This window comes from Trachinotus anak, unplaced genomic scaffold (assembly GCF_046630095.1).
Source record: "Trachinotus anak isolate AG129_WGS33_773 ecotype Australia unplaced genomic scaffold, CSIRO_AGI_Tana_v1 ptg000008l, whole genome shotgun sequence".
Lineage (NCBI taxonomy): Eukaryota > Metazoa > Chordata > Actinopteri > Carangiformes > Carangidae > Trachinotus > Trachinotus anak.
In genome coordinates this window covers 10197228-10341406 of record NW_027273859.1, presented here as the reverse complement: position 1 = coordinate 10341406, position 144179 = coordinate 10197228, and the positions used below count along the sequence as shown (strand labels likewise).

The 144179-nt window shown below is 43.5% G+C and overlaps 1 protein-coding gene and 1 long non-coding RNA gene across 3 annotated transcripts; both read right to left on the bottom strand.

Moving 5' to 3' along the window:
• Nucleotides 1-25343: 25343 nt before the first annotated feature.
• Nucleotides 25344-98267, bottom strand: LOC139623878 (uncharacterized). 2 transcript variants are annotated; one of them, XR_011691601.1, is made up of 6 exons: nt 98098-98267; nt 97762-97879; nt 92569-92633; nt 91743-91915; nt 29713-29801; nt 25344-27205 (listed from the first exon to the last, which is right to left on the bottom strand). It is a non-coding gene; the product is annotated as an uncharacterized lncRNA (long non-coding RNA). The 2 variants fall into 2 exon arrangements; XR_011691600.1 differs by lacking the exon at nt 92569-92633.
• Nucleotides 98268-125906: 27639 nt separating this feature from the next.
• Nucleotides 125907-143483, bottom strand: mn1b (meningioma 1b). Its single transcript, XM_071482486.1, has 3 exons — nt 142575-143483; nt 138882-142460; nt 125907-127404 (listed from the first exon to the last, which is right to left on the bottom strand). Exons 2-3 carry the CDS (start codon nt 142408-142410, stop codon nt 127181-127183), a joined length of 3753 nt encoding a protein of 1250 aa, XP_071338587.1. The 5' UTR covers nt 142411-142460; nt 142575-143483; the 3' UTR covers nt 125907-127180.
• Nucleotides 143484-144179: the final 696 nt, after the last annotated feature.

Sequence of the window (144179 nt, the reverse complement as noted above, 5' to 3'; positions counted from 1 at the left end):
CATGTTTGCGTTGCCATGTTTACGTGTCTGCCACAGTGTATATTTATCTATGGGTCTGCTAGATTTGTCTTGTAGACTGTTTGTGTAGTTTTTAACTGGTTTATTTTTCTATCAGCCTGGCCGGCATGCATGAGCTTTAATGTGAGATCCTGGCTGTGCTCCAACAAGCTTTTTTTTTTTCACCATGGTGTTGGCCATTTCTTTTCCGTAAGCTTTTATTGAGCTTGAGCTGGAGCAGGTGACAGTTTTATGAATTGTAACTCTCTGTCGTCAGCTATAGCAGCGCCACAATAAATTTTTGTTTGCTTGCTCATCAGCTAAGGAGTACAGGTTAAACACTGGTGAGCTATTGAAAGGATGCATTAGCTTTTACAGGAATTGTTAAGAATGTATTGCACATCTCTACAACACTGTTAATTCTTAATAAACATTAGTTTTTTAGCCTTGTGGCCAAACCGTAATTTTTCTAATAGACTTGCTTTTAAAAGCTTAATGTTAACCACAGACTCAAGCAATCTAACAGTCTGAGTGGGAGGGTGGTTAGCAAGCACACTGCACTGTAGATACCATAAACAGTCTCTCTCTTTTTTTTCTTTGTAGAGGACCTTGTGTAGAGGTTGTCGCCCCGGAGGATGAATTCTGTGGATGATATACTTGAGTAGTAGAGTGTCCTTGTCTGCAACATGGAGCCTATGGTGGTGGTTCATATGGATGAGAAGTGACAGGGGTCGGGAAGTGAGGAGGTGTCTGTCATATGCGGCTGTGCCTTTGACCTCATGTTCTCATAATAAGGGGTAAGGACTCTGCTTTGTCACTCCTAGGTCAGGTGACAGCATGGCAGGCTTGGCATGGGACAAGCAGATAGCAGTGAATCAAAACAGCTCTGTGGAGGCAGAGACGGACTCTCAAGGGTGGTAAGACATATTATATAGTGCAGTGTGCACAAACATACACACTGGACCGAGAGAGCAATACATATATTTTGCAAGTCACTTTCCTTAATCCTCTTCCTCAAGAACCCCAAAGCCATATTTATCCTCCCTCTTCTCTCCTCTCCTCTTTGCCACCCCTTGGTCTTTTTAATATTCCAATCAGCACACATTAAAGCAAAGGCCGAGAAATGGAGAGATGCCAAGCAGCCAAAAGGAGCATTACTCATCAGGGTCATGCTCCACCGCGCAAAACACAATCCCTCATACATCATCATAACTGCCACCCAATGACAATTACAATTGAGATGGCAAGAACTAGGAGAGAGCTCTTTAATTTAACATCCAATTATTACAAGTTATCACCCCTTGATCAATGTAATATACCAGACATTCAATGTTGCATGTGACACAAGAGATGGGGGCCTGCATGGGGGTGGGGGGTGGTGGGGGTTGCATATCCTTAGACTGTTGGGGTTAAGGGTGGCAGTGGTTGTGTAACTGGGGAGACATACCGTACTTCTGGGGTAAATAAGTTTCCTACATCTCTTCTTATGAGTCACTTGACACCCTCAGTGTGCATCATGTGAGAAACAGCGAGGGAAACAACAAGGGTAGAACACCATAAATAACTATTTGACATTATCGTATTTACATATGCACAAAAGCTGTAGGCTGACTACTTTGGAAGGTAAAAAAAAAACAAAAAACAAAGGAGGAAGCAAAGCAGGCAACACTATATCATAAAACTGTATCTGTAAATATAACTTTTTCAAGTTTTCCCTTGTATCTGTGGCTACAGCATCTTCAAACATGTAAAACTGACTGCAGGTTGTTGGGAAGCACTTGATCATAAGACAGCAGCTTGTGATGGCTTTCTGTGTGATATTCTACCTGTCATTTCGAAGGCGGCAAAATTCCTACACATCTTCTGTAGATCAATCCAGAACAGGCCTGCAATAACATCCCAACATCCATGCTATTGATTATTTAGTGCCACTGCAATAAACCAATATGACCTGTAGCCAAGTTGCGTTACCACAGGAGATTAAGTCATAAAACAGCAGCCTGTGCCAATAAACTGCACTGTTTACTAGGCTGATATATTCAACAGAGAGAGATTATTTCTCTGTTTCTAATAGGGCTTGACAGAGGCATGTATACTTCCTCTGGATTACACAATAAGGTTGGTGACATATTATAGGAGGATCATCGTTACCTTAACTACTGTAACTAATGAGGCAAATTAGAACGATGATGAAGATGATTTTCAGGACGGCAATAATCATAAAGACGAGGAGGAAATGTAGGATGGGCTTTTATTGTTTCAAAGAAACGGGAAACCAGCCAAAATCCGGCAAAGTTTATCCTCTTGCATTAATTGCAGGATGTAAGTTCCTGTAAGCCTCTTTGAACATAAACTAAAACAAACATACTTGACTCGCTGTGGCAAAGCATGGCAAAGTAGAGTAAAATCCATTTAGTAATTAAGTAAATCTGCATATCAGTATTAGCCACTATTAGCATAGTGTATTAATGTTGAATATACAAATTCACATCCCCTTTTCAGAGTGATCAGAGGTTAGAGTCATAGTGGAATAATCAAAATAGGCCTTAAAGCCTTTAAATCCTAATTCAAATATATATGCTAATTAATCTGGATTAATATATAATTTATGTAAATTATGCATCTCCTTTTGGGATCGTGTCTATTGTTTTTTTAGTAAATGTAGACAGCAGCACCACTGACTGCACTGAGACGATAAATGTGTATATCCATAAGTTCCCTCACTTCTTTTTCTTTCAGATCCTCTAAATGGTTTTTTTTTTTTTTTTGCTTTACCTTCCTTCCCTTCCCTTTCTTTCTTTCTTTCACTATAATTTTATCTCCCTCACAACTCTGCTCTCTGAGCCCAGTGGCAGATTCCTTCAGCATTTCAATCAGGCGCTAAAAATAACCATCTTTTCTTTTATTCACACTGGCTTTGCTATAATGCAGCCACTCTGCACGGGCAGACTAGAGGTCAATCCATTATCTCACCACTACCCATACAAGCTGCTGTCTGACTCCTCAGCGCCAAACACAGAGACAAACCTCACCTCCCTCATTCTGGTACACAATCTGCTCACTGATTTAGTATTTCCACATCCTTCTTTAAAGGCAAAAATCCCTCTAAAAGCCTTTTTAGGAAGAAAAAAACGCAATGTTCCAACTGTTATCCACAAAGACTGTTTATTAGCAATGTATTTCGTAGCATCCTTAATATATTTTGCAAGATAACAAGATTGTGCAAGGTTTTAAGTGTGGCACATTCAGTTTGCATTAAAAGTAATCACTTCCTTTCCGTTCAATTAGCTGATCACTGCACTGTACATTATTTATGTACAAAACGTTGCATATCAGCTGCTCCGGTTATACTTATTAGGAAGATAAAAGCCATTAATGTTTTGACATGCATTACTTTACTGCTGTATGCCACCGCTTCCTGTGCTTTAATTTCAATATGGCTGTGGCACTTTATTCTCCATCGGCAATAATGTGATTCTTCCTCTGAAAAGATGAAAGATCAATATCCTCTCAGGCCTGTGAGTTAAGGGGGGAAAGCAAGAAAAATAAGACCATCCACTTCATCCCTATTGATATATGTCACAGTAAGATGGTGTAGGTGATAATGAAATTGTTGAAAATGTACAATTTATGTGTCAATGAGTTAGCTTCTGTGAGGTTTCCACCACACCCCCCACAGGCCATTGTCAAATCCAAACCATTAGCACGTTCTGTGGGTAACATTAACCTTTCCACAGAGGCTTACCAATGTCTCATCACAGCCTAAGTCTCACTGCCCCACGCTTTTAAATACTGCTCCTTTATGAGATTGGCCGTCTCGCAGGCCTTTAAAACATATATATGCATTAGAAAAATGATCATTGATAAAGTCCATCATCTGCTGCGTTTTCTGACAATTTCTTTGAGTTACAGCCGTTCGTCTGCCTTTTGCCAGCTCGTCTCCAGGGGCCTGGAGGGGGTCTGGGTGCTTTTCTGCTTTTTTTTTTTTTTCCACAGCCATCAGTGAGGCGTCATTGTCTTTAAGAGCATGTTGCTTTTCATGTTTGGGTCAAGAGCTCAGAGGACAAGATAGGCACTCAACGGGACAATCAGGGGAAAAGTATTGATCTATGAGCATTTTGGCTGCCACCAGTTCCTGCACATTTCCACTGGCTGGACAAGGTGAAGCTGAAATATGATACATAAAATCCAAAACAATTTCCAAATGCAACTTGGTAAATTAGATTTTGATGCTAGAATATTTTCATGTATTGCAGCTTGACTTTTTGTTCTAGTTATCTTGCAGTTAATAGAAATGGATTTTAAACACTGGGTGACCACTTACATATTATGTGGGAGTAGCTTACATGTTAGTGAGAACATTTTGCATTATCAGTGTGCTGTTGGTTTGTGCCTGTGCGCCTGCCTCCACATGTGTTTGTGTGTTTGTGAGTGTGCGTGTGTCAGGAGGTTGATTGTTGTGGTGGTGGTGATCGTGGCTGCAGGGCTCCTAATGAAGGTGTGCGTAATAAAATCAGTGCACCGGGTCCTCGTCTGCGCCCCGCCTCCCTCAAACTCCATCTGATTGAAAATGGAACAGCTGTGATGATTTAATTTACATGTTAATAACCAACGGGCCTCCAGAAAATCGTCCAATAAACGCCTTTTTATTACCGCCTGTATCTCCTACGACGCAGGGGAATGAGTGAGAGAGGAAGAGGGTGTGAGTGGGGGGTGGGAGTGGGGGGGTGCATGTGGGGGAGAAAGGCGACTGTAATTAATTGTTTTAAGCGATTCTATTTAAACAAAAATTATCTGCTGGAGATGTGTGTGGAATGAACATGGACTACTTGGCAGAGACTAGCATGCGTGGGTTGGTGAGTGGGGGTGGGACGATGATGATGATGATGTGTGTGTGTGTGTGTGTGTGTGTGTGTGTGTGTGTATGTCGTGCAGGGGTAACGACAGTGTCTCTCCTTCTCAAGCTTAGATGTGAATTATTCTATTCTACAGATTTTCATGAGCTCACTCTCAGTCTGGATTTTCATGATATCCTGCCAATCTGATTTCATCTTGTTGTCGTGGCTGAGACAGCATTAAGTTGTCAGCTTGGAGGGAATATAGACTTATTCACAGATGTGTGTGTACATACTATTATACACTTATACCGTATGTGTCAGCGGTTGCTCACAGCAAGATGCATATTTTTATGACATCCTGCATGATGTTACAGCTCGGGTTCGAATAGTTTAACTACATGTTATTAACACCACCAAGCTCTTCTTTATCAGCGTCATCATCATCATCATTGCTGTCTTTATTACCCTCTTCATTGGAGAACTCACAGCAGCTATTCAGTGGTTGCCATCCAGCTTTTAATGGATCAGTGTTTGCTAGGAATAAATTCTTGACCAGCATCAGTACTGATTCAAAGTCTTCTGCAGAGCTTGACTGGTGGCTAAATAATCCTCCGTGATTAACTTTTATTGGCCTCCTGGGCACAGCTGTTACATCACCAAGTGCTAAAGTGCTAATAGAGAATGAGGATTTGTTGAAGTTTTGCCTCTTGTTTGCCTGTTGTCCTCTGTGATTTAAACCACCTCCCCTCCCCTCTCCTCATTCCACCTTCCTCTCTAAAACCACCCAGGGAACTGAGAATTCCTCCCCAACCACCGAGAATAGAGAAAGAGAAATAAGGGTTGAACCGGGGCTCCCTGCGCTCATCTCTCCCACCCCTTTTCATTCTCTCCATCCTTTCTCCTCCACCTCCCCTGCCCCCTCCTTCCCCCTGCGTCCCAGTCCTCAGAGAGGTGGCCCTGCCACCGTGGCCATTCATGTCATTGTCAGCAAAGCCACATGGTCGCGTCTCCCTGCTTCTCTTGGGACATGGGGGGCCACAGAGACAGGGCCCTCGCTGGGTGGGAACAGTAATTAAAGAATAGAAGCAAAAAATATAAAGAGAAAGAACAAAAGGCAAATGAACAAAAGGAATAACAGATTAGGAAGGGAGGGGAAAAGGAGCAGGCTTGAGGTCCATGGAAATCATTAGGGAATATTCCCAGGCAGTGTACAGTACTGCACAACAACTCAGTGGTGGGATCTATTAATGATCCAAATACCTCCAAGCCCTTTTACTACCACTCACATAGAGTGCTGCAGGGGAAGATATGCATGCAAAGGGTTTGCATCACTGCGTTGTGTTGTGTCGTAGAGAAACTTGGAATTTCATCCAACTGTCATGAGCATCCTTGTCACCTCTTTGATCACTGGGTGTTCATTTTATTGACTTGGCTTACTGCTGGTGTGTGACATTAGAGAACACAGGTTGGCTGGGGTCCTTCGAGCCCTCTGAGATTTGACACAGTTAGAGCTGTAATGCATTTGGTGCCCTAAGGCCTTGTCATGCCAAGAAGGAAAGCCAACCCACAAACAACACCTAAAGCTGTTTACCTTTCAATCCTTAAAGCAAAGAGATCTGACTGTGACACTGCAGAAAGGCAGAGAAACAGAACCAAATTTATGCTAATAGAATATTGTTTAGTGGGCTTTAAAAAACATTCCCCCGCTATGTTGTGTTCGCAGCTGGGACTGCCAGGGGGAGAGGGATACAGACAGAGATAGTGAAGAAGAAAAACGCAGAGATAGCAAGGAGAGAGGGGAGGTAAACAGAGAGATCATGCCTACGTGTCGCACATTCCAATACAGATCGGAGAAAAGTTCTGGGGTGGTTCCCAGGAAGCGCTAACTTTGGAGAGGTAAAAGGTCACTGTATCTGGACAATGACGCCAGCTCAGCGTCTATTGACGGGGAGGGGCCAGGGGCATTGTGGGAAGGGCACAGAGTGGCTCTTACTGCCAGTCATGGTTGTGTAGTATTTGCATGGGCTGCCAATCACCTCAGAAAGGAATGCACTCGGGTCAGAAGGGTCAGGCAGGCGGAGTCTGGCCGAGAGTGAACACAACAAGCCCTGACGCATCAGGGATGATGGGCAGGAGTGTGTGTTTATGTGTGTGTGTCTGCTATGGCTGTGGATAGTAAGATCAAACTGCAGAGCAAATAAAGGCTCCCTATACACACATTATATCGCTGAAAGTATATAAAAGGCATATATCTTGTAGCACATAATCAGTATACGCTCAGTTTATAGTCTCTTTAGGTAGGACTCTCACCAGGCTGGTCATATAACACAGGCACATCCAGTGAAAGCAAATTCTTTGCCCCTCAAGCTACTATAACTCTGGCAACCAATTCAGAGTTTGTGTGACAATTCTAGCAGGGCCTGCAGCTCACCCTAACCAGCCTCACCCCCTCTCTCTGACCGTGAGCAGTTCTGTGAAATGGAAGGAGGAAGAAAGCAAATTGTTTGTGCTGTGGGCCCTGACAGGAGGCAACAGCACCCCAGTATTAGCTAAGGATAAAAGTAATGGGATTTGTAGTGGTGAGGCAGCGTGTGTCGCAAGGTGCTGTTGATGGGTGATAGGGGTGAATCGCTGCCTTTAAAAGCTGATAAGTATCTATGTGAGAGAGGGGACAGAGAGCAGGGCAGCCAGCGACAGAGCCAGCCTCAGATAAATCCCTTTTCCTGTGACTGCTCTGTGTGTCTATATCACTTGTTATCCATGTATTAGGATTTTGCCTCCCATCAGTGATTAAATGACATTATATCAAGTTTCTTTTTATCTGAGAATGCTGGGGACAGGTTCAGTCAACACTAATTCCACCAATATATACATCTGCAATTCACTATCCTGTTATCATGCCATAAGGATAAACCAGAGTCACATATGATAAAATGTACATCCTGTTAAATTTGTGTTCAGCTGCTATGACAGCACATTTCTTGTTATAAGGTATGTACAATATCCTTCACACTATAACAACATATTTACATTCCAAATTTCCAAACTGTCACATGTCCAGATATAAAGTAATGTAATGTTTGTCACAGGCTGAAATGCTCTCAAAGCATTAATGTATCTTTTTCTCGTTTAATAATAACATGCAACTCAACAACATACAAGCTTATTATGTATAATAAGAAAAGCAAGTTTTTTTGCAAGATTCACTGGTTTTGTGCAATAACAAGAACATTTCATTATATAACAATTTAAGTGATATTTTGTTATAACAGGAAAAGTTTGGGAGAATGTTCCATACAACAGGATGTTTGTTAAAAGATAAACTTTTCATGTTATAAAAAGAAACAGAGCATTTTTTTCTTTTTTTTGTGTCATGGTGACTGCAGTAGCATAAACTGCAAACCATCAAAATACAACTCACAGGATTCTTACACACACACACACAGACACGTGCACAAAAAAAAAAAAAAGAAATCACAACCTGTATGATTTTGTTTTTGGTAATAAGCTGACATCCTCTGTTTATGCTTCAGCTATTTATTACTGTCTTTAGAGAGCAGTTTAATTAGCAGATAAACAACATAGCAGCCTCACAGTTGCAGTGAAATAGCTAAAGTGTCAGTTTGCGCTGCTGTCTGACACTGACTGTACCAAGTCTCTTCCCTGTAGCACTTCCTTCTCCATAAAGACCATAACACTAGTCTAACTACACCAACGTAACCAAATAGCCTGGGAGACGGGGTGTCGAGGAGCTCGGCAGTTAGCGCCGGAGTCAAAGCGGTTGCAGGGAGCCCCCTGACCATCTCTGTGGAAGCGGGTCAGTATTGGCAGGCCTTTGGAGTTCAACACAGAAACCACCGTGGCTGCCGGTCATCGACTGCACACAGAGAGAGCTGAACAGCAGGTGGAGGCAGGGCCTGTATTCACTGCTAGCGGAGCTGCTCTCCAGAACGTGCAGGAGCCAAATATGTGTCACATCAGGTGGGTTTTGCTTTGTAAAATGATTGTATGGAGGAAAACTGAATTTAATTGCAGTTTGTTTAATCAACTGCAGAGAGTTTGTAAAATAGGAATGAGCCATATTTATGACCTACTTTTTCTGGATTATGTGTGGAGCAGAATGGCGGCAAAAATAATGAGCATCAAAAATAAATAAATACTACAATTACTTTAACAATATCAGATGAACCTTTCCTCAAGTTTAATCAAACATCTTAACGTCCTGTGTTTATTTTCCCGGGACACCAGTGGAGCGTGTCCCCTAAGAACCTATCTCGCTACTGCTCGGCTTTTCCGTCAGCCACAAACCAGAAACACTGGTGCTCTCCACTACAAAAATTCATCCTTTTTAAATTAAACCTACAAAAGCACCCCGAACCCATATGCTTGAAAAATATACAGACATGTTATCCCTAGCATTCAAAAATACACATACTATCAGTGGATGTTTGGAAAGAGAGGTGAGGGAAGAAAAAAAAAAAGGAAAGGGAGCAGACTTTCTCATATTGACTCAGCGGGCGCTACGCCACACAATTAGTCCAAACTACGAAGACAGGGAGAGGAGGGGGAGAGTGAGATAACCGAAAAAATAAAAAGCTGTCTGTGGAAAATTTGGAGCACTTCCCAAAATACACAAACTTTCCCGACGAGTGCATTTCTTAGGTATGCTGTAATCTCATATGGCTGGCCTTTTCTGAGCCCCTCCGTGAGACTTCTCTCTCCTCTCCACTCGGCTTTCCAAGCTCCCCAGCCCCCCAGACCTCACCAGTCTACTTCACAGTCTGGCCTAGTCTCAACCCCCCCAAGCCCCTGCCTCCACAAAATCCCCTTCCAAAACCCACTGTCCACACATGGCAATCATTAGGCAACTCTCTTAAAGAGCAACACTATACCACCAATTGCAGCCTTGCATGAAATTTTGATCACTTAAACCCATCTTAAAGAGGCAGCAGCCACTTTCTGCTCCACAACCTCCTTTTCTCTCTCTCCATGAATGGTAATGCACTTACCTCTCAATAGTAACCCCCTCTCCCTCATTGTACCAGCCCAACAAAGCCAAATGAGGCTTGTAGCCACTTATGAGAAGCAGCACCATTAAGGGACACTCCTTAAATAAACCTCATGAAGAAAAAAAAAAAAAAGAAAGAAATACAATGCTTTGTGATTATGTATCGCTTAGTTAAAGGGTATTTTCTGCTGCATTTGCTGCCCTTGTAGTGAAATACAAACAAGAAAAGAGCAATTTCTGGTGCAGAGGAGATGACTTTTTGCACAATTTTTTCTCTAAAAACGTAATCACTACTTGCTGGACTTTGTCAAGCTACTGTATCATGTTGTTCTCTGGAAAGAATAGCACACTGCTAAGTGAGTAACGGTAGAATTGCTGGTGTAGAGCTAAATCGGGCCTACAGAGGAAGGTGGAGAGAAGAGAGCAACAGCCAAAAACCCCGCTGAGCGAACTCATAAACAATGATTAAGGCACCTCAAGCAGTGGCATGCCCACTCCTTGCCACTCACCTCACACCACTGGCTAATTAGCCGGGGCTTTGCTTTTATTGCTGGTGTTAGTGTCATAAAATTAACACATTTTGCAAAACAGCAGAAACAGGCTCAAACTGCGGTGAGGTTTTAACAAGCCTCTCCTGGGTGAACTGTTTGTCTCACATGTAGGAGAGAACATAGTCTCTACAGGCCAGCTTTTGCCATTTGTGGGGCAAAGGGAAACAGAGAGGGAAGGAGAGAAAAGGAAGGGGAATAAAGAGAAAGGAAAGGAAAGGAAAGGAAAGGAAAGGAAAGGAAAGGAAAGGAGAGGAAAAGGAAAGGAAAGGAAAGGAAAGGAAAAAGGAAAAGGGGACTGGGTGAAGAGGGGGATTAGGGCTCCATGTGGAGCCGTTTATCCTGAGGAGCACAGGGAAGAGAGATAAAGCTCCGGAGGGCCCCACACGGCCCCTCAGACAGACCCTGTGCCAGGGGAACAGCTTACCCTGCCTTGTGCCCAGCAGATGAATAGGATTTAAGCTAAAGTAGATTTTGCTGAACTCTTCCCCTTCCATTCATCTTCTGTCTGAAAAACTTTCCCCATTCTGAAGGGGAGCCACAGCGGAGACAATGCCGTGTTGTAGATGAGCTGAGGTAGAGAGGAAGACATGGCCAGTTGCTTTGGTGTTGGAAGGGTTCAACCTGCATGTCTGCCAAGATTAGGAGACACATAATAGAAAACTGATTCATAATGAAACATCCAGTGTTCATTTCATAAAGAGAGTAATGTGAATCAAATTATACTTTTTTTTGATGTACTTACTGTAGTCTTAGTGGTGGAGCCTGGAAACAATAATTTTCCATCATTTTTGTAAAAACCCATCCAAGTCTAATTACCACACAAAATAAGCCTGGGGGAAACATTGGTTATACAAAAAGAACATGTTAATATATTTACACATTATGAGTCTTTAAAACACAATGCCCACAGGAGTGGTAAGAGGGGCATTCAAAACAACAACAAAAAATGACATCTAATCACTTCATATCTACATGACACCACAGCAACACAAGCACTGGGCTTATCCTGCTTTAACCTGTTTGCAGAAGATTGCAGCACAGCTCTCAGCTTTAAATCAGATATTCAGCCGTTACTTGGCCTGTTCGATTTTCCCCCACTAAATTTTTTTTTTTTCTTGTGTGGCTGCATATTAAGAGGCACAACGTCGTTTGGAATGCTGGTTTCTATTTTTGAAATGTTCTGAAACGATGTTTGCATACATTTGCATAGCCAAGTGCAAATTGAGCCATGAATATGCAAATGCAGAGCTGATGTCTGTGGCAGCCTCCGCTCTGCCAGGTTTATAGAAGAATTCGTTTACACACACACACACATACATGCACACATGCACACACCCATGCACACGCTTACACACTTACACATGCAGATTTTCTCTCACTCCTTCCATCACTGCATGCTCAGGGAGGACTACTTGTTTAAAACATGATTCTAAAAATCATTCATTTGCTTGTATTGCCTTATTAAGTTGGTATTTTCTGGGAGCAGTTTTTCTGTTGATGTGCTGGCCTGTATGCTTTTCCATTGCCTCATTAAGGCGTGAGATGGACTGCATGCTTGCATAAAGGTCCTCTAGCTGACACTGAGACCAGACGCCAGCTCATGCTTAGTGCAGCCGGCCCCTCAAAATAAAGTCTGACTTAATTTGTTTACTGTATCTGTGGGCACTCACTCTGCCACCCTCTTAGCCTCTCTCCCTCCCACTCTTCCACTGTCTTTCTCCTTCTTTTAACCTCAGAGCCATTAGAGGCATTTGCCGTGAGAGTTTTAAATAGAATTGTTGTGAGCACAAGGTCTGTAGCATGACCGAAGTTGTAGTGGTTGTTGTCGGAGCTTGTGATTACAAAAAAAAAAAAAAAAAAAAAAAAAAAGGAATACTGGGGACACAGCACGTACTATAAGTCATCTTGGCCCTGCAGGTCCAGCAGGGTGGTTCATCCAAATTTGGCTCCTCCACTATATTTTCTGTCACAAGTAGTTTAGAAATCTGACAAGTAATTCCTCACATTAGCAGGCAACATTTTATTGAGCAGTAAACAATAAGATGTTTAATCTTCAAGACCATTAGTGATTACACTAACATTTTTTTTATTATTATTTTAGGCAAAATAATTTGAAATGTCTGCAGTAAGTCTGGAAGTGTGTGTAAGCCTAATGAATCATTTCTTCCCTGCTTAGGTGGATTTTCAATGGGTCTCTGATTAGAGGTGGTCCAACATTTGTAATCCTCCATCCAGCCCTTAATGGCTTAAGTTGCAGTTCCTGGCTGATTGGCATTGCGTCCATGCACAGTATTATTGGATAAGGGGGGAAAAACAACAGTTTAATTAGGCAATAGGAAAAAAAAAAAACAAATCTTGCATTTAAGTTTTCAATTAACCCAATTAAGGGCAAATGGATGAACAGCCAGAGACACAATAGGAGCTGTGTTGCTGGCAATGCTCGCCTTTACTGGTACACTCAGGCTTCTGTAACATCTCAGAGGTTTTCCTTGTGATTCTGTGCCTCCATTTCAGATCTCAGTGGGGATCCCAAACAAAGCCGACGAAATCTGCACATGTACTCCAGAGAAATTATGCTAATGAAGGGAAAACAAAAAAAAAAAAAGAAACCTTATCATGACGCTCCATTCCCCTGAGCCCCAGATTAAAAACTCATTCATTTGTTAAATATTTGACACATCTATGCTTGAGCTTTGAGCTTAGGGATTTGCAGAGTACTTCATATCAACTTGTGTGGGAGAAATGCCCCCCTCTGATACTGGCACAGACAACCTGGCACATTTACAGAAGGCCAGACAAATGTGCATATGAACACAGATTCTACTGTAATGTGCTCTGAGCTGCATCTATGTAGACAACTCTTTGTTTTACAGTAGCTATATCTGCTATAGGGCTCTATTGGCTCACTACAAAAGTGTAGTCTCAAATGAGATTTTAATCTCATTATCTACCAAAGCCAAATTATTTATCACTGTCTATCTGCTGAACATGCAAACTACCAAGGCCATATTGTGTGATGTGCTCAACCAACAGGTGTCGACCTAAAGTACCACTACAACTACATTATTAAAGTCCCTAATTCCTTCGTACTGGGTTGTGTCTAAATGCTGCAACTAAACATGAGCCCCTTGACTATTTAAAACACATCAGTCACTTGCACCTCAGGTTAGCATGCCAACTAGACACAGAACTGTGCAACCATGAAGGAGGGATGAGGAGAAACATGGGACAAGTAATGCAGCAGGGCACAAAGCCATTACGCCTACCCCGAAAATAATTCACAGGGGACAAAGCAGCTTTACAGCTTCATTCCTGGATAAGAATAAAAGGAGGGGGTTAGGATTTTGTGAGGGGGGAATCAGGGAAGGGTAGGGAGGGGGTGGCATAATTAGATGATCACAAACTGTACCAGCGGCTCAGTTTTCACTCTGTGGTCCAAATTACAAACCGTCATATTTTTAAAGTCATGCTGACATTCTTTCGTTCACAGCAGCTGCCAAGAACAACCGACGCCGGGCTTGTCTTGGCATCTGATCAAAAAGAAGGACCCAGCTCCAGTCACACAGCAACTGAAAACATTTACACAGCTGGGACCCTCGAACCCTGAGGCCGCCCTGCCCTACTGCAAGGACCTGTGCTGGGGTAGTGGGAGAGAGTGAGAGGGGGAGAGGAGGGGACCAGGTGCTTCTGGGGAATGTAGGAGGTCCAAGGATGGAGCAAAGGATAATGACCACTATGAGCTCACTGTTACTCACCCGCTGTTCCCCTTGTCCCAAATGTCATGTTTACCTACGCCCCCATTTTGATGAAAGCACAAAACACACACATGCAAGCACGGACACAAAACAAGGGTCTATGAGCACATGCGCCTGCATGCATAGATTTGTATGAACCAGTCAAAAAACAGGTATTTTTATAGGACTGTGTTTAAATCTGTGTTTATGACTGTGTGCGCTCATGTGTGTCTGTTGTGTTTGTGTGTTTATGGTGAGATTAGGGAAAGTTTCATTGCTGGATCATAACAGAAAAGGTCTGCACTGCACTGCATGCAGTGTGCCCATAAACTAAATGTACATACCAGATGAGCTACACTTTCTATGCATACATTCAGAAATATACCATATGTTTGCATTAATGCCATTTATGTAGAACTTCGACTCCTTCACAGACTGTTTTACTGCATATTGGGAAACCATCAGAATGAAACATAATATTGCTTTGCTCTGGCTCTCCTCCCTGAACAGCCCAACACAGGAGGTGGACCTACATACACCTGTTATAATCAGCACTGAAAAACATGGAGCTCAAGTGAGAAAGTCCAAGCAAAGCAAAATTTTAGCCTCTAGTTTGGTTTTATGAGAAAAGTGTAAATTTGATTGCTTTAGCATATGCATTCTTACTTAAAGCAATGTGAAGGGACATCAACAGAACAGTATATTGATTCTGCCTTGAAGCAGCCCTCCAGTACTAAACAATGAGGAAGGATCAGGTTACAGTCTTGGTTTAAACACTACAACTTTTGAATCCAATCCAGGTGAGATGGAGATGGGTGAGGGGAGACCTCTGTATGAGAAACGTATGGAGAAGAAAGGTAGTGTTTAAGTGGGGGTGGCGGTGGAGAGGAGGGGGCTGAGAAGAGCAATGAATCCAAGGTTGTGTTGACCCCTTGTGACCTCATCCCAGTAACTTTGAAACCCCAGAGGAACAATGACATCACTCCCTCATTCCAAGACAGAGAATCAAAGCACTGCAGTGCGCGACCATCACACACACACACACACGCACACACACACACACGCGCACACACACACGCTCACACTAAACTATTAAACCCCATTTCTAATGTGTGTATGTGCAAGTGACCATTCACCACTGTGGAAACAAGAGAAGAAGTGGGTGGGAACTTCTCATAAGTAGAACCAGATTTGATTTTTAGGCAAATATGCCCACCACTTCTTTTATGCTTGATCTCCTCCTGAAAGCTACTCATGTGAAAAGCATTTCTCAGTGAAAGGTAGACATATGAACTGACATGACCATGACCTGTTCCATCAAACACCTTATAACTTTTTCCCCTTATCTATTTTTCCACAGTTAATCCTATAAAAACAGGCATACAGTATGTCATGATTTACGATAGCAAAAAGTGAGAAAACTTAAATATCTCAACACCACAGACCACCAGACACCAAAGACGTAATTTATTACTAGTCTCTGCAGTCACTATATTTTACAGGTAATTCTTATGTTTCATGTCTTTTTTTTCTGATGTTCCTCTGCAGTTCAGTACAATTGTGAAATTATGATGTATGCCAGTTTGCCATAAATGCCCATGCAAACATCAGTATAATGTAACATTGCTAGTGTGACGTGAATGAGTTATCATGGTGAGACATGAACGGGTAACCACAAAATGAGATTATTAAAAGTCATTAAAAAGTAATTTGGCCACACAACATGAGTTTGTGGCCAAATGACTAAAGATGATGCTTCTTAACTTTAAATATCATGGTATGGAGTTCATCGTATGCATTTTAAAAAATCCAGAAAAAGTCTCTTTTCTCTCTCGAGTGAGCTACTTCATTATGTTTCGTAGTCCCACTGCCTGTGTTTACTGTGACACAGTGGCACAGTTAAAAGGTTTAAGTAATGATTTGTCTTTTACTAAGAGAATAGGTAGATTAATACCACTCTCACATCTCTCTTACCGTAGCCCAAAGACCTTGCCAAGCTAAGCGAAAGTGACAAAATCCACTTGCCAGCAGCTGTAAAGCTCACTAATTAACAAGTGATATATAAATTGTCTAAACTGAAGAATTAAAATGACAATTGTTGCAGTTTTACACACAAAACTATTTTTTGGCTCGAGACGTCCATGAGCCTGCACTGGTTGCTGGCAACTTCATAGTAATTTCTGTAATTTCTGTAATTTATCAGACAGATGTGAGAGTTGTATCAATCTTCTCAAATAACTCTTGGCAAGAAAGCAAATAAGCAAAATGTCAAACAATTTCTTTGAAGAAAAGGCCCGGAGACCATGCCATTTAAGGTGAGCTGGCAGTGTATGTTAATAAAACTCCTGACAGCCATTTAAAATTTATGTTTTTCAGTGTTAGTATTAGTGTGTCCAAAATACACTCAGTTTAACACTGACTCCAAAGAAACAGACCCACCAGTGTAACACTGCCAACATTGTATTTTCCTCATGGTTTCATTCTCACCTTTGGTGGAGATGCGGTAGGCCTGTAATGAAGAGCCTTGAAAATGGCAACACGCTAATTGTAGTGACTATCTGATTGGTGTAATAGTGCTTTACAAGTTATGTGGTGGGTAATAAAGTGACAGTGCGTTTAGCTCCAAATCATGCGGAAGACGCATGCTGAGCTGTCTGATGCTGGCAGAAAGGACTGCTCAATTAGGGAGCAGATTTAAGATGAGAGCGTTGATTCCCCAGCCCAATTAATTAGCACCAGAAGAGAGGAGAGGCAGCCAGAGAGCAGAGGAGAGATTTAGCCAGGAAGTGCCCACCAGGGACCCGCTCTCCTGCTCCTGCCTCCTCACCCTTACTCTATTCCATGCTCTATTTCCCTCCTTCTCCTGCTCATTCTTTTATTCTTACACTCTGCTCCTTTGACTCCTAGTTCACCTTATGCTCTCCCTCTGTCATTAACAGTCTTGCACAGGTCCAAGACACCAGTATAATAGTCTGCTTTTGATAACACAACCATTGCACCTTGTCCAATTTGTGGGTATTACACATTCTTTGTAAAATGTTCTCATTAGAAAACAACGCTGCCTGGAAATAGAATAGGTTCGGGTGAATCTACAGCAATAGAAGCTTCCTTTAAAATCTTCTCACTGCAAACACACGTGATGCAACATTTTGAAAGCTCACAGAACTTTTAGTTTAAGTTCTAATAAAGATTTAAAGGCTCCCAAAGATATCGCACAGCTGAATTCCATAGAAATATGTATAAAATCATGCAAAAGACATTGAAAAATTTCGATCTGATTTCGTGCTGTTGTTATTGGATTGCCTGAATGCAAGATGACTTACGATCTTAAATATTTTATATTATAAGTGTCATGCTTCAGTGAAGTGCTGGCACAAGCAGATACAGAATATACAGTATGTCTGTGTTAAATTGACCACAAGCATGGAAAAGAGTGTTTCAACTCTCTGGCACTATTCAAACCTGCAGGGACTGATTTTTTTTGGCGATAAAATTAATGTGACGAACATGTTAGCAAAGAATGGCTTATTTATGCATCTAGCCTATAAAGAGCATAGCATTCATTTTGGGTCTGGCTACCTGATGAAGTCAAACAGCCACCCACCTTTAAGCTCAGTTTTGCTCTCCACCCTCTCCAGAGGGAAATATTTGAATATTTACTTGTTAAATTCTTCACTACATTCACAAATTTATTGGTAACTGTTTGACATGTGGTGCTGGGCAGGTAGTTTAAAGTGGGTTTTTAGTGCTTTTAGCTGAAAGTAGCTACATATGAAAATAACTAGAGCGGTTATAAAACCAAAACAATTAGTAGGAACTGTTCTGAAGCTCCCCATACACAGACTTTTGATCTGTTGTTAATGTAAACACTGAGGTTCACGTGTTTAGGCCTACTGGGCCAAAACAGCAGGGACCTCTCTTCTGATTGGCCAAGTATTTTCTGAGCAATGCACTGCCAGGGCAACCACAAGTAATGGATTGTAGCCTATGACTATAGCTTGGTAAGTAAAATGGCGATAGTCAGTCTGTGCTGAAATGAGCTGAACAGACAGTCCAGTTCAGACTAAAATATTCCAGTGGTTCAGAAAAAATAAACTTTAGTCACTGGTGTAATGATCAATTGACTTTCTGTCTTTTAGCTTGCAAGCTCAGCAACAGAATAGCAGCTTGCTGTTGTGTTGGTTATAAACAACATGCCTTTGAGGTTAGTGACTGTATAGTTGTGACATCACAAAATTACAGAAGTCCTTACGGCTCATTTTAAGGCACAGTTTCTGTATACAGGCTGGGTGTATTTCTTTGTAGACTGAGTGTTTTGATACATTCACAGTATTAATATAGCACCTAGGTATGCTTAACAATCAAAACAGACATGGAAATCTTACTTTCTACAATATGGGACCTTTAAATTAGTGTATACTATACCTCCAATCATACCAAAAACAACTCCTTCAGTTGCTGTACAAACATGTACAATGTAATCATAGGCTACAACACAATTAATGGTTATTCTAAAATCATTTTCCATCTGTGTTGTCAGAGTTAATGCAAGTTTCATCAAACAGGCCATAGATTTGTTATTATAATGCTTTTCAGATTAGTTGATGATGATGCCAGACCTTTCCCTTGGGCTGGTAGCTCAACAATACACTGGAAACCAATAAATACCAAAAAATACCAATCTGCAGCATACATATTTATTATGGAACATAGCCGATACCTGCGATAGTTTGTCAATAAGCAAGGGCTGTGAATATATTGTGTCTGGACCCATGACCCCGCCTGCCTGAATGTCAGATAACTTACACTATTACTGCCACAGCCCACTGGCCATCTATCAAAACACAGCAAAACGTCAATATCAGAGGCTCGTCCCAAAACTCTAAAAATTACCCTGGTTAGAGGGAGGAAAATAAAAACCAATCAATGTGTGGTCTGAAAGGAAGGGCCAGTCCTCACTGTGCTGTATGAATTTTTGATGCCTCTACTGCTTAAGCTCCAGACTATCAATTACGAGATAAACAGGGTCTAGGTGATTGTTGTCATGGTGCACAGGGCTGCCATCCAATTAGATCTCGCACCGACTAATGTGTTAATATCTTACATAATTGGTGTTGGGGGCTATTTTTTTCTCCCTCTCTCAAATGCCATGCTGATGCTTATAGAGACTAATATTACACCATTAGCACAATCTTATCTGGGCAAAGTAATATAGATGAAATATACAGAAAGATACTGTATAATTCAAAAACCCATTCCAGTGGCTTGACAGACTATTTTCTGCATGTTTCCTAATCATCACCTTTTTTAGGTCGCTCTTTCTTTCCTATTGTCAAGCCAAAAATTTAATCAATAATATGAACATAATGTTCCTGCTGCAGATCACTTGATTGTTCTCTGGAAATAAATTCTTATCAGTTTTTTTTCACTTAGCTGTGAAAAGGCTCACAGATAAAACAACACCAGGTTTGTTTTCAGTTTTTTTAAGAGGGAGGCTGGAATATAAAACCAACAGAGACAAAGGGAAAAAACTGATTTAGAACAGAAACAAGCAATAAGAGAGGAGAAAGTAAAGAAACAACAGAGTAGAGAACATTTGCAAAGAGAGGAGTTAGAGAAGAAGAGGGATAAGGAAGAAAAAAAGAGAGGCGAAAGAGAGAAGGGAGCAAGGGATGAGACGGCTGCCTGGAAAGACAATTAGTATTCATGCGGCGTGGCGCTCCAGAGAGGATTAATGGACTCTGATGCCTAATATCCTGGAGAACAATTAATTTGCCCACAGTTTTGTCATGGTTGAAAGTCAAATGCTGGAACAGATCGATGCGCACAGCCGCCAGTGAAATCGCGGCAGCCCCTTCTGCCGGGCGCAGAATTTTAATTTCATCATCATCATTTTCCCCGGCTGCCACCCTCAACGAAGCTGTCCCTGACATGGCTGAGAGGGCCGCCACATCCCGACAGGCATGGTGTGCACACACACACGCACGCACACACACACGCACGCACACACACACACACACACACACACACACACACACACATATATATATATATATATATATATAAAGCACAGTGAACACATGAACATGCAGCACACACTCATACACACACATGTTCAGTGTAAACTCTTATGCATGCATACTCACAAACATACACGCACTCCTTTGATACAGACACATACATAACGAATCCTATTCTGTGCATTTTTGCATCCATCAGTGATGTAGGATGTGTGTGTAGAAATCCAGACGTGGCTTTTTGAATCTCTCCTGCCTGCATGGTAAACTATACACGCCTTACATCTTCACTTTCATCAACCACAATACTCGTTGACAGCCAAGTCTCACCATAAAGCACAAAATCACACCAGTGAGTTATTTTTTACATAGTTAGATATTGTAAATGCCATGAGTGTGAGAAAATAAATGGAGAGAAGAATAAAAAAACAATATAATTAGAAAATAATTTGCATATAGGAAAAAAAGGACACATGTTTGAATTAGTCTTGAAACAAGAATGTGGTGTAGTGATGTGGTGCTTATTCTTTTTAACTTGTGGTCCAGCCATGGACCCAAGTCACATGACACCCTTTAGTTCTACTGTAAAAAGAAGGAAGGACAGAAAAAAAAAAGAAAAGAAAGATTTTGGACGATAATATTACAAAACAATGACAACTAATCTAAAAAGCTGGATAAATCTAGAGCCTCACCTGGTGTGGGCCTATGCTAATAACACCAGTAACACAATCACATGTCGACATCACCATCGGCAACACAGCGTTGATCGTCACGCGTCACCACACCATCGTCAGAGGCGGTAAATATTTCAGGGATGCAGATGTGTCAATTAAAGATACGTAGAGACACAGCGAGATCCCCCATCTGACTCCTCACTTTATTTGTCTTTTAGCTTCTCTGCCTTGCTCAAGGATATTCTCATTAGCACATTAATACAACACAAATGAGAGGGACACAGGAGACAGACAGGAAGCCAAGCGGGAAAAAATAAGGGTGTGCTTTTGGGGGACGTGCATTGCTTCTTATGAGCTAGCATAGTAGCTTCATCCTAACTTTATCTGACCAACAATGCAGTAATGTTTCCAGACTTTTGACTCATGAAAGAGAAACTAAAAATAATATATAAATGTCATCATCAGCAAAGAATACACAACAAAAATAAGATATGAACCTAGAATTGAAATTGAGAATGCAGTCAGAATCTGCTAAAGAGAATAGGTGATTTCCAACCATCAATATTTTTCCTTATTCATGAGAGTCATTCACACTGCTCCTCTGCTCTCCTCATCACTAGCCACTCTGTTCAGTATTATCTTACAGTCCTTGCCTTTAAGTCCATGCTTTTTGTCATAGTTACCCTCTGCGGGGGAGAAAAAACGTAGACATCATTCTATGAATTATTAAAGGCGCTAGTGCTAATTTATTTAATGAATTAAGAAGAGTCCAGTGGGGGGTATTTCAATAATGGAGCACTGTTAGTAGTGTTTTAATAAGGATGGCACACACTGATTGGGTAATTACATCTCAGCTCTCCCCATGCTGCTTCACTCTGGGGCCACAAGAGGAGGAAGCAGTGTGACAGTGGAGAAGTTGTCTGGCTTCTATATTTATCATAAAACACACATCATGACACCGAGTCCTACTCACTGGCCTCCCATTAGAGATTGAATTGGGCTGTGCCTCACAGCAGTCAAATGAAAGGGTTATTAGATAAATGGGTACAGTGCACAATCAATCAGCAGGCCAACGTTTGTGTACACGAGCTTGCATGCATGTGTATAGTGTATACACCTGCCTTCATTTATCATATATTAAGGGTTTAGAGTGAAAATGAGGTGAATGGCTTTTTCCTGTTTTGACAAGGAAGCAAAAATAAAAGTTTTGGAGTTTTGGAGTTTTTTGTTTGTTTTGTTTTTTTCCCTGTCAAACAACTAAACTTTTGAAGCCTTTGAATATAAAAAAACACTCAGTCAAAAGCAAAAAAAAAAAACCCAAAATTTTTTTTATTTTTTTTATTTGCAGCAGCATACAATATATCTGTTGAATGTCTGTTGTGAGTTTAACTAACATGTTTCGTTATACTACCAAACTATTATAATGGTGCAACTGTGATGCAAAAACATAAGTAATCTTATCGTTCTCACTCTAAAATAATTACTGTCATTGCTCTGATGTTAAATTTAGCCATAAATCACCAAGGCAGACTTTATACGATGCATGGAAATCAGTGGCACTAAAAGGTAACATCAGATAACAAATCTTTATGATTTCTATGGCTACCATGCAACATCTCACGATAAAGGCACCCATATTATGCTATGGCCAGGCTTATAAGAACTCATAATGCTTATTGATGCATTATAACTGCTGTCATAAAACATTAAGTATCAGTGAGCTGAAATCTTTGAGGTTTTTTTTTTGTCAGAATTATATAATAGATGAAAATGAGATGATATGTCCAGACTATAAGAGTATATAAAATGATTCACGCAGAATCATAATTTACCACATAATTTACCAGGAGTCAAATTAAATATGACCATGTTGAAATAATATCTTCGAATAAAAAATAAATAAAAAGTCTGAAAGCAATCTCAGAGTTATTTGTCATAGAGAATGAGTTAATGTGGTGACATAGATATGACATGTCATTTTCCATGTTTAGCCATATTTCCATATTATGCAATCTAATTTATTAAATATTTAGATTGATGACATAATAGCTATTTCCTTTGTTACTGAGTTTAACACTGTCACTAAGTGTGAGGAGGACCAAAGCTCAGACCATTACAATGCTTTTTTCGATACATCATCTGCAGTCTAAGCGCATGTTTACAGTGATTAATAATGTATTTATATGATTATCAGGTATCAATTTTCAATTAAAGCATCAACTTCATTGACATCTTAAACATCATACCATTTACTTTAAAAATCAGGAGTCTGGTCTTCATTTTAAAGGCTCTGATAGCAGGCTTTTATATAGGGCTAGGTCCAGTCTCACCAGTTCCCTGTCATCAGCGAACTGAAATACAAACAGGTGAAATGGTGAGAGAAGTGGAGGTGAGCAGAGACAGTGACCCAGAATGAAACATATAGTAAGGCCAGCACCTGTGGGTGAAGAGACAAAAAGGACAAAGAAGTCTGTACATGTTAAATGAATAATGTGCAAAGTTTAAACATGAATTGCTGCGATAAAACATCAAGCGCTTGTTTTCAATTGCAAGGATGATATAATAAAACTGTCCAGTTGTGCAAGTATTAAAATACACCAGCCACAGGATTACAGTAAAGGTTTCAAACCTGATATAGGTCAGGAGAAATGATCAGTCCTGTTAGTGCTTGATTTTTAACACTTCTGCCACTTAAACCAAAAAAATGAGAAGGACCATAAAGGAAAGTAGATTGAGGGTGGGAGGAAAATAATCATTTCTCAGCAAAAATGTCAGGCTTGGTTATGAATTTTTTAGAAAGCAATAAAGCCCACAAGCCTCGTCTGGCTCTTGTCTCACCGTTCAACACATCCAATAGCTTACTGTGAGATACAGAGAAGGAGAGAGGGAGCAGGAGGGAAAGAAAGACACAGACCAGCAGAGAGAGAGAGAGAGAGAGAGAGAGAGAGAGAGAGAGAGAGAGAGAAAGAGACTGTCTATAATGGGGGGCTTCATTGGTCCAGGCTGGGCCTGTAATGGGACTGGATCCCGATCAATAGAGACGCTCCTCAGGCCATTCGTAGGCGTAATGACTTTAGGTTTCTCAATAATTAAGATATTGTCACTGTGCTGACTGCAGGGTCAGCCAATCATTAACCCCATGTTAAATATGCCTTTGTTTTAATTGCTTTGCCTTAACTCCCCCAGAACCGCAGGGACGAAAATTAAAGGGACAGCAGCCCTTTTCCTGTATGCATGTATGAGAGTCAGAGAAGGAGCGACAGAGAGAGATAGAAGCCCTGAGGCGTACTTGTATGTGTACCGTTGAGGTGTCTGTTTTCAGCACATAACCAACCTATTAACTGTCTCTATTTTTAGCTTTTGGAAGAAATTCTTTCTTTTAACAAAGGCATGAACAGTGCTGTGGTATAATTTCATCTTCTCTATAAATGTAAAGATATACTTCTGGAGGTTTGACATGAGAGGGACCAACCTATTTTATTTTCCAGTGAACACTCACTCTATTGAGCAAATTCTCATGGAGGCTGTGTCGTTTGATTTTCATTTGGGTGTTTCATAGGTTATGTAAGCTCTAAACAACATCTTTCAAAATTCTGGGCAACAAGGCTGAATGTGAAGCCAGTGGTGGTAAAAGAGGGGTGCTCATCTCCCCTTTCACACAGACGCTGCCTACTCAGACAGTAATATTCCTACCTCACTTCCCCCATCCCAGCAATCACTCCCAGCCGTTCCTGCCCCAGCTGGGTGATGAGAAACAATGAATTTATATCTGACGTGCTGCCATTCTTTTCTCTCTTCTACACAGAGTGCTGTGCTTCCCTCTCTCCCCTCTGCCGCCTTGCCATTGGCTGTTGGTAAATGGACTAAAGCGCCACTCAATAGGCCGATGCACTCCGTCAAGGCGAGGGGGCTTGACCTTTTCTGGCGTGGGGAAACGCAATTCATATCGGCCCCAGACCAGCTGCCCGCTAAACGAACATCTCATCCAATTTCCAGACGCTTGCAACACAAAAAACAGGGGTGGGGTGGGGTGGGGGCTTGTTGGGTGCTGGGTAGGTGGGGGTAGGTGGAGTGGGGTTGGGGGAGAGGGGATTGTGGGCAGGGAAGTCCTGATGGATTTTAGATTGGTTTCTCAATTTCTCTTCACTCAAGAGAGGTGGGGGGAGAGATGAGACAAAGAGGAAAAACAAACACCAAATACGTGAACGCACACACACACACACACACACACACACACACACACACACGAACACACACACTTGACAGAACGAAAAAAGGTTGCTCAAACTGACCTCTTGATTCACTGATTATTTATTTACTTGTCAAGATGTTTATTATGCTGCGTTGTTAAAAGATTTTATGGAATTTCACTTGATCTGACTACGCCCTTTTTTTTTTTTCTTTTTTTTTTTACCGAAGCTAAATCATCAACATCAGACTGACTATTAATGACGGACCACCAAGAGAGACGGTTACTGTGGAGACCACATTCCCCCAGGACTTACTCATAACACACACACAAACAAGAGTATAAACACAAATGCACACACAGGAGCCCACAACCACAACTCACTGAATGTACGCACACTCATACTTGGGCGCTCGCGAGCACATAAACCCGCACGCAACCATTTGCTGCAACAGAAGGTGTTTTAGTGTGTGTAGCGGTTCACTCAACACTTGGCTGCTTTTAAAGCATGATCATTTATTAAATAAAAGAAGTTGGTGTGCGCTGCAAAAAGGCAGAGTAAATTAAATGTTGGATTTGTCATCATATACACATGCGATGTACGACAAGTCCATTCGGATGCAAGGCAAGCAAACTGTCTGAGAGAGAAATGAGTATCTGCCCTGAACACGGGGATATTTTTGCATGTGTGTGGGTGTGGGTGTGTGTGTGTTTCTGTGTGCACAATATGTGTGGAAGAGCGAGACAGAAATCACACACACACACAAATATAGATGAAAGTGGCTTGTGCATCAAAGCAGCACTGTGGCCACATTAGGTCCCTTCTCTGTCTTGAGGATGGCTGCATTAATTGTACTGCTGTCTATTACAATATACTGTATATACATTGTATTTTACACATATATGTGTCTGTCTTTATGTTCCTGTTTTTTTCATTTTTGTTGATTGAATAAATATATAACACAACATATATTATTTATCAGACACTGGCTTCATTTATTGAGTGGAAATAATACGGTACACATTTCAGTTTTGCTTTGGCTGATCTACATTTTACCATCCGCTGCAGGGGATGTAACAGACCTCGGTGGCTGTGTTGGAGAAGACTGTTACCAAGACGCCTATACTAAGGCATGCAGACAAATGCACTTACGCATAAACAGACACATAAACAAGCACACAAACACACACAGGCACAAGGAGGTAAACAATTCCCACTTTTGAGAGCTAGAGTTATGCCTTGGGCAACAAACCAATCATAGCTCTGCTGTATGAGCATGTTTTTTAGATAAACAACTGGTATTGGTAATTTGGCACAGCTCCCTTGGACATAGCAATGTGTAAGCAGTGTGTCCTTAAACTGTGAGTATACCAAATGAGCCACACAGCAGCACCAAGTCAGATACAGGGACACAGTGCCTGAGGTCTCTTGGGTGCTCTGCTTTTCCCCGTAGCCCTGTGTCTGTCTGGCAGTGACTGCATGGCAGTGTTAGGCCTGGCCCAATTAAACCTATTTAGAGAGCCTTCCGCCTTGGGCCCACCAGGGACTCAACATGTCATCCAACCTTCCACAGACATGTGACTTCCTGCCTGTAACAAAGATGGCTCATGTGATATGATGTAACCATTCAACATTTTAGTGAAATATGCACTTTTCCACACTCTGGTTTTATTCCTATTACAAAAGTATCAGTGATACCTGTTTTAGGGCGACTGTCCCCGTAGCTCCTTTCATTCTTGGTGGTAGTGATGGGTGGGATGTGGGATGTGGGTTGGCTACATGGATGGAGATCAGATTTCCTACACCCCACAAAAGCAAACACAGCTAGTCGGCAGTGTGTGCCGTGCATCCCCGGAGTCCAACTGCTGCTCTGAAACCAATTTAGCAGCCCATGCTGGATGGAGTACACCTCTACCCCCTCCCTCTTTTCTTCTATCCATCCATCCCTCCCTCCCTTTCCTTTCCTCTCCCTTCTGTCTCTACTCAGTTCTCCTCTCCCTAAGCGTTACTCTTTGGAAGACACAGTGAGACAGAGGGAGAGGGAGGGAGGAAAGGGTGGGAGAGTTTGGGCACGAGAAGGGGGAAAAAGAGGGGAAAGGGTTCTCTTCTTTCTGAAATCATGCTCTGGATCAGTCTGGAGAGGCCTAGTGTGTTTGGATTGGCATGGCGGCTGGCAGACGACAGGGGGAGGTGGAGCTGGAAGAGAGTTATAAATAAACATTTCAACAGGGCTGGGGAGAGGTGTCGGCAGGCCTCAGGCCACAGACCTTCCCTGGGCTCCTTGGCACCCCTCCAGGTCACATTACATGAGTAAACTGCCGCACAGCAACACTGTGTGTGTGTGTGTGTGTGTGTGTGTGTGCGTGTGTGTGTGTCACAGAGAGAATGAGAGGAGAGACCTGAGAAGGTGAAGTGTGTGTTGCTATAGCAGCAAACTCAATGAAGGCCTCACTATGCCAACCTCAATGCACTTAGAGAATTAGCATATTATTACATACAGACAAAATGTTCCATTCAGGCTTCCCTCATGAAGATGTGCTAAGATGTAGGTCTATGGTGTAAAATCTTTATTCATTTATATCCATTAAAAAATGAAATATGTATATTATATGTTTTATGTTGTCTGTACATGAAATTACACAATCTCAGTGTTCAAAAAGTTAAAATTTGACATGTATATGTAATGTGTCCCTGATTCTAGTGATACTAGTAGCATTTTTTTAGCTAATGGTGCAAAATTTTTAAGTTAGACAGTTGGTTCTGAAAATTATCTTTGAAAAACCATCATTTTGCTGGTCCGTTGTGTTGTGTTACACTTCACAATAATTTACAGTATGCTCTGTATCAGGAGACACATTCATTAATATGACTTTCCATAATGCTGCTTTTAACTGTTTGCAACTTTTCCTTCTAAGTGCAGCTGATAATAAAAACAGTAAAGCCACTACATCTAAAACATTTGAAAAACTGTGTACATTAACACATACACACAACTCTGAGCAGGAATTTGTTCTGATCCATCACTACGTTGAAGAGACATAAGATGTAAATGAAAATGTTGCAGTTCTGCCAAGCACCTAACAGGCATTTTGAGAGAAGCCACAGGGGTAAAGTGCAGTGCTGTGAATCCAATCCTGGGAACGAGAACAGACGCCCAGTACTTTTCCCTCCTCTGCCCAGGCTGAGAGCTGTGGAGCTGGGCACTGGACTGAGAAACCCTTGGCAGCAAAACTCTGCACTACACTTATGTGTTTTGGAATGCCAAAAATGGATATCAGTGTAAGGTGTGGTCTGAGGAAAGGTTACACGAATGTTATGTACTGTGTCTGTATTTACAGATGGCACCTGTGTGGGATGTACGCCTCACAAAACTGAAAGTCCTTGTAAGAATCTATGTGCAAGTACATGCTATGTTTTATGGCTTCTGTGTGCAGATTTCTTTGTCCAGTATAAACTCAGCCTCCCAGATGGTTTTCAACCCAGTCAGGCCTCAGCACTCCCTCGAGTTCCCCTGTGTAACTCAGGTTCACGGTTGATGGGGCAGATCTCACAGTTCTGTTATAGGAAAAGAGGCATTTTGGTTTCATGGTTACTTATTGCAGGCAGATTTTTATGGTTGTATTTTGGCAAAGAGAACTGGTGCTTTTGGCTTGAGCTGTCCACATCTGTGCTCCACAGGGGTTATCTTGTGCCTCCACTGCAACCTCTCTAAAAGAAAAATGGCGTATGGTGATCGTATTTAGCTGGATTCTCTAAGGTGTGGACAACAACCTATAGAACTGTGCTGTAGGATAAAATGTCTGAAGATTTTCGTGGCTGCACCATTATAGCAGCTAACTTTGGGACTTCTTGAACACATTAAGGCTTTCGTGAAAAATAAATCTTCCAATGGAAAGCTGAAACGATAAAACACTGTTTTTAAAAGGCTAAAACAAAGAAAACTATTAGGATGAATGGTGGATCCAGCTGCATATTAAATTAGGATGAAAGGAAAAAAGAGAAGGCAAAGAACTCAAAAGAAAAAAAAAACTCAAAGGGAAATGTAGACCGCAAAATGCTGTGAAGTCAGAGCAAGCCTATCTCTTTTTAGTCAATTGTGGTTTTGCTCCACGATTTACTATAAAAACCTGGCAGTGTCCATGGGGGCTAGTTAGCAGATCCCATTGATACGACTGGAGCTGGGTGGCTTCACCACATGCTTGGCCAGGGGTGAAGTGACTCATAAACACTTGGAGGCAGAGTGGGGGTGGAGGAGGTGAGGTAGGGGGGTGAAGAAGGTCATCCACCTGTGGAGAGACTACGTAGTCTGTGGTGCAAACAGACACAACTGGCCCTCTGCATGACAACCGCCACTGAGCACAAACTAAATATGCGAAACAACTTTCCAATCCACTGCACTGACAAAAATCTGATTTTTCCAATTCTCTGGTGGTGGAAACTATTGGGTAGATGTACTTACATCAAACTCAGGATTTTTTTTTTTTATAACAAAACAGTGTTTAATTGATTGATTATATAGCATATACTGAATGTTTTTTTTTATACTTGCAGACACAATGTATACCTTTGGTTTATTTTATGGTCTCAGTCCATTTTTCCACACGTATATGTTATTACACGTCTGTTTTTTGTTCACTCAGAGAGAGAGAGAGAGAGAAATGGGGATACAGATAGGGGGAGGAAAAGCACTGCAATACTATTACCATTTCCTGTTTCTGTGGAGCCAGGGGTCTTCAGGGAGCGAGCTGAGAGGAGTCCTGGCGGCCAACCTCCTCTGATGGGCCAAGACACACTGTGGAATGGGGAGAAAAATCATGAAACCTGCCTGCAGAGAAACCACTTTTAAATAATCCCAACACGAGGCTTGGAGCAGTCCTTATATACTGCTAGTACCTAATGAGAAATTAACTTAAAATCAAATAAGCACTCAAAATAATCACGGAAATGGCTTCATAGAGCGGTTCCATAACTGTACTCACTTTTTTCTATGAAAAATGTAATTTCCTTGAATATTACTTCTCCATTATTTTTCTTTTTTTTTCTTCTTTTTATTGTTTGTTTGTTTTTTTTTTTAAAGCTGGATAAAACTAGTCGACTCACAAAACTTGCTCAAGGCATCTCATCTTCGAAACAGTAAAGCAACTGTTTCTAATTAAATTTTAGTATCATTTTCCAACTAGTCTTTACCAAGGAAACATTCTTAAAACTCTGAGTCTTTTACACTGTGGCTTTTCTCTATAAACACTCATAATATTACACCACAAGTTTATTGCCAAAAGAGAAAAAAGAAACAGAAACATTAGCAGTGGAGTTTGCATGGTGGAGGTTAGATGAAAATATGTGGAGCATCTATTTCAGCATTAACCAGCAAGCTCTAAAATACACTTCTGAACCAAAACTTTCAATATTGATACATTATTGTTGCAGCACTAGAGCTGTTTTTAAAGACAGAAAGTTCAGCTGCAATGTGAATAATCTACTTATTAGTAAAGAAAGTATATTCTTACAGATTTCATTGACATTCAGATTTCTTAAACTTAAAATTTAGTACATAATTCCCCATATTATGTGGTAATAAGAGTATAACACACAAAAGATTACAAAGCTCTTTCTTGCAACTACAGTACAGAGTAAGGATTTTAACACTGAAGCATCAGGTATATGTTTAAGCCAAACTGGAAATGTCTCTAGTAAGGGATCAGTTAAGTAAACAAATATAGTCAAATAAGAGGTAAATGTTGAGGACCCCCTGAAACCCCAAGCCCACCCTGTAGGAAACCCCCTTTCTCCCCTTACGGTGCTACCCAACACAACCTCCAGCCCTGCCAGCATGCTGTTCTCCTGACAGGCTCAGGCTCTGAGGCCTAAAGAAAACAAACTGGCTCTGATTGTGAAAATAGTGCCGTAGGGCCCTCCCAGTGCCCGCTGCTTATCTCACACAAGGCGAGCTTTGTGTACTGTGGGGGCTCCTTGCTGGACCTCAACCACCCCACCAGGTGGAGACTTCCAGGGCCAACTCTCCTCCTCTATCAACCCCATTCCCCCCATCAATTTCTCTTTCTGTCCTTATGCATACTGTGCCTCCTCCATTGAGACCACTGTGTATATTTTGAAAGGAGAGCATCAGGAAATTGATCCACAGGCCAAACCGGTCTGTTGGCAAAAGCAGTTTCTTAACAGTGGGAGATGACAAGACTTCCCAACCATGAAATGCCAAGTGTTTTTTCATATACACGGTATCCTTAGTAAAAGTTGGATGTATGAAAATGCAACACATTGAAGATGAGCATTTATTTAAGCATGCATAAACAGTGTTTGTACTACATAAAGCTTTTAGGTAGCGTAGCTATTTTTCAAAATAACAGTTTCCCATAGGGACCTATTTTTATCAATAAGTAGCACAGTAGCACAGTCATACACTAAATACCAGAAGATCCACTAATATTTAAAACTTATTAAGTTGCTTCAAAGAGGGGCCAAGACATGGTGACAGGTTTCTGGAGCTTTCAGTTTTACTTTAAATCCATCATCAGGACCAGACGGAGGTGACAAGAAAACAACAGCTGATAAATACTAGGTGGGCCAGCTGATTGCTCAGGTACATCAATTAGGCTGATGCTCTCACAGGCCTACACAGCTTGTGATATATTCAGTATATATATATATATATATATATATATATATATACTGAATATATCACAAGAATATATATATATATATATATATATATATATATTCTCTCACATATGTCTAGATATTTAAGTCCTAAGACACAGAGAACAACAAAATATAGATAAAGACTTTTATAGACTTTATAGATCAAGACTGATACTCTTTGACAAACAGACAACAGTTTCAGAGTTGAGTTCCTCAGGTCACATCAATTTAACATTAAATAAGGAAGCAAGAAGGAAAATAAAGGAGCAGTCATCTTTGTAACCCTTAATTTCAGCGAGAAACATTGCAAATATGCGTCGGCACACACCCAAGATAGCGAAGCAGAGATGTTAGACCACTAATGCTGTAGCATTGCCACTGTGGTTGCTGGGCATTTCTATTGGAGTGATATTTGACAACAATCACATGGCTGCCTGTCTGTCTGATGTTCAGCCAAGACAGATTGTCAGCATAAGAACAGATGCTTCAGTGTCGCTGGCTTCAAAATAGCTGGATACGATATTAGTACCGTCATCATTCGAAAGTCGATGATAACTCACCCACAGCTATGAACGATGTTTTCCCTGAGGTCACAAGCCAAGTCAAACTTCCAGCTATGCCAAGCTGGCTGGATAATAAAGATAGTTACCGTAGGCTGTTTACTGAGACCGTCAGCAAATATGTAACAACAAGGTTTCATGCCAGAAACTGATTAGTGTTCATAAATTAATTTACTTAACATCTAATCTTATTACAGTATCTATGACAAAGACAACCCACTAGTTTGGAAACCAAGCTGACCCCTTCACTTATGGTAATAACAGCAGTGGAGTCAGTGAGAAAATTCTGTGTGAGTACATTTCCTCTCTCCTTTTGTAGGTAGTCACAACAACAAAGTCTTGTAAAATAATCACGCAGAGTATGAAACTCAAACATATGAATGCAGGTGTCATTAAAAGGCAATACTGCACATTTAGTCAGCCTTGCAAGTTTTTTGTGTTGCACTAGGGAAGAGGAACTGCGGACCAAGACTGAGGAGTATGGTATGGCATGTTCATTTTATCTTGCCAGGTTATGGAATGAAATCTGAGTTTTAAAATTTATTTCTGTTATTTCTCTTTTTAGGGGGTGAGACAAGTACTAATACTTTGGCATGCTGATGTACTGTTTGGCTCAAAGCATCACAAGCGCCACTGGCATGGACTTTTAGTCTTCTTGATTTGTGTAAAATCAGTTTGAGTTTGAGCAAAATTAAAGGAGTAGCTATGCCAATATACAAAGCAAATGCAAAGCAGCCACGCTGAAGACTACAGCAGTGTGTCTCCCCAAACACCTTTGCACATAGTGTGCCCCTGACTTTCTTGCCCTGAGTTCAGGCTCTAAGGCAGCAGTACCTTATACCTTTGTACAAATCCACCTGATAGACTCTATGGCCCAAACTCCTCTGTAACCTTAAACACTTGATTGATGGAGCTTGATGTAGGCTGTACACAGCCCTTTAAACTGGTTTACTTGTGGGTGGACAGAGTGCTAACTGCTGTTGCCAGATGAGATACATAATGGATAATTGAGGCAGTTGTTGGTGAATAAACTGGTGGCTCTAGGGTGTTTTAAAATGAATTTCTGCCTGTGCCAAACACTGAAGTGAAACTGGTGAGTAAACTAAGGCAACACTTTTTGACATGACTGACTCTAAAACCTGATTGCCACTGATGATTTAGATGGCTGAACTTTTTCTCCGACTACCACATTCCACAGCTGTCAACAATTTTGGAACAATTTAGAATAATTTTGATGATTCTTTTTTTTTTTCTCAAGTAGATTTGTGCTATTTAGCTTGCCAGTAACACAGCAAGCTTTTTTGCCATGCAGTCATTAGCTGATGCTAAGCAAATTAACAACAGCAGTTATCTCTAGTTGACAAAATTATCATGGAGATGTGCATAATTGAGACCATAAGCTTCTCCAACATTCCTATTGTTGATTAAAGCTCCACTGAGCAACTGTTTTGATATTACCACTGAATTATAAGGGTTACTAATGCTAATCTCAGTGAGACTTTACCAACGGCTCTTAACCACCCAATATACAAAATATTGTGGCAACTTATCCCAGTGCACAAGCTCAAACAAGCCAGTTGTGAGCTACTTCACTACAGCATGAAAGTAAAGAGCTCAACAAGTGGCTCTTTATGAGAGTCAAACATCTAACCACTTTCCATGACTTAGTGGATCAAACCTTGCTAAATAACGAGTGGATATTAGACTTTATTCATCACTGAGTGTTAAAGTTCATTAGTGAACTAGGAAATCTTTTGGCCAAAAAGTCAATGCCCACATACTGTATTTCTGACCATGCATAGCCATTGGCAAAGGCCAACTTTGAACAGATACAGGGCTTATAACTGAAGTTCCATTTTTTAGGGTTCTGTGGGAGTGTTTTATGTTCATGTTGAGCTCAACCGCTGACTGAACTCACCATAAACTCAAGTTCTGTCTGTTGTCTCTCGTTCCTTTTCCCTTTTGTCTCTCAACATTTATGAAGCAGATTCTTAAAGCCTGAGGACACCGCTAGAGATCAGCTCAAGCTGAAACACTCAACTCCCCAACCTTAAAGGGGCTACTTTTAAGTTTTGCCATTGCTATAGCCAGCGTCAGCATTAATAATTGTTTATTTACTAACTGTTGCAAGCTCCGCCGCAAACTTCATTTCTTTACTCACTGGGAGCTGTCTCCAGGGGTGGAAAGCTACACTAATGTTAACTGTTCTCTCTATCACGCCTTTTCTTTTACTGAAGTTAGTACACTAACCAGCTAGGCCATCTCCTCACTCTCCGATATAGCAACTCACTGTGGCCTCCAATCTGCCCTTGAAGACGTAGCATTGCTCAGATGACGTATTATAACCTCTAGTCTTGTAAACCCAACAATGGCCTAAGTTCTTGTCAAACAACAATCACCACCACTGGCTCATGGCATGAAACTACATTTGGTGGCAGAGAAAACTTGCAAATAGCCCCATTTACAAAGTTTTTACATTGAAAAACCTTAACCGACCAACCTTAATGTAATTTTGGAATACATTGACAAAATTGTCATTTACATTTAAGAGCTCACTCATACTTGCAAACTATGTGATAAATATACATACACATACATCATATGCAAAACTAGGTCAAAGTGAAAGTAGAAATCACCCATCCAGCCATCTCTATGTCAGCATCTTTACTTTTCACTGCAGGATAAGAACTTGATACTACTTCCATGGCACCAAATGTAAATATGCCAGTTTGCTTTAAACTGAGCAAATGAAGAGTTTTCTGAACAGTCTCAATAAAGTTCAGCTTCCCAACATAATTCTTCCTCCAACAAGATATCTTGAACATCCATTGGATTCAGGAATATGAGGAGAAAAATCGGCCTCATAATTGATTTAGTCTAATAGCTGTGATCTAGCACAGCTGCCAGCTGTGTACACACACAAAGACCAAAACACAAAGAGCACCTTTACCATTCAGTCATTCATCCAACTGGCTGGAGATAGTGAAGTGAGGGTGGATAAAAATATAGGTAAAGATAAAGTCAGTGAAGACAATGAGTTATACTGATACTTTGAGGTTTATTTATGGGCAGCAATTATCCAAAAATAAAAGTGGTACTTTTTATTTTATTTTATACTTCTAGTTATTTTCTCCACCTTATCCCTAAAAAATAAAATGATATGATCAAATTTATACTATGGCATGAGAGGAAACTAATATCTTCCATATGGAACATGAAAATGCTGAGCTGAAAAGCCTTGTTTGAGGTACATGCTGTCACACCAACCATATTTCAGTTGGAATTCATTAGGAAGTTGGGGTTACATTTTTCTTATGGAAACCAAAAGAAATGAGAAATGTGGATGACGCTGTTTTTTCCAAGGTCCTTGGAGAGTGTGTAAGTGATCTGAGACACTCGGGGTGGCGTCTGGATGAGCCTGGGTTTGGATCAGGACCCTGCATCTGGGGCACATGTGCCGTCAACAGGGACAGAAAGACGGGGATACAGAGCCAAAACCTCTCTCCCCCCCTCTCTCTCACTCTCTTTCTGCCTCTCTCTCTCTTTCTCTGTCTTTTTTTCCTTTGTCTCAAATCTGAAAGAAAATCGTATGACTTTCCTGACCATGCCACCAATCTGTACCTATTCCTTTAAATTTACCTTTTTTAACAGCTCTCATGGCAATGAGTATGCTTATTTATAATCAAATGTATTTACGAAAACAATTCTGTTGACACGCTCAATTGAAAAATGATCTCTGCAAAGACCAGATTTTTTTCTGTGGTTAAATGTGTTTGGTAGTGCAGAGGAAACACAAACCAGCAACAGATATACAATATTACTGAAGACAAAAAGAGAAAAACAATAGAGGAGTTGTAAACAAAGAAAAGGCTGTGGATGTTGTGGTTCCTTGGCTGAACAAACCACATCTAGTCCCCTTGCAGTCTCTTGGCATCTCTCTGGCTAGCCATCCATTAGCAGCATCAGCGGGCCCGGGGCAGCCGACAGGAGTGTGACCGGAGATTATTGTCCTGTGTGCTTGTTTGGGTTAAGGCTTTAGATGGGGAAATGGGATTAGGATAGGCCCGGCTGGAGAGACACACACTAATGGGAAGCAGAGGAGCACTCGCCTGATCCTCCTCCACTCACAGAGAGCAACCCTGTTATCCCACCTGATTGGATTAGCCCCCTGTTAAATGTGCTATGATAAGGGAGGACCACTGCTGAGACTCTCCTCAGTGCTGCTGGGGTGGAAGTACACAGATACTGTACAGGGAGCAAATAGATTCCTCCGCACTGTTTTGAAATGGATGATATCTGTGTCATGTCTGGCTTGGTTTGTCTGTGAAGACACAATCATAGTGTATACATAACATAACTTGAGTAACACTGGGACCATCACTATCCTGCCTTGTAGAGATTAACATTTGATGGATCATAGTAGTTCAGCTACACCATCTTTCATTTACCTTAGCTCCTGGAGTGGACCACTGAATTATGGGGGTTTTTACAGTAACCGCACCTTCCCTCGCTCAGCTTTTTATATGTATGCAAATCTTCAAGACTCAAACTTGCTAATTGCAGCTGCTCTACCAATCAGACAGTAATTACTGGTATCCTGCCTGCCTTTCCTTCCAATGGCTGAGCAGCTAATTTGAGCCGTGGTTTAAACAGCTGGAAAACAGCATCCCGTGGCAAAACTGGAGGCCTGTGTCTGAGTGTGCATGTGTGTGTGTGCATCTGTGTTACTATTTATATATGGTGTGTGGTGCTTTTTGGAAAATACTGTGTAAGGTATATTGAATTAAACTAGTAGGAAAATCTGCCCGCACACATTCTGGGCAGATGTGTGTAATGTAATATTTCTACAAAATCTCTTCTGTATGTCTAGCTTCGCCCAGAAAGTCAACGCCTCTATCAATATGTTAACTCCATCTGACCTACCTGTCAGCTTAGTCCCCTTCTCTGTGATTGATTAACATTTTATTAATGTTTCCATTTGCCAGGTGATACAGCATGACACACAGTGCCTACTCTAGGTGATGATTGGATTAAAAAGGTTACTGATCCCATAATTGCTTTTAAATTACACTCCATGTGAATGTGTGTCATTAATGTAATGATTATCCACATCACACCAATGTTACCTCAGTGAATCTTTAGCCATTTAGTCTTGATAAGGTGACATGTCACACTCATCATCAAACACAGACATAATCTCCTCAGACAAAAAGATTCAGAAATCCTTTCAAGAAAACATCAAACGTCATTAAGAGTGAAGGCGGCGACGTCCAGTCTGCTGATCACTTCACCCACCTGCCGGTCATTTGCTGGTCATTTTGGTGTAGTACAACATCACAGCCGTCTCCAACACAAAGGTAAAAGTACATATAATCACTTAGACCAGAGCCACCACATGTCCAGCTGACAGCCACTTAAGGAATCAGCCCTTGGTCTACAAATCACTGTTAGCTAATTAACTAAATTGTTGTTAATGTGAAGCATGTACACAGGCTTCTGCTCGCTAATGGCCAAGCAGCTAGAAATGAGTCTGTTTGCCTGCTAGAGAACAATCACAACTAAGCCTGTTTATTCAAAGAACAGTTGTATGAAGATGAGTAGTGCAGATAATCATTTACTAATGATTAAAATGTTTATTGTCAGTGAAGGGCATGAAAAAAACTACCTTCTGACAGTTTACAGATGCTTATTTTTCCTACATTTGTTTTATAGCTACAACACTTTTCTCCTCCAGAGTCATTTTCACAATTGCACTACTTTTCATTTACAGACTGTTTCCCATTGCATGTTTTCATTTTTGTCTCATCTCTTGCTCATTAGCTGCAGATCTGTGACTTCAGCAGAAAACTGCTTGAGGATGCACTCCCATATCCTGATGTGCCTGTAATATTATTTTGTAAACAACAAAAAGTGGAACATTTACAACTGTCAGCTGTATCACAAACTATACTGCTTCAGCACATACACAGAAACCGTGACTGTAAAGGTTTTTTCTCTCTGTGAACTATAAGCAAACCAACAGCCTTATGGAAATAAAACTGAAGGCCTATGCTGCTGGTTAGCTGCTGTCATGTAGGCCAGCTGTGCACCAGGCAGTGGGCAGGGTTAAAAGATATTTTGCAGTCTTTTCTATTGCAGTAGGATATTTTCCACCAGTTTGTATTTTGTTCATCCAGTAAATTCTTGGGGTAAAAAGTGTTTCATGCTTATGCAACTGAATGTGTCAGTGGAGCTTTTGGCTCAGGTAGGCACACAAAAAAAATTGGCTCAGGGTCCAATTACTGTACTTGTATAATGGCCCAGTGACTGTTTCAGTGGTTGAGTTTGAAGTAAACCTAACTTGAACCCAGAACACTCTGACAGATAGCTGAGTACAGCCTCAAAGGAACATTTAATCTGTTACAAAATGGATATATGAAGGAAAAAGATTGATAATATATTATATATTATTTTAGCAAGTGCTTACTGAGGACTGATTCACTAAGGAAGTCTAACAGAGCGTAGGATTTTTCTGTATTTACATAAGACTCAATGATGAGGCATTTTGCTTAATGTAGCTATAAGGGTCAAGAGCCAGAAAAACAGTAGCCCTGCTATTCTGCTTATTTTTTCCTGCAAACAGACCCTTACTGGACATTTTTCCACTGGAACTAACAGAGAACTGTTCCGTTTAGCCTATGATTGTTTTCCTCCTTGTTGTTGTTTTATTATACTGGATAGTTTCAGATACAAACACTAACTTTTGCTGAAGCTGACACATCATTGCAAGAGGGGACATGTAAGATTTTGCAAAGGATTGGCAGGGACGGACAGTAACAAACTTCTCTAACAGTGGTAAATGTAAAATGTGAGTCATGCTGAGGGGGCGATCTGTGTATGCAGAATATCTATCAAATACATGATGTCATGTTACTTTCTTCAGTATATTATATATTCATAATAAAGCCTTTATATATGCATCCATGTGTGTGTACCTGCGTTTGAATGAGTGCATGTCCATTCAGTCTTCATGTGCTCGCCTAGGCATGTTTGTGTGTGCGCTTATGCATGTCTGTGGGTCTTTCTCATCCAGAGCAAGTCGTGAAACCTAATTGCTTGCACATGTGGAGGATTTTCAAGTGTTTAGAATAAAGTTGGTTTCAAGAAGAAGCAAAAAAATGTAAGGGGGAGGAGGGGTCGGGGTGGTGATGGAGGGGGACTAAGCAGTCTGCAGCGAGAGACAGCCAGCCTGAACCCCTCCCTCTCCTGAAACCAATGCCTTTCTCTTTCTCTACCCACAGGAGTAAGGTTCAGAGGTCACGGGGGAAGATCTCTGTGATTGGACACAGGCATGCTGTATCAAAAGTGCCGTAGTAGTCTAGTTTGTAATGTAAAACTCCCTTGCATTCGATCAAAGTGATATCATAAATGAAAATGCCACAGCCAAACATCTACCTTGTATACATTAAATGTATAAGTAAATACAAAGCAAATGAGTCCAAAAAAAAAGAATGTGCATACCTCGCCTTACCCCTCCCCTCACCCCTCAGTCCTTCCAAGGGGGAGATAAAGTGTTCCAGAGACAGGCAACCAAGCACAATTTCAAAGATGTATCAGAGGCTAAAGATGGAAAAGTGCTTTTAATCTTGTGTAACCCTATAGGGCTCGAAATGGGAAAGGCTTCAGAGAAGGAATCCTTTAAAGAGGACATATAATCCTAATTAAAACACAGAACAGAGCCACCACTTGATCTGCAGGGGCCTCAGCTTGAGCTCAACCATCTTGTAGTTCAGGATCTTTTATTGTTGTTGAAGCCACACTAATGAAATAATGGTGGCAGTCTATAGAAGCAAATCAAGCAATCATTATTGCTATCCTGCACTGCTCTAATGAATACCTTCACTTTATGCAAACCCCTATTTGTGGCTTCAAAGCTTTCATAAAAAATGCAAGTTATCAGAAGGTCATTACTGTATACATAATGTGAAAGTAGACTTCATCACTTTCTGAATGCCTTCAACACAGCGTAAGATGCTGTTTTCCGTCCATATTTATTGCAATCAATACAATACAATCCCTTCAAAAATAAACCTACAATGTCATAGTCTGCACAGGCAGAAAAGGTTGGTCTATGACACAAGTACGACTCCCCCCTTTACATCATCTTTCCGTCACTCTCTTTTGTCTCATTTTTAACAATCTGTGTCCTTTCTCTACAGTGGTGAGTGTCCCCCCCCCCCCGCCTCCACTTCCATTGATCAGGGTAATTGAGAACAGCCTTGCCCCCCCACCCCCCACCCCCACATCCACACACACACTTCTCAGCCGTCCTCTCCCGCTGCCCCTCCCCAGCCTCATGAAAGCCCAGACATCTGGTCCGCATACACCCCAAGTCTTCAGCCCCCACCAGTCACCTCCGAGCCCCTGTCCTTCTCGGGAATAACCACACAGAGTCCCAAGACATTGGAACGGCTGAACAACAAGAAGATGTAGAAGAAGAAGAAGAAAAAAAAAGACACAAAGAAGACAAAAAATGGAAAAGAAATTGAATATGCACCAAAAAAAAAAAAAAAAAAGCAATAAAAGTGAGGCCACATAAAACCTCATAAAACCTTTCTTTTAAAGCAAAACATACTGTATTGTATGGGTAACATGTAGTGTTGTCTTTGTAAGAGAATACTAATTTAACCGACAATAATTTCATATGCTTTATGAAGTGTCTTGATTTTTTACCACCTTTACTTCTTCTTCGCAGCATGGATTGAGAGAGCGACTTATGAAAAGTGACTGAGAGGCCTGATTCTCCAGCAGCAGGGTCATTAGCCTTTATGCATATAATATGGGCATAAAGGCTATGGTATTAGGTATTATGGCGCTATAAAGAATTGACAATATTACCTATGAAAAAATATACTGTGCCACCCTGTAGTGCCTTTATGTTGGGAAATGTGTTCCCACTCCAGTCTGCAATGGACAATGGGTTGATAGAACGGGAAGTGTAGGATTTTAAGTTTTATAAATATGCAAGTATGTGCATGTGTGTGTATATGTGTATATGTGTATGTGTGTGTGTGTGTGTGTGTTCATCCAGCAGCAACAGCAAGAGCAGCAGCAGTGGCGGCGGCGGTGTAAGTTACGTGTTACAGATAGAGATCAGGCAGGGACAGATTTAATTAACAGATATCTCTCCTTAATGTAGATTCTTTTGGCTCCCTCAGATACATCCCCTTGTGCTTATCCGACCAGAAATAACTTATCTTGGCTGCGCACTAGTCGTAATGTATTTCTTACAGCGTTTAAGGGAACAGGGGCTTCAGCAGAGAGACTACACCTTCATGTTTACGCACAGCAAACAGCAGTTGACGAGATTAGCACTCCGAGAATTGTTGCTAATATCTGCTGTATGTATTACATTCACATATATACTGTGCAGCGTTCCACACTGTCTTTCGAAAGTGCGTGTGTGTGTATTAATTTGCTCGCCATAAACTAAAGCTAATAGAGATTTGCCCTTTTAACTATCTCTCAAGGTGACCAGATTACTGACATCAATTAAAGCAGGTCCTGTTGGCTGAATGCCCAAAGCAGTCGCTCACCCTTAGAGGAAGAGAAGGGATCATCATCCAATAAATCATGGAAGGAAAGGAGAGAAGGGGAGAGAGAAAAAAGGAGGAGAAAAAGTGAGTGAAACTGCACAGAGAGAAGGACTTAAGCGTAACTTCAGTATCTTCATAGAAGCTATTTGCCCTACAGCAGGTTACAGAGCCTGTTTCAACAATTCCAATAAAGTAAATAATGAAAGAAAGTTTAATGCTTATGGATTCTATATATGGATTCTACAGTAGGTACAGTCCTGCTAGTTGCCACAGCTCAGTGATCTGGAAAGAGTCAATGGGATGGAAGAGGAAGAGAAGGAGAAATTAAAGGCAAGAAAATGAGAGTTTAAAAAAGAGAAGGTCACGGGCAGTTTCTTTTTCTGCTGCTCTGAAAAACCCCTGACGCAATTATTAACACAAGCCTCGATACAACAAATGTTTTTGTTTGCATAATAGCATTATTGCATGCGCCATACTGCTACAAAGTATTTATGTGTTGGCATGCAGAAATATACGTCTGCTCATCTGGTTACAGTTCACATCTGTGTTTGTACACACATGCATATGTTTGTGTCTTTGAAACATTTTGTTTATTTTGAGTGTGTGCTTGCATTTTGCTTGCATGCATGCACATGCACTTGGGGATGTGTGTCAGCCTGACTCTCCCGCAGGTAATTGTTCATGCCTGCTCATTAACACTTAACACTGATAGTCGTGAGCTAAAGTTGCCTTAATGTGAGTCAGAGTCCCGTATCTAAGTCCACCGGCAGGCATCCCACTCCACTCATACTTAACCTTGTGGATTCAAAGTATTACACATCATTATAGAGGAATGTGAGGGCCTGTGGCTTGGTTGGTTGTTCAAGAGAGAGATCCACAAGTTGAGCTCCTGCATTTACCCCCAGTCTCTTCTTTTACAGTATTTCCCACTTGGCCTCCAGTGTAGGGTTACTTGAAACCGAATCAGTGGCAAGTTACTGGTGAATTCATTATGCAGGTGATGCAACATCAACTTCTTTGTGTGGGTGGGATAACTGATAGTAATCACTCCCTTAAGGGCATGTAGAGTACCGCACACCGCTACTGCTGCAAACACGGATGCCACACATCTAACACATACTTCATTCATCAAACATACACTATGAGGGTTAAATGTTGTTGTGAGAGACATGTCGGTTTGTGCAAGATGGCTGAGTTCCAGAGGTATTCTGGGCATCAAAATAGGTTGTGTGTGTGCACCGACTGATGATATTAAATTTGCAGCATGTCCGTTCAAACCCCCCCCCCCCCCCCCCCCCCCACACACACACACACACACACACACACACACACACGATGAGTCCATCATTAAAAAGACTAAAATACAATCCAATGACACATAGCACTCTGTTTAAAAGCATACTTTGAGAGGGGATGAGGAACTTTAATTAACCTGGGTTGCAGATAGGAGGGAAGCAGCAGTTATCCAGTGGCCTCTGGCATGGTGCCTGTCCAGCCTGGAGAGGTGAAATATATTCTTATGGATCTGAAGTCAGCGCCATGCAATATTCTCTCCCTTCACATACACATTAACCTTGCAGGTGCGAATACGGATAAAGATTGGGACAGATGATAGAGAGAAGGGATACAAGAGATAAGGTGGCAGATGAGAGAGGGAGAAGGAGAGAGAGAGAGAGCAGAAAGAGGGGAGGGAAATTACCCAACCACTTCTCCGCACACAGTCATCAATGCAATCATGGGCCTAACAAACACACTGTTATTTGGAGTTTTCAGTTACATTTAATATAGTGAAACCTAATTTAAAGCTGGAGTGGGCACTTTTCATATAAATGAACATCAAGCTCTTGCCTAATGAGTTCAGCAAATGCTGATTAAGCCTATCAGCGCCAGGTAAATGTCTCTGTATTTCACAGTATTTGGGAGTTTGAAATCCGGTGTCTGTGGTATAATTCCAACGCTGGCACACCAGTAGTGATGCGCTTTATGTGAACCAGTGATGACTGGTTTGCCAGAGCTGAGAGGGGCAGTAACCGCAGCGATGACGACGGAGTAGCCTACGGCAATTATTAGCTTATGGCAGAAAAACCTAGGAAGGGTCCAAGGAAAGTTCAAAGGAAGGATTACAGTCTAAAAAAGAAAGTGATCAACGGCGGGGACAAACATGGACGACCATTGGTGTGGCTTTTTCTTGCTGGAGAGCTCTCTTTGTGTAATTACTCTCACTGCCAGAAGGGGGAGACACAAGCTCCACACAGCAGGTTTGAAGCAAAGTGTGGCGATGCTGAAGACACAAGTATGACTGAAAAGATAACTGTTTTTAAAGATCAAGACTTTTCCTTGCTTCAGTGAAACTGCACCCTTAAACTTGTCAGTTCACAATGTACCACCTGCCCCTGTGGCCTATCCAGTCTCTGTACCCTTCCCTTCTTAACCTGCCCCCCTATTCCCCCCAGGTTAGTGACTCCGTAGACCTTGGGTCCAACTTTCCCAGACGGTGATTTAAAATAACAATTGCATGCATATCAGGTTTCAGGCCTCTGAAATACATGTGAGATGAGGTAATGTGATCAGTCCAGAGCGCCATCCAAGCCTCTCTCTTACTCTCTCCCTTTGTGCATGTGCACGCATGACTGCACATGTTCGTGTCTTAACTATTTGTCTTTATGTTTTAAGTTAAAGGTTAGGGAAAATATATCTGTGTGCCGAAGCTGAACTGAAAATTTATTGTGTTAAAGGGTTTCTATTTCTTTTACATGTAGAATGTGTGTATGAAGAACAAATAAACAGTTAATCTCCGTCATATTGGACATCATGTCAAGCGTGAGAGCTTAGTGCCTGTTTTCAATTAGATCTCAAGTTAAAACAGCATTAAACTCTTATATGGTTTCATTGAGTCAAAATTACAACTCAATTAATACCCCATAAAATGGTCACAGAGTTAACGATTGAGCAAAGAGACGGAGCCATAGCGGTACCCATAACATTAAAATCAGAAGTCAGGGTTACAGTGCCTCACTGCACATGGAGAGACACAGGACGCCTGTCGACCCAGTAAGTGCCAGTGAGTAAACACTAATAATAGCTTCCATAAAGCCACTCATATGGCACTGTGGGCCAGGCCTACGGGGACCATTAAAAATGCCTCGGCTTAGGGCATCCCTCGCAAAGATCTGGGCAGAAGTGTTGTGGTTTGCGTGACACTGGTGGATGGCAGCAGAATGAGGTGATAAGAGCGATTCATGGAAACAAAGAGCCAGAAGGACAGATACGACAAGCAATTAGAGAAGAGAATAAAAGCAGCCATTATGCTGGAAAAGAAAGTACAGGTGAATGCTCTGCAGTGATGGAGCAGCGCTCTGATTAACAGTAATACCAGGAGAATTGTTTCTCTGATCAGGAGGGATTGCAGCTAAGCATGGCATTTCTATTCTCTCTATGATTTGTGGACTTCTCAACTGGCTCCGCACGAAACACTAACAAACTACCTGAACACAGTACATAAATAAAATATTAGAAAAGCAACCACAGACCAAAAGTTATCCATAGAAGTACAGAAACACAGACAGGCTCGTTTTTTCTGGCTGTACTGTACTCAAAGCTTTTGGTTCCTCCACTGCCCCCCCCAAACCCCCCCCCCCCCCCCCCCCCCCCCCCCAAACAGTCCAGTTCTCTGTAATTTCTTTCCCTCATCTCTCAACCCCTCCACTCCCTTCCCCCTCCCCCCTCTACATGACTTTAATAAACACACACTCCTGGTTTAATCTCACAGTAACACGTTCGTCTCAGTGCAGAGACAGGACTGAAATCACTCACTCCTCTCCTCCCCCACATGTCCCTTCTATTCTCCTGGCCCCCTCCCTCCCATGACAGGTACCTTTCAATCAGGTAATCATTGGTTAAGTAGCCATTTTCCATTTCTGCCCTCTATTGAAGGCTGGCCATGTAGAGAAGGCTGCGCCTTGTAGGTATGGCTGCTAATGGGGCGACAGACAAGGCCTCCCCATTCTGTCAGGGGGAGCTGAGAAGGAGAGCCTCTTATCAGCAAGCCACAGCCACCATTCCTCACCAAATTGGCTTCTCCTTACCATCTCCCTTCTTTCTCCCCCTTTCTCTTTCTGTTTGCCACCATTCCCACCTGCTTATCCATAACTGCTTCCCACCCCTTGTGACTTTTAATATAACTGAACAAATCAGAGGTAGCTTTTTTTTTCCTTCAGATCACTGTGCTCCAAGAGGAATGATGACAGGTTACTTCACTTACTTAGGAGGTTGCCCAAAGTGCAATCTGTTGTACTGGAGACGGCCATCCAGAAAGTCAAACCTTCATCCTGAGAGCTGCAGAGATCGGTTCTGTAATTTTCCATAGTCCTTTTTCTGTTTCTCATTTTTAATTTTTCCCTATTTTCTCTTTCCCTCATTCCAATTTTAAAGTGAAAACACTGAAACAACTTGTGCCATAATATGCAACCGACCATTACGCATCGCTCCCTTTTTCTCAGCATTTTTCCAAATATTACTACACATTCCCTTTTATCCCTGGATGTGTGCAATTAAAGTGCAATCTCCTCTCCTGCTCCCCCCTTGGTCCCATATGTTGCTGAGTGGCGAAGCTGTTGAGAAAGAGAAGTGTTAACCTCCTCTCCAAACCGCAGGCAGAAGGGCTGCATTCCTCCCTGAGTACTCAACGTGCTGTTTATCTGCATCCATGCACTCCATCACCATGGCAACCCCAACCAAATACACTGGCCTGTTCAACTCTGTTTAATTTTTTCCTCCCTTTTTTGATTTCATCACTGGGCTCCCATGCTCACTCTCACTAAGATAAACAGAGATGGAGACCGTACTCGGCCAAGCCTGCGTGAGTTTATTTTGAGTCTCCGCCCGGTTTGGTCCATGACGCTGTTTCGCCATCCCTCTCACTTTTCACAGCTTGAAAATTGGAAAATGCTCAGCATTTGTGAGGCAGAGGAGACTGGAGCTGTGGTTTGAGTTGGCTCGGCTCAACTGAGACATAACGCCCCAAATAGTTTCGGAGCAGCGTGTTCATTGCATGGCTTACGACATGTCAAATTCAGAGATGAGACTAGCTTAGTCTAAAAAAGTGTGGCCTCTGGGACCAGTGAGGATTCATAATTTATCTGTTTACACACTGTCACCACCAGCCGAAATAAACAAATTTTATCGCTTTCTTTCATACGCAGAGTACACACACATGCCATCACACAAAACCTTGTCATATTCAGGAAATCAGGGGATGCCAGTGAGATGAGCCCTAAAACTCACATTAATGGACCAGCCTGTTAGACGACACTTTGTTCTCTTAATTAGCACTTCTTCTCCTCCATTCAGCCGGCGTTCCAATGGTTGACTATTCCTTTATTAGGCAGGATTCCATCTCCAGCTTTCCAATAGGCACTTAACTCCTGCCTAATAGAGGATTTTCCCACACTTCCTCTGACAAGCCATTCAACTGAGAAGAGTTAATTTGTTTCTAATGCTTGGCTAATGGAGGATCCTGATGGCAGGAATTGAGTGCTGGATTTTTTGGGATTGACTTCCTCGCCACATCCTCGTCTAATATGAAGTCTATATGATGAGATTTTTTTTTTCTCCTTTAAAACCACAGAGTTGCAGCAAGAATCGGTTTACCCCGAGGTCTTAAGAATGAAAAAGACGGCAAAATTGAAATGAAAAACTTCAGGCTAAGTTACAGTCTACTACACATGAAGTTGAATTGAGTGTTGAGCCCTCAAAGTGTAATCAGAAGACACAGTTTTGCACCGAGAAGGGAATGCTCTCTTGCAATGGTGCATACATTGTTGCTTTTTATTATTCGTTTTTTTCTCACTGTGGATGTCAGAGGGAGACTCTTTGGGACTATCTCAGCCCTGCAGTGGCCAGTCAGTTAGTGTGTGAGTGACAGCCTGTGGCACTATCAGCTGTCCTGCTGCACAGCAGGAGTGTCAGGGAGCGAGAGAGCTGGGGTGAGGACGAAAGCAGAGCCAGGCCAGGCGCAGGGGATGAGGCTCACCAAGGGCTATCTGGAAATAGCACTGTGGCCCAAATATGGCTCCTCTAATCAATCTAATTCCGTCTGCAAGCTCTGGCCTTCTCTCTCAGACGTTTCACTGCGTCAAGATAACCTTATCTTAACCTGCCACATCCTTTACAATTAGCGCTCTCTCTATGGACACACACAATAGAGCACACCAACACGCTCAAATACACACACACAGACGCATGCTCTAATGTTTGCACACACACCAGCCAGTGTAATGCAGCGTGAATCACCTTTAAATTGTTTTTCCTGTATGTTCCTTAAATATAGTTCATCTGTATTTGAAGGTTGTTTTTAGCAGATTTACAAAAACCCACATCTCTTGACAAATAGTACAAACCATGTGAAGGCCCTCTGTTTCTGTGCTTTCCTTGGTTTCATATCTTTGCTAATGTCCGTAGCAGCTGTCAAACATTTAGCATGATCTGGGAAGTGAAGTGCATCCACTGGGACGGTGCATGACAATAGCATGAAAAGGCGACTGCTGTTTCAATGCAAAACTTCAGCTCTGCGCTGCTCATACTTCACACCTGTGTTCTGGAAGAGTGAGCAAGCAGTAGTGTAGCATCGTACACCAGTGACAGATGATCATCAGAGCATTTTGGTGTGGCTAGTGTGGAGGAGGGAGGGGTGACTGGGGGGTGTTTCAAGTGCCATGGGCTCTGTCACGTCATCTTAGATAGGTGGGGGTGGAGGAGTATGAAGATGAGACTTTAATGAGCTAACGCTCAACATGGCGACGCTCACCACACCTGATCAGCTTCTGATTGCCATGGGAATCCTCTGTTCCCTAACCTGCCAGGAGGCAAAGCAGAGACAGCAAATCCTGGTGGAAACATGGGCAGATCAAAGAGAATCTGCCAGAAATGAATATGTTTATGCTTGTGTGCATTAGCATAAGAGAGGGGAGGGGGTTTCATAAGTGTAATGATCAAGTATTGGAGAAGCTGCAATTCTTTTGTTCCATTTTCAACTTGCCCAGTGTTATCCTGGCCAATCTGTGAAAATATCTCAGCAGAAGATAAATCTCAGCAAGGTCAAACTAACAAAGACTTTACCTCCTCCCTTTTTTCACTTGCCTCTGATAACTCTTTGGATTTCAAATACCTTTTCTGCTGCCTTCCATGAATTCAGGGACACAAGCTGGTTATTGATCCACTGCTTCGCTGTTTTATGTCTGTGCATTCAGTGTATGCTTGTGTCTGTGCCAAGAATAAATGCATGTGTGCTCCTGTGTGCTCTTACAGCTTTGTTTGTGTCTGTGAAGTCAAGACACACACACACACACACACACAAACACACACATACACACACACACACAAACACACACAAACACACAAACATGCGCACACACACACACACACACGCGCATACACAAGCCAATGGTGACTTGTCAGGATAATTAGGACTAGTAATGAGATGTGGTGGGTGGAGTGCCTTTACTTCACCAATGCTGATGACCAATGCCCTTGAAATCCATCACAGGGATGAAGGTGGAGAGATAAAGCCTGATCAGCACGCAGCCAGTCACAAAGAAAACACAGCAACTGTACCACCTTACACGCAGCTTTCAAAAGAAGTTGTCTATTTTATCTTTTGACAATACATAAGAAAAAGGAAATGATTAATTACATCCTAATCAGAACTACAATACAATGCTTGAATATCGCTTTTGTTGTGAAACACTGATAATCTCTGACTGTTTAACATTCATATCATAGTGACATGATTTAATGGACAAGCATGGTTGGAATTATATAACCTCTGAAAGAGGCAGAATATGTGAAGACTCACTATTAGTAGCACAGAAGAGCACCGGGCATTTAACTGAGAGCAGTTTGCCCCCCATTTGACACCACACAAAAAAAAAAAAAAAAAAAGGATTAAAATAATTGATCAATTTACTCAGGGGCCAAACTGATCAATGAGATACATTATTAAAAGAAGGCTATTGATCAGGATGGAGGCAAGCCGAGTAAAATGTTTACCACAGCAGAGAGGCTGGGATCAATTGTGCGGCCAAAGCAGTTGAATAGAGCCCCATGTGGATCAATGTAAGATGGAGCAATAGGGCTTATGGATCTGCCCACTGTCCACTGTCCCTTTGTAGGAGTCAGGAAATGAAAGAGTGAAAGTTTGAGATGCAGTATGGAGATCAAGTCTGAGGTAGAACAGGCTCCACTATCTTTGTTACCCGAACAGACCATTTTATGAGAAAACTGTGGATTCAACTGGGAGTTGCCCCCTTATTCACTATTTCTGTTGTGTATTTGATGAGTATTTTTTGCATTATGGACATTAGCACACATTAGCAGATTTTGGAGCCTCTCAACCCTGTAAATTCAAAATGCATATTTTCAGTAGTGTCTCAATACAAATAACCTTGAATAAGTATTTGTGTAAAACACACGATGTGTGCTTTGGTGAATACCTGACAAGGCTAAGTGTGTATATACACTATATGTGTATATACCTGAAAAGATGTATACATGCTGTATGCATGAGCTCAAATTTGTTTGGATTTGCATGCACATCTATTGGTGTGCATACCGTGCATGTATGTGTGTATGTTGTGTGTGTGTGTGTGTGTGTGTGTGTGTGTGTGTGTGAATTTATGGACTACTGACTGTGGACAGGAACATTTTAAAAAAGTCAACACAGACCACTACTCCACCATCAGTTCAAGGAGCTATTTTCCACACAAAAGGAAGCTTTGAGGAGAGAAAAGAGAAGGGCAGAAAAAAGAAACAGATTTTAAAATGTGCTCTAAAGAAAAGCAGACTCAAGGCTCCTCTCTTCCCTCCCTTCTTTTCTGGCTCCTTTCTTTGCAGCTATAGAAAGGAAGAGAATGATTGTGGGGTGCAATCGGAGGGGGAGGACGGGGGTTACTGAATAGACCTCAACGCTTTTACAGATTTCCTCCCTCCCCACCATGGAGGACATCTGACCTTTGAGGGGGGAAGGATGAGGGAGAGAGGGGGAGACAGAGATAAAGAAGGAGGGGTAGTTGGGAGAGAGGGGAGGGAAATCATAATGAAAAGTGGTAATTCCTTAGAGAGTGAGTGAGAAAGAAATGTCTAAGGGCCAGTAATGAGATCGTCTGACTAGAGGGTTGCTATAGCAACCACCACAGTATTACTATACACTACACTGTATGAATGAGAGAAAGACCATCTATTGTTGCCACAAGTGGATGGGTCAGAGAGAAAACGAAAGACTATGAGAGTATGAGGCGAGGAGAAGCGACTCAGTGCAAAATGGTTGATGCATTAAATGCTATTAAATGAATTCCATACAGTATAAAAGGAAAAACATTAATAGAAATTGTAAGGATACAATAACTTTTTAGCAAGTAGAGATGTACTGTTCTATGTACTAAGTACTTGTACTAATGTACTAAGTTCTCTTTGATTGGTCAGTCACATTTAAGGTTGAAAGCTGGGAGCTCCACCTCCTGGAAGGTCCAGGTTGAAGACTGATGGTGGGTCCTGCCTCCATGGGCCAGTGTCTGCAACATCTCATTGGTTGCTCAGGGATCCAGGTGGGGGGACACTAACCCAGTGCAATTGTTTGGTTGGTTGGTTGGTAGGTCAGCACTGGACTCCTCCAGTTCTGAGTTGGGCTGCAGATCTGATTACTGTGGTCTCTTTACAAAGCCTGCTTCCACCACCTGCTCCCACTCCACTCCTCCAGCCTCTGATAAACTATCATCACTGCAGATTGAGACAAATGATCTCCCTCTCCCTCATAGTCCCACTGCCCAACTGTTTGCGAATGTGTCAGTGTGTGTGTGTGTGTGTGTATGTGTGTCGAAGCGAAGGAGGGAGAGAGAAGGGGGAAGGAGGTGAATAGAAGTAAGAGCTTTCAAGAGATAACTTAGTGATTACAATATGTTCCTGAAGTAGCTTACATTTATGACTCTCTGTGTGAATAAACTTGGAATAATTTGGATTCCTTAGTGAGAGTGCAAAGATACCCAAGGAGAGAGAGCATAGGAGATCAGTTTACATATGAATTTTTCAGTCAAACTTGCCTTTTTGGGTCTGTACAGTTTAGTCATGTGACACTGGCCCGTGGGTAACGAACATTTCCTTCCTTGGAGGAAGTACTGGTTCATGTGAGCCCCGGAGACAGGAGGTGGTGTGGGTCAGCGATAATCATATTGAATGGACAATGCCGCAGATAGGTGTGGGCGAGCCAGCACGCATGCCTGGTTTGATGGGGAAGGCCTGCAGGAACTGGCAGTGAATATAGACTCACGCTATGGGGTCAACAACAAAACAAAACAGCCAGATAAGAAGCACAGACATCTCACTTCCATTTTTTTTCAGTTGGTTTTTATGGGTATCATGGAAAAGGAACAAAGACGTGGCATTTAGAAAAAATCATGCACCATTCCTGTGCATTTATGTGTATGTGTGTGTGTGTGTGTGTGTGTTTGTAAGAGACAGAGAGAAAGATGGGTTGGGAAAAGGTGAAAGCCCACCCAGCTCATTTTGAACAGATGTAATACTCATATCAATATGTTTTAAATACCTGGCTCATGTTTCTTGTAGAAAAGATTGATTTTTTATTTGGAGTGAGACTTCATCTCCTAACTCTACACAGACAAACTACCTTAAACATATCAAGTTGGGTGGAAAGTCACACTCACCATATATGGGCTGAAATAGCATCAGATGTATTTACAGTTTTTAGTCAATCATCTGTATGCATATTTATTCCATAATGTGAATCCAAATATGAGTAATTTGCATTATATCTGTTGGATAGTGCCACGAAGACAATATTGACAGACAGTAAGAATGTTTGACAGTATTTCATGTGGGAGAAGACAGAGAGAGGTCAGTGGGGAAGGATGAAGGGAGGAGGAGGAAGGGTGGACCAGTCGCAGACTCTCTGTCAGATCTGCAGATAGACACACTTACTTCATCATGCTACTTTTTTTTATAAGCAGAAAAGTTACAGAATTGGACAGTGCTGCTCAGTGGCTAATTAATAAGGTTTAGGCAGAGGTTGAAGAACTACTCAGGTCATGTACATACATAAAATCATTAATCAATCAACACGACAATACAGAAATACTTTTACAAGTAAAACTTGTAACTTATTTTAACCAGTAATAATATATCATTAATCTGAATCTGATAATTAACTAGCATTAAAATTCAAATTATTAATTACATGTGGTGGAACAATAATTCTGCTTCTGATTTGTAGCTGAGCAGAAACATAAAGTGGCAGAAAGTAGAAATATTCAAGTACATAAAAATTGTATTGAAGTACACCACTTGACTGGTAGACTGTAATGTAACATCAGTTTTAAACAGTGGTGGTACATCTACTTGAAAAGCGCATTAACAGTGCATTATTCCTGGAAGTTTTGGTCAGTTATTGCGAGTTGCCAATTCTCTGAACCTCTGGAGTCAACCAGTGTCCCCTGGTTAAGAGCTCACCACCAGCTCATCACTCTCATGCCCTTCTCTGCCGGGTCATTAGCTGATCACCTGTGCATTGATTGAGTGCAAGGCTCCAAAAAGTGTCACGTGTAGCAGTCCTACCTCATGGCCATTCCAGTCTCCCCAGGTCAAGAGGCCAGAGGTTAACTAGCTTTCTTTGTCTCTTAGCATAGAGATACTTTCTGTGCACACCATAGACCATAGGAATGTGTGGAGGCACACTGCTACACTGCTAAGTATGGATGGAGTACTCTGGTGGTCTTGCTTGTTGGACTCATGCAGGTCGACTCAGTGGTCTTTACCTAAGTAGGTCTTCACAGGAAGCGGGGTTACACACAAGTGCTGACACTTCAGCAGGAGTCTCCATTGAACTATCATTAGAGGAATTGAACAGAGCTGTTCACACATCAGGATTTGTACTCATGTTAACATGAGCTGCTAATATTGGTTTATAGCTAATGTAATTGTAAAGATTTGTGGTCATCTTTACATTGAGAGGGCAGTACAGTACAATGCCAGCATGGAGTCACTTGCACAGTGGGGCCTCTGTGCAAAACTCCCTTCACTGTACAAAACCCACTGCACAAGGGAAGGGTTTAATATCATCATGTTAGATTTACAGTAAGTATGAGCTGCCAACCATGAAAAACATTTGTGTGATTTTTCAAGAAGTAATAAGATTTTTTGTGGCACCCTATATCAGGAAGTTCATCACGACAGCAGCAAATAAAGCAGTGAATCCACTCATCCTGGCAGTCCAAGAAAATAAAAATATGACTTTTATTACAGTAACGCTTCCAACGATGCCAACCCCACGATGCTAGGTTCCTTACAAAAAGTTTTTTTAAAAAGTGGTGCAGTCTATTTATGCTTGATTCAAAAGGAGCAGTACATCATGTTCGAACTTGGACAGTGAAAAAAACAAGTAATCAGGTAGTAGTGATGAAAGATTGCATCATTTTATTTTTAGGATTTTATCAAACTGAATCGTGCACATTTAAAGACGGACACGGTGGTAAGCGGTGGTAACAAAACGTCATCCTGGTCTTCCACTTCTTTCAAAAATGCTATAAAGGCAGCATCGACTTAAAGGAAGAGAACTGTCTCACACTACTCAGAAAGGCAGGTGGCAGAAACCACTGAAGAATCACCAGTCCAAAAACTGCAATTTTCCATAAAATCCTGGAAGATGTCTTTGATGGAGGAGGCAAAACGAGTGAAGGGAGTGACAGGACCAGCGGAAAAACAAGAGAGATGCCAAGTGTTGGAGAAAACTCTGTGAAGAAGTTTGGTCTCATACCCAGTGGAAGTGTTTGTCTTCCATGTCTCAGAAACAAAGGGGCCATTTGGTGACACAAACCTATTTTCTGGACCCTTTGGACATGTGACAAAACTCTGGAATGAATGTTTTCACTTGCTATTTGCTCTTTAATGTTGAACGAAATGGGTAACCACGGCAACCCCAGGATGTTTTATTTTCCCAAAGTAGTGAGAGGGACATAAATGCCATATCTATCTATTCTCTTATCAGCCTTGGACCGGAGGACACAGGCTGCCCTTCCTTGTCCCTGCGACTACAGCCTCTTTTAGGAATCTGGGGCCACCGCTTGCCATTGTGCTGTCCTACAGGAAGTGCGGTTCACTGCTCACTCCCAGCATTCACTGGGTTTCCTGTGTCAGGTTACCACGTCCTGTGTTTATTTTCTTTGCTTTTTGTCTGTATCCACCCTATAGGATTTTTCTAACATCCACCAAACCACAGAAAAGAGAGGATGGCACTATCTCAACTATTCGGAGGAGGTGTTTCACACTGATGAATGTATCTTTGTCTCGTCAGGGATATACCTCTCCCACCATTGAGGATTCAGCCTTGTCTTAAAGTGACCTGTCTTTCGGCAGAGCTTTAAATTCCCAAGTCTCTATCAGGTCTGCGGAAAAGAGTTTTTCCCCGCCTAAACCAAAAAGAACCTCAATCAATTTCAAATTAAGCAGTTCATTCAATAGACATTGTCTTTGACAGATAAGCTTGTTACACCTTGAGAAAAGGCTAAAGGAAAGACTTTAAAAAAATCTCTTCAAAGTAATTATTGCTCTGCTTGGAGTTTTTTTTTCTTTCCACTCCTCTAAAACAAACAGCTTTGGAAAACTTAGCAGGGTGTGATTGATAGAGAGCATGAATGATGTATAAAGTCTATTTTGCCCAGATCGATACTGGATTTCATTAGGACACACCTCATGCACACACACACACACACACAAACACATGCACACTATCTTTACTAAGGACACTGCAGGGTTTTCACTCTTACAAGCCCTCCACTGTATTTTCATTGATGAACAGGATGAGTATGCGCCTGTTATCATTCCATATCAGCGCCTTAAACAAGGTGCCCTGTCTAACGCTGACTCTTCCACTTCACTCTGAGTTCCCTTGATATGGTTAGGCTTTACACGCGCTTCCACAAAGAGTTCACATGCATGCTAAGCACTGACCTCTCAACCAAAGCAACACAGCCCTTCTTCATTTACCCCTGTGAGATTCCCCCTGAGAATAGCTCACCTCCATTGTCCTTCCTCCCACTCCTCTGTATGCCCGCAATGATGACCATGCTGCTCCTGCATTCACATCCAACTTCCACCACAGTGACTACCATCCACCTTGACAGGAGGAGAGGAGCCTGAGAAGAGGGGCTGGATGTATACAAGATCATATATTGCACCACTTGAGCTTAAGTCTTACATATACATGTCTAAATCTCTTCTCTTCACATAGTGTTAAAGAAGGGAGAGACTAAACAAGTATGGTGAACGGAGAAAAAAGTGGGGTCTGGAAATCATTTCCTACTTAGTGTTTATATACAGAGCTAGTGCTGGTCTTTAGATGGTGTTCAGACACAGTCCGGTGTTATGGGACTTCATACACCCCAGCCAGACGCACCAGGGACACAACTGGTGACAGATGAGGACAAGAGAATAGACTCTTTTTGACCCACTCAAATAGTTTTTGCTTTTTACAGAAACTGCATTTCTGTGCAACGGCTCATTTCCTCACAGCTTATCCCTGCAATACAGGATGGATGGAAGGATATACAATGCAGATCAGTGAGCTCAGCAAGAGAGAAACCAAGTCACTGGCATGCTTACTCAAAAAATCTGTCCACACATAAAATGATCCATATAAATAACGCAGAAGTACAAGCTTTGAAAAACACTAAAAAAAAAAAGAAAGAAAGAAAAAAAATTGCAATCTCCTGAAATATTTGACACACATGTGCAGGAGTGTAAATATTGCCATTTGGATGGATTCACCCGCCAAAGAATATCAAACAAATTCAGAAACAATCACAAACATACTCTACGAAGCCCCACATGGCTACACTGTACACAGCGAGCTGCGGAGCTGTGAACAGACAGCGTCTGAGCATGCATCACACTTGGCGTTTTACGACACAGGTCAATCACTGTGACCTCTGTAGGCTTGTATTTCATGGCAGGACTTGGGCAGTGGACCGTGAGGTGGTGGCGGTGGTGCAGGGTGTGGGGGGTTTGGATGTTACCACTCAGGATCTCCACAACTCCCAGGGGATGCTGCCGCCGGTAATGAGAGGTTTTAACTTATTTTACTTTTGTGTGTGTGTGTGTGTGTGTGTGTGTGTGTGTGGGAGGTGGGGGGTGTGGTGGGGGGTCCACACTGTTAATAAATAATGACCCTGTATGTGTCATACAGGGTCATTATTTATGTGTCATAATGCCACTTGAAATAAAATTATGTTTTTCCTGCACCATAAATATTCCCTCAACCCCTTGTTTTCGTTGATATGTGACAAACTTGAACAGGAACATTCAAGTTTAAGATCACAGAGAAGAATGCTGCCTTTAGCAGTGGCAACAGGAATTTCATGCTGTTTAATTCAGCGCTTCTTAGGCAGCTCTGTATATTTAATCACATTCTCTATCCAGGTAGAGCGGTGAAATGGCATCATTAATTGATTTTGATTCTGCTGAAGATGTGTTTTTACCCAACATATTTTTGTTAGTGTGTGTCAGTGTTTCTGTCAACATGAAGGATTTTACATATCTGAATGATCGTATAAACAAAGCCTGAATAAGTTCACAGCTTCACAATAAAAGCACAGACACAGAGGGCAGAAATGCTGTAGGAGTCAGTAGAGAGCAGGCAACTGTATCAAAGGTGCCACAGCCACAGCAGCAACACTCGGCTACACTCTTCCTGTAATGCTCATTTGTTTCTTGGTGCAAACTCCATGACTCCAGTTGTTATTATATCATGTCAGTGAAGTTGATATGCATAGAGGTGACAAAGCCAGCAATGATAGAGACCAGAGACAAGTGGGTTTACACACGTATGCTCTAAGATCAGCTGCTCGACTTGTACTTTGTCCCCCCCACCCCAACCTCCCTGCTTTCTGGGAGTTACATTCCACGCATAAAATATGCAACCCAAAAGCCTCTGGGCCCCCTAAGAAATAAAGAGGACAGTTACCGTGGCAACCTTGAACAACAGCAGCACACAACATCTCGCTGATGGACAGCACACTCCAGGAGGCCAGCGCACAGGTGCTATTTTCTTTCAAAACATAAAGAAAGAAAGAAAAAATCAGAAAGTGCTAATGTTTTTAAATATTACAAAAATTACCTTACCAAATGCTCATTTTTTCAGGGGCCTCTATTACTTTCACAGCTCAGATGTCCAGTGAACATTTGTGCTGCATCCGGAAAAGAAATCACTACTGTTCTTATCACTGTCCTCAGACATTTGGACTGCCTGTACTTAGCAAAGCAATAGAAATTCTGAAGGCCGTACTGTAAACTCATTCTCCACTGTGTATACACATAAATTATTTAAAATTAGGAAAATTTTGTTTGAAAGCTGGTCTCATTTATGTCGGGTTTGACTGGAAATGCAATGCACACAGCAATTATTAGTTTGTTGTTTATCCAGGAGAAACAAAAGTGGTGTTAATGTGATATCTCAACACTTTTCAGGTAAAAAAAACATCCCTTGGCAGACAGTGAGGGAAAAATGTAGCAAGTGTCTCTAATGTGATAATAAAAGGAGATAAAAACCTCTAAAGGAAACATGTGAAAGATAAAGGGATGCCGAGGGGGAGTGGGAGTTGTGCTTGAAGATGTGTTAATGGCATGGAGCATGGGTCCGGTTCCCACAAAACACTTGATCAGCCTAATTAAAAGAACCTTGGCGTGATACGTTCTGAACAGCGGGGAGTCCGGCCATGTGCCAAGTCTGCACTCACCTCCTCTCTCCCACACACTTCCAGGCACTGCCATCAACCACCACAACAACAACACGAGGAAAAGAAGAGAGAAAGTAAATTCTGAGAGAATTCTCAAGACGATCTGCTTTGTGATCCAGCAAACAGGAAGCTCTAGCACAGCGGAGGCTCGCTGTCAAAGACATATCTGCTGTCACTGACCACTGGCTCCCTTGTTTGTCCTCTTAGTCTGAAAAGAGCATTCAGAGTCCCTTCGACAGAGTATCCTGAGTGCTAAAGTGAGTCATCTTTGGCAACTCCTGGAAAGAAAACCAGCCTTTTGGAGCACTACTGTACATATGAATCAAACTTATGTAGCCCATGTGGAGGAACTGCCAGAACTTAATGCGTTGCACATTGCTGGAGCATGCAAACACATATGTACTTTATCCTAGCACGCACACACACACAGACATGACACACACACTCATACAAACAGTTACGCATGTTTGTTTAAGCTTTTTTTTCTTCTTTTTCTCCAAAATAGACACACCAGGGTTGCTACAACAGTAGGACACCATCTACAAAACAACCTAGCTCAGAAGAAGAGTATCATCTTACATGGAAAAAAAAAATCTATATTTTTATTGGGCAAGAAACTGGAAAATATTAGAGAGCGCTCTGGACACCAGCTTTTTTCTGAATTCAAAAGGAAAATATTTTCATTATTGTAAATTATTAAAAATTAATAATATATTTCCCTTCCCTGTAAAATTACCTTGAACACTATGCATTGAAGAGTTTTATTTTGGTACATTATTGCTAACTGTACGGCCATCTTTTGTTTCTTCTGTAGATATCATTCATCATACATGCTGTGTGTATTTACTGAATGAATTGTGAAAAATAATTTTAGTGAGCATTGCAGCGTTTTTTGTTTTTCTTTTTCTTTTTGACATAACTGAAGTGGACGTGCTCCTTTACAATTGTTTTATTATTTTTTTTTCCCAATCATAAATCCTTGAGTTCTGCAAAAAAAAGTTTTACCAAGCAGCTTCTGGTGAGGAGTGCATCAGTGTCTGACCTCCATTATCTGCACCTTCTACCTGTACTGTGAAATCTCACCACACTGCTGTAATTTCAATAGTAAGTGGTTACACAACAGTGTATATTGTACCTCTGCATGTCACCTTGCCTACAGCACCACCTGTCCATTTAAAGCCCTGTTCTTCTACCGTGCTACGGTGAGGAGACAGCAGAGGACAGGCAGGTAATGGGATTGCCACACCCTGTTTGGGTTCAAAGCCGCAGAGGCTCTCAGCTGTAGGACAGCACACTGGGATGTGTCTGGGGAGCATCACCTGGATGCTGGAATCACTCAACCTGCACAAGCTCATTGTTCAGCGCTGTCTCAATCTATGAAGAGAAAGAAAAAAGAAAGGACAATGAAAAGAAAATGTCCCCAAAAAGTGGTGTGTGTGTGTGTGTGTGTGTGTGTGTGTGTGTGTGTGTGTGTGTGTGTGTGTGTGTGTGCTGGCATGTGTGCACCAATGTGTATGCACACATAAGCATATGCAATGTCATAACATGGCTTTTTTCCCCCTGTGTCAACCCTCTGGAGCTGCACCTTTGAGATAAAAGAGACGAGAGGAAGCCTTGTTGCTTTTTTCAGCCGTTCTCTAATCCTTCACATTAACTATTACTCCCCTTTTTCTCCTTAGTTTTCTCTATCTATAGAACAGAGGTTGTCGCTGTTAAATTTTCCGTTTCCCCACAGCACTGAAGACCCTTGAGAATTACCTATGTTCTAAGATTAGGAGCCAGTAATTCCTTTAGTTGTTGAGGCTATAATGAATATCATGAGATGCTTATTTTGTGAGTCTGTATTTGAATGATGAGCATGTGCTCTGGGTGGGTTTTCTTCTTTTCAACCCTGCATCATTCTCTCTCCCACCTTCCATACAGTGATAAATCCAACAGCTCCACGCTGCATCCAGCATTGCTCTGCCCTCCCTCCCACCTTAACAGAAAAAAAAAACTTTTCCATCTTCCAAATCCCTTCATCCATGGCCTACAGGTTATCTCCCCCTACTCTAGACATAATCCTGGCCCCTCTGGCAGAGAAAGAGAGGCAGAGAGAGGGAGAGAGAGAAAGAAGAGAAAAGACCATATAGAGACAGAAACAGAGAGACAACGACACAGAGAGACACAGAGGGGCAGACAGGAGGGGAGAGAGAGAGAGAAGTAGCACAGGGAGGAAACGTGGGGAGAGGTAAAGATACAGAGTGAAACGAGAACTATGGAGACAAACAGCAATGTTGTTAAGTCAGTGGAGCAACAAGAAAATGTAAACATGTTCCCTTCTCCAACGGCCTTTACCAGAGGGGGGGGCGACCTGTCAACGATTGTTAACACATGTGTCCAGGCTTCCTCTAGGCCGTTTACTTGGAGACTGAAGGAGGCTCAGCACCAAAGATTTATGGCTCCCGGGGAAGAAGTGGAAGTGTGTTATTGATAAGTTGCCGAGAGGAGGCGAGGGGCGCCCACTGCAGTAATTAGAGGATGAACTTGCAGCCCATTGATTGAATGGAGTCCTGGACAGACACCAGAGCCACCTCATACAGTACCAGAGTCACAGTCTGACCTCACTGTGAACAGGTGACCTCACCCCTGTGGGCTGGGAATACATTGTGAGGACGTGTATCATCATAGCTAAGGAGTCAGACACAGTTTGATGAGTCTACGTGTTGAGTTCGATCAACAAATGAGCCTCTGCAGCTGGTGTTGCATCAGAACTCAACAATATAGGAGTCAGTGATGAGCAGCCAGGCCCAAATCCGCCTTTGTGCAAGCTTTCGTGTCCATGTGTGTGTTTGCACACGCAGTGTGTCACCGTGTGCATGTGGGTGGAGGGGGGAAGAGTGCTGCTTCTGTTAAAGCCTAGTATTATCCCAGCATTCACCAGTGTTTCCAGTGACCACAGGCTTGGAGGACAGCCCAGTCCTTCTAGACACTGCTTAGCAATGGGACCCACCATTGTTTGATTTGGCTGCATATTCCAGTGTTTTCAGCATTGCCTTAAAGAGGAGGGGTCAGTGGAAGCAGTGAAGAAGTCTGGGCTGAAAGGAGGAGGAAAAGCAAGGCTACAGTCAGCCTTCTTCCCATTCCCCAGCTTTCCTAGAACTTAGGAAAAAACAACAGATGCACGGGTTGAGTTCAAGTTCTGTGTCTTTCATTTTTTTTCCTCCATTTGGTACCAACAGAAATGCTCAGCTTGTTTCGATCTGCATTCGCATCAGATCGGTTTACTTCATCAAGATGACTAAGATGGTGATGGATATCTTTAATCAAGGCAAAGTAGGTTTAATACATTCCTGTGGTGCGGGCAGTAAACAGTGGGTCGGACCATTTAGTTTGCCCTCTGTCTTTGTGTTTGCAATGTATGCATAAATGTGTGTGTATGTGTCACTTGTTTAACCCAGAAATTTAAAACACTAGCACCAATTATTTATGAATCCTCTCCATTTAGTTTCCCAATTTTTATCTGTCATCTGCATTGCTGATACTGTTAAAAGAAGACTCACTAAAAGTCTTCCTTTTCCCAGCCTTTTCTTAAAGACAGATTTCTGTATCTACTCTTCATTGCAGATGTTATGCATAGAGGTAAAGTGTTCCAGTGCCTGGAGAGTGTTCAGTGTGAGCAGTTCATCGTAACGAACACTGAGGAACTTCCAGGACATGAACCCACCTGAATCCTTTTGTCCCCCAGAGTCAACATTTTAACAGTGCAGAGCTCCCATGCGTAGCCAGGAGCTGGTCTGGAAATCTGAATCCCTCCATCTCATTAATAGTAGATGCCCTCCATCCAGGGTTGGAGATGCCTGAATAATCCTCTCTTGGGTGTTTATCATTCAAATGTATTCCACCCAATGAGACACCTGTTCTGCAACTTGGGTCTCCATGACTTCGCCATGTGCTTTCCTCCCTCAGCACCACTGGGACTGTTTTTGCTCACTGAAGTACCTATAGACAAGGCAAACTTTCTATGGACACCTAAACATGCCTATATACTATTACAGGCTCTCTTCTTCCATCTCTACATGGAAGCAATCAGCATTCAGTACAGCAGAACACCTTCAGCAGGACAAAACCCAAATGAATCCGCTCTGACTATGAAATAGATTTCACTAACAGCAGTAACTAGAGTGTACTCCTCTTCCTCTAACTAAACATACCAACCCCCACTCTGCGCAACTCCCTCTCGCATCCGCCTTACCCTCCTCTTCTGCCCAGGTGAATGTTGTTCAAGCTGCAGCAGCAGTGGAATTACACAGGCAAGACGAAGAAAGCGGACAATTATCTTCAATATCTGTCAGACACATGACAGCAACAGCCCCCCGCCCCCAACACACACACACATACACACACCCAACCCACCAACACACCAAACACACACGCTGACAAGCCAAAGGAAAGTACAAAGAATGGGGGTGTGCTGCTCTTTTGATTGTTCAGAGGCATAGAAATTGTCTCTCTGTCTTCCCCCCCCCCCCCCCCCCTCTCTCTCTCCTACCCCCCCTTCCTCAATGCCTTTTTCTGCTCATTACCCACCACATTTGCATGCAGGCTGCCAAAGAGCAGGCAACGATGGGGAGGGAAATAAAATAAAAGGATTAGAACAATGGTAATCACTGGTGCTGGTGTGTGTGTGTGTGTGTGTGTGTGTGTGTGTGTGTGTGTCTTTGCAGGCATGCATGCAAGTGTGACAGAAATCAAAGTACAGAAAAAGCATCTTAAAAAAGCATTTTGAGGAGCGAATGAGAGAAAAAGAGGAAAAGCTGCAGGTGTAATTAAAATCTAAGGTTAACCCCTCTTTTTGTGTCAAAACAACTAACACACTTTATTTTCTCAAATTCAAAAAATGAGCAAAATTGTGCATTAGATCCACAGTTTCAATATGAAAACAAAAACAAAATGGAAACACATGTGAATGATGAACACCTAACACCTAACCTTTCACTTTATGGGTGGAAGTAAAAGTGCAGCAAAAGTTTACAGTTTGAACCATGCATAATTAGGGAAGAAGTGCTTCTGCACTATACTAAGAAAATGGACTAAGTTATAATAATTTCCAACTTTTCAGTATGTCCTTAGGGTCTTTACCTTCCAGAGTTGCCAACTAATGCCCTCTGGGCAGAGAGGCTCCGTAACTGACATGAGCTCAAGCATGCAGACACGACCTAATGGAGCTGGGCCATATCAGCAGGGCTGGAGGGATGGTAAGGACTGGCCATATCGCAGCCCTGGGTAAGACCTGCAGGAAAGACTCTTTCAGAACAGGGAAGGTCGATGAAAGACCCCCATGAGCCACAGAATGGATTATGTCTCCTTCCCTCTCAGCGCACTGATAACCACATCAGCTTCAAGGACCCCCTCAGGGCCGGTGCAGGTGAGGCTAGCTATCTCTCTCACTTACAATCATGAATCCTTGATGCATTAACTACGTTTCAGATCCATGTGAATGTAGAGCGGTCTGAGCTAAAAGGAACAGATGGGGATAAAGGATGGAATGTGTTTAGTGTGGAGGAAGTGGAAACAGGAGACCAATCAGCAGAAGCACAACAAATCTAGGGAATGCTAACCTTTGAAGGACTAGCAGTTCGAAAGAGGAGGGTGAGTGGGGATCTGCGATAATAGCACACACTTGATCACGCCATTACCTCGAATTAGAGATAATTAGCCTTGGTAAACTGGGCACGAAACACGCCTATGATGTTGGGCCCAGAAGGCATGCTGTGGTACCTTTTACAGCCCGGTGGCTGATTTTGGGCACACACAACTGCTGCTCACAGCACGGCGAGGAAGCGATAAAGAGAGTGGGCCCGGCTGGCTGGTAGCAAACTGGGAGTAATTATCAAAGAGAGCTTATAATCAAACATCCGAATCGCAAACACGGACTATAAAACCCCTTTGGCTTACATCCAGGAGTCGTTTTATCCAATTAGGTAAATGGCTGTAATGTGGGGGATTGAGGCGGGGGTGAGGGGAGGGGGCTAAGGCAATAGATGAATGGAGCTCAACAATCATACATTGCAGGGGATATTTGTCAATATTTTTGTCTTTCAGTTATTATTCCATTGTATTCTGTTGAAATAGACCTAGAACAAGGCAACTGAAAACCTGTTTGTTTGGTGCAAATTTTAGTCACTTCAAATCTAGCTGCTGCGCTGCTGGACAGCAACAATAATTTTTGGCATTGTTTTCCCATTCCAATTATCCTCCACTGTATGTGTATTTAAATGCCAAATGTTAGGAAAGAAGTAAATCAAAGCTATAGACTGTTTCAGAGAAAATGTTTGGCTTGGGCACAAAATAAGATTATGCCTGGTCAAGATCTGCTAACTAGTGAGCAGAGGCTGGATGATCCCAGCAGGCACATGATCTGGAGCTAAATTTAGTCTCCTTAAATACTGTAAGTACATACAAATCACCATCAACCATAAAACAGCTGAGTAGCGGCTGAGAGGTAAACCAGTGACTTCAGCTCTCATTTTAAAAAGTCCTGGTGGTTTTGATGTACCACAACCCTTGTCATTCTCTTTAAAGATCAGTATTTACACACTGATTGCGACAGCGCTCACTTTAAAGAGCTCTTGCCTCACTTACCTCTCTCTGTGTGAGTTAATTGGGAGCAGGATTGTTCAGTGGTGATGAAATCCAGATACAACCCAGTGTGTGTGCAACAACTCCCTACCTCTACCACACCAGAGAGGAATGTACCAGGCAGGGTAGTGAGAGGAAAGATGCTAAACATGTGGCCTTCAGAGCTCTTGAAACCTGAAAGTCACATTCCACATTGTCTTGACACTTCATAGGCTACTGAACGATCCGGGGTCCCCTCTTCTGTGAGTGACAAGCTTTGCACTGTGGGCTGTTGCCATGCACTTGTTAACCCTGCTCCTCTTCCCTTCTGCCATTCAGGGGACAGCTCACACTGCAGCAATACTATGTTAAGAGCTATGCAAATAGCAATTTCAGACACCACAAGTAAGAGCAGGATATTTATGGAGAAGCTTCAGAGTTACATAGACGAAAGTTAACTGGCTGACATCATGTGACCGCTCTGAATTGGCAGTCCAACTGTGGGAAACTGCTATGTTTCAGGCCCATTTAACAAAATAAATGCATCATTTCAAAGTTTAATGTTCACCAATTAAAGGAATCTTTTGGAAAGCTTATTTATTTGATGTCTTACCACAAATTAGTTAAGATCAATATTGATTTGCATTCATCTCTTCAGTTTTTACAATGTCACCCATAAAAATATATGGATAATTTAAAAGGTGTAGATCAGTAAAACTGATTTTCACTCTAAGCCCCTTTCACACTGGTCAAAAAAACCCCACTAAGACCCACTAACACCAGGCTTTTGTCAGCAATGGGAAAGGGTACAATCGGCATTCTGTCCTGTATGAAATGACTGCAGTAGTCGTGGGCAATTATCAGCTCCGACTCAGATAGACAGTAAACACAACATACAGGTGAACAGGCTTTTCACCCATTTTCTGTGCTGTGATGTCTTTCAGAGCACACAAACACCATAAACAGACCTGTCACCTGCCCAGCATGGTGCTGTTACACCAGAAACACCGCTGCCAAACCTTCCACAGAGAGTGTGATGTGCTCAATGCAAGAGTGACCACAGCCCCAAAATAGGTTTCAAAAACACACAATCACCAATCAAAGTGCCTCACATAGAGGCACCAACACTTTCAGGAGCAACAACCTGGGGATGAGATGCAACAGACTCATTGTACCAAACTGCACGGCAGCTAACAGCACAGTCTTTCTCCCCTATGTCTGTTTCTGTGTGTACTCTGTAAGTTCATGTGATGACACTTCTCCCTGCAGTTGTTTCCTCTCCAAACAGAAACTCAGCTGGCAGTGTAAAAGGAGTCAATCGCCTTTTATTAGCGGGTTTATCCACATTCAAAAAACCCACTTACAATTGTTAAATAGGCTATTTTGAAGTTTTCTCTGCTGCCACATGATTTCTTGTTGGGAGTAGGCAGTGGTGATTGTTGCTTGACAAGAGCTTCAGCCATCATTGTGTTTATGAAGCTCTAGCATAAGTTCTTGCATGCATATGGTGTATATAATCCTGATTAGGGCACTCTTCTCACATATTCACTCATTATTCCCTCATTCTTCCAGCCTGTGGCTGTCATCTGTACTTTCAGCTGTTCAGACAGCTGTTCACAACTAACCAATAGCAGGGCGACACTTTCTCGTTAGCCTATCATCTGCTGGCGCTCCCTTTTTAAAGATGTTCCTTCTCAAGTTTCCTGCTCTGCTGACATGAGCCCCTCCTCCTCCCCATCTCCACCTGTTTCCAGAGTTTCTTCTATCCCAGTTATTCCATCCATCTTCATAAGGATCATCAGCCATAATCCATGTTAGAGGGATCTTCAGTCTTCTCGGTGTCAGAGGTCTCTCAGCCATCCCATCGTCAAGGGATCTTTGACCTTTATCAGTTTCAGAGCATTCTCTAGCCATCTTCAGCATTAGAGGGTTCTTCGGCCATCATCGGCATCAGAGGGATAGTCAGCCACCACCACCAGTGTCTGGTCTTGGGGGGATTATATACATATACGAATATGCATTTTGCTGCTGTTCATCCCAACCCTAAATAACTCCCCTACGAGCACCAAAATCTATAATTTCAGCACTGTTCATTACATCTTGTCTAATTAAAATATTTACTTTCACTTCATTCACTTGTCTCTCCTGATTGAAATAATATAAGAAGTTATAATACACCCTCTGAGCAGGGCTACATCTTCAGAGCAGCTTGGAGGCTACAGTGAGCTGCTACCAGAAACAAGACAGGCTGGGGCAAGCTGACATTGACGTTGCTTTCCACCAATGGAGACAACTCTTGTTGAGTAAAGGAATCAAGTTTGATGCTGAACTCGCAACGTTTCTTCTAGAATGGTAAGTAAACATCTGTTAATGCTAACGTTGGCTATGTAGCAATAGCAAAACTTACAAATAGCTCCTTTAATTTGTAAAATGTGTGGTGTAAAATGGTATTAGGTTATAATATTCAAAATCAACACTTACACATTCAGATTCTTTTGAATAAAAATGAGTTCAATAAAAACATAATCAAATATGTGGCTGAATAAACCCAAACAAAATGCATTTATCCCAAGGTTAATATACTACTGATGGGTTTTTGTCATACCAAAACCGTTGAGTATGCATGAAAGTGATGATATGTAAGGAGTAATCCTGGGGATCAGAGTGGGAAACTGACTACTAAACACAGGTGAGCAGTAACAAGAGAGTGTGTGCAGGTGTGTCTGTTATTGTATCTATGCATTTTTTAAGTGTGCATAACTGTGTGTGCATGTGTGTGGCTATGCATTTTTGTGCGTCACAGTGCTTGCTTGCATGTATGTGTGTGTGTATGCTTTTGTCAGAGAGGGAACCAGACACTGACCCCTCCAGATGCGAACACCTACGCTGTGCTTAGCCTACAACTCCTCCACCAATAAACTGCAATATTAGTTGCAGCCTCTAAACTCAGGAATGTGGCACTTTAACTCTTTCCTGCCCATACAGGCTGCACTCGGCAGCCCTCCCAGCCCAGGGCCCGCCAGCAGACTCACTCAGGCATGAGATGCTGGCTGTGCGTGCATGTACGAGACATGTCCTACATGAGCAGACACATACAGGGCTGCTCAATAGTGAGGTGGCCTCTATCCCTGCAGGGCCTGAACAGGCAAACACAAGAGCAACAGGGATGGTTTTTCCTGTAAACACCTTGGTGTTACAGTGCAGGTGTCATGCACAAGGCAGAGCAACACAAGGTTTTAAGTGTGTGTGTCTGTGTATGTGTGTGTGTGTGTGTGTGTGTGTGTGGGGGGGGGGGGGGGGGGGGGGGTGTTAGTAGACATGTGACTGTGCATGCATTCTTGCATGTGGCTAGCTTTTAATATAATATTTTGTTGAACCTTGTAGATGTCTGACAACAGGATAAAAAAACTCCAACTTACACAACTATTTCAAATCAAAATAACTGTGGAAATTTGTTCCATCTACAATATTTACTCTTAAACATCCTTTCTCCTGGCTCTACTGTAATGCAAGGCTTTTATTATACACAGAGCAACACCCAATGTCTTCTGGTCATACAGTAGTTTGTGGTCATCCTATCACATCATTTGTCTCCACCCTACATCAATTTGTCAGTTGATGAAGAGGAAAGACCCAAGTGCTGATTGAAGTGATTTACTGCATAACCTCAAAATATTAAATCACATCCTGCTTTAAAGGAATCCAAATCCTGCAGCCCGGATAGCAACGCTGCTACAGTTACTGGTGGCTGCTTTGGCATAACTGTGGGTAGAGATCAGATGGTAAAAAAACACGCATGTATCATCTGTGCCATCACTCATAGGTTTCTGACAAGCTGTCTTCAGGCCTTGATTTGGGTTTATTGCTTGCCCCCCAACATCATAGTGGAGCCACAGGAGAGCCACAAAATCCAAATTTGGTTGAAGGGAAGGAAGGCTTTGTGGAGCAGAGGTCGGATGAACACCACAGCCATTACTACTGATTCGTAATGGACTAATACAATTAATGAAGTCAATGAAGCAAACATACAACAAACTGTATACATTTTATACAGTTTATCTGCTTTCTGTATTTATTCCCATAATGTGAGAGGGCATTTTGAAAGAGACACATTTACATGCAGGCCTATATGTTATTTTATTATTATTATTATTATTTATTGTTATATATATAAGCATGTATGTATATACACACATTTGCATATAGAATGTCCTCTAGGCTATTACACAGGACTGTATGCTTTTGTGTGTGTGTGTGTGTGTGTGTGTGTAAGACAATGAGGGGCACTACCCTCCTTAATGAGGTCATTAATCCGCAGACGAGCCACGCAGGCAACAGACGCATCCACAGACACTTCTCTGAGAACTTCTCTGAGAACTGCACAGGTGGGAGGGAGGGAGAAGCTGGGCCTGAGACCGGGGGGGGGGGGGGGTTGCAGACCTACAAAACAAAACAGGGCAAATGAAAGAATAGATACTAGATATGTCCTATGCTCTATCTGGAAGAAACACTCAATTTAATCCCAAGATGCACAGACAATAGCAAGACCATCGGGAATTTGATCTGCAAAAGGTCAAACAGAAATTGCACGTTAGTGTTTTTCTTGCTTGTTTCATGCTCATGTTTACACGCACGCATCTGTCCCTCTCAGAAGCATATCGCTACAGATTTGCAAAAGCATGAAACATTTACGCAGCACATTTGTGCGAAAAGCCATTTCTGGCTGACATTCTTCAGATCAGCTAACTCCACCCTCAGGACAGGCAGAGGAAGGATGCTCCTGGCCCCTTTTGCAGCAAAGAGAGTCACGTTATGATTCGACTCTCACTCCCTCAGAGGTGTCAGCTAATCTGTGGGTTGGTGGCAGTGTGAATCAGGACTGTTGCGACTCCCACTCCACACTTTGAGGCTGAAAATGTGTCTTTTGGATTTCAAGTAAGTGTGACTATTGAGGCTTCTTTTGCCCTTAATGTGACAACGGAGACACATGTCCAAAAAACAGAATAACGTTCCCTTTTAAATAAACAGTGAGGTGTTCAGAAGATGTAATAACATGTCTAAAGTAATATGATAGACACAAAGGATATTCCTCTGTGTCCCTTTTTCTTTAGTATCACTATTTACTGTTTTTATTATGATCATCCAGACTCCCACACACTCCTACGAACTTTGGGGATTTCTTTTCAGTTCTGCACTTTAACCCAGCAAGTAAAGAGGCAATGTCCCTTCAGAGATCAATAGAGTTTTGTTATTGTAATACTAGAGCTAGAATTGCCATCATTTAGGTAAACAATCACATTTAGATTTTCAGAGCTTGTTCATGCTCTAAGGAGCATGGTGTGCATGTATGTGTGGTTAGTGGGGCTATTTAGGTGTCAGGTGGATTGAATGTGTCCTATAGAGCAGGCTAGTGGTGTTAAACTGCAGGGCTGCAGCAGGGTAAGCTGCAAGAGCATGACTGATCTATTGAGAGGAGCATCAGTGTGAATGCAGCCATGGCTCCAATCAATATCGCCTTATTTGTTTGTGTGCACGCAAGTGTAAAATTGTGTGTTGTCTCTCTCTCTGTCTCTCTTTCAAGTTGTGTAAGTTAGGGCCTTGCATTTAGGGAGCGATGGCGAAGAGCTGAGACCAACGAGGGGTGGAATGGAGAGATAGTTGGCATTTCAATCCCACAGAGAGGGAAGCGAGGACTGTATTCATGGGATGAGCTCGGCTTCATTCACAAATACAAAAGCCACTTGCTCTTTCCTAGGTGACAAAGAGGCCAGCTCATTCTTTTGCATTTACTTGCTTAGCATCTGGATCGTATTCCTCTGGCTTTATTCAGTTGCTGCTATCAAGTGGCCTCTCCTCTGCCTCTCGAAGACTGAGGCTTTGAATGAGGATGAGCAGCAAAGGTGCAATAGCTGCCACATGGGGAACCTTTAGTTTTATACCTGGTGAGAGGAGAACCGCATACACATGATGGGTCCTAACCCAGAGCACTGGACCAAGTGACCAAGAGTGACTACAGGCAAACTTAAATAAAGGCTTCCTTTAGGCCACTCTTCAACCATAAATTGGATTAGCACAAACACACATTACTTTGTAAAATGCATGCTGCATTATGCTATTTTCTCTCATTTACTGTAACACCAACCCAGGGCTTCAATTAAGTCTTCCTGTATGTAGTGAAAATCAAGGACTTAAATGAATTCTTTGCTTGTGCCTGAGGCCCATGTATAACAGAAACTCATTCCTTGTAAGCAACATGAATTCACATGTACAGATGAGGTAATTTAAAACAATGGCCTTTTCAAGGTTGCAGTACACTTTCATGAAGCACTGCATTCCGAGGCAAACCTAATTATTGATCACAGAATCTGATTTATTGTATTATTTTTATCATTACTGTGCAAAGTGGCAAATGGAATAGAAATGTTGAATAATTGTTCATTTTATAAGATATGAATGAATTCATTATAATACTATAAACTATATTCTGTTTCATAAAGTAAAACATATAAACATAGAATTTGTATGTGTTCTTTTGTTTACCTGTTTTTTTTTCCCTCAAATTTCCTTAAATGTTATTTCTAGGCTCACCTGAGGTCATTAAATAGCTTTAATTGTTTAATTAATATTCAATTATTTAATAAAACTTTTCAGTCATTTGAAAGTTTTAATGAAAATGTAGAAATGTATTACAGCTTGCTTATTGCAGTGTTAGTGTCTATATCCTTATCAAGAATCTCAACACAAGGTCTAGAACGCCGCCAGCTGAAATGTAAGAAATACATTCATGCTGTGTATACCCCCTGCACATATATTTGAAAAAAACAACAGCATAATGAATACTTGTGTGCACCGCACTGTCACACATACACCAAGCAGACCGCTATGCCAGTAGATGTGCTGCCTTGATGACAGCCCCATGATGAAAAAGGCTCAGTGGTGTAGAGCACATGACAGTCATAGGTAGCGTCCTGTCAGTCAGTCAGCGTTACAGTGGGATGCCAGGGCTGGGAGATGGCAATTGGTGAACTCTGGAAAAGACATGCTGAAACCTGAGCCAGGCCCCCAGGAGAGCAACCTACAGAAAAAAACAGGTGCCCTGCAACAGGCGCCACTGACGGTGGATTGGGGGGTGACAATCACCCCCGATCCTCCTCATTATGCAGTGTCACCAGGCTCATGAGCTAGTGCCCCCTCAGGAATAGCCATGAGTTGTTGGGACACAGTGTTCTGATGGAATAACACCATCTTATTAACTCTATGAATTTCAGCCCCAACAGAGAGTAACTAACTTTTTCAAACGGTAGCATTTGAAGGCCCCCACCAAAGCATGCACTGCTACTCCCAGCCCAGCGCAACAATGTGCTGTCAGCCCCTCCGCTCTGATAGAGCAGACAGGTGAAAGGTCAGGGCTGGGCATACACAGAGGGGCTCTCCCTGACCTGTGCACACATGGCCTCTCACCTCATTCACGTCACGGTAATACAAACAGCAAACAACCTTACTGAAACATTTAGTGGCTATGAGAGAACTATTTCTGAGAATGATGAGGAGCATCTATTATTGGCGTAGTGGTTTGACCTTGCACCTGTTCCGTGTGGCATTATTGCAATTTGGGGGGGAAGGGGCTGTACATGTGAGCGCCTGGCTGTGTGCCTCTGTGCTCTTCCCTTTCATATCCTGGTGCATCTTGACATTGCACGTCGGAGCACACCCATGCTGTACAGTATGTTTTTTTATGCATGTGTAGGATTTCTGTGACTCCCTACATATGCAGTTGCATGTGTGGTCTTGTGGTGAGAGAAATTTGTGTGTGCACTGTATGTGTGTGGTGCTCCCCCATTGGTAAAGCTTCACCCCCTCCACCCCCCCCACCGGGACAATGCAATCAGACGTCACCACAGGAACCTGATATAATGATCACTGTGGAGTGTGCTAATTAACACTGAATAGAGCTCATAAGCGCAGTCCCTTTGCCAACAAATCCGCCAACACAGGCGTTTGTCAATGAGCCGAGCAGAGACAGGCTCACAAACTCGACACAAAATCCAGCTCATTCCAAGGAAAGCACATTGGCACCCACAGACACATGTGCAGTACACTGAGAATACATGCTCCTTTATTATGGGTGTGAACAGCATGACAAGGCACAACACTTTGAGGGAATCGTGTCCTTATTCAAGTGCCCTCAGGCTGTTTTCACTCCCTGCTGCAGTAAACAGTATCATTATTTATATCACCACTGCCTATGAAGGTGTGTGCATACACTGAGAAAGCACAACACTAGCTGTTAGCAGCACACAAATTCAAACACACACGCATACACAACCACTGGTCTCCTTTGAGATGTCAGCGATCTGCTCACGGTTTGGTGAAGCCATTGTTCAGAAGGGCTCATATTCTTTAACGGGGGGCCTTTTGTTGTTGTAAACAGCATGAATTTTTAATCCAGCCCAAGATTCTGGGCTGGTAATGAATGTGTCTCGGCAGCCAGCCTCTCTGGGGAGGGAGGCCCCTGGCTCCTGTTGCTAAGTTTCAGCAATGCCTGAGTTCTGGAGGAATCAGCCTGTTACGCCCCACCAATCTAGCGCAAACACACACACACACACACACACAAATATATATATATGTGCATGTACACACTGGAAAACACAAGTATGCTGATGTGCGTGCTCCAAATACACACAAACATCCTTTAATATTATATATACAGAACTTAAACTTGCAAGGACAATATATATATATATATATATATATATATTGTCCTTGCACAGAGGTTCACACAGAGGCTCAGGTGCTTGTCTGCAAAAATATACACACTAAAACACTCTTCAGTCCTTAGCCATTCACAGAAAGACTGCAACATTTTTCAATTAACTCACCCCCTTTCTATTAAGTCTCTTCCTCGAGCCAAGCTGATTTGAGGAGTGCTTCTATGTTTTCGTTTTTTTCCAGCTTGCTTTTTTTCTCCTGAGAGGATCCATATCTTCGATTCTGCAGCCAGAGGCTGTCACTCATTTTATTAGTCTAAAGCTTGCTCATTCAATAGTGTCAATTTCAAGCCACGGACATTGACTTAAAGGAGTTCCTCCTCAACACTCAGCTCCAAATCAACCACTTCCTCCACAGAAATTTTCCTCCATCAAGCACTTTTACCATCAACAGTAAAACTCCCCCCAAACAGCTTACCTCTGACCTCACTTCCCGCTTGAGGAATAAGGTATTTATTTATCTGCATCTCTCAGTGAAGTTGCAGACACTCTTAGATTGAACATAATGACTGTGTGCAAGCTTTGACAAAAGCATGTGCATAGTTAAAAGCTAAAGCTCTACAATGGAATTTCTCATGTATGCCTTACTCCTGGCACATTAACCAAGTCTTATCTAAGACTGCAGAGAGAAACAGTATTGTGTGATCTTGAGTCTGAAAATAGATTTGCTCCCATTGGAGCGTCTCCTGTCATAGAGAAAAGCTTCAATAAAACTGAGAGATGTATACTATATGTCAAAGGGTTAAATCAAAGTGCTGCTTTTTTAAGTAAAAAAGCGGTGGAATTCTCCCGTCCTCTTTTTTTCTGTCTTCCCCCCTCGAAGCGATTAAATTGCTGATTGATTTTTGTATCTCAGCTCAATTCCTTGCCCCTCACTCTCCGTCTCTTGCCATTGATCCTCACAAGGCTGCTGACTCCAAAGTCAGAGGACCCATCCTCTCTGGCCTCCGGAAATGAACTTGTTAGATGGGCTGTGCGATTTATTGCTCATGAGGCCGGGGTGTCTCTGTGTAAATGTGTGAGTGTCTATAGGGGCTGAATGTGTGTGTGTGTGTGTGTGTGTGTGTGTGTGTGTGTGTGTGTGAGTGAGAGAGAGAGAGAGAGCCAATGTTGCTTTCACAGGGTTTGAAATTTATTGCATGTCTGCATTTCTCTGTACACCAGTGCATGTGTGTGTTCCTGTTAAGGGAGCAGAGTGTTGAATTTACTCCAGAATGCATAAGTGCGTATGCATGTGTTTATGGACATTATTCATCTTTGACAGTGTTACATATTATGTCACATGGGTTGAGGTTGTTTTCTGATTTTCAATAAATCTTCAGTGTAATAAATCAACAAGTTTATGACCCAAAGTGTCCCGTTTAACTTTCACTACCTGATTTTGTCTTATAGCAGTTTACTGTCCAAAACACAGAATTATTGATCATGTTGAGGTTTTGTTTGGGAGTTTTCTGCTGAGGTAGGAGGTTGAGACTTCCACCTAGCATTCCTCTGTGGACTGCTCACTGATCTACCCCATCCACCTGTGTGTGGCGTCAGACACAGCCCTGTCCTCTACTGCAGCCTCCTCTGACATATTGATTGGGTTCCATTTAAAAGCCCTGTTCTCCCACCGTTATTTACTCCAATAGTAAATCTTTACAATGCCGTAAAAGACTGTTTTACACACTTGGGTTATACAATCTCCCTGCTGCAGCAGCCAGACAGGCGTGTGTCAAGAGAAGAGAGGAGAGGAGAGGAGGGGAGAGGAGGTGTGGGCTAACCACCTCATCCCTCCTCATAGGCAGATGCAGTGCAATGGCACCAGAAAGGGCCTTGGCACTACTTTAAAGGGTGCTCCGAGAGAATGAGCTGCCTGCTCTCCCTCAACTTCACTCTCCTCTCTCCAGTGTGCTTTGGCACTTCTCCATCCTTTTGTTTTAAGCTGCTGATTTTTTTTTTTTTTTTTTGTACTTAGTACTGTGGCATTTAATTTAATAAAAGTGCCAGCTACTGTTATTAGTTTATAGTTCTGCAGAAACCGATCTTGCATAACTGACCCAGACCCCAAATCAAAGTATTGTCTTACATTATCCAGCTAACTGAAGGCCTTTAGTGTGGTTTCAATCATCAGCATGATGGGAATATTTTAATGATGATGATTAATTCGAAGTGTGTGCTGCAGCTAAGAGGTATGGAAGTTATAAAGTCTCAAGAAACAACACACGGCAGAAGGACTGAATAATTACCATCCATTAATACATGTGTGCCAGGCAGTGAAGACGGCATGCACCAGCTTTGAATTCTCAGAGGTCACTGTGCATCAGTGTAAATCATTCAGCTTGGATATAGCTGAGGTCTTTATTTCATTAGAGGACATATGCTCCGCTTGTTCCCACTGGCTCTCCTCATTGCTGACCCAAGGCCTGCAGCCCTATCCAGGCGCAGTATTGCTATGGTCCACATGGCCAAGTCACACCAGAGGTAATAATTACTTAATTTAGGAGCAGGGAGGCGGGCCATGCTTGGCGTTTATTGGTGTTGATGCTGAGCAGACTTCAAAAAGCCACTAGGCCCATAATTTATCTGTCTCCACAGACCCTGAGTGTTTCAGGAACAGAGCGAGGAAGACGTAGAGAGTAAATGAGTATGAGAGAGAGGAAGAGAGAGAGTATGTGTCTGTATCTGTCTTTCAGTGGATGTTTAATACTGCTTGGCTGTTGACTTTGGTGTACTTATTCTTTGATGTCAGTAACACGATCATCAAGGATCTTTTCCCCAACCCCCTGCAGGAGTTTTGCACCAGCAGCCATACGTTCCCCCTCACAAACTCATCCAAGTTGAACTTGGCTATCCAAATCATCTGCCGCTGCTAGCGCTCACATGGGATACCCAAGCTGAAAGTGTACACTTGAAAAAAAGATCATTTGGAATAAACAATAAATAATTCAGTAGAGCGGTTAAATAAGTAATAGTGTGATATCTATTTCTTTGGTGGCGCTATTGCCTTGCTTTATTTATTAATAGGCTTAATAGACACCGTGTCTTGCCACGAAGAGCAAAGTCTAAAAAGTCCATAGGGAGTGTCTTGAACCGAGTCCTTGAGGGGAAGAGAAAGTTACGTCTTCGTTTATCTTGTCTATCTCTCCATATGCCTTTTTGTCTGCCTGTGTGAAGTGTCGAGACACAGAGCGCAGTCTAGACTTTTTATTTTGTGGAGGGGGATACGTGGGGGAAAGGGTCAAGGAGTGACATGAGCCAGCTGTGGAATCCTGATCATAGCGGCTCCCCCAATTCTTCGCTCCCCTCCTTCACATCACACATGCACACATACTAGTATATTCCCATCCCCAGGTCTCCAGTAATAGCCATGAGATGCTCCAAAAATACCCTCCCCCACCCCATCCAGAGGAGGATATCCACCCGTCCCTTGGGAGATAGAATGTCTCTCTCCATATCTGGCAACCATGACCACAAATTAAGTGAGGGCTTCTGTGAAATATTCCCTTCGTGTGGCTCTGGGTTTAAAAGCACCAAGACTGCTACAGAAACTCCTGAGACTTGAAACAAGCATATGTGTGAACAGTTAAACATCAATTCACAATTAAGTGATACAACAGCCCCTTCTCAAGCCCCCTCTAACTAGAGGGCTTACTGTCTCTGAGCCACCCAGCTTTGACTCACAAAGTTGGGATAAGAACATTGGGCTGAATCCAGCTCACCACACAGGATACCTCTGAGCTGAGCAGATGTAAGGAAAACTCAACCATGTGGCTCATGACTTTTATTGTACCAGCAAACTGTGGGCTGTAAAATGTGAATAGTTAGTTTAAAAAAATATTAGAGGATTACAAATGAGTTCGTTGAAAACGAATTCATTCAAAGTTAACCACAAACCACAGTGAGTAACTCTGCTATTACCACCTATCCTAATGGTCTCCCCCTTCCGTAATTCTTGAGTTAATAAAGGATGTAAGTGGATGTGAACTAAGGTGGGTGGGCTGAGGGGCTGTTGTTCATGTGTTGACACCTTCTAATATGTTGACAAATGTGTGCTTCAGTGGCCAGTCAACAACTTGCTAATATACGGCCACAACACTTTCTGCTGCTGAGGAGGACTGAGGAGAGGAGAGACAGTGTGGAGCAGAGCTGGAGAGTGTAAGCGTTTTAGCAGATAGGTGGACGAGAACACGCCGTCATCCTGAAACATGGCTGGCTGCAGCCAGAGGCTGTAAATCTAGCAGAGCCAGAATTTCAGCACTGGCTACAGTGTGACCAGGCACCTGCACATATTCTGGAGTCTGCAATGTAGACAGTGCAGTTTTTCTGAAGAATGCACACCCCAGTTATGCACATTTCTATTATTCTACCAATATTCACGCACTCTAAGTTGTTGCAGCTGTTTATGGTCATTGCACAAAAAACATGCATGAGTGAGCATGCACATACCTGCATGTGCACACAGGTATGCAATACACACAATACAATGCAATACACACATGCAGTAAATTCACACATGCACCAATCACCCTAAGAGATTGCCTGGGGTGGAGAGAGGATAAGAAAACATAGCCAGGTCTGCCCCCTCTGGCCTATGTCTGTTGGGAGGAGAGGATGCCTCTCGCCTCCCATTTCCCCTGGTCCACAGGAGGCCCATCTCCACTCAGCCACTGACCCATCTGTCCCGCATGTCTAACTGGGCTCCTGTGTATTCAATACAGCAGAGAAACACTGAGGGGAAGGAGGGGTGAGGGGGCCTACAACATCTGGGAACCATCAAGCCAAAAAGAGCCTTAGATCCTGAGATTCCAGTCTCCGACCCCTCTCCCCTCCTCACCCCCCCCCCCCCCCCCCCCCCTGCCTCTACTCAACCCCTCCACCACCACCTTTCCTCTCCATCTGTCTCCCTCCCTCCCTCTCTCCTCTCCTCTTCCCCCCTTCTCTTCCTCTCCTCCCCTCGTCGCAGCTGCCCATCATTTCCATGTCTCTTCGGCAGTGGGCCTAATCCAAACAGATTGTCTAACTGTTTCAAAAACATACTCCCTTTCTCAGCCCCCTCTGCTCCCCCTCTCTGTCCTGTGTTCATCCCAAGGAACAGACACTCTCTTTCATAGCAGAGGAGGTGCTGGTGTCAGTCTGGCCTGGGTTAGCAGGTTACTGCTGCACAGAACCATTTCAGGAGGAATGAGCTAGCCAGGCCCCAAAGCACTTTGGCAGATCCCCATTTAATATTCAGTCCTGACACATTACACGCAATCCAACCCTCTCCTCTCCCTCCACTTCCCCACTAGGTCTGTATAGGAATGGCCACAGCTGGCCACATAGGCACACTGTGTGTGTGGTTCAAAGCCCATTGTCTCAGGCATATTGTCCAGTCCTGCCACCCTATTCCACAGGCAAGTGCTGGGCCAGGGAGAGCCTTTGGGGGAAAGCCCCAGTGGGGGGGCTTGGGAGCAGGGAGGTATCCCAGGAGACCACCAGGCCTCCCACTGGGTAGCCTTTCTACATCAGAGGCTCCCCCTGCCACTGCCTGCTGAACTCCTGCATATTGTGTTTTGTTTAGAAGGAAGCTCTGTCCCTATTTACCATAATTGAATTAAAAGGATTAACATGGTTCCAGTGTTGCTCGCATCTGTGTTCTCTATGATTCCACCTCTTTCCCTGTGTCTCGGATTCATGAGGGAGGGCAGCTCGGGATTTGTAGCTACTTACATGTTTTTCCTATGAAATAAAAGATTTTACACATTTAAAGCCCATTTTACAATGTGCAAAATAGCTAAATGAGCTACATCTAAACATACAAACTGAATCTTCAATATGAGAACATGAGAATTCTTTATTCTGTACACAGAGACGAACGACCAAGTAATATATAAGGTGATCCTGTAAAAATCTAGTGGGCCCAGCAGCAGGATTCTCTGTGTTGATTTTAGCCCATTCGTGAAGCTGCTGTCCCAATTGGATTGTGACTGAGGGTCAGGAGAGCGGTGGCCTGCAGATCAGAGGCTGGATTAATTGTTGACACTCTCCCAGTCCAAACAGAACCCTCACTACCCCCTTTACACACACACATACACACACAACCCCTCCCAACTACATCGAGGTCCTGACAGACACTTTGATTTATGTCTAGCCACCAACAAAAAAAGAGAACAAAATCAATTGGCTATTACCGCACTTAGCAGTGGGCTGTCACCACCTGGGAGTAGGGTGTTGAAAATAAAAGACAGAGTCCATACAACACTTCCATACCACTCCATATACTCATTCCCACTGGGGAGACACAGATCAGTGCTCAATCTCCATATACACAGCTAGTCTCCAAACTGTGTCTGTTACACTTGTGCTCAGGGGCGGCGGTAGCCCAGAGGTCAAAGAAGCAAGCTTGTGACTGAAGTGACGATGGCTGAAATTGCCAGACAGGCTGGAAAACTGTGGGTGGAGAAAGCAGAAACCACTGCCACAACACCCCTGAGCAAGGTTCCAACTTCCATCTGGCCAACTGTGGTTGTTCTGGGACGCTCGGAAGTGTGACTGCAACTGTGTGAATATGAAACAGATCAGAAATTCACCAACATTAAATCAGTACAATACCTGAAAAACCCGTCGCACTGATTCTCTACTGATTGCTGGCTGTGAGTTAACTGCAATTTAATCTGCTTGCACACTCTGACCCCGACCCTCATCAGTTGCTCTCACTCTGTCACTCTTTTTGATCTGAGTGTTTGAGATCATAAATACACCCAATGAAACACCCCTCTCTTTACTGTTGCTGTACCCCTTCACCTTCCCCTGACCCCTCTGTGTTACGTTCAAAATTGTCCTGCTGTATTTAGGTATTTTTATTCCCAATGGAAGCTATTCTAGGCATGCATCATGAAAGCAATAGAGTGATATTTTTATGGTTAAACTTCAGGGGGTGGAGTATAGGGAGGTAGGGGGTTGCTGCATGGGATGGGCCAGGGATGTATGATTTAGGGACCCATTTCATTACCAGACTGAGACAGAGAAGTTCTCAGGCTGTGAGGCAAGTCGGACACAGTGGGAGAGAGTAGGAAACAGCAATAGACACAAGAAAGAGTTTAAAGAGAAAAAGTAGAGAGGGAAAATCACACACTACAACACCTTTTCTCTTAACCCCATATAGGGGTGTGCAGTTGTCAGAGGTAAAATGGGCCACATTGCATCACCCCCCCATGTCATCTTGTCCCTCACCAGCACAGGAATCATGTCTGACCCAACAACTGTGTGTCTGCCAACTGGAATGCAGACCAGGGTCAGTGGCAGGGGCCTCATGGCCTCCTAGGGACTATTCTGAGAGAAGGAGCTCATCTCTGTTCTAACCCTATACTGGCGTCTTGTGACTGTGGTTAAAAATGGCCCTATGTGCTCACTGACTAAAACACAATCTCTCTCTCTCTCTCTCTCTCTCTCTCTCTCTCTCTCTTGTGGACACACACAGGATATCACTGGGGAGCTGCAAAGTGGAAACTAGGGGACGTAAAGCCGCAGAAGCCTCATGTGGTTCTGTGTTCTCTAAGCTTGGCTCATTTTACATTTCTGCCTGTCTTTGTCACAGGCATCATTATAATTAAATGTTCACTGGGCTCATGGCTAATCATCATCTGGGAAGAAAAACATTATATGCATGCTTGTGCAATCAAGCTCAGTGAGCACATGTTAAGAGGTGTTAAGATAGTTTAGCCAAATTGCATTAGATACATGTGGACACACCCACACACTGTCAGTCTACAAAAAAAAAAGAATGTGCACATACATGTTGTACAGTTACAATCTGCAAATCATATCTGTGTCTATCTGCAGTTCCAAGTTCCAACCCACTGACCATACACTGTAATCACTGTGTATTTAGCGTTATCTTTAGAGAGCTGGCCCGCGTGAGTCCTCTTTACGACACTGTAAACTTTAACTGCCTGGGTCTTAGTGCTTTAACTCCAGTCCAGCCACCCGAGGGAACCAGGGAGCTTACAGAGGGAGCTTATGGGATTGAATGGGAGAAAGCCACTGTTGTCCATCTCAGCAGCAGCACGACAGCTCACAGCCAGCCATTCTGACACTGTCATGTAGCCATTAAGGTACAGTCATTTCACTGGCAGCCAAGTGTAATATACATACAAACATTTCTCACACTTAACATACAATAAGGTAGAGAGACCCCTTCTCAGACATTTGGACCCACTGAATATGCATGCTCTCCACTCATTCACTAATCATATGGATACATACAAACAACTTGTTCTACTTACCCGCCTTATATATCACAAATGTTCAAACAACCACAAGCTATAATTTGTTAATTCCATCAAAGCGTATGGATAAACTGATTTCCAGTCCCCTAGAATGATAGCTTACTGCTTCCCCAGCTCCAGTTGGTTTTTATCTCCAACTCTGCATGTGATGGAGAGGCTTCTCGCTGTTAAATCATCTACTTCATGAGTTGCTGGCACTCCAAGGAAAAAAAAAACCTCAAGGAGGCTATTAGAGCCTGGCTGCGTTAATGCAGCCACCCATTAAAAAATCCCCACGGAGCTGAGGAAAGTGGACTCATACACTTTAAGTATCTGAACATATTCCAACAGGCTTGCACTTGCAGATAAATGTGCATCCACATACAAAAAGAAAATGCAATTGCAGACACAGACATGCGCACATGAATTATTTTCTTTATAAACATGTGACATCACAGTCATCCACTGCATCCTGGTGTATGTTTACAAACAATACATTACATTAATATGAATATTTTGTTAAAGGTTAAATATTGTCTTGCACACTAGATGCTTGGGCATAAACAAAATCCAGAACAATGATCCAGTAGATATGCACAGAAGTTGCGCAACACATACCCACAGAGACACCTGTTGTGGCACTCAGATTGCCAAAGCCCCAAGATAGTTGGCCACTCTGAGCGCTCGCTCACGTGAGCTCCTGGGGGTTGGGACAGAGCTGCCTTCTGGTGCAATACAAACAGGACTTTTATAGGCATGTTTACGAGCGACTCGTCATAGTCCTCTGTTTTGGGACAGGCCGGGCTGAGCGAGACTGAGTCGAGCTGGGCAGGGGGGCAAGGATTGATGTCAGCCAGGACAGTACTACCCTGTCTGGGCGTCTGGGTCATATACCATGGCCTCTGCTCTCTCTGGTTTCAGCTCAGGTTGCTGTTTCATGTGGGCTCTCCTGCAGGGGGACACTAACTGTCAACATAGCTCCTCTGTGAATGGCATAGGTCAGCGCACACATGTGGTTGTAGGGTGTCTAGTTGGTGCTCACAATGGATCATGTAAAGAAAGCGCCCCACTGTGAAAATGAGCCCCATAAATAAGAGCTAAACATGCTGCTCTGCAAAAAATGTGATCCCACTGAAACACAATTATATTGCTTGGGTCGATACAGTGAGGTTACAATCATATCAAAGTTTACATTTAAGGATGGGATGAACTTTGGGCCAAGGCACAGTTGCTTTCTAAGCTTCTATATTGTGTAGTATTACCACAGCTGTGCTAAAGGCCAGATAAGGCCCTGACCCTGTGGGCTAAGGAATCATTATGGGCTCATAAAGGGCCCTTCGCCAACCCTCCACTCAATAAGCCTGGATCCACATGGAGCCAATGCAGCTGATTAATTAGTCAAGCAATCAATGGGCTGCGCCTTCCATCCACTGATTTCCTCTCGTATTTTGCCCAGGTACTGCAGCAATTACTGCACACATAGAAACACATGCACGCATGCACCCATTAGTACGCCCGCACACATACTGTATGCAAGAAAGCATGCATACAGACACACAAATACACACATAAGCCATCACACACTTTTCCCTCCTTTACACTCACATACACTTGCCTACAAAATGATAATGAGATACAAAAACAAAGAAAAACACTTTGAATTGGGGATAAGAGGCGACAAAGGAAAAAAAAAAGCTGTGGGAATAAGTAAGAAAGTTCTCACCTTCAAAGCGGTGAGAGCAGGCTGGCTGTCAGTCAGGAGAGGGAGGTGCCATTTGAAGGATCAGTCATCCTTGACAGTGCTGTCATGGAGAGCCTTAATTAGCCAGGATTACTTCCTCACTTAATGAAGCATGCGCTTCTTCGTCTCGGCCCGAATACCACTCTCCCTTCTCCCTATTTTCCCTCCCTCAGGTTTTCTCCTCCGTCTATCTCCCTCACTCATTCTCTGTAGCTCTTTCCTGCTCTGTGAGCTTCTCTCCAGGCAGGCTGCTGAAATCACTCTTCATATTGGAGACTTCTCGCATCCCCTATCATAGATGCTCTGTCACTTCCACTAACCCAAGAGGGTGTGTTCACCCCCCCTCTACTCTCTTTCTTCCTCATGCACCCTCAGTTGCAGTAGACTTTCACAGTTTTACTCAAGCAGTCCTCAAGCACTGTCTTTGGACTAGACGTGCTGGCCTGACTGCCAGACAGGTGTGAGTGAATAATTAACTGTGTAGTCTTTCCAGAGCCACATTGCAGTGATGCCTCACATGAGATTTTGGGATGATGAAAGATGGCTGCTTGTGTTCAAGTGAAAATAATGTCATCCTTGGTGGGAATTTATATTAAGACTTCAGATGTTTGTGTTTGCCACTTTTACTGTATTCTCAGTGTAAATACAAACAAATGCATTTAAATACTTTAAAATCATACGAAGGTAAGTATTTTAAACTTCTTGAAGGACTGCAGAAGAAGAGAAAACACTGTAGTTGAGTAAGACGGTGAGGATGGGGCAGGAAGGGAGTTGAGAGTGATGATAGAGAGGGCTGACTAATAAAGTAGTGAGAGGATGGGCAGCGTATGAAGAGAGGAGGAGGAGGAGGAGAAGAGAAGTGAAGGAGAGGTATAGGCTCAGAGGAGCAAGGAGAGCAATTTGCCGCCACAGCGCACACAATGTCCCCTCCATGCCTGTGGGCCATGTGAAGACTGCTCCTTCAATTACACTTCACACTGGTCCAGGAGAAAGAGACAGACAGACAGTGAAGGTAGGAGATGGAGGGAGAGTCAGAGACAGATAGAGGCACAGAGATCTCATGTAGATGTAAAGAGCAAGCCTGCAAAGTCCAAATATATAATACTGTTCTATGCTTTTTCATTAGCTAGAAATTATTAGCTCTGATTGAAATATAGAAATGTTTGGACGGTTGGTTAATTACTGGCCTTGTCAGTCAACAACAAGAAAATCGACAGGTTTACATGTACCTGACAAGGACCTCTAGTGGCCATGCAACCATGACCAGTGTCTGACAGGAACAAAGGCGGGAGTTTAGCAAGTTTTTATACAGCCTCACAACCTCGTAGGCAGAAAGTTTAAGGCATATGACATGGGACACTGACATTTGCTTTCTGTTTCCCTCCAGCAGTCAACGTTTTCTTTGTGTCATTGTTATGGCGCCTGTAACGTAATGTAATGGAAGGTGCGAATACAGCTTGTCTTGGTGATAAGAGCATCAGATCGGGCACAAGCTGCAGTTCCATAGTTCCCACACTTTCAGGGCTGCTCCAGTGATTTAGTAATGCATTTTCATAAAGTTCAGGGACTTCCAAGAAACAAAAAATATAAAGATCAAAATACATGCAGTATAGGCAGAAATGTCCAGACCAGTGTGGGTCAAGCTCTGAAAACAGCAGATCCTACATTTCCCACAATGCAGCTCAACTGCTTCTTTCCTTAGACACTCCCTGCCTAGTAAACAGTCTATGAAAAAAAAAACTGACGTCTCAAAGCTGAAACCTGATGACATCATCAGGGTCATTTTTTCAGACTTCTCAACTGTTTCTGAGCGTGTGTATTAAACAGAAAGTGCCCGTTTAAAACAATATCTGGGATTTGTTTTTACACAAACGTATCCTTTTGCACTACACTGATCAATTTGACCACTCATGGTCCACTATCTTCCACATGAGAGTCAAAAGGCTGAAGGAGAGTAAGACATCCAGTCCGCATTGGACAGGACAACAGGCACAGAGGGACCTCCAGCAGGCTGCTGTCAGCAGGCCAGATGAAGTGATAGAGGGACCACAGTGCAGTTGCTAACATGGCTAACAGATATGAAGCCAGCAGAGTGGCTGAGCGAAGGTGACAGGAGGGCATGTTCTAATACAGGCCGCAGTCAAGATGGAGGCTGGCTCCCCGTCTTCCACTGCCTCCCTCTCCAATACGTCTCCTCTCAAATGTGCCCACCAGGCGTGGGCCAGCTGCTGAAGAGGAGGAGGAGGGATGCAGAGGGCTGGAGGGATTGAGGTTGAGGGATGGAGGTGGAGGTTTGGGAGTGTCAGGGGCGGAGGTGGAGGCGGAGGGATGGGGGGGTGTCTGTATCAATCCGTCACAGGCTGACAGCTGACTCCTGTGCCCGCGTGGCCACGGGCAACTGACCAGAACCAGGCCAGAGCTGGCCAGCTGTGTGCATGCATGTATGTGTAAGGGTGTGCATATCAACTCTGCACCCACGCACACACATATATATACGTCTCATCTTCCATCCAACAGTAGCCATATCCTCGCCATCTCTCTGCCTCGCTCACTCTCCCTGCCTCCCCAGCCTGTCCATGACATCTTACAAGTCAATCAATCAGTTTCAGCGAGCTATCTAGAGCTCTGCATTTATCCAGAGCACACCCTGCCTGTCATACTTGCTGAAGTATTTTTATTTAAACGGATCTTCAAACCAATCCACTTTTCTCCCTCTGTAGCGCTTCAGTATGCGAAACAACATAAGAGAGTCTTCGGCGAGAAAGGAATGGCAGAGAAGAGGCTGAGGGCAACATCTGGTGTCTTTCAGTTCCACCCTCAGCAGCTTTTACCTGGGCTCCTGGTATTTGAAAACCTCTGTCTCTGGTATGCCCTCGGAAAATAAAAGGATTGTTTCATCTGTGTGCATTTGTATTTGTGTGTCAGCTCTTGAGTGTGCACTAGTGTTCACTCAAAAACATATTTCAATGCTCTATGTAATATACTCTGTTGATCCATTGCTGCTGAAATTAAAGCAAAATCATGGACACTGTGTGAAACTACAAGGCTGTTGCTTTGCTACAATATAATATTATAAATATACATATATATTATGTATTATGCAAGTTAGAAGCATAAATATTGACAGTTTAATTAATCATACTAGTTTGTTGGAACTGTCCACTGTTCCCCCCACTTCCATTGAGATTCTTGAGCTCCATATGTTTCAGTGTTTATTCTATCCTCTTTTCTCCAATTACACACACACACACACACACACATACACTGCCCCCTTCCCCTCCTCCCCTCACCTCCACTTCAAATTTAGGAGGACCCTGTGTTCCCCAAGTCTGTTTTTTCGGCCTGATTTTACCCCCCCAGTCCCATCTCCATTCTTCAACAAACTCCCTCAGCCCCTCCCTAACGTGCCCCCACAAGCCTCCCCTCCACCACCGCCACCCCCTCCGGCTTCTGACAGTACCTCAGCGGGAGACCGCAGCCCTGATGGATGCCACAGATGGGCCTTTCCCTCGGAGCTCCCAGCCTCAGCGCAGTGTGTGCTCGGCGGGGTCAGAAGCCAGGCCTCCCCATGAAATGCATGTTGTAACAGGAAACAAAAGAAGGGCCCCACGTCCCCACCAACAGCCACAGCACCCCCTTTAGCCTCCTCTCCCATCCCAAAAACAGGGGGGAAGCCGTGGAGCTCGCCGGGGAGGGTGAGCAAGAGTGAGGGGTGCTAGGGGGGTTAAAAGTCGGAGGGGGAGGGTCACAGAGAAGAGGGAGCAGCACTTTAAGGAGAAAACAAGAAGATGTGAGAGGACATTTTCAGCTGGGGTGTCAGATGGACAACTTCGCTCTCTCACACTGGGCTTTGTGTTTTGCTCTTTGTTCAGCGTGTCCCTGCCGCTGTGTGGGTGCACGGCTTTCACACTAATGCACTGCAGTGTTTTTCTAATTGGGCGGCTCAGAGCGTGTACATGTGTGCTTATTGTTTGTTGCATTGTGACATACAGTTGTTGTACTGTTGGAAGTCCACCCACACTCTGCCCAGCCCTCAGCAGTGCCACTGCATGTCAGTTTGCTGAATAGATATATTGAATGACATTGAGAGACAGGCCCTCAAAGTGCAGCTCCTCCAGTCTGAAAGAGAAAAGCCTTTGATGCCTCGGGTACAGCTACTAGCAATACTTCACACTCACTGAGGGAAGCTGCTTGGACTGTTGGATAGACCCTCTAAAGGATGTGACTAATTATATAATTGCAAACTGATACTGATTCATAAGATACCGGCAATTACAGTAGACTGAGGGATACATGTAGATAGATACGTAAATCGATGCTTTACACAACACAACAGAAGTTTCTAGGGGACACTAACAAATAAACACTATAGTAATTAGTAGAAGGGTAATTCTAGGTACATAGCCAATATTTCCAATAAAATCTGAATCATATAATCAGCATTTTAAAGTGAAACAAACAGTGTTTGGACCACTTGGAGCATTTCTGTGTTTCCTGTATTTTGTTGTGTGTCATTTTAGTGCTGTGTATGTATTGTCAATTTGTCATTTGCTTGCAAATTACACAGATTAATACTTACAGTACATAAATGGACCTTCCACCTTCTCTCCATTTCTCACTGGGTAGGTGCACTGTAGTGTGTGTGTGTGTGTGTGTTGTGCACACATGTGTGTGTGTGTGTATGTGTGTGAGTGTGTGAGAGTGTGTGTGTGTGTGTGTGTGTGTGTGTGTGTGTGTGTTGTGCACATGTGTGTGTATGTGTGTGAGTGTGTGTGAGTGTGTGTGTGTGTGTGCGTGTGTGTGTGTGTGTGTGCGTGTGTGTGCATTAGGTTGAGCTAAGCTGATCCTAGTTAGATTCCAGCCTGTTGGAGCTGAGAGTCACACCAGGCAGCAGAGCTAGCCTCTGGCTATCCACTAAATTAAAGGCCTAATGCACAATCCTTCGTGCAGGCTGACAAACTAATGAAATGGAGAAGTAGGGGCCCCCGGGAGGATTGGGCGGCAGATGAAGACGCCTCCAATGAGGGATTCAACCCAGGAGCAACCTCCCCACCTTGTCTTTTCCATCCACGTCTCCCTATCTCTCTCTCACTTTCTTGCTCCTTTTCTCAGTTATTCTTTTTCTATCACTCACTTTCTCTTGCCCTGCACTAAGCCAGCGGTGTCAACAGCATGTCTAAGTGCATGGGAGAGGTGCAATACAGTTCTGCAGTATGTGTGTGTGTGTGGGTGTGTGTGTGTGTGCGGCACTGGATTTTCGATGTGACTCCACGGAGATGGAGAGGTAGGGCAGGTTTTTTGGCAGCAGTCTGTTTGTTGCCACCAAACATGACGGTCCCCACAGAGGACTGAACAGACTTAACCCACTAACCTTGAAAGAGGTGCTTTGTCTATAAATAACTTCGACCAATTAAAGCTGTTTTTCTGAGTCCTCCCCACTGAGCCTGGCACCTCGGAGTCCCCGACGACTCATGTCTCGAGCAGCGCAGCACAGGAGCCACCACCCTGCTAATTAGAGTTGCTATCATTCACCTGCCCCTGTCTTGCTGCTTGGCCCTTCTGTCTCTCTCTATCACACACACTCCTACACACACACACACACACACACACACACACACACACATACATACAGCTACATGCACATGACATATGAATGCAAAATACCTGTGTTCGTCCACAAAAAGCCACTGTACCACAATATCTTAAACAGAGGATTAGGCCTGAGGAGATGACTCAGTGATTTAGCTATTTGCCCACTTGTTCAACATGGGTGTTTTATCAAGACTCCCAACAACAGGGTACATGAAGAAATTTAACATTATAAGAGGATGCGTCACAACCCTCCAGTGCTTTTGGCAAGTGAGAAAAGGCAATTGGAGACGAGGGAGAGAGAACACTACACAGGGAAATGGGCTGAATTACACTTTAATTGCCATCGCTATTAATTAGAAGTCTTGGAAATCTGTTGCGGTTTGGGTCCTACCCCCCCCCCCCCCCCCCCCCCCCCCAGTTTGTCGGCCTTATGAAGCTATCTATTAACATCTTAATTGCCGCCTGGTCGTCTGTGTTGTGCTGTGGCAGCCACAGTGAGTTAAACACAGCCCCCCTGACATCCAGTCCTGGAGGCTGGCTGACTAGTTAGCTGGATGACTGGCTGGCTTGCTGGATCAGGGAACTTTTGTCTGGATCATTAACACAAATAACAAAATATCCAATCAGCATGCCTCCATGGTGCAGTGACTGTTACAGGAATAAGTCTAATATTTGAGACAGAGGGAACTAAATAGTATCTACTGGGGAGCAAAACCAGATAAAATGCCTCTTGCTTCTTTCATCCCTCTCCTCATGTGTTTGTCATTGTCACGGGTGTGAAATTGGTCAGTCAGATGCTGATGATGAAGTGGGTGAAATGTAATGAATTCTATCTAGCCTATAAGTGGTTGACCTAGGGTTGATCAGAGGTTAACACCACTTCACCCCTAAGACAGGTCCCATTAGCAATTATATTGTGCATTAACAATCACTGTGTGTGGGTTAATGTTCAAGTTTGTGCATTGTCTTACGTGTGTGTGTGTGTGTGTGTGTGTGTGTGTGTGCGTTGGCGTGTCCTAGTGTGCCATTTAGTGCGTATGTTATCACTGTGTAACTTTTGCACAAGTATAAAGCTGGCTCCATGATTGAGCCTAAGCATGAAGAAAGGCTTGTGTGTCACTAACACCCACAGACAGGACACAGCCGGGGACTGTCAGTCAAACCCTATCTGTCTATCAGCGTCTACTAACCAGCCTGCAGTCGGATGTGTTGTGCTAAATGGCATTTTTACACATTAATGCATTTGATTACACTGAGGGATGGATGGAAGGCTACACAAGACGCTCCACCCCCCCCCCCCACCCCAACACCATGCACCACACCCCTGGATACACACACACATGCGCTAATAACCCCAGCTTTGACATTTGAAGTAACATTATTATAGGGCTCATTTGGAGCACAGAAGCCCCAAGCCAGAGGCTCTGTTCATCAGGTAGGCCAGGGCAGCTTGAGACTGGAGGGTCAGGTAGAGTAGGGGAGGGTGTAAGGGGGGTTGGGGAGGGGGAGTGAGTGTCAGAGCCTCTGGGTTTGACATTCACAGCACAACAGACAGCAGAGATGGATGCTGGGTAGCATTCCATCTATGCACGCATGACAGAGACCCTCCATGCACACAGCCACATCCAATCCCATATATGTCCTTTCAAAAAAACTGGGGTCAACTTCAAATTTTTTGTTGTTGTTGTTGTTTTTGCTGCAGCACTGACTCCAAAGAAGACACAACAATATCACAACTACTTCATTCCTGTTGTCAGTTTTCCTCCTAGTGGGTTTCGTCTTCTTCTTTGGCTCCACCCTGACCATGTCATGAGAGTAGGAGCAGCAGGCGGGTTGTCTGGATTAGCACCAAGCTGCACACTATTACTCGCAGATCTAAAAACTGGCAACAGGCTGGGTTTTGGGGATCAGGATCGGGGTAATCACCTCACTAAGGCTCCCCGTCTTTCCCCAGTCTTTAGCCTTTGGTCAGGGGTAGGTTTTGTGTGTGTGTGTGTGTGTATGTGTGTGTGTGTGTGTGCGCTACACATGCTATACATGCATGACATGCACTGTGCAGCAACTGTGTTACTATACATTTGTGTTTTGTGTGGCTTCACATATTCTCAATGTTTATGTGTATACAAAAGTCTCTCCAAGTGTGTTTTCTTGTGCGGGTGCATGTTGTGTATGTGTTTGCGCACGTGTGTGTGTGTGTGTGCAGGTTAGATGGGGCTCACAGGGTCAGGAGATGCTGCAGGGCTCTGCTGACGGCTGCAGGAAACCAATCAACCTTGTCTGTGTATTCCCCGACCCGTCGTTTTCTTAATGACCTGCCCTGACAGGCCTGCTGCAGCCCCGGCCAAACCTCCCTGCAACGCTCAATGGATGACCAGCCCCCATCAGCAACATGCTAATGACCCAAAGAGAGGGGGAGAAGGAGGGGATGAAGGGAAAAGAGAGGAGAGGAAACGGAGAGAGAAGGAAACAAAAAGGATGAAGTGACCAACAAGATGGGTTCCTCTTTACAAATAATTAAGGCTGTCAAGGCACAGAAAATACACTTCTACATGACCTGTATGGTGTCATGATAGCAGATTTTTTAGTGTAGATATACAAAAAAAACAACTTTGGGTCCAAGTGGCATTCTCTTCTCACACAAGTAAAACTGCTTCTCATGAAACAGCATGGTCACTGTCTGCCAGAGAGAAAGTGCATTATGATCAGTTTTGCTCAAATTTTACACAAATCTAATGGGTTCAGGAGCATTTTGAAAATATGCCATGTAAATACACCTTGACTTAGTTCAGTGCCCCACCTGTGTGATAGTAGGTGTAACTTTTTTAATGTAATTCCAAAATGATTTTCAATATAGGTTCAACTAGTTATACACAGCCACTGAAAAGTTAAAGCAGAGTTTACTTAGCATTTTGCTTGTTTCTTTGCTTTGCTTTTATCCACTTTGACATGCTGCAGTGTTGCCTACATAAAGCATTTTACACTAGATTTAGAGACTTCATTTCAAAAATGCACCTAGTGACAAATCTAGCAACCTTTTAGACAAACCTTGGCTGTTCAGTGAGTGTCAGAGAGGCAGAGTAGCAGTTTCTTGCCCTGACAGAGGTTGTGCTCTGTGTTAGACACAAAATAAGAAAGATATTCTGTCACTTTTAACTTTCTCTGTGAGTGATTGTTTTACAAGTGCATATAGGCAAAATAACAGCACAGTCCTTGTCTTAAATTTATATGTGTGGTGATTTTGTCAGATGAAGTTAAGGTTATAAAATCAGGATTTTAGCAGTGCAAGGCAGCAGCTTGGAAATGGCTAGGACGTTAACATGTAGTCTTATTGGACCACATTTCAGAGACTATTTCATACTTGTTCTGTTGTCTGACAAAAGAAACAGAAAAACATGTTAATGAGAACAGCATTAGTGGGAGTTCTGTATTAAAAAAGCTGTATTAAACTATAGTACATGTGAGCGCAGAGAGAAGGAGAGAAGCTAACAAATAAAGGTGTGAAACCAGCTGACACTGGGCAAATGCAAAACTATGTCCTCAATTTTGCACATTGACTATACATGGTCCAGCCATACACAAGGTTTTGGCTTAGTTTTTTTAATCATCTTCCTCTCAGTCAGCGATGATAAAATTTGTCAGGTGTGTGTTCATTCATTTCTAGTCAATGCTGCCCTCTTTTCTTTGTTTAACACCGCAGTAGTGTTACGAGGCTGTCTTCTACCAGACTTCAGGGCCACTTTGAGCCTTGCCTCACATACACAAAATGGCGGACCAGAGGACACGTTTACAATACTTTTTTAATTTCCATATAGTATAGTAAGTAGTGAAAAAGTAAAGAAAGTCAATCTAATTTTTGTTCCAAAAGTAATTTCAGCGAGGTCAGGATGCTTCTATCACTGAAGAAGACAACACTAAGACAGGTATACCTATCATAACGTTTCACTGTAAAGGAATGAAGGTCATTTTGGCACCAATCTTCATCAAAGCCCATAATTACAATGAATTTGTTTTGCTTTCATTTACAGACATTGTCACGGAAGTATATGCATAAAGGAATTTATGGGTTTTTTTAAATTAATGTCTCTCTACATGTTGTAAACTGTAGAGCCATTTTTAAAAACCATCTTCACTATGTCCTTGTTTCATCATTCTGATCAACACATCTACAAATTGAGAAAAAAAATCACGTAGGAGAACTTAATCACACTCCAACTGTACATGTAATTATAGCAGAGCCCATAGTACTATTGTGACATTGTGCATTGACATTAAGGCATGATGGTACTACAACCCTCACTTCTGATTATAGCCATAATTATAGCAAAAAAAAAAAAAGAAATTAAAAAATCAGTGGATACAATTATATACATTTGTATTTTATTTGCGTTCACTGCAGGATCTCTGGGGCTACCTATTCTCAGAAAGCTCTATTCCAGGATGTAACCTGTTTCTTGAAATGCAATCATACATAATGTCTGTACCTTTAGTCATACATATTATTATTACTATTAATCTCTTACTATTAATTTTTCTCTGGAAGCCTCTGTATCAATGCAGCCCATGTTGCACCCTGCCATCAGAGTCCTTCTGAGATGCTAAATGCTAAATGCAATAATGATCAACTACCTCCACAAAAAAAAGGCTGACAAATATCAGAGGGGAGGTCAGTGTTTTGACACACCCAAATTAAGCATCAGTTATCATGCAGAAATATCTTATATTTCTTCCTCTTATGGTTCATAAGTGGTCATAAAGATGGAAAGCAGTTTAAATAAACAAATAAACAAAGGGACTGTGGTGGTGTCGGCATGTTACAATTTATGCACTCAAAGGCCAATCAGGCAGTAAAAAACATTTAATGTTATTATCTTATGTAATATATAATATTGACAGTCTGCATTTTTACAGCCATAAACTTATTATGTCTGCAAATTACAACGATTCTGTCTACTACTACTATTCTGGAATTTCTGAGCCACTGAAGTGCAGACTTGTGAAAACGCTGGTAGCCCCATTCTCGTTTGAAAACTCATGTGGGACAAAATCAGAGACTTTTGGATACGATTATACAGACACCCACATTCGCTCCCTGATTGGGTATTATCAGTCACGACGTCTTCTGCCCTAATTCATCACACTCCTATCAGGTAGAAGCATGATGATCCTTTACATTTTACTTTCCGCCATTGCTGTTCCTCACTAGTATTTTCTGCAACTAAGCAACCAACTGCAGAGTAGACAATGTTGTCTTTGCTAGCAGCTGTTGTGCAGTAAAATTCTGCATCTTATAATGCTAAGAAATCTCTGGTCTTACTTTCCGCCGTTGCCGCTCCTCAGTCGTATTATTTATGGCAATGTAAGCAACCAGCTGCATCGTAGACAATCTGCTTCCTCTTTACACCAGCATGCACATGTACATATTTGGTCATGTGATATGCATTTTCAGGTGTGTTAGTATGGATGGAGACTGTCTGGACGGATATTGTTTTAACACATTTTTAAAATCGAAAACATATTAGTGTGGACATCGAGTCAGTTTTTCTCTGTCTTATACAGCCTTTCCTTGGCCATTTTTGTTTGATAGACAAAACCTTACATTTTCCAACCAGTGCCTTTGCAAGAAGTGTAGTGTACAAACCCATTCCTTGTCATATTGCTGTCACCATAAGCTCTCTCTTAGTGCTGTTTTTTTTTTTTTGCACTTCTGCACCATATTCACACAACTTGAAATAGTGTTGCAGTAAAACCTGCCTTTGCACCGTCAGACAGATATCCCTCCCTCCATCCATCCATCCCCATGTCCTGGCATCTATCCAGCCAACCAACAAACCAACGACGCTGGTGTTCATTTCTCCACTTTCCATGCCTGTTCTGTGCTGCTGTCTGGTCATTGAGGTCACTGACCTGAAATCTGATAGCGGTCAATGAGCTAACCAAATGAGCCACCTAATATCTGAATCCTGCTGCAAGCAAAGGCGCTTTCAATAATGCTGTGTACATTAACAGCATTAACCCAGAGAGGAGGGGAAAGGGCTGCTGGAGGGAGAGAGTGAGGGAGGGAGAGAGAGAGAGGGAGACAGAGAGAGAGAGAGAGAGAGAGAGGTGGCAAGACTGAGGATGAAAGAAAATAAGAAAACCTTATCTATCATTGAACACTGAGATTTTTTTCCTGTTGTACGAGACACGACCGCGCCTGCAATTCATCATCTTTTATTTAGAAGATGTACGGAGACCCATAAAACCTAGTAAGATGAAATATGTCTCTTGAATAAATTGTGACTATTCTGTGTTTTCTCTCTGTGATAGAACTGTATTTCAATCCCTGTCATTATGATGCTGCCAGAATCCCCTGGCAGGCACAGGGAGGTTTGGGACTTTTAAGCCATTTGTTTCATCTCAGGTATTAACCCCAGTTTTATACCTACGCAGTGAGATAATCATGGTTTCAAGCTGTTAGTGTTTTCTTCACTCACCAAATCTGCACATTTTTTAATCCCTGGAAACTAATTAAGATTTATATAATTATCATTTTCGCCAGTTTAGTTCAGTCGGTTTGTGTGTGCCTGAATTGTGTGTGTGTGAAAATTGAAGGAGAGGGAAAGAGAAACAAGGCGTAGAAGAATAAATTGGAGAAAAGCATGTGGAAACCCAGCATCTTTAAGAGGAGACTGAATGAAGGTAGAGCATTGGACAAGGCTTCCTTTATGTGTGTTGGGAGGCATCATGCTGCCGCACTGCTTTGGGTGGGCACTGACTGACCACCCTCCTGAACCCCCTCACCACACCCACACACACACACACACACACACACACACACACACACACCCCTGTCAGACCCTGGAAATACCTCGCATTCCTTCCACTTCACTGACTGCTTTACGGCCAAGGAGAGATAACAAAGGAATGGGCAGGCATTGAATACCAGCCTGCAGTGTGGACTCAGAAACCTCTTTTTTTCCTTACTGAAACCACAGGACACCACACCTTATCTCGCCCATCCCCTATTGCGATGTCACTGACTGTTCTGCTAATGAGATAAGGTGTACCGTACATCTGAATGAGCCACCAGCCTGGCTCACCTGTTAATCCCATTGAAGTGAAACCTCATCCTACTGTCTGAGCATCGTGTTGGCTCATCCTTGTACCTGGGCTCGACTCAGGTACCCTGGCTGACTCCAGTCCTACCACTCTCCCCTGGGATGAGGTTTTTTCTTTCTCTTGGGCTCAAGTTGCCAGCTCAGGTATCCTGGATTCCCTGGGTCTCTCTCCTCATGTTTCACCTCCTGTAACATGCTTCCTTTCCTTTTACTGTGCTCAGGTCATCTACGCTATTCACCCCGTGAGTCTTCATCAGGATGACAAAGAGGGATGGCTAACAGATGCAGTGCTACTCATTCAGTTGTATGTTTTGGTCCACTGATGCACAATCAAGATCAAATAGATGATATTGCTCACACAGGAGACAGCAGATTGATTTCCAGGGCCAGTTCATTATGGTGTAAGGGGAGAGCTTCACAGTCAGGTGATGTTCCGGCTGAAGTCTCTCAAAACCTCTGCTGTACGTTGGCCAGAAAGCAGGACTGACAGTGGAGGAGCACATAGCCTGGAGGTGGGCTTCCCAATGAAACTGGCAGGTGGAAATATACTGTGATTCAACCATCACTACCCAGCTCAAGCTGTCTCTCATTCTCCCGTCACCCTCCCACCTCTCCAAGACATGTGCAGCCTACCTGGTCAACAGTGAAACTGAACTACACTGAACTGAAACACAGTGTGTTTTTATCTTTGTTTTTCGTAGATTAAACAAACATTAGTTTGCATCCATCCATCCATCAATTCAATCCATCCAAGACAATTTCTAGTGTGAGCTCCAACAGGATCACTATCAAATCTGTAACATGTAACCTCTGCCTGGGTGGGGAATCTAAGCTGCTGATCCTGGCTTCGGTATCTAAGGTATCAATAATCTGATTTTTTTCTAAAATATCAGACACAAGGTTTTACAGTGATGTTTATTTATAAGTTCACTTGATTCTCTAGGTTCACTAAATTCACTAGGTTTAGCAAGGAGATTAGCAGTAGAGAGCAGCAACTCTTTGAACATTCCTTTAAGTTAAAATATTATTAGTTTTAATCAGAAAGTATTTTCTTTGCTTCTTTGCTGTTCCTGGCATTTAACATAGCAATTTCAAATAATTTGAGATTTCATGAAAAAAAATAAATAAATAAATGTCCTACCACCCCCTTGCCATGGAACAACATCCAGATGACAGCATCCACACAAGATCCACCAGCAGCAATGATGATCCAGACGGCAGATGAAGCAGATCCATGTTGTCAACAGAAAGAACTGTCCCTTCAAAATAAAAAGCCAGCACACAAGTATGCAGAAAAGTTACCACATAGAGCCTTCATTTTTTTCATTGTCCATCATATTTGTGAATTGTCCTTCACAACCTTCACAAAAACTATGAGAAATATTTCTCAACTAAATTGTTCCTCCCTCCATTTTCTTATTTACAATGTATACACATTAGCTTCAACCACAGTCTAAATACACACAAATTACCTTACCTGCTTTACCAGAGCTATTTAGGCAACTTCACATCACACAAGACCTCCATGCCCGTACTGGTTTTGCTTTACAACATTGTTCCAAGTACAAAAACACACAGTTCAGCTCTTTTTAAAGTGAAACTTTAATGCTAACCAGCTAACACTGAGTAGCTAACTTGACAGCCTGCTTGTGATGCGTTTACTGAACATCTGTAAAGTTCGGCTACAAAACAAAAATTTGCTTTTTTCCTGACAAGTGAAGAAATGAATTGATTGTATTCTATGCAGCATTTGACATTTTGGGAAAAATGCCTTCTCATGGAGAGTTAGATTAAAAGACTGAAACCACCCTCATGTCTCTATGGTAAATATGAAGCTAAGTCAGCTGACATATATGACAATAGTATCAGTCTCCTTATCCAACTCTTGCTCTAATCTTTGTAGGATATAATGATATGTTCTGCCTTCTACTCTCCTTGGGAAAAGAAACCATTTCAGAAACTATGTCACAAAGAAAGATCAGGAGTTATGGTAAATGAAGACAGTAATCTACAACAGAGGTTCCCAACCTGGGGCTCAAAATATGTAACATGAAATTATATCTTGTCTTTTTAGATTCTCTAATCTCCTTGGTGTGTGTGTGTGTGTGTGTGTGTGTATGTGTATGTGTATGTGTGTGTGTGTGTGTGTGAGAGAGAGAGAGACAAAATGGATAATCAAAAATCATTTGTATAAAACAGGAGGGGAAGTCCCCCTATGGCTGACTTGGTTATAGCCCATAGGTATGCAGAATCAGTGATTAGAGGTCACATGTAGAAATGCTTCATTTTAAGGGGTCACAAGCCAGAACTGTTCTGCAGTATAGTTATAAGGGGAACCAAACTATATTATGTCACAGAAATGAAATATGAAAAAGACATACTGTACAATAATAACAATAGTTCCAAATCAAGTCAATAAATCCCAAAAACAATGTCTTCATGTGCATGAAAATGTCATTTCCTCCTATTATTCATGACTTCAGAAAATTTGAGGAGACAGACAGAGAGGAGGAGTCACTCAGATTTGGGTATATTTTGGAGATGTATGAAGAAATTGGGAGGGGGTTAGCAAATCGGGTGGGGGTTGAGCTGTGAGCCCAGCAGGAGGCCATGTCCCCCTGGGGAAGGGTTTCCAGGCGTGGCGCACCCCAGGGGCAAGAAGGACACAGCCACACAGGGTTAACATGATGATAACACTGGGCGGCATTAGCCTTGCCTCCTCTCATTGCCATGTCCTTGTAGAAATGCCAGACCTTTGGGTGGGATGGGAGTGTTTTTTTTTTTTTTTGGAAGACAGTGGGTGGGTAGTGTGGTGCTAACGTGGTCTAGTGGTAATCCCACATGGCACAGGCAAAGCCCCAGGTAATGTTTAAGGAGAGCAGTGGCAGCACTGTGTCATGGCCAGCCAGGGCTAATGTGTCAGCTGGGTGTTTCCCCAAATCAGCCTCGTCCTGCACCAGGACAGCCCTCAACCACAACGGGCTGCTGAAGATGACACATGCTCAAGGCAGAGACTGACTCTGTGTGTTTGTGCAATAAGTAATTTGTGTCACTTCGCACATGCACACACACACGCATGCCTGCACTACTTTTTTCCCATAAATATACGCGTGTATTTATGAAGGTGTGTGTCCGTGTGTAACCATCTGTCTGCCTGCCTGTCAGTGCACGTTTGAGTGTATACGGTGCACGAGTATGACTGAGCCTGTGAGTGTGTGGACCCAGACTGATGGTGGTGGGGGCCTTATTGATGTTGATGCAGTCCAGACATCTTTATTTAAAGCTGATGTGGTTAAAGCAGCCTCTTAAGTCACCCTCTCCACGCCTCTGTGCTCTAAGCCAGTGTGAAGAAGTGTGCTAATCGCTCTGCCATGTCTGCGAGCAGGAGTGTTCCCTGTAGCCCAGCAATTTGATCACAGCTGATTAGAGCCTCACCTACTGCCCGCAAGGCAAACAGGTAGAAGGCAGATTAGGGCTGAAAAGTATATAAGAATAGAGCATTAGTTGTTAGCACAAAAGCAATAAGTATTCTAAAAGATACCTTGAAGTGGCAATCTGAGTGACGCGTAGAGCTGCAGTTTGGGTCCAGGACTACAGAGCACAGCAGACATCCAGTGGGAAATCTGTGGAAGGTTGACTGTGAACAGCAGCAGCAGCAGCTCCTGCCCCTGCTCGCCTGCTCCTCTCCTGACAGAGCTGCTGCTCATCGCTCTGCCTCAGGCCTGTTGTGGCTGGATGCTGCCGTCCAAGCCTACATGTCAGTGTGAGACAGGCTCTCCCTGACCTCTCTAGCGCTGGGGGCCTCTCAGCCCCAAGGAGGGGCCCCCCGCTCCATCACATCCCTTCCAATTACTGACATCCTGCCGCCTTTGAACACACAGGAATCATAGTGAAGAATAGCAGAGGTCAGACTGCAGATGGAGAGGGGTGGAAACGGCAAAGTCTAAGTAAGAGAGAAAGAAAGAGAAAGGGGGGGTGGGATGAAAAGCTATTTGTGTCATTGATGCCTCTGTAGCCCCTCCACCAACCCTCCATCTTTTTCAACGCTTCTGACTGAACCCTAATCAGGAGCAACTGTTTCAACAACAAAGACTGAGGGGCAGTGAGAGTTAAAAATGGCCCTCCGATCAGTTAAAACAGAGAAAACAAAGCACAAACATTCCTTTAGCCTCCTGAAAAAGACCGGTTTGGGTCAGTTTAAAAGTGTAAAACATCTGCAGTGATGGAAAATAAAAGAAAGGGGAATAATGGGATTTGCAATAACATTCATGTATACAACCAGCAAGACTCCCAGAAAGAAAACTTCCAATTACTTTAAAGGAGTTAATTCATATGAAAAGACATTTGACAGAGTAACAGTGGATCATAGGTCTTTCTGAGTCAGGGGCATGTACAGTAGAGAAGCAGTTTAGTTATGGGGATAACATGAGAGACACTAGCTGTGACTGGTTTCAATGTACAGTGTGTGAATGAATGAATGACTGTGCTCAGGGAAGGGAATGGGGGGTTGCGTGTTTGCGCATGTGTGCATGTAGGCAGAGGCTGTCCTATAACAAATGGCATATGAGATTGGTTGGTGCGCCTGGCAAGGGCCCAGTGCCCTTAAACCCAAATTAGCCTTTCCAAACCCATATCCCCCTGGCACAATGAAAAATCCCACTCATACATATAAGCCCAAACACTCTCAAAAACAAATATGCACACACATAGATACACACACTCACAAAAAAACCCACCAATGACCTCACTTTCCCAAACTGTGGAGAACGCTGCCAGGCCAGAAATCCCTCTAAGGCCTCCCTTTCAGACTGTAAGCACTGTGCTGCTGAGTAGCCATATCAAGGGTCATTATGGGGTCAGAATGTGCTGCTATTAGACTCTAGCAATCCCTGCAATTCAAGCATATAAAATGTGCATCGCATTTGTGGTAATAGCATTACATCAAAGTAGTTTTGACATGTTCACTGTAGTGTGGAAAGTATAAAAATAGCTTCCCTTTATGAAATAAACCTAACCATTTATCCTTTTAGGTATTTTTGCCTAAGCAAATGAGTTGTTCGTGAGAGAGAGAGAGAGAGAGAGAGAGAGAGAGAGAGTGTGTGTGTGTGTGTGTGTGTGTGTGTTAGTTTTGTGACTGTAGAGTTTAAAGGGTGTTGAAAACTATTAGCCTGCTGCGGAGAGGCACTGCACAGAGAATGAGTGATGAATTATTGAAGTGGCTCTTTGGTGTGAATGAAGTGTTGAAAATGTCCATTGCCACGGAGCACTCTGACGTTCGTGCACAAGGCTTTCAATAGCATGTGTTAAAATGCAAGTGTTGGTTCAGACGACTACCGTTCCACGCCTATTTCTTTGGAACCATTGACAAAATGCAGAAAAGTGGGTGCCTACTTCCCCCCTCTTTTATTAATCTGCACTTCCCTCTCTTCCTGTCAAAAAAATTCATTTCATTCTATAACCCTTTCTTCTTCTTTTTCCTTCTCTCACTGTCTCTTTTCTGTCGTTTTCTCTCTTCCCCTGTTCCCTTCCAACAGGATCCTCAGAATTTCCTCTTGTTACAGCACATCCAGTGATCAGTCACAGCGATTCCACTCTTTCAAGTCTTCCCTGTTTCAAAGAGCCATTGCCGTTGGGGGGAGAGTGAACAGGAATCTGAACCGATGCTTTTCGACAGCAGGGCCGCTCCTGTATGTTACACCCCAACAGCACCAGCGGAGAAGGGCGGGAGGGGAGGGCAGAAGAGAGAGATAGAGAGGAGGAGGAGGAGGAGGAGAAGGAGGTGGAGGCGGGCTCTCAAATACACATCCCACATGAAAGTCACCTCACTCCAACCGGGAGAAATCACGGGCCCTGACGGAAAGGTAACAGCCGGCCGCAGGCTCTGGGAGAGTTGCTAGGAGACAGGGAAGCACTGTACGGTCGACGGGATGAGCGGATGGCTGGTGTATTCGCTCAGATGGAGCTCACTGACACGTACAGACACAATGACAACATACAGCTAAATGTAAACACACTGAGACATGAAAGGAACAAGCATCTGACAGAAATACAGACTATGACATGACTGCATGGAATAAAAAAATACTTTTGAGTTGACAACTGGATTGTATTCCTGAATTTACACAGCACGGGTATTTCTGCATATACCATAAAGCTGATCAGTTCGGCCTCATGATGTGTATGTGTAATAATCCCAAATATACTGAAGGTGAATACAAGGTGTTGATCAGCACTGTCCCCAGAGATGCATGGGCGCACACATGCAGTCAGTCCTCTTTCCGGTAGTAAGATGTTTTATGGTTGTGGGTAATAAGATGGCTGCTTGCCTCTCTCCTTGACCTGCTGCTGAACCTGCCATAGTTGACGACTACACTAGAGGGATGGGAGATGGCAAGAGCCAAGCAACTATACCTGACTGTGTTCAGTCAACAAGAAAGCTACAGCTCCTGACTCATTCAACCTCTTAATTTCAATCTCTCCCTCTGACCCAGAATTCCTTTCCCCTCCATCCGACACGTTAGGTCCTGTGAGGAGAGCATCCTGGGGATTAGGCATGACGTGATGTGTTTCCAATGATTTAGCTCCCTCACTATGTGGTGAGAGGTACTCTGTGGAATGAGCCAGCCTGCCCACAGATAGGGGTTTTGGATGAAGCAGGGGGGAGGCTAACTCGCCTTATCTAAAGTATTTGGAGGGGAGGACATGGACGCCTTCTCTTCCATTATATCATTATGTAAACACAGGGCTGTGCCACAGGTTGACGGGCTGTATTTCATAAATCGGCAGAGAACAAGCCTGTCTTGATTAAGGCGCGCTTACATCATTGAGAGAAATCAATCTGTTTAATTGGCCCACTTTTGTCAAATATATTAGCTTAAGACCTGTATGAGACCATTATACTGAAGAGTGTAAATGAATATGCTTTCAGCTGATGCTGTTAAGATTCACTGAGCTTGTTGTTATGATTTATTGTGCTTACTAAACACGTTTTCCCTCACTTGACCACACTGGGGCTGACGGAGGAGGAAAAGATGAGAAAGGACCAGTGCAACTCATCTTCAAAGTGGTTCATTTCATGATTGCAGTCATAATGATGCAAGACGGACAGAGTGTGGCAACACTGGAGGAACTACATATAAAGGCTTTAAAATTTCAAAAATTCTATTGTATGCGGCGCAAAAGAGACTATCACCTGTGTTTTAACGCACATATCTCCCTGACCTGTTTTGCATACCTTTTTTTTTTTTTTTTTCAACAAAGCGGGCTGGGGTTATCTTCCCCTCCACTGTTTTTAAGTCATGTCAACCATTTTAGCATTCATGGCAAGCAACAGCAAGGCACAATAACAAGTGGTCTATTCAAATTAAATCAGTAATGGCATTGTCCATATTTCAGGCAGGTCATGCGTTTTTATTTATTCAAAGAATGAAGACAGGTCGGTTCCTCTCACAATTATCTCTTTTCATTTAAAGAATGAATGTGCATGTCAGGGCTTCTTTTAGTCTCTTTCTTTCTATTCTACGCCCCCCCCCCCCCCCCCCCCCCCCATCCTCGCTGCCCCCGCCATCACTGGGCGACAGTAGAGGTCGTTAGTGGAAGAGGGATGATGCCAAACTTGACTGGAGTCGGGCCTTATCTCTATTCTTTACACTCTTGCTTTTGTTTCAAGGGCTTTGTTTACACACGCCCCATTAATCACCTTCTGCCTTTCCACAATCCCACAGCATTTAAAGTGGGTGCTCGTCCTGAGGACAATGTGCAGCACAGGTGCCAGTGTAAATCTCTCTTTCTTCTTCTCTTAAGGAAGGAAACGAAGATTCCCAGACCTCTGGTCACCTTCTCCTCTCAGGTTTCTCTATTATCTTTCCTTTACTCTGCCCTTGGCCTTGATCTCTATCTCGACATATCTCTACGACTCGGCCCCGGTGAGTTCTGATACCAAACATTCACACCTGGGTACGAGCCTATCTGGGACAACTGACGCCACCCTACGCCATTTAATCCAGTCTCGACAGTTGACTGACACTGCCCTCATGTCTTGACAGCCAAGTGTGAGCGTATGCAGACAGGATGTTGTTGAGCAAACATTAATCACACCACAGGAAGCCACAGGCAGAGAGGAAGATGGAGGACAGAGGAGAAACCGCCCGCCAGTGGCTCCAAGGACTGCAGGGTCACCTCTACAAAGACACCTCTCTGTAAAGTGCTGCAAACCCCAAATGGTATGTAGACAGTCTTCCATCTGCTTCACTGTAGGATGGAGGCCACAGCATTGTCAGCCATGTTCCATTTTTTTCCTTGTATTTTCAGCTATGGGTATAAGAGATGCTCAGCCCCCTCAGCATTGACTTTGAGGCTCAGAATATCAATGAATGTGTGAAAATGGGTGAAAGAAGGGGGCTATGTTATGCCATAATGGGGACAGAACATGTGAAAATGTGTGAATTATTTTTTCTGCATGTGCTTCTTTGCAGATACATGGCTGCATTTGAATATTGGTCTACAAGAGTGTATGTGCAGTGGGTGTATGGGAGCTCACTGGGAGCGCTTTAATGCATCGCCCTGTTTAATTGCATAGTCAATGCATTCATCATTCAGAATGCAGAGCCTGGCTAAAATGAATTGAATTATCTGGCGGGGAGAACAAAGAGATGTACATTGAGTTTGTGCGTAATTTATTGTTGCAGAGTGGAGCGAGCAGAGAGCAAGAGAGGCTGGGAGAATTAGAGGCAGAGAAAAAAGATAGAGAGACCTGGAGGAGGACAGGAGGGGGGGGGGGTGAGAGAGGCAGTAACAAAAAGATGAGGGAGGAGAGAGAGGTCTGGGGGAGGAGAGAAGAGAGGCAGGGAATGAGAGAGTGAGAGAAATGAGTAGGAGAGAGGAGATAGGGAGGCCAAGAGGAGCGGAGGGGGAAGAGAGAGGGGAAGGCAGGGAGGATGAGGAAGGGGGGAGATAATAGTGAAGCCTGGAGGAGGAAGAGGAGGAGGAGAGATGGAGGGAACGAGAGAGAGACAGAGAGGGAGGCAAGGGAAGCTTGTGTGTAGAGCCAGAGATAGACCAGAGACAGACCTGACACCTTCCTCCAGATTCCTGAGGGGATAAAACACAAGCAATGTGTGTGTGTGTGTGTGTGTGTGTGTGTGTGCAGAGTGTCTCTGAGTGTGTGTGTGTCTGTTTCCACATGCCTGCACAAGTATGGAATTTGACAACAGGGGTTTGTGGGAGATTTCTTGTGTTGTTATGCATGTAAATGTTGAATGAGTGGTCCATGCCTTTCCCAGGGTGAACACCTGGACATATACACCTACACAACAGCCTACATTAAATCACTCCTTGTCCAGGGTCCCTCTCACTCAACACACATACGCACAGACATAGACACACATTTACTCTGCCAAGGCTCCATCTCTCTCCGTTGACTGTGAAGTAATTGCAGTGAGTATTGAAGAGAAAGCTTGTGGAGCCCGTGGTGGTGGAGAAGGGGGGGGCAGGCTGAGGAAAATCTATTTCCCAATACTATCTAACTGCAGCTTTCCTCCAATGGACTTGCATTCCTGGTACTAGCTGTGTCCCATTGATTCTTTCCCAACATCATCTGAAAATCTATGAGCATAAAGGGCAGCTCCGCAAAGTACAAAGCACATAAGTGCACATCATGTTCTATACAGTCACTGTAGGAGGAGACTCTCACTTTCACCTTCTCTCAATCTCTTGCTCTATGTTCTTCCTACTACCTCTTCCCATTATTCTCACCCCCATCTTCAAATAGTGGGGGTGGCAAGGATAGATCCTGACAGAAGAGGGGAAGAGAGATGGAGGTGAGTAAGAGGGAGAGAAGCAAAGGAGAAGCACCAGGGAAAGGCCGTATGGATTATTCTGCACAGGTTGTGACATCTCCTGACAGTGCATTATACAGCAGGGAGCTAAGAAATGCATGTCCACATCCTGTTTCTGTGGAATAACTCACTCCTGGAAAAGCACAGGACTATATCAGATTTTTGGCTTCAAGACTTACGGATTGTTTTGTACTTAACTTATATAATTCTCTTGCATCATTAAATACAATAGGTGTCTGTTTGAGCAGGTACTATTTTCTGTTAAGATACTATGTCTAGACCTAAGCCCTTAGAATGTGATCGTGGCATCGGTACAACATTCCTTCGACTGATCCATACTGCCCTACACACATTCAAGCAGATGGAGTCTGTGCCAAGCAGCTCAGTGCTTAGACTGGGAGTAGACTACCCAGTTCCTCCCACTCGAAATGCTTGCCAAGGATTTAAAATTAGACTGTGAAAAGATACACATTGTACTGTATGGTTTAGAGCTATGGCTGAGCATAACACAACCTTTCGATAACATGGTCTTCAGGCAAATATTCAATATGAAGATAGGAAGAGAGGGGGGAGAGAGTGAGGGGGTGCATTCATAATTCCTGGAAAATTGTTGATGCTGAGAGAGTCGTTTCAAGGGAATTTAAAACATTGGTATGTCAATCAGAGGCACAGCTATTGATTGCCTATACCATGTGCCACCTAATGATGATTATTTCTTAACTGCAGGCTCCCTTTAAGGCATTATAGGGAAAATATAAAGAACACTCAAATATTTATGAGTTACACCGGTAGTCCAGTGGTGGAATACCTCTGCTATGGTCAGCACATGTACACCTTTCATTTATTTCTTCAGCAAGGGTCTCCATCTGATCCGCTCCTGGTGCATTCAAAGGCCATAGAATTCCTTGTCATTCATGTGGCCTATTTGTTTCTCATTGCTTGAAGCAACATAAACAAAATTCTTTTCACCTCCATTGTACTGAGATGGCAACAGAGAGATCTCAAAACCTTATAAACAAAAGCAAAATTATCTGAGCAGCTAGATACGAAGTGGGAAGAAATATTTTGGGGGTGGGCGATGTTTTTTTGGTTTATTGGGGAACTGACCCTTTAAAGAAAAGGTTTGATATTTTGGGAAATATGCCTATTCACTTTCTTGCCAAGAGTTGACAAGATTTATACCACTGTCATGTTTTTGCAGTAGATATGAAACTACAGCCAACAGCCGGTTAGCTTAGCTTATTTTAGCACAAAGACTGGAAACAGGGAGAAACAACTAATCTGGCTCTGTCCAAAAGTAACAAAACCCCCCTATCAGCATATCTACAGCTCATTAATTGAAAAATCTAAACTATAGAAACAGTATTTCACTGTTTTACAGGATGTTATATGTCAGGCTATTTCTTGGCAGAGACCAGTAGGTAACTTCCTGGAGTCTCTGCTCTTTGCTGTTTGGCAAACTGCTCCCAGCAAACAAATAGTCTGGCATGTAAACCCCCATAAAATGGTGTATTGCCATTTTTAAAGACAAGCTTCTATATAGATCAAACAAATGAGAACGTGTTAACAAGTAAACATTCGGACAGCCAGGCTAGCTACTCCCCCGTTTCCAGTCTTTATCCTATGCTATAGCTTCATATTTGGCATACAGACATTCTTCACATCTGACACTCAGCAAGAAAGCAAATAAATGTACATCCACAAATGTTGAGCTTCCACATTTCAAGATTGATCAGCACCATTGATTGCATATTCGCTAGTGTTTCCTCTAATGTTAGGGTTGCAATTTCCGCAAAGTTGGACAAAGAATTTCATTGTTGATGAGGCTAAAATCATCTCAACAACTATCTCCATTTTTATGTCACTGCTAGTAAGCCCATATGGAGATGTCAGAGATGCAAACAAAGGAGTGAATATGTAATGTATGTATGTAAATATCACATGTCACTTAACACAACACAAGCAGGGGAATTAAAGACAAACAACATTCACATCATCATAACACTGGCTTAGCTGTGTTTGCTGCCTGTTACTTTAACCCCAGAGGTACAATTCTGCCTCATCACAGAAGGGAAGAGAATGACTTGCGCCAAAATACCCAGAGACCGGAGGTCATTTGATGAACAGAGTGAGATTAAGATGCATGAGTGGTTGTGGAAGCTGAGTCGCTGACAGGTCAGAGTTCGTCAGCAACACAGGTTCCCATGAGTTAGGAGCACCAGTACAGGTAAGGTCACATTCCCCTCCACCACAAGGAAGCCTGCTTTGTTATCAGCAAGTAGCAATTTAATGCAACAGTATGGGAGTGTATGTTTGCATCATCTATCATATGATATGGAACACAATGGTCCAACCTTAAAAACAGTCAACTGAAAGGCACTCCCGTGAGTCACCTGATGTTACTTACTATGCCTTTGTATCTTGTTAAATACCAATTGTTTCTACCTCAAAAAGTAAGAGTGAGCCATTTATACATCCCTATGTACAAGAACATGTGACATAATAAGTTTTGACACACCCAACATGCCCACAAAATAACTATCATGCCCGATAGAATGGTTACATTGCTTTGCCTCACACACAAGCCCAAATAAACAACGTGCGACACGACCAAACTGCCCTGTGGTTAACAAGCAAGCACGGAGCCACAGCTGTGTCCCACACGATCACATCGACTAGGGGCCTCATAGACAACATGTCTGTGTCAAAAAAATGACAAAGTAGTGTCATATATGGCTACAAGCTGCAGTGAGGAGATAGCAGAATCATGAGCTGTGTTAAACTGACTTAAAGCTGGATGGAAGAGAGAGGAAAAAAGAGACAGAGAGCAAAATGGAGAGGGGAGGTCAGTGGGGGACATAACAACCACTGGCCCTGTCAAAAGAGTTTAGTCAGACAACGGAGATCACACAGTACGGTTAGGTTAGCTGTGTTTGGCCCACCGCTTGTGCAACTTATAGACACAACTATCCTGCAGTTTTTGCTCAAGGAAAGCTGGTGTTTTCAGAGAGGCTTAGATGAGAAGATGAATGGAGTTGGAGAGAAAGGGTCCAGAGAGGATCTTGGGCCCAGAGGAAGAATGCGGAGAAAGGATGAGTCCTTTCTAAGAAGATGGGGGACGGCCAGAGCCAGGCGCAAAAAGAAGATCCTGTTTGCTGTCCCTTGATACAGTATACACACTAAATAGTCTTTGCAGCAGATTTCAGAGACAGACCCTTGTCTTTGTTCAGTTAATAGGCAGACCACTCTAAATGGGCTGTTTTTCAACCCTCTGACACAAAGACACTTTTTCATGACTCCTCAGTGCCATCGTTTTCCTGCTCCTCTTCTTCAGATATCTGGAACAGAGCACTCTCTGTGTCTTGATGTGTCGCTCCCACAGCACAGGAGCTCTGAGCAAACTCTCTCACACTGCTCCCCATTGCCAGGCTCACATCCCCAGTAAAACTACACTGTGCAACAGACACAAGCCAGGAGTGAGTAACTACGGGCGCCCTCACAGGGTCCCTTGGAGTGAATATGTGGACCGTTAAATGACCAAAATGGTCAGTCATAATACCCAATGGCTGAAATCAACATTTTACTGCAGCGCATAAAGTTTTTGCTCATAAAGATGGAATCAATATAGTATAAAATGACGTCCCCACGACAGCCTTATATGGATTTGTACCATTTACAGAGTGGTTCCACGACATGAATCGTCATTCTGTCCAGTCATGGTATACATTTTAATGAGGTATGTTGCCCTTTTCCAAGATGGTCTGTACTTGTTGTCAGCTGCACTGTATACCCAGGAGTTGTTGTTACTTGACTGCTCTGAACCCTCAGGCTGTTTGGCACCTACTGGAGGTGAGCTGAGTTCATTATCTAATAGCAATTTCCACCGGTGGTTTTCAGCCTGTATTCCTGCATGCAAACAGTAAACAGACAAGTTCCCAACAAATACAGGAACAGAAAAAGACAAATTACTTACATCTATATATTTTTTATCTGCACAAGTACAACAAGTTGTAATAGATCACTGCTGTCAAGTAAGAATCGCCAATCCATGTGGATTCTTTTTTTTCATTTTCAGTTTGGGATTTGAGTGGATTTCATGCTCCCCAGAGTCATGGAACATGTTCTACGTATAATGAACCGTGTAAATATTCAGCACGGGTAAAAACCATAAAACTCACTGAAAGTCAAGTTACAAGGGATTTCCCTGACAGCAGCTTCCTCCTGAGAACTTTCACTTAAAAACTGTTTGGTTAATAAATCATGTAATCTCATAAAGACTATAAGATATTTTCTTATTTCTGATATTATCAACACTTACTTTTAATTATTGTCAAATTAGGTAAAGCGTTTTTATAAACAGGGTGAATTAGTATCGCTCTTCATAGCAAAGAGAACGTTTAAAAAAATCAAAACCGCTGTCTGAATGACTGCAAAGATTTATTGTCGGTGTTGCTTCTCACAGTGTGCTGTATAAATTCTTTAACCATCAATGTGCTGTTTTCATGAGTTTGGTATCAAATGTCACATAAGCTGTCTGTGGACTTTGATGGATCAATCTCTCTCCCAGCAGCCATCCCCAGGGCTTTCATCTGCTTATCTCTGACCACTGTCTGTCTGCCTGACCGCCTCACTCATTCACACTCGGAGGCTTCCACACAGCCCTGCAGCTCTTGCTCCAAAGAACCCTCCACACATACCACACTCAGTGACCACAACCATTAGTGGAGGCGGGTTTGCAAGTGAAACAACCCCCCCACCATCCCCATCTTCACACTCTTTTTGTGTGGTATGAAGACATATACGTAAAGCATGCCCCATTAACCTATTGCTCACTACTGTTGCTGGGCCTCCCTCAAGCCTATTCATGTCTATGACTAGAATCGTACATGTATAAGCAATTTGTCATCCCTCTGCGGAAATTGGGTGGATTCCATGTTCTCGGGCCTTAAGGGCACACGGGCACACATCCATTATTTGTGGCAACTTTATGACTTTAATCTGCACTTATCAAGTTGTAAGCATGTTTGTCTCATCTCTAATTTGGTGCTATAAGTTTGTTCAAGACTTCATCTTGTTGCTGCTCTTTCCATGACCCAGTTAAGTGTAACACTCAAAAAACTTAAAGCCCCTATTTTCTCTGTCTCTCACACGCACTCATGTTTGCGCTCAATCTTTCTCCCTTTTTATATTCTCATATAGGCTTATTTACATATTCTACAGAGGCATATTCTAAATGTGACTGCTGCTGCTGGAGGCTTTCCCGCCCTCTCCAGAGGGTCTTTTCAGCCCCAGGGCTGCTGGAGTGATGGGATTAGAGGAGGCCTGGAGCGTGTCCACGTCTAGAGCCGAGCAGGACCATGCTCCGACGACCCACCAACCTCAGTGCTATTGTCCTGCTTCCCAGCGACCCACTCCAGGTGCCAGGCAATAGAGAAGATGCTCCAAACTTTCCCAGGAATGAGACACACTGACTAAAATAGTTCATTTAGCACCGTAACCTTCGTTGCTCCCCCGCCTCCTTTGCCTCTACCACCATCACCAACTCACTGAGAATCTGAAAAGGAGACTATCATCAAAATAGAGGCAGAAGGGATGTCTTTCGTGCTCTTTCGCTCTCTTCTCTTGCTCACTCACTTACTCTTTTAAATCTAAATTCCCCTTTTTTTGGGTAGGGTGTGGGGGCCAGTGGGAGGACAGTTGTTTTGTCTCCCTCCATTGGCTGATTTACATCTCCACAGCTTCTCTATCAAAGTGGCCATTGTCAGTTCTGACCTATGAAAATTACAGAGGACACTGGGGGCCTTTCTCCTTTGACAGGCAAGCTAGCACACAGACAAGCATCCACACACATACACACACACACACACATACACATGATCACACTCAAAGACATTTTTTTTTAAATACACAAACGGTATAAATACACACCAACAAGATACACTGCTTTTTTATTTATTCAGATTTTACACACATGATCAGCCCATAACCATCTTCCCCTCCATGCTCCTCTAAACATACAGAGATGCCAGAAAGGAGGGATGGAGGGAGAGGATGGAGGGAGGGAAGGGGCGGGTCATTCAGGAATAAGGGAGAGGCATCCATTTGCACACCAATTGTTTTTCCTTCTCTCTGAGCCAGGGAGAAGAGAAAGACCACCTCTCTACCTCTGAGACCACCGTCCCTCCTCCTCCTCCTCCTCCCTCTCCTCCCTCCACTTCCCCCTCCTTCCCTCCCTCCTCTGTGAAAGCAGCGTGAATGGAGAGCCACATTCAGGGGGGATGAATGGGATGGGGTGGAAATGGGTAGGGGGTCATTTTGACCACCACAGCCCTCCAATGCCAGAGCCACATGTGCAGCATATTAACATATGAAGCCCTGTCACCGCTGTGTCCACCCTCCCAACTGATCTCATTCACATTTACTCACACACACACACACACACACACACACACACACACACACACACATATGAACACACACACAAACACATGGAGCATTTGGGTCAGGTGTGATGCGTTTTATCACCAGAAATCTCTGAGCAGCTTAGTGGGATTGTGCGCCAACAGCGGGGTGAACTTTTGGGCAACAAGGACACAAGAGGGGCAGAGGGTGAGTGGGGCCAGGGTAAGGCAAGTGGGACTCATGCCAGAGACTAAAGTAGATTTAAAAAAAGAAAAAAACATAATGAGCCTGATAATAGCAATAAAAGACAAAGCTTCCACCACGGGAATTAAGAGAGGAACCGTGCAGCAATCTGCAAATCCAAAAACCATTGAACTGTCGTTAAGCAAATTGGAAAAACAAGTGCAAAAAATGTGAGGAGAGGGCCAAAGAAAACGTACCTTGGGCCCTCACTGCACAGGGACCTTTTTTAGACTGCCTTTCCTGTTAGACTTTCCCTCATCGAGACAGTGCGTCACACGCAGGGAGTCTGCAAGCCCAGCAGATGTTAACCCTTTGCGAGCTAAACAGCCGCCTTTCCTGAGCAGCGTTCCTCAGGGCCTGTTCACACACTGTCTGCTGGCTGGGTCCAGTTTGTTTGGACTGAGCCTCTTACTACTCCACCGTACTCCCCTCAGGCTCTAATCTGTTTTACAGCACAGAGGATTTAATGATCATATTACAGCTTCTACCTCTCAGGAGTGCTTGTCTAGTATAAAAAAAAATTTTTAAATTAAAAAAAAGCAGGTTTGGTTTGTGGCCAATCAGCAAATGTTGAGTCGCCACAGCCTTAAACAGTTGCATGGTAATATCATAATATGAAAAAAAGTAAAACCCATCACCTCTGACTAGGCATTCTGTCTGTGTGTGTGTGTGTGTGTGTTTGTGTACTGGTGGGGGGCTAGTTATTAATCACTGCCTGAGAGCTGACATCAGGCAGCCAGTAAACGTTAATTAGGACCACCCAATGGCCAGGCCAGTGTCATTAGCTAATTGAGTTTGTTTATGTGTTTGTGTTTGCAGGGACAGAATAAAAAAGAAAAAAAGAGAGAGAGAGAGTGTGTGTGTGTGGAGGGAGGAGGAGGCAAGGGAGGGAAGTTGGGAGGCGGGGGAGGGGGGAGGAGGGGGGAGAGGGTGATGTGGGCTTGTCTCATCCAGTGCCCTGTTGTGGTGACATGTCCTTCAGCTCGATCCATAGGGAGAAAGAGAGAGAGAGAGACAGAGAGGGAGAAAGGGATGGAGCAATGGAGAGGAAGAGAGGATAGCAAAACCTCCCACCCCCCTCCCTCCACCACCACCACCACCACTCTGTCTCAGCAACCTGAGGCCTCAGCCACAACCGGAAACTTTCTCCACAGGCAAGCCCCGGAAAGAAAGACATAAAAAAGGCACGACAACATGCCCCCCTCCACCACCCCCAACCACCCCCCACCACCCTTCTCAGAATCTCTTTAGATACATTGTGTTCTAGCTCTCCACAACTACTGATTTCCACAAGCCTGCATGTTAGTGGAAGTCAAGCACATTCACACACACACATTCACACACACACTCACACACACACACACAGTTAATGCACACATGTGTGAGCTCATGCAGCCTCCAGTCTTTCCCTCGTGTGTGTTTCACACGCCACCTCTGCAGCCTCCCCGGGGTGTTTAGAGCGATGCTGTGTGTATAGAGCAGCCATGCCTCAGTGCTGCATGGTCTCAGATGGCCTGGTGTGGCTGGCTGTGGTTACGCCTGTTGAGTCCGCCTGACCACCACATGATGAATCACATCCCTGCTCTGTCCAGAACGACACACACACACACACACGCCGACCCACCAGTTTTTCGGCACAGCTCAGAGCAGTCCAGGCAAGAGAAACAACTGTCCTCTTCCCTTGTCGTGCATGGAGATTAATTTTAACAAGCCGGAGCTCTCAACAGCAGTACAGAGAGTAGGAAAAACAGAAAATCCACCAAGGAGCAAAGGGGAGGAGGGAGAAAGCTGAGCTGCAGCCCTCTGCTGTCAGGGTCTCTCTTCTTCTCTCTCTGTGATTTGTGCCCTTGGCCAGGTCCGATTCATGTCCCACAGATAGCTCAGCTCATGCCCCAGTAGGCTTGTTAAAGCAGTTGAATGAACGCCTACATGTAAGGATATGGCCCAAAAGCTAGGACAAAAACAACAACAAGAAAGCAAATCCAGGCGGACAGACGACAAAGTGAGACATTGCCCAGTTTGCTTTGTAACTTTGTGCTGCTGCTTTTTATAGGCAGCGTAGTGGCCATTGAGATCATTGTTGTCTGCTGGTAAAACACTTCCAATTTCAATTAGTGTTTGTGATACAAAAGAACAGCGATAGTATAAAAGAAACACAATTGGCGAAAGCATAACAGTTTTCCGTTGTGTCTTCAGGGGTACAGTCTTTCTGTGTTGGCTAACACAGAAAGACTGGAAAGGAAACAACAAAACTCAGTGAAAGTAACAAAAATGCAAAATCACTTGTGAAAAATCAGGGCCATTTGTTTTTAATCAACCAAAATCTTGAAAAAGCAAAACAAAGCCCTCCAATACAAACTGGCATCTCAACATCCCTTGACCCCCCCCCCCCCCCCCCCCCCAGAACTCCACATATGTTTTTGGAGATCATTGTCACCCATGACAGCTATTGGATGCAGAGACTCTCTTGTTCAGTCTTCAGTTATTTAGGGTTTTATTTTGAAAAGTCAATTTTATTCACCGACAGCTGTAGCTCTTGATTCAGGTTAGGAACAGTACTTTCAGGGATCCCTTTTCCCGCATTTATCATTCTCCAGAATTAAACTCATAGTGATTAAAATAACATTACAGCACTTCACCCGGTTAAAATATCCCAGTTAGGACACATTTAATGCTGACATCCATGCAGGTGTGTGAATTGTGTTTCCCATTTCAGTTTGTCTGACAGAAAGCTGCCTCTGACTGTGTTCACCATACTATCTGGTGTACTAACTGCTAATAGATCACCAGGGATTCTGCTTAACCAATCACCTGCGAGCTTACACTCCTGTGTGGAGAACAGCACTCTTCCAGTGAATAGGGTGAACGGTAGAGAGGGGAACAACAAAACAAAGGAAAAGAATGAGAAAATCACCCATCAGGGAGGTAGATTCCTGTTACCATGGCACCTTGGCATGGTTAAAGAGCATGGAGCTCTGAGCTAATCTGCCTCCACCCGCCACCTTTCCCAGTGCTCCACCTTCCCTTCCCTCCAGCACACCTTTTACATTCCCCCGGAGGAGGGTTGGAGCGCTCTGTGGAGCACATCCATGAGAGATGCTCTGGAGTTAGGCAGGGGTGGAGAGATACCTCCAGCTGGATGCTGGGATCCAGGGAAGAAGCTCTAAAATTAGCCCCAGCATGGGGTGCAGGAAGGGCTGAGTAAGGGAGCGTGGAAGAAGAGTAGATAGAATGAGGGTGGGAGAATTGTGGAGGAGAAGGAATGCTGGGAGGCAGAGGGGGGCGGGAAGGGTGGTGACAGCACACATCCACTGAGACGCCTCTCTGCACATTCACTAGGCTGTGGCAAATTAAATGTCTGAACTAGCACTTCATAAATATACAGGCATACACACACCTCTCCACACACAATTATGCATGTTCATAACACCGGCTCTCACCCATCCACACGTTCACTCCCACACTCCCATACAACGTGCACACACACGAGCAGAGCGCGAGCAAAGCACACAAATACCACATCATTAAATGATTTTCTCATTGTGAGATCACTGGGTGGCTACGCTGGGGCTTAAGCTTCATGAATGGTCCAGTGTCAGTGGGCATCTGTGTCCCCATGTCCCACTTAGTCCCCTGCCGAGGAGCCCAACCTGCAGCTCAGTGTTGGAGAGCAGAGGGCAGATGGGTAGAGTCCGATTATAGAGTTGTCTGACCTCACTCACAGGCAGCTCACTGTGCTCTATGCCCAGGGCCAGCACAGAAAGAGTGTTTGTTGTTGGTATTAGGAGCTAAACGGCTTAACGGTTAGCAGACGTGCTTCTAGAGGGTCGAGCACATAGTTTTGACTTGCTGCCAGAGCCTGAGAACCAAGGCAATTCAGGGGCGCTTCACCGGGCAAGAAGAGGGAAAGGAAAGGGAGACTAAGAGGGAGAGGTGAATGGAAGAAGGACTTAACTATAATTAAGAGGCAACAGTGTGTATAAATTGAATGTTGTGCTTCAGCGAGGGAAAAGGACTACTTTTATCTTTGATCATAATCATACACTTTACTTACCTACTCACTATCTTGCAGCCAATTTTCTTACAGCGAAGTGTCCAGTTGCGGAAATACATATGACATTCTATAAAATTGGCTGTGATCACTTCCTGTTGGGCCTCTCTAGCCCACGTGTCAATCAGTCCACGGACTTCCTGTTGGGGCTGTCCACTTCCTCTCTGGGTTTGAGGCCTCTACAGAGACAGCGCATGACTCATCAGAAACAGCCTCTGAAGCTGACAAAAAGTAACAAATACATGTCAACATTTCCTTCGGCTAAGCCTGTTAATCACATGTGTGGCGCATGTGGTTGTACGTGTTTATTAATGTAAGTGCTGCAAGTGTAAATGGGTAGTAGTGCATGCCCAAAGCACATAGATTTTGCTACAGTTAAGTCTATGTGCAAACCATGGCTAACATAAGTACACAAACTAAAAAGTAAACTGCACTGAGATTAAGTTGAAGTACTGCTAACAGACTGTGTCAACTGTGAGCGCAGCCCCAGATGAAAAGGGCTACAGTAATCCCCTCTAGCCTGTCGATTTCCCTAATCTCCTGCTTTTGTTGTTGCTGGAGCACAGAGGAGGGTGTGACAGGGTCAGGGGTGAAAGTTAAGAGCCTAGATGGATGGAGGAGGAGGGGACAGATGAGGTTTCATGTCCTGAGAAGACTCTGTGCTTTTGGCTGAAACCACTATTTCCCCTGCAGCACTCCCTCCCCCCACCAGGCTAGAGATAAGAACGAAGGAGGAGGGTCCTTTTGGAAACACAAACAGGTTTCTGAGTCACAAAGGTCGAGGGTCAATGGCAGAACTTCCAGCAGTGAACACCTATCACACACAGTCTCATATGCATGCATATACATGTCCTCTGACTTGTGGGCTTTTGTCATTTCTTGCCTTTTGTTGAAGTTTTGCTCTTCAGAGAACAGCACACCTTTGAATTCCTATAAAGAGGGATTACTCATGTTAGATGTTTTACTTTTCTGTTATTTTGTCAAACTAGTTTCAAACTTGTTGTGACAACTGTGGCGATAGCAAATGAGCAAGGCAAAGTCCTAGAAAGACTGTGTTATTAGTGATAAAAACAGAAAAGTGAATGTAGCATAACAGGAAAAGTTTAGACAAAAACAGCTCAACAAAAAGAAAAAAGACAGACTGAGTGACGTCTTGGCTTACACACCCACAAGAAAGCCCACACTCTTCCTCTTGCCCTCCACCATTTTGACAGAGGTGTGAAGGTCCCTCCCTCCAGCCAAATACCTGTGGGATTATTACCATGCAGCCTGAAACACGCCTGGCCAAAAGACCTACCCACAATCTGGGTAAAAACAACATCCGAGCCGGGGCGCTGGAGAAATCCCCTGCCTTTATGTGAGAGGCGACTGGAGGAGATGAGGTTGCACTAGCATGTCTTCTCCTCTGTGACCCCAGGGGGTGATAGGTTGAGAACAGTGGCTTGCATTGTTTGACTGTACAATTCCCCCACCACCACCTCCTCCTCCACCCTGCCTACTCTTCACCCTGTACCCCACCCAGCTGAAGATCGAGTTAACTCTTGCCTGCGGTCATTCCACCTCTCAAGAACCCAATCCTACACCACTCTCTCTCTCCTGGGCCGGCCGGGGAGAGGTTCAAGCTTCAGCCCCTTCTCTCATATGATTCATTACCAACAGAGAATAAAGGCCATAAGTGGGAGCTGATGCACCACTGCAGGCAGATATCAATCAGCCAGCATGCTGATATTGTGCGCTTTGAGCTTTCGCTTTCCTTTGAGAGCTAATGCACAAATGTATTCCTTGGGCATTATGTAATTATCAGTTTGTGTGTCAATGCTTCAGAGTTTGCACCTACTTATCCATGCATAATGTATGTGAGGGTGTGTTATATGTGTACAGAGGGAAGAGGTTCCTTTGTCTTGTTCCTGATGCTAAGGGGCAGAGCAGGGGAGCAGGGCTGGGCCAGCGACTCATAAATCACAGGAGAGGATAGAGAGTAACAGCTCAAATTAAGATAAAACCCCCTTAATTATCAGCTAAACAGCCTGGTGTCCCCTCTCTCCCTGGGCTATCTGTCACCCAGCAAGCAGGCACAGTCACCAGGGGACAGACTTTAGTGCTCCTCACACACATTGGAGCTGCTGACATACACACACACACACACACACACACACACATACAGACAACATACACTGTCTCTCCTCCTCTCTTTCTTTCATACACACACATAAAATAAGCAAGGACGCATCCAAAACTTCACTAGTGCATCTGGGTTCACCCATATCACCATCCAACATGTGGCTGTCAATCAAATTAACTTGTAACGTATCACCTCTTTGCATCTGTTAACCTGCCCCCCACCCCCACCCCCCAACTCCCCTCCCCTCCACACACACACACACACACACACACATGCACATACTCTTCTCCGCCTTTTCTCTCTTTGCTTATTCACTGCGCCAATTATCATTACCCTAATGACTTCTCAATGGCCCTTAGTCCTCTCCCTCTTCAAAGGCTATCTCTACCATGCCCTCCTCCTCTCTCTCAATTTGCAGCCCAATGAGATGTCCTGACATTCTTCTGTGCTTGCAGTGAGACACACACACACACATACTCATGGACATGAGCAGCTCCTCTTGCTTTCCCTAGAGGTGCATTGAGAGGTAGTAGGTGAGGAAGTTCGGCGACCTGGGTCTACTTGAAGCTGGAGAGAGTGGTTGAAGCACACTGAGGAAGTGTGTGTGTGTGTGTGTGTGTGTGTGTGCGTGTATCAGCAGACAAATTTTTGTCAGAGACAGAGTGAGAGCGAGAGGGAGGAGAAGAGAGACAGAGACAGAGGGTGGAGAAAAAAAAGGAAAGACCAAAGAACTCTATTTTGGCATTCGTGGTGTTTGAATGTTCTTTTTTTTTTTCAACAACTCTTCTTTTTTTTCCCCTTCAGTTCTCTTGAAGGCAGCGTATTGATTTTATATTAGGTCTGAGCTACCATCTGGCTGCTTTTCATTCCTCTGTTTTTATAAAGCAAGGGGAACAGAGAGAGAGAGAGAGACAGAGATCGAAAGAGACCGGGCACAAAATTCATTATGCTTTAAATAAAGACAGTGAGAGAAAGGGGAGCATACAGAGTAGTGTGTGTTTTCATGTGTGTGTACAGAGATAGAGTGTGTTTGTGCTTCGCCATGTAAGTTTATGTTTGCGAGGATTATGTGTGTGCGTTTTCGTGCTATATTTATGCATATGGTTTAAGAAGGAATGGTGGGTAAACAGGCAGCCAGGCTAACTGACAAAGTACGAAGAGTTCAATTTGACAGCACTTCCCTGACTATCTATAACATTTTCACAGGGGGATTTCGTCACACACATGCTCACACGCCCCCTACCAACAAGTCCCCTCATCCATTTCCCCATGGTTGTCCCCCATCTACAAAAAAAAAAGAAAAAAAAAATACAGATAGTCCCCAAGAGAAAAATCTCAGCCCCTGAGAGCAACAAATCTCTCTCCCCCTCCATCTCTCTTTCTCTTTTCCCTCCCCATCCCTTAGGAGATAGGTGAGCAAGCACACTGCCTTGTCTCATTCCCTCCTATCATCCATTGATTTGTTTCATCAATGTGTGATCGTCTGATGACAAATATTTAACATCCTGACACAGTATTGATCTGAATACCGTGAGTGAAAGGGGAATTGAGGATGCCTTCTTCCCTCTCGGGGTCAGGCTCATATTTGCCCTCTGTCTATGGTGCATTCTGCAAAATGCATGTATTGTTTCCAGGTCTTCACTGTGAAGCATTGATGGGCTGCAAAGTTCAACTGAATCTGTGAAGCGGTACATTGATTCAGAATTTTATATCTATTTTTAGATGCCAAGAAAATTGTTTTTAAGGTACATAGTTGAATCAGGTAACAGAAGGATTCAGATGTCCAAGAGTTTAAAAAAAAAGGGAAAGGAACACAACACAGATGAGTTAGAAATGCATATGTGGGTTTCAACATTGAAAGACAATTGAAAAGACAATAATATGGATGTTAGAATCTGAAAACATTCCTGATGACCAAGACTTTATGAGAAACACAAAAAACAACCCATGTTAACCAAACCAATCTTATATGGCCGTGCTGAATATGAGGATGCTTCTGACATCCTGGATGCTGAGTGCAGTTGTCGGGTACTGAGCCTGCGCTGAGATCCAGGACTGTTCTGTGATTAATGGTAGGGGACGCGCCCCACTAATTGTGGTTCCTGACACAGGCACACGTCCCCAGACAAAGCAGGACAGAGCTAGAGCAGGGTGCCATGCTCAATCACCTTCCAGCAGAAAGCCTGTGTGCAGCTCTGGGGGGTTCGGAGGAAAGAGAGGTCACAGGATATCTGGTGATGACAGTAGAGGAGAGCTCAGAAGAGACTGATGTATCTAACCAACTGTGGGAAGAGTAGGGAACGTTCGAAGTTTGGCCATACGGCTGGGAAGGGGATTTACTTGAGACAAACAGAGAAGACAGAAGAACAGAAACTCAGGAGGTAGACCATCCTGACATGGAAGAGGGAGATTTACTAGGCCTAACTTTATCCTCACTGGATTATCCTCATTGGATTTGAATTTAAGTCTACTTCTGGTCTGTGTAACTACATGCACCTGTTGCCACAACATTGTATCATTACAGCCGTATTGTTTATTTGCGTGCTGATGAGTTTTGGAATTAATTAAAAGTACATATAAGGACTTTATCACTAAGTAGGTTGTACCTCTCTGCTGCTCTACGTGCCAGGTCCATTAGATTCTCAGGAGTTTTTTTTCTAATAAAATTTAACTCTATAATTCTACAACATGAGCAAACATTTTACTCAACTGACCCATGGTCTCTGTAAAGACTGAATACATGGCCCCAGCATGCAAATGCTTTGTGCTGCTTTTCCACCTGCCGGCATCTTTTGAGAGTGAGGACAGATGGAGGTCATGAATTGGCTGCAGCGAGGGACTCCAGACTCTCAGCTCTATCAAGAAATCCCTTTATAGGGGGAGGGAGGCAGACTGTTTTCATATTGTTGCTATCAGCAAACAGGGTACTACAATGGGAGAGTCCTTTAGAGAGACAGGATCCGCTGTGGTCTCTGTTAGCATTTACTTCATGAACTTTAGATCGGTGTTTGAAATTAGAGCTCAGTATGTGTAGTAAATAGCTACACTTCATTTTGATGTCAGTACATATATATTGAAGCTTTTTCAATCATTTGTGTAAATGCATGTTTATGTGTTGGCATGTGTCCATGAACATTTCTTAATTGTGCCTTGGACTCTCCACAGTTCTGTCGTCCTGGGTCCAAGTCATTCAAGCAGAGTCCGTCCCCCCTCCCCAACTTGGACCCTCTTTGGCCCCCTAGGCCCCCCAGGCCCCTGTGAGCTTCCCACAAAAAGTCCACAATGCTATTCAAACAATAGGCCAAGGGACAAAGAGCACATTTACACAAGTGGAGCTTTCTTTGAAAGCAAAAAGGCACTGTTTGGAAGATTTCCAAACCCCTCTCCCCCCCAAAAAAACCATAGCCCCCTTTGCCCCTCTACACCCCACCTCTCAGTCCGCTAGCTCAAAAAAAAAAGTTCACCATTCTAGTGATGGAGACGTGGGAGCCAAATATACTACACCAAGCCCAATCCCACCCGCCAATCCACAAGCACCCCCAATTTAGCCAAACCCCCTCTTTACAGGACAAAAGCTCTTTAGAGGCCGAGTGTATGTGAGGGCTCTGGTGGATACCATAGTGGCTTAAAGACCGTGGAGGCCTCTAAGAGACACTTCTTTTACTCCCAGTCTCCCTCCATTTCTCTTTCCTTCTCTCTCTCTCTTTCTCTTTCTCTCTGCCTCTCTCTCCCAGGCACTGAAAGGTTCAGCAAGGGGTAGAAAGACTTTGGAGCGAGAGGAGAGGGGGCAATAAGGGGGAGGGGAGGGTATAGAGGGTGCTCTTATGTCAACATTGTGGTATTTTCCCAAAGATGCATATCGCCTCTATACAAATAGGAGATGTATTTATAGGAGTACATAGAAAGCTGCATGAGAGGAAAGTGTTTGGCTGAGCTTTCTGGCCACGGCCCCCATGGCTCCATGGATGGTCTTCATAGCTAGTGAAATTGTTATTCTTTAGATGCGCGTTGGCTGGGAAACACACAAGTTCTCAGGCGACCACACAGTAGTCTCCTTCCCAACATGGCTGCCATGCAGAGGAGTCCATTGAAGGAAAAGGTCCAGCACCATACATCTTGACCAGAGCCAATATCACAAGGACTCTTTGTCACTGTATCTCGCACAGCATGTGGCTAGGTAGCAGGCATGTTGGAAAAACATCTGTAACTCTTATTACCCCACCGCTTGCATGCCGCAAACCAAAAATTTACATGCTGATTTGGATCTAAAATAATCCATCAGAGTAACAAATTCTTACTGAGGCCACATCCACACTGATACATTTTAGCTTTAAAAAATGTCATTTTTGCTATGTTTATGCCTGGCTTCTGTAATACTCCTGAGTTTTTAAGCCCTTTAAACAGAGACTTTTGAAAAAGCTGCTGGTCCCATTTTAATTTGAAAACTCCAGGGTTGTGTTTTAGTGTGGACAGGCAGAAACAGAAACTTTTAGAAACGATGTAGATATCAACGATAGCTTCTTGATTGGGTCTTATCAGTCACGACGTATCCTTGTCCCAATCTGTTTTCTACTGCCCTGACCGCCTTAAGCTCCTTGTCATTGATCCAAGGAAAGAAATCTCTGCTCTTAGTTTCCGCCATTGCTGTTCCTCGTTCGTAGTATTTTCTACAACCAACTGAAGAGTAGCTGTGCTTCCTGTCTACACTGGCACACACATGCCCAGTGTACATTAATGGTCATGCGATATGCATTTTCCGACGTGTTAGTATGGATGGAGTTTGTTTCTGCTACTGAGCTAAAATGCTCATCTGGACAGAGGTCGCTTTCGTTTTAAAATGCTGGTTTAAAATGAGTGTAGGTGTAGCTTGAGCCAGTTAATTGAGCAGCATATCATTTTAGACTTTCATTCATTCGGCTCTTTCATTTCCAAGAAAGCAAAACTCGTCACCAGAGGTTCACTTACATAATAATAACCTGGTATTCACAACTGTCAGTGAGCATCAGAAACCTGTCAGCACAAGCTCTTGTCCTGCTATAAAATAGGCCGGCCAAACCAGACAGGCAGGTAGTGTGTCGCCACAGGAGTGTCATGGCATACACACACCGTGGTGAGTGTTAAAGGAAATTTAGCACCTTGGTATGAGCAAATACAAAGCACAAAGCACAGCCCGAGAATTAGTCAACAACAGAGAAACAACTGAACCCTTTCTGATATGTAAACCTAACCCAGCCCTGAAAGAGACAAAGCTTTGATTTATTAAATGTATGCTAATCAGTTGTGTCACTGCTATTGTCAAATACTACTCAAACCAGTGTTGTCAGTGACTGTGAACTTGTTCTTTTGTACAATGTGTCCTCTGTGAGCAATAGAGAGGTGACCGATCTAATTGCTGTATGTTAATTGTGACCAAGTGTGTAAAATATCTAGTAAACATACTGACACACAAAAACTTGTGTACATGCATAAAAGCATTGTGTACTCATGCAATGTTTTCCTGATTCAGTGACTAAACCTAACAGAGAATCTCCAACTTCACTTTCACAGTGAGCAGTGTGATCAGCATTTATTCCCCAGCCGTGTCCCGCTTTCTCCCCCATTCTCCCTTCCTAAACAGGCGCTCCCAGGTGACATGACAGTCTCTGCTGTTTGTTAACGGTGCAGCTCTCTGTGCATCACATTCACAACAGGCTCTGAAATCCTACACAGCAGGTACCCAGTACAGCGGCAAGCACAAATACACCTGAATAACACAGACAGGGTCCTGCAGGGAGCTCCAGTTTGTGTGTGCGTGTGTGTGTGCGTGTACACATCCTAGACAGCAGTGATGTAGGTTGATCACTGGCCCTGTTAGGTAGCATTGACGTCTCCACCTCAGAGTTGGCACACAGGGGAGTTATTGATTAGCATTAAGCATCCATGCAGATGGCCAATAAAGAGCAGGGGGATCGGGAAGAAGAAGGGGTGTGTGCGTGTTTGTGTGTGTACATGGGACTGCGGGAAGAGACGGGGTAGTAAGGTGCTGCGTAGCCAAAAACAACAGAGATGATGAGAAAAACAGAAAAGTAAGAGGCCTATTATAAAAAATATTTACAGGAATTTGCAGGTAATAATTAGCATTTTCATTCTGGTTGCATACTTGGAGTAATATAGTAATCGTTATTTTTTAAGTTCAATTTTTGTCATTGCATAGAGGCATGACAGATTGGAGCAAAGATGGGTGGATAAAATGCAACACAGGTTGTGAGCAGGTGGAACATGGAATTAATCGTCTTGGCTTCCTAATCTACCAGGAAGCCACATTTTCTAGTTTCCCTGATGTTGCTGCTTCTGGCTTTAATATGGCACAGGTTCTTCCATGCTTGTCAGGTAGCGCGCATCAGTTCACAACGTCCCTGTCATATCTGTCACTTGGAATATACGGTAGACACCTCTGTAATTCACAGATGATCCTCGGGGTACACAGTATTCTACAGCAGTGAATATTCCTTGAATAGAAAATATCTAAGTGTGTCTTATACATGTCACAAAATACCAAACTGCACAGTAATGTTTGATTTCATATTTGCTGCAACCAGCAGTTTCTTGGAGTACTAAAGAATAAAGCCAACTGCCGAAGTAAACACAAATGCCACCTTTAACGTCATATTTATTGTTATTTAGTTACTCAATAAAACATATACAGATATATACAATATGCAGGAAAACAGACGACTGCACTTTACATATTATTAAAAAAAGAAAACAAAAAAAAACAAAAATCAGTTCGTAAATTGCCGTCACAGTCCTCCATCTATTGTTTCAGAAATTCAAATTCAACAGAAGCTTTATTTAAAGATTACAAGATTGCCTAACACACAGCAAATTTTCTCTTATTATACATGTGCAATACCAATAGTCTTTTTTTTTTCAATTCCCTTATTAAACAATCCATTGACATCCATTTCAGTTCCCATTGGATGAATTGTATAAAAGTAGTGGAGGTCACAAGGTCGGTAGCAGAAGAGAAGAGAAGAGAAGAGAAGAGAAGAGAAGAGAAGAGAAGAGAAGAGAAGAGAAGAGAAGAGAAGAGAAAGATATTCTTGCCAATATAAAGAATAGAGAATTATAAAAAAAATCGTAAATGATTAAGAGCAGCAAATGATAAAGATTAAAACTGGGGATAAATCATGTTCACAAAACATTGTTGGGTTACATTCATGCACAATCACCGCTCTTCCCATCCTGCTCTATGTTCTGCTTCTCAGTGCTCAGGCCACAGTAAAGCCCTGGTTTGAGCACGGGGTGGGGGAAATATCCCTATTTCTGTACTTTAGGTAAATTTAGGGCAACAAACTTTGACTGGAAGGATCGTTACACATTAGAGCTGTAGCCATAACCGAGGTAAAATCTGGCGATAGGGTAAAAGGCCTCAACACCGATATACAATCACAACCAATGGCAACTGAATATCTCTTCTTCTGCTTCTTCTGGTTTTGTATTCTCCTCCTTTGACATTTCTTTATTTTTCTTCATCAAAGAAAATGAAAAAGAAAAAAAAAATATTGATTTGAGGTTTTCCAGATTTGGGCATCGTTGAGTAGAGCCCGAGCTGTATTGTCCAGCAGTATGTGAGAGAGCATCCTAAAGTGTGACTGCATGTGTCTGAAAAAACATGGTATTTGCATGTGTGTATGTGTACGTTTGCACGTGTGTATGTGTCTTTGTGTGTGTGTGTGTGTCTGTTTTCATATTTGCATTTATGAATGTAAATGTCTTTCTCTCCCTGAACAGGCAAGAGCTGCTCGCAGTAGCCTCATCGACACCTTATCGTCATCATCCTCATCATCATTACTTGTCTCTTAATCTTTCCTTCCTCTTATTTTGTAATCTTCTGTCCTTCTTCCTGCTGGGCCTGCTTTTTTGTTCAAGTCAGTGCCGCCACGAATGTCCCAAATCGGTTGGAGATATCAGAGTGGAGAGAGCGCCAGGACGAGACGGGCCCCCCTCTGCCCTTACTGTCCCCCAGCTCATCTGTGCAGTGGACAGACAGGCACTGCAGGTGGTTCCCTCCACTGCTCCCACCTCCACCTCCTCCTCCTCCGGCCCCCGGGCCCCCAGCTCCAGCCTTACTCTGGGACAGTTCAGATTCTGCAGACAAGCACAGAGAGGAAAAGGTTAATTAAGACTGTGCAAAAATGAAAAACAACTTGAAGCAACTGGCATTCACTGATACAGATGAACCATTTAAAATACACACTTTTAATTAAACCAGTGTCATTTTCACATCCCACACTAAATCTGCACTGTGAAATTAATTCAACACAATTCCACCCCCCCATCAATACAACCTGAAAAGGAGGCTGTAAGCAAAGCTTCCTCTCCTCACGCTCCACCTCCTCATGCCCAATATACACATGTGGAAACACACATAAACACACACGCATTCATTCGCTCTTGGTCAGGCGTGCAAATCTGGAGCACTCCTGCATGACCTCCAGTCAGGGGGTCAAAGGGCACTGAGAAAACTGGCCTTTAACCCTGCTTGACCCAATTTACTGGTATAATGGCTATGCCACGGTATCAACCCTGTGTCACCAAGATGTGCAGCCTCATTTCAAATGGTTGCACCACGCTTCCAGAAAATCCATATGCGGGTTGATTATACGTCACATTAAAGAGTTAATGCTGACGCCTGAGATGCATGCTTCACATATGGAGAAAAATCACTTTGCGCCGTGTAACGAAAAAATTAGTCAAGGGGAAGATTGACGAGGACAGGAGGTGCTTGGCTAAACTATACATAAAAGCACAGTGTCACACTTCATCTGCTGAGCTACAGACTGCAGCATACTGAGGGAGAGGAGGACAGAAATGAAGAAAAGTTTTGAAGAAGACACACAAAACAAAACGGGAGAAAGAGAAACACCGCAGCTAGGAAAGAGGCAATGGTAGGGCGACATGTTATGACACTAGTGTTGCATTGTGAGCTTTGGGTATTGCCTCCAAGCAAGCCCAGAGCACAGAGAAAATATGTGTGAAGATGGTACGGATCCCTCGCTAAAATCAGTCTGATTATTCTCCCATCGCCTCCCCACACAGAACATACCACTGCCTTGCTCCATGTGGATGGTTGAAACAGATCAGTGTGCTGCACAAAGACACAGAGCTTCAAGGTTGCAGGGACAACTAGGTGTCTGAGTGTAGAGACAGGGAGAAAACAGCTCTGACAAGCTGAGTTACATGTGTCAGAGAAGGGAGAGGCTGTGATAGACGACACAGAGTCTGGGCACAGAGGCTGCAGATCACAACACTCCAGTCAGTCTGCTGCTCACCTAAGAGAAAAGAGAAACGCTGCACCGACCTGCATCTCATCCACAACCGTACATCCCCTTTTTTAGCTCGTCTTTCTCTGCTACTTAAACAGTTTTTATTTGGCTTTGCTTACTGTTTTCATCTCCCTCCCTCTCTGCTTTCACAAACCCTGAGGCAGCAGTGACACAGTGTTAACAAAACGCAGCCAGAGAAGATAAGGCCAGCCCAGGCCAGGCCACGCCAGGCAGCTAGGACAACCAAGAGAAGCAGGCAAGCAGACATGCAAGCAGTGAGGCAGGCTAGCCCCCCAGCCTGTCTGGGCTGCAACCACTGGAATGGAAAAGTGGGGGGATTTGGTAAAAGGTCAGGCAGCCAAGCCTCCCGTTGTTCCCTTTTTCATTCGACTCTCTCACTGTCGCTCTCTGCAAAATTTCTCTCTCTGGCTCTCTCCATCTCCCACCCAAGGACTAGAGACATGGTGTAAGTGGGGGCTGAGGGTGGGTGGGTTGAGTGGGAGGGGGGGGGGGGGGGGGGGGGGGTTATGGAGAAATGAGGGTTTAAAGCAGTGTTGGTGGTGGCGTTGAGGAGATCTAACATTTGCCAGAGGGTCCAGTCATACACCTCAGCATGGCAGATCCCCGCCCCCTGCCAGTATCATCCCCCCACTCACCCCCCACTCACCCCCCCCACAACCCACTCACACTCCCTCTTCCCAGCACTGTGCCCTCCAGCACCCGCCAGCAGCTCATGCTAGCTGGGCACAGCAGGGTCCGCACCGGCCTGAATAGGCAGCCAAGCGTTCCCCTGGCTCACTGCTGACACACAGCAAACTGACAACACGCACAGCCAAAAACACACAACACGCCAACCACTGCCGCCGCTGCCGCTGCTATGCCCACACCAGCCCTCAGCTGCTCCTCCACATGCACACACACACACACACACACACACACACACACACACACACACAAGCGCCCACATACATATGGTCGTCCATGCTTAAACGCACACACACAATCCCAGCTTCACACATCACTCAGCTTGAACGCGAGGACAAGTGGGAAAAAACACGGACAAAAAATGCACGAAGCTCAAATTACAAACATTATAACTCTCTCTTCTTGCACACACACACTCAAATTCATCACTTGTATAATCCTAAAATTCATATTCAGGAATGAGCTCTTATAAAAATATTTTACGCACCTAAAACACAATTTAACGAAAGCTGTCAAAAGAATTTTTTTTTTGTTATTAATTTTCCTATTATCTCTTCAAGGTTAAGACCTGCATCCTTCTGAGTGAGCTGATTGCTATTTGTTACAGCACACTTTTCAATTAACGGCACATACAAAATCCTCTACTTGTAAAATAAGCCAAACACTTGACCAGCACAGGATTAAAATATCACCCAGTATTACAGGGTAGCCAAGGGGGATTCAGGGGATGTGATTTTTATGGAAAAATCAAGACACTACACTTAAATTGTAAGCATTATCCATGGCGCCGTATTCGTTCAAAAGTGGAAACGGCAGTGTGAAATTCTACATCACACAAGTCTAAATCCCAAATCACCATGACATTTTACAAGCAGGGAAATCTTTTTTTTTTTTTTTTTCAATAAGATCTATCTTGTTATGGCTGTTCATTGACTAACATAGAATTCATATCCACGGTAATATCTCAATAATAGCCTATTCATCTGAGGGGAACAAGTGCTTAGCATCAACAAGCGAGGGGGAAAATACCTAATAAAAAGGGAACAGTAACAGCACAAGCAGCTGCGCTGAGCCACAAATACACCTAAATATCCTTAACCACATTACAGCCAGAAAAGATTACCACAGTGATGTGTTAAGTAAATACCGAATTTAATGTGATGCACTTATATCGCTATATCTCTCGCCCCAAGTGCTGTACTTTGTTATTTAGTGTCTGATGATGATTCTTACACATACACACACACACACACACACACACACAAAGACACACACATAGCAGCAGGGTTTGGGAGCTGTCTCACAGACACAGCCAGAGACGATTTACAGAGATGAGTAGAGCTTCGAATGCCATGAAGGCAGGGAGCACAGCGCACAGCTCTGGTTGTCTGGTTGACACCAATGTGTCTGGGAGCTGACGGCCTGACACGGGTTTACATGTCATACCACACACACACACACACTCAACACACTCGAAGCAATGCAGGGAGGTAAACAATGGCTCCTCGGAGACCGTATTTTCTCGTAATTTAATAGTATGTGTTACAGCCTGCAATTATTTTCTCAATTAATGTTAAAAGACGCAGCACAGTTAGTTTTGTCGCAGCTAAAAATAATGACAGTAACCTTTGAAGCTGACACAGATATTGTGTGTGTTTGTGAAATAAGTAGAGCAGATAAGAAAGTGAATGAAGTGTTTTTCTTTCATGACAGAGGAAGAAAGTGCGCGCGAGAAGGTTTGAATCCACAAAGCTTCTTTCTGGTGCAAGTTCCTCAGCCCCCGTCACATTGATTTCCCAGGAACCACAATCCCATGCGGCAGGCCTCTGCCCTTTCTATCCCAAGCTCTATACTTCCATGACGACACTTCACCTTTAACCTCGTGCTCCTGAGGGCGTGACCCCATCCTCTCTGAACACAAACCAGCCCAATCAGAATGCTCCGCTCGCTGACAAAAACACCCAAAGGCCTCCGCTCCTATGACAGTGTGTGACATCAGGTCAGATTCCTTTAGCATAACAACTACCACTATGGGCTTGTGTGAGGACTCTGTCTTTGTCAGCACAAAACACCCGTCACAATCCACAGAGAAAAAGTCTGATTTGGGAAAAAAAAAGAAAAAAAAAGGGAGCGAGAAAAGGTCTGATTTTAACCAGGAGAGACACAGCACTGAAGAAAATGTTTCTGTCTGGCTGAAATATAACACCTTAAGGTTCTCCCTAAGATGTCTCCCCACAGTGTCAGAGATGACGGGACATGCAGGTCAGTGCCAAAAAATGATCAGAGGTGATTAAATCAATATCAAACGATATCATTCAACAGCAGGGAAGTCTTCATGAAGTATAAAGGGGCTAACAGAGATATTAGCCCAGGTATCCTGTGCCCCAGGGTGAGTAAGGGGCATGTAAGGCTCCCTTCAACCCCCTCCTTTACTCCATCCAAGTGGTGCAGTGTGACCTTTCCCTCAGTGTAGGGTGCATATCTGGAGAGAGCGGGGGGCACATTTCTCAGGCAAGGGCACAGGGGTTATTTTGGTTTGAATTTCCTCTCTGTTCTCTGCCCTCAATATAAGGAGAAAGGAAAAAAAAAAAGAGAAAAACTTGCCCAGGCAGGCATTGCCCCCAGCGTTTGTTACCTTTTCTCCAGCAACACACCCATTCCCATCGCCTCAACTCATACCCACAACACACACACACACACACACACACACACACACACACACACACAACCCCCCCCCCCCGCCACAAGAAGTGCTTAGGAAACCAGACACAAATCAGAACATGGGAAGTGATTTAGTGCCTCCTTCATAACTCACAACCATGTCCAGGACCTGTCCAGCATGTCATCCAAGGCAGTGACATATTGATCTACTTCGCTGTCTCTATTTTGTTTCAGCACAGCGCTGCACACTTTGTTTCCTGTTTCCACCTTTTTTTGGAAAAGGTCAACGACACATGAAAACAGTGGCAATTTTGAGATTAGACGTTCCTACATGACCAAACTTTTATTTTGAATAAAAATGAAAGTGTGTGTGTAATTGTGAATTCTGAGGAATTGCACACAAAAAAAATCTAAAGTGTAAACTGATCATTTAAATCTGTGTAATTAATGATACTTAAATTGATATTGTGCATTAAGTCTTTTGCTGTCATGTGTTAACTACTTTCATTATTAAGACAGGACATATTTTAAAGAGACATAGTTGCATAGATAAATATGTTCCTGAAACTTCAACATACAGACAAGAATGAACAACAGTCATGGAGCATGAAACTGAAGGAGAAAATATTTTGAATTGAATTATTTTCTCTCCATAAATGCAAATGGTAGCTATTACCCAGGCACTCGCCTCTTAGAAGAAACTGCAGATGTTCTCTGCATAAAAAAAAAAAAAATCACTCCATCTCTGTTACTTTCTTTTTCACTCCATCAGTCTCTACTTCTGTCTCCCAGGAGAAACAGCTCCAGTGTCATAACTCATTTGTCAGTTCCTCAATACAAATTAAAGGTGCCTGACGACTACCTGTATGGCAAATAACATAACTGCCTCTGGCAGCGTGACAACATCTGTACCTCTGAAAACCTGAAAACACACACACCTTTGAAAAGCAGTACTTGTATCATGGGTAACATAGGAACCCAGGACGCCTTTCAGGAGATTTGTATCCAACTGATGCTTTTTTTTTTTTTTTTTTAAACTTGTTTGGCCCGCTTGAGCAGGCACTCCGAAAGACAGTGGACATTTGGAGGCATGTCACATCCACAATCGAAGGTTTGGAACTCCTCATTCTGTGCATCTCCCAGATAAATTCAGCTTTCCATTCTCTGCTGCATCCAAGGAGAATATTTACCACATGCTGAGACAAGTTTTATTTTATTCTAACACCCTTCCCCAGGGAAAACAAAACACCGGATGAGTTGCTATTTTGAAGAGTTGAAAATCCAGCAAAGCAAAAGGCCTGACACCTTTGTTCATCTGTTTCTCTCTTCATCAGTCACAAACACGCTTCTTTAACAGGCTTCCTTTGACTGTCAGTAGTGCTCAGTGTCTTGCAAAAACCCAGGAACATGGAGCACGCATGCATGCACGCACACACACCTAGCACATAAACAAACATGCACGCACAAACACTGTCACTTTAAATGCGTGATAGGCATTTTTCGGTCCTGCACTATTTACAAGTCAAGTAAATACTCTTAAATATTTTCAACACATTAGAATTAAGTGAGCGTGTTCCGCCGAGCGAGACACCTGAGATCGGGAGGGTGAAGCCGTGAGAGCCTGACACCGAGTCTAAATAAATCAAACTTTACGTCTACAGCTGACAAATCCACACTATCAAGTTGCAGTGTCTACAACCCTGCCCTTCGTCACATGCTCACGTGCATACCAACATATACACACACACACACACACACACACACACACACACACACACACACACACACACACACACACACACACACACACTCTCACAGATGCATACGACCACAAACATACAGCAAGAAGAAAAATATGACATGATAACAGTAAAAATCGTGTTATTTTCTTTGTCCCCGTGAGGGAGGATTTTATTCAGGAGTTTCTAAGACACTACTTTGTCGTGGCAAGAAATGTACTTGTGTTGCTGGAATCAGCACTAACAGACATAAACTAGCTGTTTTTTCTGGCCCTGATGAACCTGTCAATAAGCAAGTCAACGTACAGGAGGTGCGTGAGGATGAGTTATGACTTTTGGAAACAATATTACCAAGGCTAATTGCTATGATTATCATAACGATTATCATTACTGCAGTCCAGGAGTGCACGAGAGGCTTGGTGGATGAGCGTTGTTGAAAAAGTCAATATGAAACACCTTGCAATGACAGGTAAAGAACACAGACAGCCTCAAGCTGTTTTATTTTTTTTCTTTCTTTCTACATTGAAGCTCGTGCCAGTCACTTTCTTCTTTTTTTAGAAAAAGGAAATAGAAATTACTGGTTTGATTTGTGGGGTTGTTGTCGTTGTGAAATGTCAAAGCCAGGTAGTCTCACAGGATTGTTCTCCATGGTGGAATATCAATACGGCTCTTTCTGTGGATTTAAGTGCTTTCTAGTTGGTGTGATAAGATGCAAGTTCCCTCTTTTCAAACCTGTCAAAGTCAGAGCGACAGAGATTTGATCATTATTAGAGCTGTTTAAGGACTGATTACTGAGAGTGAAGAGTGAAACTATTCCACGGGGTCAACTGTGAAGTGCTTTAAGTGTGCTGATAAAAAAAAAAAAAAAAGTCACTCAAGTGTATGTGGCAAAAAACAGTAAAAAGTAAAAATAAAAATAACTGAATCACTTCCTACGCCTGCTGGTGGCCTGTTATCAAGACTTTGCATGAGTTTCCAAATGAACGGTCAGCTTCTGGCTAAGATATACAGAAGAGAGGGGGAAGAGGAAGAGCGTAAAATAATTTTTAAAAAAAAAAGGGGAAATAATATTAACTGACACCGTACAAGTGAAGTTGCTCGTGTACACCTCAACTCCTTGGGAGCGGAAGATGCTGTGTAGCACTCAAAGATCTGCAGGCAGTGAGCTTACAGCGGCAGGTATAACTGTGCCTTAGTGGAAAAACTTAAGCTGCGTGCTGTCACAGAGAGAGGAGGCCAGATATGGGGTCCAAAGGGGGCCATTAGTGCAGCACGCCTCACTTTTAACAGGCACACAGGGACCTGCAGAGAGGGTGAGCTGGGATGCACTGGGTGAACACGCAACAGCACTTTGAGCGCAGCTCCTCTAGAAATAGGTACAGTTTAACTTTTACTTGTCAGCACGTTCAGACACTCAGAGGAAGTTTGCAGAAAAACATAGTGTTGAATTTCTACCGTGTTTCACTCGTATCATAGCAAGATTAGTGGCTCCTGTAGCCTCTCCTGCTCACCCCGCTAATACAAACACAACTGGCAACGAAATGATCTGGGGTCCCTCTGAACTTTCACAGTATTTTTTGGTGGAGCTGCGCTGAGCGATTGAAACACTGACTAAACTTAAGGATTTTTTTTTTTTTTTTTTTTTTAAATAAACAAAAAATTTAAAAAAACAACTACGCATCCTGTATTAGTTTCTCAGTGCAAAACCTGAACTCTAACCAGAAACAGATAAAGTTGAACACCTGACAACTAAATTCAAATTGTTAAAATGAGAAAGCACTGAGTTCAGCTTATAATCATAATAAATTTAATGTAGGCTAAATGCATTTTCAATTACATTTTCATTTTTAATTAGGCACCTAAAACAACTTATTTGTGTGTAAAGCTTTGTATTAATTACTGTGTATCAATATTACACTTAGTAACCCGATAGAGTGCTCATTGTTTAAGAATGAAAATAATCTATGCATAATTCAACAACACTCCTGAGAGCGTGAAATAAGGCATCTACTGTACATGTAAATGAAACGGTCGTGACAGAAGCAGTTTTTAGAGGTTGACGGGTAGAAAAGCATTTCATCCGGAAGAAAAAAATATATCATATCTGCTACCTCAGAAAACACACTTCTTAACCTGTACTTCAGACTTCTACAACAGTTCACAACATTTCCACTGCAAAAAATATCCAACAGGTTATGTCATATGGTGCTGATGATTAAAATGTTATTTAAGGAGGGAAAATTATTTTCACTGTCGTTTGAATTACGTACATTCATTTTATCCTCATGTAAATGATAATCTTTTAAGAATTTTCTCGACCATGTTACATTTAGTGCTAATGGACTAATGTATTGACCTGATTTATTTCAAATTAGTGTCACTGACATGATCTCCCCAAAGGCAGATTTTTGTTCCCAGGAGCGAGGACTGAAAACTAGACAAACTGGTTAAGGTGGATATTTTTTGCAGTGAGAAAAGCTTGTGGGGTGTAGACTCTTATGGAACTACTATGACTTAGGGTATCTTAAATTATTATGTTATTTTGCTCCCTTCTCTGTAGCCTAAGCATCAAATTCAATCTCAAAATCCCCCTCCTCTCCCAAATACACCTCCACCCTTTTTTCATCTTTGCTGTCTGAAGCACTCAAATGAGAAACTGTCAGGAGCCGTGATTTGTGCTAACTAGCTATCGATCGCTCCAGAGCTGCATGCCTGCTGTCCATGCAGGGAGGGCTGAAAGAGAGGAGAGGAGAGGAGAGGAGAGGAGAGGAGAGGAGAGGAGAGGAGAGAGGAGTGAGGAGAGGAGGGGAAAAGCGAGCAGAAAACAGACTACTCTGCCGTTGTTGTTGTTTTAATTTGTGATGTTAAATGTCCTATCAGCCCCAGAGAAATTAAGACAGTGAATGCAACAGGGTGAGTGTGGTTGACTGCTCATCAGTGCTGGGTTTCCTACTCAAAAGAATACTCATTAATCATTATCAAAAGTAATGATCATCACTCCCTGGCATCAGGGATTTTTTTTTTTCAACAATCCCCTCTGCTCTGTGTTGTATTTTGTTCAGATTTTTCTTATTTTTATAAATTAACAGAACTCAGTTACCTCTTTTGTAAATGACAATGGAAGAAATCATGGGAACAAAAAAAGCCACAATGTTCAATGACCTTGTCATTAGTCGGCTAAATTAGCTGAGAGGACCAGTGGAGAGCAGTCACGAGGAAAACAAATAGCTGGATGAGGAGGAATGTGCAGGTTTGATCATTCAGACTCAAATTAATATCTCCACTGCTCGTTATTTTTCTGTTCATTTATAATGAGGGTGACCGTTGATATTAGCTCACTACATCAGCCGAACTGGTCATTTACATTGCACCTTCATGTAATAGCTTCAGTGCTACTGCCCGACACCCTGTGCTCAGCCTCACATAAACAATGCGCCTGGAGTCCAGACTCGGCGCGGTGCGCGCCCCCGCCCCTCTCTGCACCCGCACTGATCAGAACAAAGAGGCGCTCCAAACGCGCCGGGCGCTCCCCACAAATGTGCAGGCTATCTATCCACATTATTATGTATCCATACATCCACAGACCTCTCGGTTCCTTAACCTTTACAGTGGGTCGCTCTTTCAGATTTTTTTTTTTGTGTCGCAACGTCAACCATCTGTGTCACGGTTTGGTTCGAAATGATTTGAATAAAGCCAACGGAAAAAAGAAAAGACAAGACACACAAGAAGGAAACAACATAATATAAAAATAAATATATTAATAAATAGCACTAACATATTCTGATACACAGCTTACGACTACACTAATTCTGCAATTATAATGCATATAATGAGTATGATTTGATTTCTATTACAATGACAGCACACAAAATATTAATAAAACAATACAACAATATAATAATTAACTATTAATAATATTAACAAAACACAATGTCTGTGGAATTATAATAATATATATATATTAAATATTATTATTATTATTATTATTAGGCTATTGGAGGAATTGAAAGAAGAAACTAATCCGCAGCTGAACAACGTTACAGTGAAATTTGTTATCTGCATTTTGATTTAGAGCCACTATTAAAAACACTGAGATAAAACTGCTTGTATGAAGCTACATTAGCAGATCGTAACAATATCTCCGCCTCGTAGAAAAACTGCTCATGTGCCTTCAGGCCAGAAGATTTTCCTTTTTCCTTAAGACAGCTGTGTTTTTAAGAGACTCCCAATTAGCTTCCAAAAAATATTTTACTCTCACTGAGTTATATAATAATAATAATGATAAATCATTTCAAACTAACAATAATAAATAATCCCACATTGTTTAACAATAAACAAACTGCAATTTAAAACTAAATACTAAATAATATTTTAGTATTTTTATTGTAAGATTTCTGAATTCACTGTTTGCCACGGAGAATAAAACGAAAACTGAGAGGCTGTATAATGTCACCATGATATTTAATCTTTGGAATCCTGCCTTGCCAATCTAAAATCAATCCACTATTATCCCATGGTAATAACAAAAACAAACACGTAACAAGGCGAGGGAAACCCCGCTGCGCAAACGCATATCCTCAAAAAGCTATTAATCTTCTCAATGTAGTTGTTCACCCTGAAAACCGAGATAAAGAACCACAGGAAATGTTTACTTTTCTTGAGCTGTTCTTTTGAAGTGCCTCTACAATAACCCTAACCTTATAAAAAATACGTTGTAGAGAAGGTACAAGGTTTCCTGTGTTCAGTCAGATGGCATTTAAAACCGCTCTGATAATCATTCCTTACATTCTTCGATTTAACAGGAAAAATACCACATCAGTCTCTTTTTCTTTAGAAAAACTTGAATAGCGCTAACATTAAATTTATTGTCCTTCTGTGGACTTCACATCTAAATTCAAAGAGCCTATGGTTAACACAGGCGGCTGCTTTCTGGCCGCACAATATGGACGTAAGGTCATTTATTATCAGCGTTACAAAAGCGTTTTACATATTATGTCTGTGGTGTCACACTGCATTCCAGATAAAGTAAATACCATTTGAGGAATGAAAATATACTAATTTTAAAAGCAAACTTGATCAGTTAACGTGCTCTGAGTTGCATGTGTGAGAGTGAGTGTTAGACTCAGTGGGTGAGAGAAACAGAGAAGGAAAAGTAGTTGGAATAGAACCAAAAGAATGAAAACTAGTTGATTACCTTCTTTACTGGTGTTTTGGCTCTTATTTTTTTCCCAGGGTCCCATGGCCTTGTCATCCTCTGACCCATCCATCATGGCCTTGTCACTGGGCACGTACCAGGTGGCGTGCTGCTCTGCCATGAGGGTGTCAAGGTCAATAGTGCCCATTGAGCCCTTCCCAGCATCCGGGCTGCAGCTCGCCAGCTCATTGTCTCCGTTCTGTGAGGGACAGTCGCCATTCTTTTTGCCATTCTTCATGGCCAGGGGCTGGTCCTCAGAGATGCTGAATTGTTGCCGCTGTAGCTGGATCTGGGCCTGCAGAATCTCCAGAGGATGAATTTCATCCTGGCCAGAGGTGCTGGATGGGGTGCGTACCTGCTCCACCCCAGGAGTGCCAGGGTGGCTCACCCCACTGGCCCCTGTGCCCCCACCAGCATTCAGTCCATAGCTGTCTGGTGTCGAGGTAGTATGATTGTTAATGCCCATGCCTAGGGGCTTCTGTCCATTTATCAACCCATGATCACTCCTCTGCATTTTGGGTGAGCCGGTGATCATAGGGCTGCGATTAGGCTTGGTGGCCGAGGCCCCTCCTGCATCTGAGCTGGAAGACACCTCATCCTCGTTGCCATAGTGGGTGCTGACATCGTCTGGAAAGTCCACTCGTGGTGAGCTACTGTCAGACTTGGCGACACTTTGAATGCCACTGTCCAAAGAAGACATCAGGTCAGCCTGGTCCCCCAACATTAGGTCGCCTCCTTTTCCCCAAGAGGGTGATTGGAGGTGTTTCTCATGGGGCGTGCCCCCACCCCTCTCCCCAACGCCAGCCGAGGGGGTCTGCTGGCCTGGACTTACAACAGGGTTACCATTGTCAGAGGAAAAAAAAATTCCAGGGCTCACATGTCCACTGTCTCTTTTTCTCCTCCCTCTCCCTCTCCCACTCCCTGTTGTTGCCTTCCCCTCACTGCATGGGGTAGCGTCCATGTTGTAATTTGGGGAGAGGGCACTGGCTTCCCCCTGCACCGTCTGGCTTTGACTTACAGGCTTAGAGTTGCTATTCCCGGTGCCAGGCATCTGGCTGTTCTGGGAAGTGCTGCTCTGAAAATATTCAGGACCAGCACTGCCAGTCCCATTAGATGTGCTGCTATTAATGTCCTGCTCTGTCTGACTCAGTTTTCGCTTGCCCTCATTTTGGTTCTTCTTGTTGAATGTTACGTTAAGATTGGGGGCCCCTAGGCTAGCGATCATGTTCTGGCAGGCCGTGGAAAGGGCCGCCAGACAGCTCTGGCCGAAAACACTGTCTTTAGTGCTGGTTTTGCTGAAGTTCCCAAGGGACAGAGCTCCAAGCTTACTAACAGACGACCGCTGGCCTGAGGGGAACTCAGACTGAGGAGGGTAGCTCCCTGGTGAGGTGCTCACCCCCTGGGGAGCACTGTGGGGTGGCCCCTGACGGTTAGCCCCTCCATAGGGAAACGTTGGCTGTGCTCCCATTGGAGGTGCAGGGAAATCAGCTGGCCGCCTCTCTGCTGGTGCATTCGGATGCCCTGCTCCTGGAGACTGCATTTGTGAGAGGTTGCCCATGTTGCCGCTGAATTGTGAGTGCATGCCCGGAGAATGGAGAGCCTGCACGTGCCCATCTCCTGGTATTCTCATGGGCTCCTGCATGCCCATGCCTGGCCTAAACATCATCCCAGCCCCGTTCTGCTGTAGCCCCATGTCATGGGGCCCTGATTCATTACCTGCTCCACCCATACGCCGTGACATCATTTCCCCTGGTGGGTGGGACCCCTGGAACCAGGAGTTCTCCTGAGTGACATGAGGATTTTGTCCATCAATGTTGGGCATCCTGCCACCGTTCTCCCTGTCAAAGTTGGGCTGAGGCATGCTCCCTACTGGGCCTCCGTGAGCCATTGGGCCAGGCGGTACGTCGCCGTGGTGACCCAGCTGCTGCAGACTGGGCTGCCTCATCCTCTGCTGCTGGTTGCGAGAGGCCATCTGTTTTATCATCATGGCTGCATTCTGGCGTTGCTGCAGAGACTGCTGCTCAGGCCCTGGATGCTGCAGGGGGCCTGGTGGGAAACCTTCACTCACAGGTGGGGTGAACTCTCCAGGCAGGCCGGGGTAGGCAGAGGGAGAGAGGTGGTTATCCATACCACCACACCAGCCTTCACCCCCATGTGCATTTGGAAAGTCAAATCTAGGCCTTTTCGCCATGTTCATATAAGGAGAGTCAAAGTGTTGCAGCCTCTGATTTGGGGGCTGTTGGGAGGGAGGAGGAGCTGGCTGTTGCATATTAAACATGGGGTCCCCATAGGGGTGCAGACCCCTATTTTCCAGTCTGTGAATGGGATATTCAAACTGGTTGTGTTGGCCGGGCATCATGACCCCTCCGTCCAGAATGTTAGGGTTAGTAGAGCCGGGCTCAGCCTGAGGGGGTCGGGGGAGGCCAGGGGGGCATGAGTTCTGTCTGGCTATCAAGCTAGCCTGTTGTTGCTGCTGCATGAGAGGATGCCTTGCACTGACCCCCGGCTCCATTCCCACGGGCACCTTCCGGCCATTTCCAAAACGCTCAAAAAACACTCCATGCTGAGGCTGCTGGGGCTGTGGTGGTGGCTGGTGTCCCTTAGAGATGCCCTGCATACCTGGTGTCCGTGGAATGCCAGGGTTCCCTGGGAAATTTCCACTGGGAACTGGCCTTCCTGGCCCAAAGTGGGGTAACTGAGATTCTGATTCTGATGGGGAAAAAACAGGTACATCAAAATGTCCAGATGGCGGCTCACTTGGGAAGTTATATTCTAATCCCTCTACAGCTCCCTGGTTTGGCATCCGCCGAGGCTCCAGGCCATGAGACTCAGAGGAGGAGGATGAAGAGGAAGGGAGACCATGGAAGGATGCTGCTCTGTTAGGTGACTGATCGAGGGGTAGACAGGGGGCAGGGACAGCATGGCTGCCACTGGGAGGCCCATGATGTTGAAAGTCAGGCATGTTACCAGGCCGCTGCTGCTGCTGCTGCTGGGGGAAGCCATCCCCTGCCTGTCCCTCAGCGAGAGGATCAAATCCTTCTCCAAAGCCCTGCTGTGGTCCCATGCCATTGTTGTTGTAGCCCATGAGCCTGCCACCATGCAGGCATGACGACCCTGGTTCGGGGCCGCCAAAATTCCCACTGAAATGAGGGTGATGTTGGTGTGGGTGAGGTTGATGGCCGTGAGGATGTCCTTGATGAGGTTGCTGGTTGTTAAAAAATCCATGCATGGGTCCTTGCTGCTGCTGCTGCTGCTGCTGCTGAAGTCCGCCGCCTGCATGCATGTCCGAGTGGCCCCGCGGGTGAAAGCCCCCGTACTGCTCTCCGTTCATGTTCATATTGAGCCCGAGCATTTGCGGCTCGCTCAGAGGGCCCATCCCGGGTTCCACGCCTCCCGGCGGGCCTCCAGCGTGAAAACCTGGGCTTTTATAGTGGGAGCCCATGTTCAATCTAGGTTGGTTTATGTTTCTCTCTGACTGGCCAGGGTTTCTGCTATTAATCTGAGAACCAAACTGCTCCAGCCCAAACATACTCCCTTGCAATCAATCCCACATGACGGCCAGTTTGCCAGTTTTTCCGTCTGTCCCCAAAAGCAAAAAAGAAAAAAAAAAAAAAGATATACAAGAAACGATTCAAATGTTTGTAATACACTACTGAACAAACTGCTTTAACTACTTTAAATGTTGAAACTCACCGGATAAGTTCTCATTGTTGTGGATCAATTGTTTTTGTTTTTCAACTTCTCCAAGGACGCGGAGGAGAGAGGGGACAGACTGTGTCCAAATACGCACGTAAACTGTGTCCCTGTCCCGGATTCTGTGCGTGCACTTGACTGCTCTTCTTTTTGTCTTTGATTAAGCAGACAAATACAAGACCATGTTATTTAACTTGCTGCATGAGTGACTTATCATATTCCAAAGTTTTTCTGTGCGCATTTCTTCTGGGCGAACATGACACGAAAAACCTCGCTAACAAAATAAAAGGCGAGCGATGAAGAGCTGCAGCGATCGAACAGGGAATATGACAATTTCTGTCAGCTAATTCATTATTCCAGTCCAATGTCAAATGTCCAAGAGCGACTTTTTGTATAAGGTCCCATACTGGAAACGCGGGGAAAAGTCCAACTGGAGCCGTGTACTTCAAATTACCTCTGTGGCTTTGAGGGATAAAACCTTTCTTTAAATAAATACTGCCCACCGATCTCCTTCAGAATCTCGACAACTGCTGAGCAGGCGTGAAGCCAAAAGTCCAGTGTGATGGAAAAGTCCACAGACACGGTTCTCCAACCCAGGCGCCGGAGAACCGGAGCGTCCGTTTACGCGACCTGGACCCGGAGCAGCGCGGCGTGCACTACCCGCACTCCACCACGACTGAGCGGCTTGACAGCATCCTTCACCCGCTGCCGGTCATGCGCCTTGCAGTGAAGCGCCGCGCCGTTAAGCCCTTCCAGTGCGTTTCGTTCCTAATGTGTGCGTTCCTCCGTTTTTTGTCACCGAGTCTTGTCTGCAGTGGTCTGAGCTATTCACTGATCCACTCACACTCCGCTCTGCCGCTTGGCGCTGTGTGAGATCAACGCGTCCAGAGGAGCCAGCAACAAGTTTTGCATTTCTGCAGCCACTTCCATGCATGACGCCTCAGCCAATCAGAGCGACCAAAGAAAGCTTCGAGGGCGGGACGAACGCTTTTAAGGTGGTCCGCAGAGTGAATGAGACTGTAAACGCTTGAGTGTAAATCAGATCATAAAAATGGATTTCACTTAAAATGTAATGTTTTTGACCTAAAAAGATAGAGCAGTATTTTCACAATAAAACCAATCACCAGATTCGCACTGCATGCTGTCTCGCACATATAGTCTACAATATTTTTTCCGAAGGGATCGCATTAACCTCTTTGTTCATTATACCACTGAATTGTTGTCTACAACCGTCCAGGTCAGGAAACACTCCTGCAACTCTCATGTCATCTACTGGATTACCAGTACTCCAGGTGAAATTCTGCACATTGTATTTTTATGTTGCGTTCGACCTCTTCAGCTATGAACAAACTTTTTCTCGCCCTTGCATCCACTGGTCCATGCAGTGACCAGAACCACGGTGGACGTGTATCCTCTCCATTGCAACGTGCTTTCAACAGCATACAATGCAATAACTGATAGGCCACATTGATGGGAAACAAACATATAGTTGCACCACTAGTAAACTGTTGTTGACGGAGATGAGCAACTAGTTGTTGGCGCTTTGTGTTTTTCAGTCATCGATGCTGAGGTCACGAACTGGATGTTGCGTTTGTTCCCATGCGT

Bases quoted from the DNA above. Each gene is read 5' to 3' on its own strand.
- mn1b (XM_071482486.1), bottom strand. From the start codon at position 142,410: ATGTTTGGGCTGGAGCAGTTTGGTTCTCAGATTAATAGCAGAAACCCT. The intron at 127,405-138,881 runs GTAATCAACTAG...GCTTGTCTGCAG, and splicing joins CCAAAACACCAGTAAAGAAG to AATCTGAACTGTCCCAGAGT.